Here is a 144,179-nt window from a genome sequence, read left to right on the forward strand (position 1 = left end):
ATTTTCTTTTCAGATTTCTGATGCGGACAGTATTGACAATGTGGAGTTTGCAATGATGTAGTCCTGCTACGTATGTTTAGTGTGAGTACACAAAATTAAAAATTTGGTGAGCAAATGTTGTTCTCACTGGGCAAAAAACTGCACAGCACAAGATTTTTGTGCACACCGGACATTACTAATTAGAGGGAACATTGACTGTGACTGGCTGTCATAGTGACCAGCTATAACTGTGACAGGCTGTCATAGTGACCAGCTGTAACTGTGACTGGCTGTCATAGTGACCAGCTGTAACTGTGACTGGCTGTCATAGTGACCAGCTATAACTGTGACAGGCTATTTGAATAAATGTCTGTAAGTATGACTGGCTGTAAAAGTGATCATCTATAGCTGTGACCATGTGTAACTGTGACCATCTGTAACTCTGTCCAGCTGTAACAGTGACTGTAAACTGTGATCATCTTTATCTGTTACTATTTGTAATTGTCACTGGCTGCAACTGTTACCAGCTGTAACTGTCACCTGTTTTATCAATAAATGTGTGTACCTGTGACTGGTTATAACTGTGATGATCTGTACCTATTAGTGGTTGTAACAGTGACTGGCTGTGACTGACTGGTTGTAATAGCAACCAATTGTAATTGTGATCAGCTGTAACTGTGACCAGTTGTCTCTGTGGCCATCTGTAACTGTGACCGACTGTAATAGTGACAATCTGTAACACTGACCAGCTGTAACAATGAATGGCTGTAGCTGTGACTAGTTGTTACTGTCACTGGCTCTGAAAGTGACCATCCGTAACTGAGATTGGCTCTATCTATGACCAGATGTAATAGTGATAATCTGTAACCGTGACCAGCTGTAACTGTGATTGACTGTAACTGTGACCAGCAGTAAATTTGATCTGTTGTAACAGGGAATGGCTGTGACTGGCTCCAACTGTGACCTACTTTAGTAGTGACCAACTGTGCCAGTGACCTGCTGTAACAATGACTGTAGCTCTGACCACTGTAACTGTGACCATCTGTATGAGTGTCTGGTTGTAACAGTGACTGGCCATAAATCTGACCATCTGTAACAGTGGACCAACAGTGGACATCCGCAACAAAGGACCATGAACACATGGTTTGCTTTTATTCTGCCAAGTGCTCTGGGCCAGTTTATTTGAGAAACACTTTCAGCAGAGACTAACTGATTCCCCCTTCAGTTTTGCAGGAAAAGAAACGACAGAAGGATGGAACTACTAATACAACAGGTTACTAAAAGTTTGCAGATAAACAGGTGATTGTACAAATATATAAACAAGCATAAAGAATGCTAAGACTACAGGGAAACAATAAAAGCATCAATCCCACAGCAGTGTCTGCGCTTCTGAAACTGGATTGGATTCTCAGCACTGGACAAGGTCAGCTGTGATCATTGCACCGCATTGAGAAATCGGTCAATGTTTCTGACCATATTATCCAGAACATACAGGGCCAGGATACATCTTATCATCTCGATCTGTTCACCTCTCCACTGATTCGAAACCACAAACATGGAACGCCTTTCCATCCCAGTACGTTCTGCCAACGTCTCAAACTGAGAGAAAGGAAGGGGAGAGAAGGTATTAATGGAATTATAAACTCCATAGGCTTCAGATTCATGGGCAATGGTAGCAGTAACAGAGACGGAGAGAGCTGTTCCATTGGGATGGGCTTCAGCTGAACTGTGTTGTGGCCAGTGTCCTGGGGAATCACATGAATACTGTGTAGACCAGACTTCAGACCAGACAGAAAGGGAAGGGTTCCAAGGGCAAAATGATAAATAACTGAGAGGAAGTGAGAGAGCGGTGGCACAGAGGAGTGAGGGGGGATTTGACAAAGTGTGGCAGGAGGGGGCAGAAAATATCAGTAAAGTGAGGCAGCATGAAGTAAAGCCCGAGTAATAGAGTTTAACACATGGCTAAGGAGATGGTGCAGGAGGAGGAGGGTTTCAGATTATTGGATCATTGGACTCTCTTCCAGGGAAGGTGGGACCTGTACAGACGGGATGGTTTGCACCTGAACTGGAGTGGAATGAATATCCCAGCAGGACTGTTTGCTAGTGCTGCAAGGGGGGGGTGGGGTGGTGTTTAAACTAGAACTACACAGGATGGGAACCAGAGCGCCTGAACAGATAGTGGAGTGGTTGTGGGGGAAGACGTTGCTGAGCCTACACACAAGGTCAGGAATCAAAAGGTTGACCATGGTGGGACTAATGTTCTGAGTTTGTATATTTCAATGTAGGGAGTGTTGTAGGAAGGGCAGATGAGCTTAAGGCATGGAATTATGACATTGTAGACATTAGTGAGACTTGGCTGCAAGAGCAGCAGGACTGGTAGCCCACTGTTCTGGAATTCTGTTGCTTCAGATGTGATAGAGTGGGAGGGAGTAAAAGGGATGGTGTGGCAATTCTAGTCAGGGAAAATATCACAGCAGGGCTTATACAGGATAGAGTGAACAGTTTGTCTCCTGAGGCTTTATAGATGGAACTGAGGAATAAGACAGGTATGTATAACCATGTTAATGGGATTACATTATAGATCACATAATAGACAGCAGGATTTAGACGATCAAATTAGAGAGATCACAGACTGTTATAAGAAACATAAGGTTGTGTTATGAGCAGGGATGCAGGTCTAGCCGGAGGCACCCGGCACATCTTTAAGAAAGAAGCTGAACTAAACAAGCTAATTAATTAGGTGCTGCCCAGGGTGGTTTGAGTATTTCAGGAACTGCTGATCCCCGGGATTTTTGCACACAACAGACTCTGGAGTTTACAAAGAATGGTGCCAAAAACAAAGAAAACATCCAGCGAGTGTGTTTAACGAGATGTTTTCACTCACAGAACAGCCACTCGCTGGATGTTTTTTTGTTTTTGGCACCATTCCCTGTAAACTCCAGAGTCGGTTGTGTGTAAAAATCCCAGGGGATCAGCAGTTCCTGAGATACTGAAACCACCCTGGGTGGCCCCTAATTAATTAACTTGTTTAGTTCAGCTTTTTTTCTTAAAGATGTGCTGGGTGCACTCTGGCTAGACCTGCACCCCTGGACATGAGGTGCTGTTAACTTTCCACATATTGACTGGGATTCCCATGCTGTTAATGGGCTGGATGGGATAGAATACCTCGAGTGTGTTCAGGAAAGTTTCCTGAATCAGTGCATAGAGATCCCAGGTAGAGAGTGTGCGATACTAGATCTCCTATCAGGGAATGAGACAGGGAAGTGACAGAAGTATGTGTAGGTGAAAACTATTTAGTGATTATAATGCCATTTGTTTCAAGTTAATTACGGTGAAGGGTAGGTCTGTTCCTTGGGTTGAGATTCGAAATAGGTGAAAGGCCAATTTTGGAAGAACCTGGCAAGTGGAGATTGGCACAGTTCCTTGTATTTTTTAGAGCTATTGAGGCACTGGTTAAGAAGGAGGGGGTGCATAGCAGGTATAGGCAGGTAAAAACAAATTAACACGCACAAGGAGAAGGCTGGTAGGTGCCAGGTGAAAGACCAGTAAGGGGAAAGATCAAGGGAGGGGAGAGGGGAAGCAGGGAGGGGATAGGCAGGAAAGGTGAAGAAGGAATGTAAGGGGAAAGCACTATGAGTAGTAGAAGGTTGAACCATGAGGATAGGTGATAGGCAGCTGGAGGAGAGGCAGAAGGAAACTGGGATGGGAGAAGGGAGGGAATTACCGGAAGTTGGAGAATTCAATGTTCATACCAAGGGGTTGGAGACTACCCAGACAGTATATGAGGTGTTGCTCCTCCAACCTGAGTTTGGCCTCATCATGGCAGTAGAGGAGGCCATGTATGGACATATCCGAATGGGAATGTAAAGCAGAGTTGAAGTGGATGGCAACTGGGAGATCCTGTCTGTTGTGGCGGATGGAGCGGAGAAGCTCAATGAAGTGGCCCCCCAATCTGTGTCAGGTCTCACTGATGTAGAGGAGGCCCCACCGGGAGCACCTAACTAAACAAATTAGGTATTTGAGGAGTATCAGCAATTCAAGAGAACAATTAAGAAAGAAAACAGGGCTAAAAGAAGGCATTAGGGCTTTTGAAGATATTTTACAAACACAAAGACAGCAAGGAACAAAATTGCTCCTTTGAAGATCAGAGCTGAAAGAGATGGAGCAGATCTTAATGGATTTTTTGCATCTGTATTTACCTAGACCATAAGATATCAGAGCAGAAATAGGCCACTTGGCCCATCCAGCATTTCATCACGGCTTACCCATTTTTCACCTCAGCCCCAAACTCCTGCCTTCTCCCCATGTCCTTTCATGTCTAGAGCAACCAAAAATCTATCAACTGTGCCTTAAATATACATAAAGACATGGCCTCCACAGCCACCTGTGGCACCAAATTCCACAGATTCAGCGCTCTCTGGTAAAGGGATTCCTCCTGATCTCCATTCTAAAAGGGTCGCCCCTCTATTCTGAGGCCATGTCCTCTGGTCCTGGACTCACCATAGCAAACATACCCTCCACATCCACATCCTGTCACCATTCGATAGGTGTCAATGAGGTCACCCCTCATTGTTCTGAATTCTGGTGAATACAGGCCCAGAGCCATCAAACACACTTCATATGACACGCCATTCAATCCTGGAATCACTTTTGTGAACGTGCTTTGAATCCTCCAGTATCAGGACATCCTTTCTAAGTGACCCACAACTGCTCACAGTGCTCCAAGTGAGGCCTCACCAGTGGTTTATAAAGCCTCAGCATTACACCTTTTCTTTTATGTTCTCATCTCCTTGAAATGAACACTGGCATCGCAGTTGTCTTCCTGACCACAAACTCAACCTGCAAATGATAAGAACATAAGAAATAGGAGCCGCAGTTGGTCATCTGGCCCGTTGAGCCTGCTCCGCCATTCAATAAGATCATGGCTGATCTGACCATGGACTCATCTCCACCTACCTGCCTTTTCCCCATAACCCTTAATTCCTCTACTATGCACAAGATCTATCCAAACTTGCCTTAAATATATTTACAGAGGTATCATCCACTTTTTCATTGTGCAGAAAATTGCACAGATTCACCACTCTTTGGGAAAAGCAGTAACTCCTCATCTCCGTTCAAAATCTACACCCCGAATTTTACAGCTATGTCCCCTAGTTCTAGTCACACCTACCAGTGGAAACAACTTTCCTGCCTCTATCTTATCCATCCCTTTTATAATGTTATATGTTTTTCATGAGATCTCCTTTCATTCTTCTGAATTCCAAAGGGTACAGTCCCAGGGGACTCAGTCTCTCATGTTGAATCCCCTCATCTCTGGAATCAACCTGGTGAACTTCCTCAGCACCAACTCCAAAACCCAGAACAACACGCAGTACTCCAGGTGCAGCCACAGCAGTACCATGTACAGTTGCAGCATAACCTCTCTGTTCTTAAATTCAATCCCTCTAGCAATGAAGACCAATATTCCGTTTGCCTTCTTCGTAGCCTGCTGCTCCTGCAAACCAACCTTTTGTGATTCATGCACCAGCACTCCCAAGTCCCTCTGTTTGGCAGCATACTGCAATATTTTTACTATTTAAATAATAATCTGCTCTTTAAATTTTCCTTCCAGTGGATGACCTCGCATTTACCAACATTGTACTCAATCTGCCAGACCTTTACCCACTCACTTAACCTATCTGTATCTCTCTGCAGACTCTCCGTATCTTTTGCACAATTTACTTTTCCACTCAATTTATCATCAGCAAACTTAGATACACTACACTCGGTCCCCTCTTCTAGATCGTTAATGTATACCGTGAACAGTAGTGGGCCCAGCACTGACCCCTGCACAACACCGCTCACTGCTGGTTGCCAACCAGAGTAACACCCATGTATTCCAGCTCTCTGCTTTGTATTAGTTAACCAATCCTCTGTCTGTGCTAATACATCCCTAAATTTTCCCCAAATGATCCTTTAGGGAATACTGCATAAGGACTCCCAAGTCTCTTTTTTGAATTTTCCTCTCCATTTAGAAAATAGCCTACCCTTTTATTTCTTCTACCAAAGTGCAAAACCATACACTTCCCAACACCGTATTCTTTGCCCATTCTCCTCATGAGTTCTTCTGTAGCCTCTCTACTTCCTAAAACTAGTGATCCCTCCACCTATCTTTGTATCATCAGCAAACTTTGCAACATAGCCATTAATTCTGACATCCAAGTCATTGACACTTGGGAGACGGACACAGGGTCTATGAAGAGAGGCAAAACAGCAGTGAGATCATGGGCCCAATACAGATTACACAGGGCGAGGTGTTTGCTGCCTTGTGACAAATTATAGTGGATAAATCCCTGGGGCCTGACAGATGGTCACTGTGACCTTGTGGGACGCCTGTGCAGAAATTGCAGATACCCTAGCCAAGATATTTAAAATATCCTTCAAGGGTGAAGTGCTGGAGTATTGGAGGATTGGTAACGCTGTTCGGTTGTTTAAGAAAGCCTCTGAAAATGAGCTGGGAAATTACAGTCAGGTGAGCCTGACGTCAGTAGTCGGTAAGTTATTGGAAGGTATTCTAAGGGGCCAGATATATAGTAAATATTTGGATAGACAGTGACTGGTTAGTGATAGTCAACATGACTTTGTACATGATATGTCTGTCATATCTAACCAATTTTACAAGGTAGTTAACAGGAAAGTGGATGAAGGCTTGGCAGTGGATGTTGTCTCATGGTCTTTAGCGAGGCATTTGACAAGGTCCCATGTGTGAGCTTGGTATTCAAGATAAGGTAACAAAAGCTAGAGAGTGGTAGTAGATGTTTGCCTCTGACTGGAGGCTTGTGACTAGCGGTGAACCACAGGAATCAGGGCTTGGTCTGTTGTTGCTTGCCATTTATATCAATGAGCTGGATAATAATGTGGTTAACTGGATCAGCAAATTTTCAGGTGACAACAGGATTGTGGTGTAATGGAGAGTGAAGACGACTATCAAAGCTTGCAGCAGGATCTGGATCAGCAGGAAAATGGGCAAAAGATTAGCAGATGGAATTTAATGCTGACAAGTGTGAGGTCTTGCACTTTGGGAAGACAAACCAGGATAAGATTTACATGGTGCGTGGTAAGGCATTGAGCTGTAGAGCAGAGGGATCTAAGAATAAAAACACATTGTTCCTTGAAAGTGGCATCAAACATAGATGGAGTTGTAAAAGACAGCTTTAGGCACATTGTCCCATTGTCCTTCATAAATCAATGTACTGAATACTAGATTTGGGATGCTGTGTTAAAGTTATATAAGATGTTGGTGGAACCTAATTTGGAGTATTGTTTGCAGTTTTGGTCACCGGCCTACTGAATAAGTGTCCAAAAGGTTGGGGATCAATGGTGCCGGGAACTGGGACAGAAGTAGATGAGGTCCAGGGCAGATCAACTGAATTGTAATGATAGGGGCAGCATGATAGAGGAGCTGAGTGACATCCTCCTACCTCTCTGTCAGTGGGATCATGCTATGCACAGATTGGATGCTGTGTTTCCCACCCCAGTGTCAGCAATAACAAGGAACTGATCAGTAACTTCAGGAGGAGGAACCCAGAGGTCCATGAGCCAGTCCTCAGTGGGGATTCAGAGGTGGAGGAAGTCAGCAGTTTTAAATTCCTTGGTGTTACTATTTCAGAGGACCCGTTCTGGGCCTAAAAAATAAGTGCAATTATGAACAAAGCAGAAGCACCTCCACTTCCTTAGAAGGTTACAAAGATTTGGGATGACATCTAAAACTCTGACAAACTTCTCTGGATGTGTAGTGGAGAGTAAATTGACTGTCTGTCTCACAGCCTGGTATGAAAGGCTTATAGAAGGCAGAGCGGAGTGCTGATGGTGCTAAACGACGACTCCTTTGCTTGCTTCTTCAGAAACAGCATTACTTCCATTTTTAATATCTTTAGTTTCCCTTTCAGGGTTCTTTTGAAGACCCTGACCTGGAGTAACACGAGGAAATCTGCAGATGCTGGAAATTCAAACAACACACACAAAATGCTGGTGGAACACAGCAGGCCAGGCAGCATCTATAGGGAGAAGCACTGTCGACATTTCGGGCCGAGACCCTTCGTCAGGACTAACCGAAAGGAAAGATAGTAAGAGATTTGAAAGTAGTGGGGGGGAGGGGGAAATGCAAAATGATAGGAGAAGACCGGAGGGGGTGGGATGAAGCTAAGAGCTGGAAAGGTGGTTGGTGAAAGTGATACAGAGCTGGAGAAGGGAAAGGATCATGGGACGGGAGGCCTAGGGAGAAAGAAAGGGGGAGGGGAACACCAGAGGGAGATGGAGGACAGGCAAACAACTAAATATATCAGGAATGGGGTAAGAAGGGGAGAAGGGGCATTAACAGAAGTTAGAGAAGTCAATGTTCATGCCATCAGGTTGGAGGCTACTCAGCCGGTATATAAGGTATTGTTCCTCCAACCAGAGTGTGGCTTCACTTTGACAGTAGAGGAGGCCATGGATATAAATATCAGAATGGGAATGTGGCCACTGGGAGATCCTGCTTTTTCTGGCGGACCGAGCGTCGGTGTTCAGTGAAACGGTCTCCCAGTCTGCGTCGGGTCTCACCAATATATAAAAGGCCACACCGGGAGCATCGGACACAGTATACCACACCAGCCGACTCACAGGTGAAATGTCGCCTCACCTGGAAGGACTGTCTGGGGCCCTGAATGGTGGTGAGGGAGGAAGTGTAAGGGCAGGTGTAGCACTTGTTCCGTTTACAAGGATAAGTGCCAGGAGGGAGATCAGTGGGAAGGGATGGAGGGGATGAGTGGACAAGGGAGTCGCATAGGGAGTGATCCCTGTGAAAGGCAGAAAGGGGGAGGAGGGAAAAATGTGTTTGGTAGTGGGATCCCGTTGGAGGTGGCGGAAGTTGCGGAGAATTATACATTGGACCTGGAGGTGGTAGGTAAGGACAAGAGGAACCCTATCCCGAGTGAGGTGGCGGGTGGTTGGGGTGAGGGCAGATGTGTGGGAAATGGGAGAGATGCGTTTGAGAGCAGAGTTGATGGTGGACGAAGGGAAGCCCCTTTGTTTAAAAAAGGAAGACATCTCCTTCGTCCTGGAATGAAAAGCCTCATCCTGAGAGCAGATGCGGCAGAGACAGAGGAATTGTGAGAAGGGGATAGCATTTTTGCAAGAGACAGGGTGGGAAGAGGAATAGTCCAGGTAGTTGTGAGAGTCTGTAGGCTTATAATAGATATCAGTAGATAGGCCATTTCCAGAGCTGGAGACAGAAAGATCAAGAAAGGGGAGGGAGATGTCAGAAATGAACCAGGTAAATTTGAGGGTAGGGTGAAAGTTGGAGGCAAAGTTAATGAAGTCGACGAGCTCAGCATGTGTGCAGGAGGCAGCGCCAATGCAGTCGTCGATGTAGCGAAGGAAAAGAGGGGGACAGATATATATAGACTTGGAACATGGACTGCTCCACAAAACCAACAAAAAGGCAGGCATAACTGGGACCCATACGGGTGCCAATGACTACACCCTTGGTTTGGAGGAAGTGGGAGGAGCCAAAGGAGAAATTATTGACAGTAAGAACTAATTCTGCTAGACGGAAGAGAGTGGTGGTAGAGGAGTATTGGTTAGGTCTGGAATTAAAAAAAAGCATAGAGATTCAAGACCATCTCAGTGGGGGATGGAGGTATATAGGGACTGGACATCCATGATGAAAATAAGACGGTGGGAGCCAGGGAACTTAAAATCACTGAAAAAATTCAAAGCATAAGAAGTGTCATGAACATAGGTGGGAAGTGATGAAAAAAGGGGGGATAAGGCTGTGTCAAGGTATGCCGAAATGAGTTCAGTATTAAATAGAATGAAATGACGATTGCACACATGGATCCGATTAAATAACACCTACGCTCGGTCCGCCAGAAAAGCAGGATCTCCCATTGGCCACACATTTTAATTCCACGTCCCATTCCCATTCTTATATGTCTATCCATGGCCTCCTGTACTGTCAAAATGAATCCAAACTCAGGTTGGAGGAACAACACCTTATATACTGGCTGGGTAGCCTCCAACCTGATGGCATGAACATTGACTTCTCTAACTTCCTTTAATGCCCCTCCTCCCCTTCTTACCCCATCCCTGACATACTTAGTTGTTTACCTGTTCTCCATCTCCCTCTGGTGCTCCCCCCCCTTTCTTTCTCCTGAGGCCTCCCATCCCATGATCCTTTCCCTTCTCCAGCTCTATATCACTTTCGCCAATCACCTTTCCAGCTCCTAACTTCATTCCACCCCCTCCGGTCTTCTCCTATCATTTCACATTTCCCCTTCCCCCCACTACTTTCAAATCTCTTACTATCTTTCTTAGTGCTTCTCCCTATAGATGCTGCTTGGCCTGCTGTGTTCCACTGACATTTTGTGAGTGTTGTTGCCTGGAGTTACATGATGACTACGGTTTTTTGTGAGCATGGGACCTGCTCTCGGGGTTTCAGGGTTGGCCGTTGTTCGGCTGCCAGGGGCTCGGCCTAAGGATTCGGCTCGGCTTTGGAAGCCTAGGATCTTGGGCCTCTGAAGACGGGCGGATCAAGGGTCGGTGTCATCAGAGGGAGTCGGAATATCTGTGGCTGTGTGCCCTGAGACTCCTGATCTTTGGGCACAGAGTTCAAAAAAGAACAACGTGGCAGACTTTTAACATCGTAATCCAGAGAGTTGTTTGTTATGTCTCCCTGCTCGCTGTGAAACGGCGACATCACCTTCTCCCTTATTAGGGAGAGAGCCTGTGGTATGTCGAATGCCGGGTGAACAATGTAGTCTCTGGGGTAACTGCAATCTGTGTCTTTACTGTTGCTTTGCTCACGCTTGAGTGCTCGGTGACGGCACTGATGATTTTTTTTGCCGGTGGGGGGAGGGGGGATTGTTGTCGACTGCTGCTTACGCGTGGGAGGGGGGAGCTGAGAGTACTTTGGGGTTCTAACACCTGTCGTTCATTCTTTGGGACACTCCTTTTTTGTGCATGGCTGTGAAGAAAAAGCACTTTAGGATGTATATTGGTGAGGACCGCTGATGAAGGATGCTGTTATCCTACAGCAGTGTTTCTTGTCGATGTGCTCAGTGGTTAGGAGGGCTTTACCTGTGATGTACTCGACTGAATCCATCTTTTGTGGGATATTCCATTAAGAGGAATTTGTGTTTCCATACTAGGCTGTGATGTAGCCAGTCAATACACTCTCCATTGCACATCTATAGATGTTTCTGAAAGTCTTTGACATCATGACAAATCTCCACAAGATCCTATGGAAGTAGAGGCACTGCCATACTTTTTACACAATTGTATTTACCTGGTGGGTCCTCTGAAATGGTAACTCAAGGAATTTAAAGTTGCTAACCATCTCTACGTCTGATCCTCCGATAAGGACTGGCTCATGGACCTCTGGTTTCCCTCTCCTGAGTCTACAATCAGTTCCTTGGCCTTGCTGACATTGAGTGAGAGGTTGTTGTTATGACACCACTCAGCCAAATTTTCAATCTCCCTCCTGTATGCTGATTCATCACCATTCATCATCATTCATTTGATACGGCCCACAACAGTGGTGTCATCAGCAAACTTGAATATGGTGTGGGAGCTGTGTTAGCCACACAGTCATAGGTGTAAAGGAGGGGGCTAAGCATACAGCCTTGTGATGTACCAGTGCTAATGAGATCATGGAGATGTTGTTGCCAATCTGAAATGACAAGTATACAAGTGAGGAAATCCAGAATCCAATGGCACAAGGAAGTTTAGAGGCCAAGGTCTTTGAGATTATTGATTAGTTTTGAGGGAATTATGGTATTGAACGCTGAGCTGCAGCCAATAAAGAGGATCCTGATGTATGTATCTTTCCTGTCCAGATGTTCCAGGGTTGTGTGAAGAGCCAGTGAGGTGTCATTGGCTGCAGACCTGTTGGTCCAGTCAGCAAATTGGAGTGGATCCACTCCAGCTCCCAGGCAGGAGCTGATATGTTTTATCACCAGACTCTGACACCACTGTTGTGGGCTGTATCAATGATAGTGATGAATTAGCATACAGGAGGGAGATTGAAAATTTGGCTGAGTGGTGTCATAACAACAACCTCTCACACAATGTCAGCAAGGCCAAGGAGCTGACTGTAGACTCAGGAGAGGGAAACCAGAGGTCCATGAGCCAGTTCTTATCAGAGGATCAGACGTAGAGATGGTTAGCAACTTTAAATTCCTTGGTGTTATCATTTCAGAGGACCCAGCAGGCAAAATGGGGACGGGAGAGGTTCCCGAGGATTGGAGGGTTGCGGATGTTGTTCCTTTATTCAAGAAAGGGAGTAGAGATAGCCCAGGAAATTATAGACCAGTAAGTCTTACCTCAGTGGTTGGTAAGTTGATGGAGAATATCCTGAGAGGCAGGATTTATGAACATCTGGAGAAGTATAGGGCAGGTTGTGCCTTACAAGCCTGATTGAATTTTTTGAGGAAATGATTAAACACGTTGATGAAGGAAGACCAGTAGATGTAGTGCATATGGATTTCAGCAAGGCATTTGACAAGATATCCCATGCAAGGCTTACTGAGAAAGTAAGGAGGCATGGGATCCAAGGGGACATTGCTTTGTGAATCCAGAACTGGCTTGCCCAGAGAAGGCAATGTGTGGTTGTAGAGGGGTCATATTCTTCATGGAGGTCGGCCACCAGTGGAGTGCCTCAAGGATCTGTTCTGGGACCCTTACTCTTCGTGATTTATATAAATGATCTGGATGAGGAAGTGGAGGGATGGGTTAGTAGGTTTGCTGATGACACAAAGGTTGGAGGTGTTGTGGATAGTGTGGAGGGCTGTCAGAAGTTACAGCGGGACATTGATAGGATACAAAACTGGGCTGAGAAGCGACAGTTCAACCCAGATAAGCGTGAAGTGGTTCATTTTGGTAGGTCAAATATGATTGCAGAATATAGTATTAATGGTAAGACTCTTGGCAGTGTGGAGGATCAGAGGGATCAGAGGGATCTTGGGGTCTGAGTCCATAGGACGCTCAAAGCAACTGCGCAGGTTGACTCTGTGGTTAAGAAGGTGTACGGAGTATTGTCCTTCAGCAATTGTGGAATTGAATTTAGGAACCCAGAGGTAATGTTGCAGCTATATAGGACCCTGGTCAGACCCCACTTGGAGTATTGTGCTCCGTTCTGGTCGCCTCACTACAGGAAGGATGTGGAAGCCATAGAAAGGGTGCAGAGGAGATTTACTAGGAGGTTGCCTGGAATGGGGAGCATGCCTTATGAGAATAGGTTGACTGAACTCGGCCTTTTCTCCTTGGAGCAAAGGAAGATGAGGTGACCTGTTAGAGGTGTATAAGATGATGAGAGGCATTGATTATGTGTATAGCCAGAGGCTTTTTCCCAGGGTTGAAATGGTTACCACAAGAGGACACAGGTTTAAGGTGCTGGGGAGTAGGTATGGGGGAGATGTCAGGGGTAAGATTTTTCTCAGAGAGTGGTGAGTGCATGGAATGGACTGCTGGCAATGGTGGTGGAGGTGGATACATTAGGGTCTTTTAAGAGGCTTTTAGATAAGTACATAGAGCTTAGTAAAATAGAGGGCTATAGGTAAACCTAGTAATTTCTAAGCTAGGGACACGTTCAGCACAACTTTGTGGGCCGAAGGGCCTGTATTGTGCTGTCGGTTTTCTATGTTTCTCTAAACTCTTCATCACTGTGGGTGTCAGTGCAACTGGGCAGGTCACCGTGTTCTCTTGGTTATTATTCTATTATGGACTTATTGTGTATGCCTGCAAGAAAATGAATCTTGTGGTTGTACGTGGTGACAAAAATATTCTTTGATAATAAATTGACTTCAAAGGTTGAACACGAATGCACATCACTGACTGAGTGTCTGATGACCGCCTGAGGTCATTAATTATAATGACATGGAAATGGTGGTTCACTGTTACCTGCCCGAGGTTGATCAAGGATGGACAATAGACAGTGGATGTGTGTGCAACCCCACACAGGGGTACCGGTACACTGTAAAATCATTGTACTGATATCACTGCTCCTGATTCTACTGATTATTACCTTCTGCTGCAGTGGCTTGAATTCATAAATCCATGCATTGTATTTTTCTGGTAACCCTAATTTTTCAAACTTGGTCCCAATCACAACCCTGTGAACATCTGGAAAAGAGAGATGATCCAGATATCAATATGAAGCTGCAACATTGTGACAATGGTTATTCAGACCAAAATAAAGCACTTACACTTCTGTGCCACGATCGTCTGTAACTCCTGAAACTCTGTCATTTTATCATCACTGATGCTGTCCATGGTGTTGATGTCAAATATGAATGCGACTCCATGAATTACATTTTCCGGAATAACGGGATAGGTGGAAATATCTGAGTCAGGGTTGAAACTGTGCAACTGTGTGAGACAATGAAGAACTGGTTACAGAGAGGCAGCAAGAACACTGATGTTCACACTCACTCAGCACTGAGTTGAACTCTGACTGGAGAGACCAGGCTCATCAGACAAAGCCCAGTGATCAGGGCCACTGATCTGCTGAGATCCATTGGGCCCCAACCTCACTCCTGCTTATGGATTGGTGGGGTCTCTCTGTCCCTGTCAGCTGGGAATGTTGCTCTCTCCAGTTCACTCTTACTCTGCAGTTCTTTTCACTGTGGGTCCACTCTGTCTCAAGAGCTGTTTCGGAATTCTCTCTCAGCTTCTCAGTACTCAGGCGCTGGTTCTGTCTAATGTGTCAATAATGTTGTTCTAAATGTCAGGGCACAACAGCAAGGCTTACAGGTGAATCAGAAGCTTCTGTGTGAATGAAAGTTTCAGAATGCAGTACAATACAGATCGTTAATCAGTTTGAAACATAATAGAGTCATACATAGAGGCAGCGATCATAAAATGATTGAATTCACTCTGCAATTTGTAAGGGAACAGCTAAAGTCAGTTGTACTTTGGAGTAAAGGAACTCTGGAGGTATGAGAGGAGCTGGTTGGAGGGGAGGCACTACCAGGGATGACAGCAGAACTGCAATGCCTGGAGTTTTTTTTAGGAGTATTTCAGAAGGCACAAGATTGATACATAGCAAAGAATTATTCTAAAGGCAGGATGACACAGCCATACTGACAAAAGGAAATCAAAGACAACAAAAAAGCAAAAGTTAGGGCATATTAGTTGGAAGACAGAAGATTGAGACTCTCTTGAAAAATAGCCAAATGCAACTAAAAAAGCCATAAGAAAAGTCAGGTCACTTCTTATTGTCATTTCGACTGTAACTGCAGGTACAGTATACAGTAAAAACGAGACGTTTTTCAGGACCATGGTGCTACATGAAACAATACAAAAGCTACACTGAACTACGTAAAAACAACACAGAAGAAAACTACACTAGACTACAGAACCTATCCAGGACTGCATAAAGTGCACAAAACAGTGCAGGCAATACAATAAATAATAAGCAAGTCAATAGGCACAGTCGAGGGCAATAAGTTGGTGTCAGTCCAGACTGTGGGTATTGAGGAGTCTGATGGCTTGGGGGAAGAAACTGTTACATAGTCTGGTCATGAGAGCCCGAATGCTTTAGTGCCTTTTCCCAGATGGCAGGAGGGAGAAGAGTTTGTATGAGGGGTGTGTGGGGTCCTTCATAATGCTGCTTGCTTTGCAGATGCAGCATGTAGCGTAAATGTCTGTAATGGCGGGAAGAGAGACCCCAATGATTTTCTCAGCTGACCTCACTATCCTCTGCAGGATCTTGCAATACAAGGTAGTGCAATTTCCAAACCAGGCAGTGATGCAGCTGCTCAGGATGCTCTCAATACAACCTCTGTAGAATGTGATGAGGATGGAGGGTGGGAGATGGACTTTCCTCAGCCTTCGCAAAAAGTAGAGATGCTGCTGGGCTTTCTTTGCTATGGAGCTGGTGTTGAGGGACCAGGTGAGATTCTCCACCAGGTGAACACCAAGAAATTTGGTGCTCTTAATGATCTCTACCGAGGAGCCGTCGATGTTCAGCAGAGAGTGGTCACTTCGTGCCCTCCTGAAGTCAACAACCATCTCTTTTGTCTTGTTCACATTAAGAGATAGGTTGTTGGCTCTGCACCAGTCCATTAGCCGCTGCATCTCTTCTCTGTATGCTGACTCGTCGTTCTTGCTGATGAGACAAGTCGTGTCATTGGCAAACTTGATGATGTGGTTTGAGCTGTGTGTTGCAGCACAGTCGTGGGTCAGCAGAGTGAACAGCAGTGGACTGAGCACACAGCCCTGGTGGTCTCCCGTGCTCAGTGTGATGGTGTTGGAGATGCAGCTCCCAATCCGGACTGACTGAGGTCTCCCAGTCAGGAAGTCTAGGATCCAGTTGCAGAGGGAGGTGTCCAGACCCAGTAGGCTCAGCTTTCCAATTCCAGTTTCTGAGGGATGATTGTGTTGAATGCTGAACCGAAGTCTATGAACAACATTCAAACGTACGTGTCTTTTTAGTCCAGGTGGGTTAGGGAAAAGATAAAATATGAAGGTAAGCTTCCCAATAATATCAACGAGGATGCAAAAGAACAAAGCAGCACTGTACAGGCCATTCGGCCCACAATGTTGTGCTGACCCTTAAACTCTGCCTCCAAATGATTTTTCTGCTATATAAAGAGTAAGAAAGAGTAGATATTGGACCCTTGGGAAAATGATGCTGAAGTGGTAGTAATAGGGGACTGATGTGGAAGGTGAACTGATAAAGTATTTCACATCAGTCTTCAATGTGGAAGACACTAGCAGTATTGCTGGAAGTTCAACAGTGCCGGGGACAGAAGTGAGTACAGTTGCTTTTACTAGCGAGAAGGTGCTTTGGATGCTGAAAGGTCTGAAGGTAGATAAGTCATCTGGTCCAGATGGACGACACCCCAGGGTTTGGAAAGAGGTGGCTGAAGAGATTGTGGAGACTTTCGTAATGATCTTTCGAGGATCACTAGATTCTAGCATGGAACTGGAGGACTGTAAACTACACCTGTCGCCCCACTCTTCCCAGAAGGGAGGGAGGCAGAACAAAGGGAGCTATACACCAGTTAGCCCAATCTCAGTGGTTGGGAAGAATCCATTATTAAAGATGAGATCTCAGATCTCAAGAGGCATATATTAAAATAAGCTGAAGTCAGCTCAGTTTCCTTGAGGAAAATCTTTCCTGACAAAACTGTTGTAATTCTTTGAAGAAATAACAAGCAGGATAGACAACATTAGTGGGTGCTGTGTACTTGGATTTTCTGAAGTATATTGGCAAGTTGGCTCACATGATACTGCTTAGTAAGATAAGAGCCTATGCTCTGACAGGAAAGATACTAACATGGATATTGGATTGGCTGAATGTCAGGAGTCAAAGAGTGAGAATAGTTGCCTGCGGGTGACTACTGGTTAAGATCACTTCATTTTATATTGGATGGGAATGATTTGGATGATGGAAGTCATGGCTTTGTGGTCAAGTCTGCTGGTGATACAACACTAGTTGGAGGGGCAGGTAGTGTGGAGGGATTAGAAAGACTGATGAAGCTTTAGACAGATTAAAAGAATGGGCAGAGAAGTGGCAGATGGAATGTAGTGTTGTGAAGTGTATGATCATGCACACAGGTAGAAGGAATAAAAGAGCAGACTATTTTCTAATGGTGGACAAAATTTAAAAATCTGAGGTGATAAAGTACTGGGAGTGTTGGTGCAGGGCTCCCTGAAAGATAACTTGCGGATTGAGTCAGTGGTGAGGAGGACAAATGTGATGTTAGCACTTATTTTAAAACACTAAAATCTGGAATCCCTCTATATCCCTACCATCCATGTGCCTATCCAAACCTCTCTGAAATGTTGAAATCGAGCTCACATTCACTACATGCTGGCAGCTTGTTCCTCACACTCATGACTCTGTAAGTGAAGAAGTTTCCCTCGATGTTCCCCTTCACTTTTCACCTTTCACTCTTAACTCATGACCTCTGGTTGCAGTCCCACCCAACCTCAGTGGACAAAGCCTGCTTGCATTTACCCGATCTATACCCCTCATAATTTCTATAACTCAATGAAATATCCTCTCAGGTCACCAGTGGGCACTCATGGAGTGAGTACAGCTTTGGATTCGCTCCTTTACCTTTACTTTTTTAACCCATGATCACCCTTATTTAACCTATTTTTACCTGCACTAGAAGATTTTTATTACTTTTTTGGACTTATCTTTGAGTTTGCACTGTGAATCTTGAAGAAATGAGTACAGAAATGGCTTTAAGACTGCAAGGACGAGAGACTGGGAAAGATACCAATGGCAACTGAAAGAAAAAAAAGCCTGAACCCAAGCGTACCGAATTGACTTATGATACCTTGTTGGATCTTTTTAATGAAAATTTTGAAGAACAATGACAAAGTTTTAAAGAAGTTTTAAAGTCCTTTCAGGATTCTCTGGATATGATTGGTCATGAAGTTAAACAGCATCAAACTTTAATTGCAACTCTGCAAGAGGATGCTCGGAAGAGAGATTTGAAAATTGAGAAATTGGAACAGAAATTATCTTCGATGATTAAACAGCTGGAAACACTTAAAGCTAAGAGCTTTGATTTTGAAAATCGATCTTGAAGACAGAACTTACGTATACTTGGTCTCCCTGAAGGCATCGAACAAGGGGACCCCTCAAAGTTTTTTGCTCAACTTTTAAATGATGCGTTCCTTTCTGAATTCCCAGAGAATCCTCCATTACTGGATCGTGCCCACAGAGCTATGTGCCGATCACCGATTTCTTCATCTAAACCATGAGTTCTAATTATTTGATTTCACTATATGCATGTTAAGGAGCATCTCTTTCGCACTGCTCATCAATTAGGTGTGATTTAGGTGTAATCTTAATTTTCAAGATTTCCATTTCCATCTTGTGGAAGATTACAGTCCAGAAGTGATGAAGGCACGGCTCGCTTTTAAATCTCTGATGTCAGAATATAACGAGAAAAAGCAGCTTAAACCAACGCTTTTATACCCTGCGAGACTTAGAATCTCGCCTTTGGATGCACGACAGAGTATTTTTCTCTCCACATCTGAAACTCGAAGTTTCCTGGATGAGCATTATCCTACTGCTTCAGACTCTTGCCTCTAATAAATGTATGGCTTTTGCAACACCGGCTATGTTTGTTCCTATTCCTTTAAAGTTCATAATCTTTTTATGAAGTCTGATCTTTTTAAGTTTAAGATTTTTGTTTCTGGACACTAATGTAAGTTTAATTCATATTTTATATTTCAATTAAAGTTTTTCTTTGCTGTTGTATTAACCTTTTTAATTTACTTATTTTAACCATTTCATTTTATTTTTCTGGACATTATTATTAGTCTTTTGATGGTGAATTTTTTAATGTTTTTAATATATATCTTGTTTTCCTCATTTTTCATTTAATTAAGATGGCGGTCTGTTCTCCTTTTTCTAAAACACCCTTTGTTTTTTTACCTCACCATCTGTTTTTGCCTTCTTCTTCACATAATGCCTTTTTAAAATTATAACCTTATTCTTAATTGTTCAGGTTTTCACCCAATTTATAACAGGTACTAATGTTTATATTCTCTTCGTTTTTTTTAGCAGCTTTATTCAGAAGTCTGTTTTACTATAGTGTCTAATTATTTTTTCAGATTTTGGGTGGATCTTTTTTTTAATCTTATATATTTGGAACTGCCTTCTGGAGACACGGGGGTAGATTTATTGTTATTCTTCCTTTTTCTGGCCTCCTTTAGGCTCAGGTTGGTTTTTTTGTTGGTGGAGAGCGGGAGGTTCTTTTCTATTAGTTTTTTCATTAGTATTACCAGTTTTATAATTTGAGCTGATTTAAAACTACTAAAATGTCCACCGTGTCACCACTTCCAGTTCCTCCCTGTATTTTTATTCCTCTTCCGGGATCATGAGTTCACACTTTGGTTAACTATTTATATACCAAAGGGTTGATTCTAGAAATATGGTTCAGACCACTAATTTTGTCTCTTGGGATACTAATGGCTTAAACCATCCGATTAAACGGAAAAAGATTTTTAAAGACTGAACATGCATATTATTTTTGCACAAGAAACTCATGGGAGGAAAGAGGACAATCAACATTTTTTTAGGTTTTGGAAGGAAAAACAGTACCATTCAAACTTGAATGCCAAAGTAAAAGGAGTTTCAATTTTTATTGACTCCTCTATTACATTTGTTCAACACGATATTATTTCGGATCCGAATGGTAGACTTTTGTTTATTACTGGGTTACTTTTTAATAATGTTGCTATGGTTAATGTTTATGCTCCAAATGTGGACTATCCTGATTTTTTTAAGTCTTTATTTACTTCTCTACCAAATCTAAATGAATATATGTTGATAATGGGCAGTGACTTTAATTGTTTAAATCCTTTGCTGGATAGAACTATATCCATTCAGACTTTAACAAATAAGTCGGCTGTTTTTATTAATTCTTTTTTGACTGTTTCTGGAATTTTAGATATTTGGACATTTCTACACCCTAAGGATAAAGAGTTTTCATTTTTCTCACATGTTTATCATTCTTACTCCAGAATTGACTACTTTTTCATTGACTCTCATTTTATTCCATGGTAATTGGTTGTAATTATGACATTATAGTCATCTCTGTTCATGCTCCGATGAAACTTTTTATTAAATTAATGGACAAAGAGCCTAGTATTAGACAATAGCGATTTGATTCTACTTTGCTTTAAGATCCAGATGTCATTAAATTTGTGAAGGAATAGATTGATTTCTTCTTTTCAACTAATACTACAGGTGAAATTTCCTGCGGAACACTTTGGGACACTTTTAAAGCATATATATGTGGACAGATTATCTCCTATTCTGTTGGTTTGAGAAAACTTATTAAGAATGAAACTTCTATTGGTTGAAAAGATCAAAGAAATTGAAAAGAAATATTCTATCACACCTAGTAAGGAGCTTTAAAAACAAAGAGTTGAGCTTCAAATGGAACACAGTTTATTACTTACATCCTCGATCAAATATCAATTAATGAAAACTATAAGTGAATTCTATATACACAATGATAAATTAGGAAAATTGTTAGCTAACCAATTGAAGACTGCTTCAGTTAAACATCAAATTATTAAGATCCGTAAACAGAATGATGAATTTAAAGTCAACCATGATGAGATAAACAAATCTTTTCAAGGTTTTTATACTTCTCTGTATCACTCTGAATTTCCTCATGATCTCAGTACCATGCATGATTTTTAGGGAAATTGAATTTTCCAAAATTATCACCTGAAGAACATTTAATATTAGAAACTCCTATTATGTATGCAGAAATTAAAGGGTGTTATTTCCTCAATGAATTCCGGAAAAGCACCAGGTCCAGATGGGTATAGATTTGAATTTTTCAAGTTTTTTTTTTCTTCTACTCTTTCTCCTTGGTTATGTAGGGTTTTTGAAGAAGCAATTAGAATAGATAAACTACCACAATATTTTTATAGAGCTATTTCTTTAATTCTAAAAAAAATCCTACTGATTGTGCATCCTATAAATCGATATCCCTGTTGAATGTAGATTCTAAGATCTTTTCCAAGATACTGGAGACCAGGTTGGAGAAGGTATTACCTCAAAATATCTCTGAGGATCAAACTGGATTTATTAAAAACAGTTATTCTTTTTTTAATATTAGTAGATTAATGAATATTGTTTATACTCCTTCACATAGCACCCCAGAATATGCCATTTCATTAGATGCCGAGAAAGCATTTGATAGAGTTGAATGGCCATATTTATTTACTGTGCTTGAGAAATTTTACTTCAGTTCAACATTTATATCCTGGATTAAATTGATATATCATACTCCAGTAGCCTTGGTTTTTACTAACAACCAAAGATCTCCCTTTTTTCGCTTATTTCGGGGTACCAGGCAAGGTTGTCCTCTCAGTCCATTACTATTCGATATTGCCTTAGAACCTTTGGCAATTGCTATTGTTATGATCCCAGCCCTCTCCTTTGTGAGAATCGCAAGAGCACCCGTCGAAAGGGGGAGGGGGGGTCAGTAGACCCAGTCGGAGAGAGAGAGAGAGACGTGCCAAATTGCAGGTACCACCAGAGATACAGAATAAAGACAACAGTGACTATTGTCTCATGGAGACCACGTGAAAAGCCCTTGGGCAAGGTGGGCTGGTTGAGAGAGAGATTGCATCATCCCAACCTGATTGATACCTGCGACCCCGTGAGCAAGTATAAAGGAGAGTCTCAGGGGGACAGCCCCTCAGATGCACCCAGAAGACACGAGAGAGCGATCCCGCAGCAGCGGGATGCCATTCTGAAGGAAGCCACGTGCTTTAGATTCCGGGATTGGAATTTGTGGCTGGAATCACAGAAAACCGCTTTTAACTAACATCGGGGAGAGGAAACCAACGCTCCCCCGATTTCACGGAAGATTCATCAAGACTCGGCAAGTTCTTTCTCTTCTCCCCCAATCTCTCTCTCTCGGTCGCCCCACGTGAAACCCAGCGATTTTCAAAGGGCTGAGGCCGACAGCCTTCTGAGTGACTTTTATATTTCCAATGGACAATCTATTAACCCCTAAACATCAGCAGAGCTCACTTAATAATGATGATTAATAATATACCCGCGCTTTAGATTGAGTGTTGACAATGTGCCCTATCTGAATGTATGTATTAACCCTACTTTTGTGTCCCTTTACGAATAAAACGTTTGAAAATAGTGACAACAGACTTCAACAGACCTCTCTATCTTTGCTGGTAAGTTATCCAGTTATGGGATACGTAACACTATTAGAGAATCACCTAATATTTTTGGCATTACTCGTGGGATGGATATACATAAGTTATCATCATACGCAGACGACTTGTTATTATATATATCTGATCCAGAGAAATCCATTCTTGCAGTTATATCACTGTTGGCTCAGTTTAGTAATTTTTCTGGTTACAAATTAAATCTTAATAAGAGTGAACTGTTCCCCCTAAATATGCAGGTTCCAATTTATGGAAATTTACCTTTTAGATTAGTTACTGATCACTTTACATACTTAGGGATTAAAATTACAAAAAAAACATAAGGATTTATTTAAGGCTAATTTCTTACATTTAATTGATCAGATTAAATGTCTGTTTACTAAATGGTCACCACTGTCTCTATCATTGATAGGTTGGATCAATGCTATTAAGATGATTATTTTACCTAACATCTTATATATATTTCAAGCGGTACCAATTTTTATTCCAAAATCCTTTCTTGATAATGTTGAATCAAAAATTTCTTCTTATACATGGCAGAATAAAAATCCTAGGTTAGGTAAAAGATATTTACAGAAGTCAAAAAAAGAAGGTGGATTGGCATTGCCAAATTTTAGATTTTATTACTGGGCAATTAATATCCAATATTTGAAATGTTGGTTATGGGATTTGGATTAATCTCCTAGCCATCATTGAGTAAATTGGAAATTAAATCTATACAAGGGTTTTCACTGGGTTCTATCTTAGGGACTTCTCTTCCTTTTGTTTTTTCTAAATTGCAAAAACAAATTGACAATCCGATAGTTAAATACACTCTACACATATGGTTTCAATTTTGGAAATTCTTTGGGTTGAATCTATTTGTTTTACCAATTCCTATTGTATCTAATTTCTTTTTTCATCCCTCTACTATGGACCAAGCCTATTTAGCTTGGAAGACTAAAGGTATACTCCGAATTTCTGATTTATTTTTGGATAATTGTTTTATGTCTTTTGAACAATTATCCAATAAATATAATTTGCCTAGATCCCATTTTTTTTTGATATTTACAGATTAGGAACTTTTTAAACACTGTACTTCCTACCTTTCCAAACCTGGATTCTATGGGTATTTTGAAGAAAATTCTAGAACTAAATCCTTTTCAGAAAGGTGTAATAGCAAAGGTTTACAATATAATTATGACAATATGTTCAGAGGTTTCTTATAAAATTAAGAATGTTTGGGAAAGGGAACTTAAGTTTACCATTCCTATTGAGAAATGGGAAAAAAATTCTTCAACTAGTTAATTCATCCTCTACAATATATACACAATGCTGGAAGAACTCAGCAGGTCAGGCAGCATCCTTGAGAAAAGAGCAGCCAACATTTCGGCCCGAGACCCTTCATCAGGAATGGGGGTGGGGGGGATGAGAGAGCCAAAGCCCAGTAATAGAGATTGGGGAGGGGGAAGGGCCTAGAGGCGTCAGGTGGAAAACCGATCAGAGGAAAGATAAAGGGGGGAGGGGAGGGGATAAGCATGAAAGAACTGTAGAGATAAAGAAGCAGAAAGTTGAAAGGGGAGAGAGGCAGAAAGGGACCTGGCAGAGGGGAAGGGGGAGGGGAAGGGAATTACTGGAAATTGGAGAATTCAATGTTCATACCACAAGGCTGGAGGCTACCCAGATGGTAGATGAGGTGTTGCTCCTCCAACCTGAGTTTGGCCTCATCATGGCAGTAGAGGAGGCCATGTATGGACATATCTAGATGGGAATGAGAGGCACAGTTGAACTGGGAGGTCCTGTCTATTGTGACAGACGGAGCGGAGGTGCTCGACGAAGCGGTCCCCCAATCTGCGTCGGGTCTCGCCGATGTAGAGAAGGCCGCACCCAGAGCACCGGATGCGATAGACAATTCCAGCAGACTCACAGGTGAAGTGTTGCCTCACTTGGAAGGACTGTCTGGGGCCCGGAATGGTGGTAATGGGGGAGGTGTGGGGACAGGTGTAGCATTTGCGCTTACAGGGATAAGTGCCGGGTGGAAGGTCTGTGGGGAGGGACGTGTGGACCAGGTAGTCATGGAGGGAACGATCCCTGTGAAAAGCTGAGAGGGGTAGGGAGGGAAAGATGTGCTTGGTGGTGGGGTCCTGTTGAAGGTGGCGGAAGTTGCAGAGGATAATATGCTGGATCCGGAGGCTGGTGGGGTGGTAGGTGAGGACAAGAGGAACCCTCTCCCTGTTGTGGTAATGGGAGGATGGGTTAAGGGCTGAAGTACGGGAAGTGGAGGAGATGCGGGTGAGGGCATCTTTGATGACGCCAGAAGGGAAACCACAATCCTGAAAGAAAGAGGACATTTGAGAAGTCCTGGAACGGAAAGCCTCATCCTGGGAGCAGATGCAGCGGAGACAAAGGAACTAGGAATAGGGAATGGCATTTTTGCATTGGGCAAGGTGGGAAGAGGTATAGTCATGGGAGTCAATATGGGGATCTTGACTATATTTCTTCCCACTCTGCCTCTCTCCCCTTTCAACTTTCTGCTTCTTTATCCCTACAGTTCTTTCATGCTTATCCCCTCCCCTCCCCCCTTTATCTCTCCTCTGATTGGTTTTCCACCTGGTGCCTCTAGGCCCTTCCCCCTCCCCTAGCTTACTGGGCTTCAGCCCTTTCTTCCCCTCCCATTCCTGATTAAGGGTCTTGGCCCGAAACGTTGGCTACTCTTTTCTCATGGATGCTGCCTGACCTGCTGAGCTCTTCCAGCATTGTGTACGTATTCTTTGATCCACAGCATCTGCAGTTGTATTTTTGTGTTTTATTTCATCCTCTATATGTTCCAAACATTCATTGATACAGTTTAAAGTTGTACACAGGGCTCATACATCCAAAGATAAATTAGCTTGTTCTTATTCCCACATTAATCCTGTATGTGACAGATGTCATTTTGAGACAGCCTCTCTAACTCATATGTTTTGGTCATATCCATCTCTGGAAAAATATTGGAAAGATATTTTTGATATTATTTCTACAGTATTGAGTATCGACTTACAACCTCGCCCAGTCACTACAATTTTTGGTTTACCAATAATAGAGTCAATTCATTTATCTCCTTCTGCTTGTCAGATGATTACATTTCTTACACTAACGGCTAAAAGGTCTATTTTGTTCAATTGGAAAGAGATTAATCCCCCTACCACAGTTCATTGGTTTTCTCAAACTTTGTTATATCTAAATTTGGAAAAAATTAGAAGTGTCATATATGATCCTTCTATTAAATTTGAAAAGACCTGGAGGCCATTCATTCCATATTTTCATATGATGTAATTTAACCCTGTTCCAAACCTATTTCTTTTTGTTTCTGATTATATAAATGTAGAGAGGATCGGAGTTGATGACACTTATGATTCTTTTTCTTTTCTTAGATATTATAAACAGCCCATGTTTCTTTACTTTTCTTTTTTTTATAGTTAGTGGTTAGCTTGTTAGAGTAGTTTCTTTTCTTAGATTTTTTTGGGGTATAATTTTTTTTTCTCTTTTTCTGTTTTTTTCCCATATTGTTATACCTAGTTTTTTTTGTCCTGTTCATATTATATTTGTAGCATGTATGATTTTGGGAGACTTAATTCTATTGTACCTATGTTTATGATTCCTTCTATTTTAATTTTTAATTTTGTAATCCCAATAATTATGTATCAATTTTTGTTATCTTAATATTTGATATTAATAAAAAGATTGAAAAAGACAATGAAATATCCTCTCAATATTCTAGGTCCTACGGGATAAAGTCCTAACCTATTCAATCGTTCCTTATAACTGAGATCCTCCAGACTGGACAACATCCTTGTAGATTTTCTCTGATCTCATTTACGGTACATATTTCCTGTAGGTTGCTGACCAAAACTGCACACTATACTCCAAATTAGGCCTCACCAATGTCTTATACAACATCAACATGACATCCCAAATCCTGTACTCATTGATTTATGAAGGCCAATGTGTTAAAAGCTTTCTTTACAACCCTATCTATGATGCCACATTCAACAAATTACGGATCTGTATCCCAAGGTTCCCTTTGTTCTACTACACTCCTCAATGCCCTACCACATACTGTGAAAGAACTACTCTGGCTGGCCCTACTGAAGTGCAAAAAGCCAATGTCTCATCCAATTTACTACCTCATATTGAACGCTGAGCGACTGAATCTTCTTGTCCAACCTCCCATGCCGAATCTTGTCAAATGCCTTGCTAAAGTCCATGTAGAGAACTTCCATTGCCTTTCCTTTATCAACTTTCCTGATAAATTCCTTGAAAAACTGTATATGATTGGTTAGACATGATCTAACAAACAGGAAGTCATGCTGGCTATCTTTAATATGTCCATATCTATAAAAATACTTATATATCCAGTTCTTTAGAATATCTTCCAATAACTTTCCCACAACCAATATCAGACTGACTCACCTACAATTTCCAGGTTTATTTTTGGAGCTTTTGTTAAGCAGCAGAACAGCATTGGATACCCTCATCCTCTGGTACCTCTCCAGTTGCTAAGGATGATGTAAATATCTCTGCTATGGTCCTGGCAGTTTCTGCACTGGTCTCCCGAGTGTCCACGGGAACACCTTGTTAGGTGCTGGGAACTTATTCACCCTGATATGCCTAAAGATAGTAAACATCTTTTCCTCTATAATCTGTACAGGGTCTATGAAGTTGATGCTGCTTTGCCTCAATTCTATAGACTCTGTGTCCATCTCCTGAGTAAATACAGATGCAAAAACTGTTTAAGATTCCTCCATTTGTTTTGGCTCCACATTCACCATTCTGATCTTCCAGAGGACCAATTTTGCTGCTTACAATCCTTTTGTTCTTAATATATCTGTAGAATCCCTTCCGATTTCCCCTCACCTTGTCTGCAAGAGCAAATTCATGCCTTCTTTTAGCTCTCCTCATTTATTTACTGAATGTTCTCTTGCATTTCTTATATTGCATAAGAACCCCATTTCTTCATCCCTGCCTATATTTGCCATCCACCTCCTTTTTTCTCTTAGCCAAGTTCTCGATATCTCTTGAAAACCAAGGTTCCCCACATGAATTATCTCTGCCTTTTTTCTCACAGGCATATACAAGCTTAGTTCTCTCAAAATGTCGCTTAGAGATTTCTCTCAAAATGCAGCCTGTTACAGCCGCTCCGACTAGTTTTCTTACTTTTCTAACCTACGTTATTTGTTCTTTTTTCTTTCACGGTAACACGTCAAAGCCGCACCCTCTCTAACATGCTGGTGGAGAGAGTTTTATTCTGGTTTTTAGCGCTGGAAATATTTACATTCGGACACGTCTCATTTGCGGAGCAGCTGCATGGTCGAATTGTATATTCCGGGGACCTGCTGATCGCGCTTAAGCCGGCCGGTTTAGTGAACAGAGCGGCGGATACCCCTGCTGAAATCTGGAGGAAAACACACCGAGGATGCAGAGGGGGATCATAAAGGTGAGGGAGAAGGACCAGGACGAGACAACAGAGACTTATGGAGAAGAGGAGTTATAAGCCGTGTCTCCCCTCTCTCGTTATGGGCAATGTGAGGTTGCTGGGTAGTAAAATGGACGAGTTGACAGCGCTAGCCAGGAGTCAGAGGACTTTTTGGGAGAACAGTGTTATGTGTTTTACTGAAACATGGCTGCACGAGGACATACCGGACCAAAGTGTTTCCATCGAGGGCTTCCAGACCGTTCAGACCAATCGGAATTGCACTGAGAGCAGTAAACGTAAAGGAGAGGGGCTTGTTGTTCTGGTTAACAATAGATGGTTCAATCCTGGTCATATTACGATCAAGGAACGTGTTTGTAGCCCGGATATTGAACTTTTTGCTGTTGGACTCCGACCATATTATTTGCCAAGGGAAATCTCACATGCAATTGTGGTTGTTGTGTACATCTCTCCCTCTGCCAATCCGACGTCGGCATGTAACATCATTCACACTGTCACAGCCAGACTACAAACCCAGCACCCGAGCGTCCTCATTACCATCTCGGGTGACTTCAACCATGTTACCATGGCTAGAACACTGCCCAACTTCACGCAGTATGTCAGCTATACAACCAGAGGGGAGAGGGCCCTGGACTTTATGTATGCTAATGTTAAGGATGCATATAGCTCCTCTCCCCTCCACCACTGGGAAGGTCAGATCACAATCTGGTGCATCTCAAACCCTGCTACATGCCTCTGGTGAAGAGTAAACCCGCAACCTCGAGGTCAGTGAGGAAATGGTCGGGGGAGGCTTATGAGGCACTCCAGGGTTGTTTTGAGGTGACAGACCGGCAGGCCCTCTGTGAGCCACATGGAGAGGACATTGATGGGCTCACAGAGTGCATCTCTGGTTACATCAACTTCTGTGTGGACTGCAATGTTCCGGCAAGAACCGTCCTTTGTTATTCAAATAACAAGCCATGGATAACAAAGGACATTAAGGACATCAAGGACATCCTGAACGCTAAAAAGAGGGTGTTTAGAGATAGAAATAGGGAGGAGCTGAGGACATTATAGAGGGACCCAACAGCTGAGATCAGGGAGGCTAAAGACAGGTATAGGAGGAAGCTTGAGTGGAAACCAGCAGAACAGTATGAGAGAGATCTGGAGTGGGATGAGGACCATCACTGGGTTCCAGCAAGCTAGCAACAGAGGAGCTGAAGGCAGTGTGGACAGGGCCAATGAACTTAACCTGTTCTTCAACAGATTTGACACTGTGGCCCCTGCCCACCCCCCACATGATTCATCTGTTGTCGGTCCCCTAACAACACATACTCCACTCTCTCCTCCTACCTCTCCTCACAGCCCCCCACCCTGCTCTCATGACTACACCCCTCCCACACCTGAAACCGCCACAGTGGGTTTCACAGCTGAACAGGTGAGAAGGCAGCTGAAACGTCTCCACCCAAGCAAGGCTGCAGGCCCGGATGGTGTCAGCCCCAGGGTGCTCAAAGCCTGTGCCTCCCAGCTACGTGGAGTACTTCACCATGTCTTCAACCTGAGCCTGAGTCTCCAGAGGGTTCCTGTGCTGTGGAAGATGTCCTGCCTCGTTCCTGTACCGAAGATGCCGCGCCCCAGTGGCTCCAATGACTACCGACCAGTGGCATTGATCTCCCACATTATGAAGACCCTGGAGAGACTTGTTCTAGAGCAGCTCTGGCCTATGGTTAGGCCACACTTAGATCCCCTCCAGTTCGCCTATCAGCCCCGACTAGGAGTTGAGGATGCCATCGTCTACCTGCTGAACCGTGTCTATGCCCACCTGGACAAGCCGGCGAGAACTGTGAGGGTCGTGTTTTTTGACTTCTCCAGTGCGTTCAACACCATCCGCCCTGCTCTGCTGGGTGAGAAGCTGACAGTGATGCAGGTGGATGCCTCCCTGGTGTCATGGATTATTGATTACCTGACTGACAGACCACAGTACGTGCGCTTCCAACACTGTGTGTCAGACAGAGTGGTCAGCAGCACTGGGGCTCCACAGGGGACTGTCCTGTCTCCCTTTCTCTTCACCATCTACACCTCAGACTTCAACTACAACACAGAGTCTTGCCATCTTCAGAAGTTTTCTGATGACTCTGCCATAGTTGGATGCATCAGCAAGGGAGATGAGGCTGAGTACAGGGCTACGGTGGGAAACTTTGTCACATGGTGTGAGCAGAATCATCTGCAGCTTAATGTGAAAAAGACTAAGGAGCTGGTGGTGGACCTGACGAGGGCTAAGGCACCGATGACCCCTGTTTCCATCCAAGGGGTCAGTGTGGACATGGTGGAGGATTACAAATACCTGGGGATACAAATTGACAATAAACTGGACTGGTCAAAGAACACTGAGGCTGTCTACAAGAAGGGTCAGAACTGTCTCTACTTCCTGAGGAGGCTGAGGTCCTTTAACATCTGCCGGACGATGCTGAGGATTTTCTACGCATCTGTGGTGGCCAGTGCTATCATGTTTGCTGTTGTGTGCTGGGGCAGCAGGCTGAGGGTAGCAGACACCAACAGAATCAACAAACTCATTCGTAAGGCCAGTGATGTTGTAGGGGTGGAACTGGCTCTCTGACAGTGGTGTCTGAAAAGAGGATGCTGTCCAAGTTGCATGCCATCTTGGACAATGACTCCCATCCACTCCATAATGTACTGGTTAGACACAGGAGTACGTTCAGCCAGAGACTCATTCCATCGAGACACAACACTGAGCGTCATGGGAAGTCATTCCTGCCTGTGGCCATCAAACGTTACAACTCCTCCCTCGGAGTGTCAGACACCCTGAGTCAATAGGCTGGTCCTGGACTAATTTGGCATGATTAACTTATTATTATTTATTTATGGTTTTATATTGCTATATTTCTTCACTATTCTTGGTTGGTGCGGCTGTAACGAAACCCAGTTTCCCTCGAGAGCAATAAAGTATGTCTGTCTGTCTAAAGGCCTACCACTTAATAAGTTCACCTTTGCCAGGAAACAAAGTTTTCCAATTGACATTTGCCGGATAATTTCTGTTCAAAATTAGCCTTTCCCCAAATTAAAATCTCAACCTACGGACCAGACCTAGCTTTTTGCATATTTACCTTAATTCTAATGGTATTGTGTAGAGGTGTATGGGGTGTGAGGGTGGGTAGCACCTCTGGTGGTGGACTTGTCAAGCTCCACCCACAGCCTGCTCATCAACCTTTATTCCCCACCTGCCACCCAGGTGGCTCCAAGTAACTGTTTGCATGTGACAGTGGCCACACCGTTTGATAGGTGGGCTCAACCAGTTGAGGTAACCGGGAATCTCCAATCCCGGAGAGGTAGGGATATACCTACCCTTACATTCAAAGCCAGTTCCTGTGGACTGGGTGGATAAGATCAGCTACGAGATCCATCAGCCAAGAAGCCGGTGCTGCAATACTTCCTGGAGAGCAAAGGGCACGACAAGACACAGAAGGCACACGGATATCCACTGCAGCCGAGGAAGTCTCCATTCGTGACAATTTTTCATACCATTGGACCAAGATTTTTGAGGCTGAGAGAGTGGAACTGCCTCAGTGGAACAGTTTTCACTACAAAACTTCTTCCACATAGTTCTAAGACATTGCTGGAAATGATGGATAGCCAACACAATGGCAATTTGGTCATGATGCAAAGTGTTCCCCTGCACAACTTCTGTCACCTGCCCTGTTTCATCCCCTGATAGCAGATACAGTTTCACACACTGTCTCACTGGGACTGCTATGTACTGATTAAGGAAACTTCCCTGAACACATTGGACAAACTTAATCTCATCAAGCCTTCTTACAGTATGGCATTTCCAGTCAATATGTGGAAATTAAAATCACCTATGTTAAAAAGCTAATGTTTCATACAACAGCCTGTGATTCCCTCACTAATTTGTTCCTCCAAATCCCTCGGCCTGTTGGATGATCTGTAATATAACCCCTTTCACATGGTCATGCCTTTCTTACTGCTCACTTCCACCATGTCCCATGTGTCACTACAGGACTAATCTCTGTCACTGTCCCTGTATGTTACTCCAGGACTAATCTCTGTCACTGTCCCCGTGTGTTACTCCAGGATTAATCTCTGTCACTGTCCCTGTGTGTTACTCCAGGACTAATCTCTGTCACTGTCCCTGTGTGTTACTCCAGGACTAATCTCTGTCACTGTCACCATGTGTTACTCTAGGACTAATTTCTGTCACTGTGTCCCCGTGTGTTACTCCAGGACTAATCTCTGTCAGTGTCCCCGTGTGTCACTCCGGGACTAATCTCTGTTACCTTGTCCCTGTGTGTTACTCCAGGACTAATCTCTGTCACTGTGTTCCAGTGTGTTACTCCAGGACTAATCTCTGTCACTGTCACCATGTGTTACTCCAGGACTAATCTCTGTCTCTGTGTCCCTGTGTGTTACTCCAGGACTAATCTCTGTCACTGTGTCCCTGTGGGTTACTCTTTGATTGCTTTTCTCCATGTATTTCTGTGTAACTTCATTTACAGAGTGCAACACTTTCTGAGCCCAAGTTATCGCTGCATCCCATTGGAATCAGGCCCCAGTCTTCTGAGCACTTCAGTTTTCTGAGAAACTAATTTGGGCCCATTTCTCCTTTCCCTTTCCGAGTTTGCTCAGTGTTTTATGAAACTCCAGTCGTGCGTATCAGAGATGCGAAGTAACTGAGAAAACTCACGTCTGTTCCTTTGGGAACTCTTCCTTCCAGGATCATCTGTAACACTCTCTCTTTCTGTTCCATTTTCTTTTTCCAATCCACTCTTTTTATCTGATCACGCACCTCCACAACATTCCATCCAGCAGAATCCCAAAATTTTAGCTTCTGTGCTCTGTAGGACCTGAGCTGTGAATTTTCAAAAAGATAGACATTATTATGGCTTCTTTGATGGTGAGTGAAGTTCTGTGTGTTGTAGGACACACGTCAATCAATGTTCACACAGCAAGATCCCATCAACAGAATAGTGAGCAACAGAGTATCTGCTTTTGCTTTGTTGGATGACAGCACAAAATGCAGATCGAGACACGGAGCACGACCTTCTTTTCCCTCAATGATGGGATATCCCAGGACACAGGGGAATTCCATTTCCCCCACTGTCATGGAACTGTTTACATCTCCGTCAGAGATCAAATGAATCATTGGTGTAAGGACCCTGAGACACTCTGACTGCAGTAAATATATCCAGGATTACTGTGTTTAAATCTCTGGATTCCTCTTTCAATCTGCAAACATCCAGTTCACTGAGGAATCCAGATTAATACGGACAGTCTGGGGTGAGAGAAACAGAGAATGTGGAGGATACTCGACAGATCTGGCAGCATCCATGGAGAAAGGAACCGGGAATGTTCTCAAGAGAATGAAACTGGAGAATGACTGCAAGATGGCTTTTTAGAGAAATGTGGTCGAGCCCACATGAGAAAAGGTAATTCTGGATTAGGTGTTCTGAAATTAATCAGACTTTATTAAGAAGTTTATGGTAAAAGAACCCTTAAGAGGCAGTGTTCATAAGAAGATTGAATTCACCCTGATGTTTGAGAAAGATAAATTAAAATAAGGTGTTTTATTATTACAGTGGAGCAAAGGGAATTACAGAGGCATGAGAGAGGAGCTGGCCAAAGTTGATTGGAAGGGGGACATGAACAGGGCTAATGGCACTTCAGCCCTGACTGGAGATTCTGAGAGTAATTCAAAATATGCAGGATAGATTCATCCCAAAGAAGGCGTACACTCAAGCGGGGAGGTAACGGGATAACTGTAACTTACAGGAACTGTCAAAGACAACAGAAAAGAGAAAGAGAGAGCATAAAAAGTGAAAAGTGAAAAAAATGAAAGAGAGCAAAAAAATTGTAGGAAGTTAGAGGTTTGGGAAGATTTTCAAAATCAACAAAAGGAAACTGAGAAGTTGTAACTTCAAGGAAGTTACCAGGAATGTGATGGAAGCAAAGCAGTGGATGTTGTCCACATAACATTTCACAAGGTCTTGCATGGGAGTTTGTTAAGAAGGTCCAGTTGCTCAGAGATCAAGATGAGATAGTAAATTGAATTAGACATTGGATTTGTGGGAGAAGCCAGAGAATGGGAGTAGATGATTGCCTCGCTGGAGCCCTGTGACTAGTGGTATGCTGCAGGGACCGATGCTTGGTCCATTGCCGTTTGTCATCTGTATCAATGATCTGTATGATAATGTGCTTAACTGGATCAGAAAATTTGCAGATGACACCAAAATAGGGGAATAGTGAGAAAGGCTATTATGGCTTTCACAGTGATCTGTACTAGCTGGAAAAATATGTTGAAATTTAATGCAGACAAGAGTGAGGTATTACACTTTGATAGGACCAACCAGTGTAAATCTTACACAGGGAACAGTTGGCCAGAAAGGAGTGTGGTGGAATAAAGGGATCTGGAAATGCAGGTCCATAATTCATTGAAAGTGGTGTCACAGGTAGTTAAGGTTGTAATAGACGCTCTTGGCAAATTGGCCTTCATAAATCAATGTATTGAGTATGGAAGATGGGACGTTGTGTTGACATTTTATAACATGTTAGTGAGGCCTAATTTGGAAGAGTACAGACTAAATTTACAAGGATGTTGCCGGGTTTGGAGGATCTGATTAATGTAGAGATTTGATAGGTTAGACTTTATTCTTTGGAATGCAGAAGATTAAGAGGAGATTTGAGAAAGGTATACAAAATTATGAGGGGTATAGACAGATTAAATGCAAGCAGGCTTTTTCCACTGAGGGTGGGGGAAACTTCAACTAGAGGTCATGGGTTAAATGTGAAATGTGAAGAGTCTAAGCAGGACATGAGGGAAACTTCTTCACTCAGAGTGTCATGAGAGTATTCAAAAAGCTGCCAGCACAAGTGGTGCATGCAAGCTCAGTTTCAATGTTTATGAGAACTTTGGATTGGTACATGGATTGTAGGGATATGGAGGGCTAAGATCCCGGGGCAGGTCGATGGGAGTAGGCAGTTTAAATGGTTCAGTCTAGATTGGATGGGCCTAAAACTTATTTCTCTGTTATGACTCTATAACTCTAACTGAAAAGCCATAAGGATAGAAAAGATTAAATAAGATAAGCTATCCAGTAATATAAAAAGGATATGAAATAATTTTTCAGATATATAGAGTCAAAGAGATGTAAGAGTAGATATCAAATAGCTGGAAAATAATGCTTGAGAGGTAGTAATGGGGAACACAGGAATGACAGATGAACTCAGTAAATATTTTGCATCAGTATTGACTGTGGAAGACACCAGCAATACACCAGAAATTCAGAAGTGTCAGGGGCTAGGAGTAGAGAAAGAAGGTGCTTGGGAAGTGGAGAGGTCTGAAGGTAGATGTAATGTAGACCAGATGAATTGCAGCCCAGAGCTCTGAAATGGGTACCTGAAGAGATTGTGGAGGCAATGATTGGTAGTGATTTGAAGAAACACTCAATTCTAGCATGATTCTGGAGGAATGAAAATTTGCAAATGTCACTCCATACACCCACTCGTCAAATCTTAAACTTCAAAGTTCAAAGTACATTTATATCAAAGTATGCATACTTTATACAACCTTGAGATTTGTCTTCTAACAGGCAGCCACGAAACAAAGACACCTAAAAGAACCCATATATAAAGAAGACTGTTGACACCCAATGTGCAGAGAAAAAACACATCATGCAAACGATAACCACAAGCAAATTGCACTCCGAACCAAAGGCTGCAAAGAGAGATCATAGTTCAGCACAGAGTCGAGTCCTGGAACAGTGATCTGAACTGCCCATCCCTCGCCTCGGGCCCTGACACCCAAACCTGTTCAATCTGACCTGGTGCCTAAATCAACGTCCAAACATCGAGTTCAATCATCTGGAAATGCTCTTGGGGCAGGGCCCCAGTGCCTTGATCTGGCCTGTACCTGAACTTCGCAATTCCACCCCCCACTTAAATCTCCATCCAGGCGTCAGGTTCAATTTGCCTCAGTACGGTCTGGGACCTGGACACCACTGTATCAATCTGTCTAATTTCTTCTACAGGATCCCTGTTTCCCCAGAATGGCCTGTCCCTCCAACTATGTTCATATTGTCCACAAATCTGGCCACTAAGCCAATAATTCCATCATCCAAATCATTGGCAAACTACATGAGAAGAAGCAATCCCAATATCGACCCTTCTGGAACACGATTAGACACCGGCAGCCAACTGGGAAAAGCACCATCCATTCCAATACTTTGCCTCCTGCCAGTCAGCCCATCTTCTGTCCATGCTCATACCTCTCCTGTAACACCATGGGCTATTAACTTGTTTAACAGTTTCATCTGTGACTCCTTGTCAAAGGCCTTCTGAAAATCTAATTAACAGCATCCACTGACTCTCCTTTTGGTATCCTACCAGTTATTTCCTCAAATAATTACATCAGAATTGTCAGGTAAAATATCCCCTGACCTTGGCCTATTTTGTCCTGTGCCTGCAAGACTATCAAAACCTTTTCCATAATAATGGATTCTAGCATTTTCCCAACCACTGAACTCGGGCTAGTTGGCTTATAATTTCTTGTCTTTTGCCCCTGCCCTCCCTTCTTAATTCCCAGCAAATTGTTCACTGGTTATTGGAACATGTATTTAAATGGCACCTTTCCCAGTCTCAGGACCTCCCAGGGTGTTCTCCACCCAATAGTTTGGAGTGAGGCTTGTTAAACCATTTACTGCCTCTGATGTGGTCACTGGGGTACATCACGGAGACAGAAAATGGGCAATGAATTCATGGTGAATACATCGTTTTGTACAGTCCGTGTGTTTATGTTAAAGTGTGTACCTCTGGTGTGAGAGATTTGGGATCGTCTCCCGTCGGGACACAGGTTGTGGTCGCTCCTTTTGGATCCAGAGCGGAGAGGAATGTGTTGATGGTCGATGATTTCCCAGCCCCCACCATGCCGAAGAGTAGGATGTTTATACAGCCTCCACAGCCCTCAGGAGGGTTGTAGTTACGCACATAGTCCCTCAGAGTGCCCAGATTCCTGACAAAGACAGAGACAAGCATCAGCTGTCTGGGTGAAACGGGTTAACGAAAACATCACAGTTTCCTGTGTCGGTTGGGATGACACACAGTGATTAAGGGAACTTACCGCTTGTCCATGGTTGGGAAGTGAAAGCAGTCTTCCTTTGAAAAATCTGAAATGCAATATGAAAGCATTAATTTCTCTGTTTTATTCACGCGGCGGGGGTGGTCTCAGTAACAGACTGAAGATATAAACTTACTGCTTCCCATGTTTGGCGCCGTGTGTCACAGTAATCGGCGGAGAGTTGATTGCGATTTAGACTGCGCAAATCCAAGTAAGTTTCTACCGTACAGTTTCACTTTGCGACTGGTCAAAATGCGAACTTGGGCAGGATGCTCAATGTAAAGCAGGAACTAGTAAATAATTTTACAGTGACATCACGTTCATTCCGCTTTTCCAGTTCGCCCGGATCCAGAGACTCCTCCCAGGGCGTACACCTTATCTGTGAACAGCCCTTTACGTTTATAAGACTATGACCTTACCTATACATCGGACTGCAAACTACCACCAAAAGTCAGAAGACGACGATAACCTTATGTCCTCACCACCCACGGCCAGGAAACCTGATGGGACTCTCCGCCGGGAAAATTCTGTCGCGTTGTTCCAGTGGGCAATGTTGCTGACATCCAGACACTACATACCATCGGGTGAATTCCCATTCCTTCACCTTCCCTGTGAGTCTGGGGACACTATGATCAGTCTCTTTGTATCCCCTCCCCTGCCCAACACATCAGCTTCATCTTTGATACTTGACCAGCCAAAGTTGTCATAGTTTCCCATATCACTCAATCCCAAATGGAGAAATGGCCTTCCCATGGTTTTCCAGTGGTTTTCCAGGGTCATGTGCACTCAGCCTTGGAGATGTAGGAGTCACTTCAGATAAGAAGTAAGAGAGGACTGGAAATAAATAACTCAAACTGATTTGTTCTTGTCTTATAGTGGAAGGAATGGAGTCGACTAATTAGTGAGATTGTTCTCCAATCTACATTTTGTGAAGCATCTTGTGAACAGGAATCCATGGATCAAAGCACTGAAAAGTGGACACAGTGAGGCCCCTTCTGTTAATGTGTTGAATGATGATGAAGATCAGATCATTGACCTTAAAGGAGATGATCCTGCAGCGCAAGTAGAGATTGGCAGGTATGACTGTGGGCATTTTGTTACTAATAAAAGTTCATAGTTGAGAGCTTATTGCTCAATGATACACTGGTATTGAAAGGACAGGCAGAAGGGGAGGTGTGGTACTGTTGGTAAAAAATGAAATCAAATCCTTACAGAGAGGTAACATGGGTTCAGAGGATGTGGGCTGAAGGGCTCGTATTGTGCTGTAGGTTTTCTATGATGTAGGATTCTTCTGCATAGAGTTATGAAACTGCAAGGGTGAAAATACTCTGATGGGGGTTATATAAAGGCCTCTAAACATAGCCAAGATGTGTGATACAACTTACAATGGACAGTAGAAAGGGCAAGTCACAAGGGCAATGTTATGATACAGTCATGGGGGTTTTCAATATGTAAGTGGACTGGGAAAGTCAAATTGGTGCTGGATCGCAATAGAGAGAATTTGTGGAATGCCTACGAGATGGCTTTGCAAAGCAGCTTGTGTTTGAACCCTCTAGAGGAAAGGTTATTCTGGATTGGGTGTTGTGTAATGAACCATATTTGATTGGGGATCATAAGGTAAAGGAACCCTTAGGAGGTAGTGATCATAAGATGATAGAATTCATCCTGCAATATGCAAGGGTGAAACTAAAGTCAGATGTAGTAGTATCACATTGGAGTAAAGGGGATTATAGAGGCATGAGAGAGTGGCTAGTCAAAGCTGATTGGAATGGAACATTTCCAGGTATTATGGCAGAACAGTAATGGCTGGAGTTTCCCCAGAGCATTTAGGGAGGCACAGGATAGACACATCCCAAAGATGAAGATTTCTAAAGTCAGGATGACACAACCGTAGCTGACAAAGGAAGTTAATGACAACATAAAAGCACAAAAAGGACATATAATGTAGAATTATTAGTGGGAAGATAGAGGATCGGGATGCTTTTAAAAACCAAAAGAAGGCAACTAAAAAGCCATGAAGAAAAAGATGAAATATGAAGGTAAACTAACCAATAATATCAAAGAGGATTGTAAAATATGGGGTAAGAAGGGGAGGAGGGGCATCACCGTCCCATTCCCATTCTGATATGTCTATCCATGGCCTCCTCTACTATCAAGATGAAGCCACACTCAGGTTGGAGGAACAACACCTTATATACCAGCTGGGTAGCCTCCAACCTGATGGCATGAACACTGACTTCCCTAACTTCCCTTAATGCCCCTCCTCCCCTTCTTACCCCATCCCTGACATATTTAGTTTTTCTCCCCCCTCCTTTTTTTCTCTCTCTTTCTGCCCATCCCTCTGCCTGTTCTCCAAATTCCTCTGGTGCTCCCCTCCCCCTTTCTTTCTCCTGAGGCCTCCCGTCCCATGATCCTTTCCCTTCTCCAGCTCTGTATCACTTTTGCCAATCACCTTTCCGGCTCTCAGCTTCACCCCGCCCCCTCCGGTCTTCTCCTAGCATTTCGCATTTCCCCTTCCCCCTCCTACTTTCAAATCTCTTACTGTCTTTCCTTTCAGTTAGTCCTGATGACTGATGATTTCAGCCTGAAATGTCGACGGTGCTTCTTCCTATAGATGCTGTCTGGCCTGCTGTGTTCCATCAGTATTTTGTGTGTGTTGCTTGAATTTCCAGCATCTGCAGATTTCCTCGTATCTACATTGTGGTGATGTGTTTTCAGGCCAATTGAGTAATCTGGTGCTTTGCTGTCTTCAGGGGAATTCGGAGATGTTTTGAGCAAAGAGTGAAGCCTGAAGGCCAAGAAACCTGGAGATGGCACGTGAGACCATGATTGATTCCACTTCTCACTGATCTCACTGATTAAAGTGTCGAGGAAGATTGAAATCAAAGAGGATATGAGGGGAAAGTGAGTGGGCATTCAGTGCTGTCTGCCTGCATTTGGCCATTCTCTTTAACTGCTGCCAGAGGAGGGTACCTGCATTCAATCGGTCTCTATCCTGTGCCTTCATTATTGCTTTCAGAAATTCCAGCCATGATGCTCTGCAATCATCCCTGCTAGTGTTCTTTTCCAGTCAATTCTGGCCAACTCCTCTCTCTTGCCTCTGTAATTCCTTTTACTTCATTGTAATGCTGATACATCTGGCTTTAGCTTCTCCTTCTCAAATTTCAGGATAAATTTGATCACTTACCTCTATGGTTTCTTTTACTTTAAGCTCTCTAATCAGTTCCTGTTCATTGAACAGTACCCAAACCAGAATAGCTGATCCCCTTATAGGCTCAGCCACAAGCTGCTCTAAGAAGCCATCTTGCTGGCATTCCAGATATTCTCCCTCTTGGAATCTCACACCAACCTAATTTTCCTAATCTACCTGCATATTGAAATCCCCCGTGACTACTGTAACTCCCTCTGCCTTCCTGTCTGTCCTTTCAATACAACATTAAGCTCCCAGCTATAATCCTCTTTCAGCCATGATTTAGTGATGCCTACAAAATCACTGTAACTGTGCTACAAGTTCATTGACCTTATTCTGTACATTGCAAACATTCAAATATAACACTTTTAATCCTGTATTTCCCTTTTTTGATTTTGTACACCTTTTACATTTCAAGTCATCCTGTTGACTGCAGTTTTGCCCTATCACCAGCCTCTCTCACCACACATTGCCTCTGTTTGTAAACCAACTACCTCACATTCAGCACTATCACTGCAACTCCCATCCCCCTGCCAAATTCATTTAAACCCACCCAAACAACTCTAACCAACCTGCCCACAGGATGCTGGACCCCTTCGGGTTCAGGTGTAACCCGTCCGTTTTGTACAATCATACCTTCCACAGAAAGGATCACAATAATCCTTACCTTTGAACCCCTGCCCCCTGCACCGGTTCCTCTGCCACACTTTCATCTGTTAGATCATCCTATTCTTCCCTTCACTGGCATATGGAATAGGCAGCAATCCAGAGATTATTACCCCGGAGGTCCTGTTTCTCAGTTTTCTACTTATCTCCCTAAAATCTCTTTTCAGGACCTCATCACCTTGTCTACCTATGTCATTGGTGCCAATTTGTACCAAAACTGCTCAACCAAGCCCTTGAGAATGCCATGGGTACGATCCAAGACATTCCTGATCCTGGCATCAATGAGGCAACATAACATCTCTATAGGACCCACAGAACCTCGTCTCTGTTTCTCAGCCCCAAAGTCAATGCCAGAGACCTGATCACTGTGGCTTCTCCCCACCCTCCCCCGGTCAGTCATCCCTGTCAATAGTATCTAAAATTGTATACTTATTATTGAGGGGAATGGCCACAAGTGTACTCTGCATGGGCTGTGCAATTCCACTCTTTCTCCTGACAGTCACAAACTTTCCTGTCTCCTGCAAGCTAGGGGTAACTACCTCCCAGTAGCACCTGTCTATCTTCTCATTCTCCCATATGGGTCAAAGGTCATTGAGCCACATCTCCAGTTCTGTAACATGTTCTCTCAGGAGTTGCAGCTCAGTACACCTGGTACAGAGATGTTTATCTGGGAGACCGGACATCTCCCAGACTTCCCACGTCCCACACACAGTACAAAACACTGTCCCTGGAGCCATTCTCACTGTACTATGCAGTAATAGATGAGGAATGAACAAATAAAGATAGGGAGAGAGTGTAACGTGGAAGATAATCTACCTGACCCGAGCCTGACGAGCCAAAGCCACTGTAAGGACTGGCATACTCTCCAGAATGGCCACTCAAAGAATGGCCGCTCAGCTTGCACTTGTATTCTTTTTATTTGCCCTTTCTAATGAATCCCTATTGCTGACCGGTCACTCCTCAACTCAGGAAAACTGCTGTGAAATTCTGCCTTCAAAATCTCGATCACCACCCTGATTAAAAAGTATCTCTTTTCACACATCCCTGGTGTGGAATGTCCAACTTATGGATGAAAATGTTTGTTCATACAATTTCAATCTAAGTTTTGATGAGTGTGAGTTGAATTATTGCTTCCTGGCACACAATAAATTTGCATGGGTGTGTCAGTAGCATAAAGGAGATGGTCTTATTTTTCCTTAGAGGAAAAACTCAAACCTTTATGATTTTCGAAACATAGAAACGTGGAAAACCCACAACATAATGCAGGCCCTTCGGCCCACAATGCTGAGCCAAGCAAGTGCTTGCTTTAGAAATTACCTAGGGTTACCTATAGTCGTCTATTTTACTAAGCACCATGTACCTATCCAGAAGCTTCTTAAAAGACCCTATTGTATCCATCTCCACCACCATCGCTGGCAGCCCATTCCATGCACTCACCACTCTCTGCATAAAAACTTACCCCTAACATCTCCTCTGGTACCTAATTCCAAGCACTTTAAAACTGTGCCCTCTCGTCTTAACCATTTCAGCCCTGGGAATAAGCCTCTGACTATCCACATGATCAATGCCTCTCATTATCTTATACACTTCTATCAGGTCACCTCTCATCCTCTGTTGCTCCAAAGAGAAAAGGCCAGCCTATTTGCATAATGCATGCTTCACAATCCAGGCAACATCCTTGTAAATCTTCTCTGCACCCTTTCTATGGTTTCAACATCCATCCTGTAATCAGGCAACCAGAACTGAGCACAGTACTCCAAGAGGGGTCTGATCAGTGTCCTATATAGCTGCAATATTATCTCTCAGCTCCTAAACTCAGTCCCATGGTTAATGAAGGCCAATGCACCATAAGCCTTCTTAACTATCTGCATAGCAGCTTTGAGTGTCCTATGGACTCGGACCCCAAAAATCCCTCGGATCCTCCACACTGCCAAGAGTCTTACCATTAGTACTATATTCTGCCATCATATTTGACCTACAAAAATGTACCAACTCACAATTATCTGTGTTGAACTCCATCTGTCACTTCGCAGCCCAGTTTTGCATCCTGTCAATGTCCCACTGTAAACTCTGGCAGCCTTATACACTATCCACAACCTATGTATCATCAGCAAATTTTCCTCCACTTCCTCATTCAGGTAATTTATAAAAATCACAAAGAGAAGGGGTCACAGAACAGATCCCTGAGGCACACCACTGGTCACTGGACCCCCATGCAGAATATGACCTGTCTACAATCACTCATTGCCTTCTGTGGGCAGGCCAGTTCTGGATCCACAAAGCAATGTCCCCTTCAATCACATGCCTCCTTACTTTCTCAATAAGCACTGCATGGGATACCTTATCAAATGCCTTGCTGAAATCCATATACACTACATCTACTGCTCTACATTCATCAATGTGTTTAGTCACATCCTCAAAAAATTCAATCAGGCTCGTAAGGCACGACCTGCCTTTGACAAAGCCATGCCAAATATTCCTAATCATATTATGCCTCTCCAAATGTTCATAAATCCTGTCTCTCAGGATCTTCTCCATCAACTTACCAACCACTGAGGTAAGACTCACTGGTCTATGATTTCCTGGGCTATCTCTACTCCCTTTCTTGAATAAGGGAACAACATCCACAACCCTCCAATCCTCCAGAACTTCTATCATCCTCATTGATGAGGCATACATCATTGCTAGAGGCTCAGCAATCCTCTCTCTTGCCTCCCACAGTAGTTTGGGGTGTAACTCGTCCAGTCCTGGTGACTTAAGCAACTTACTGATTTCCAAAAGCTTTAGTACATTTTCTTTCTTAATGTCTATATGCTCAAGTTTTTCAGTCCACTGTAAGGCATCCCTAGAATTGCCAACATCCTTTTCCATAGTGAATACTGAAGCAACGTATTCATTAAGTACCTCTGGTACCTCCTCCAGTTCCATACACACTTTTCCACTGTCACACTTGATTGGTCCTCCTCTTTCACATCTTATCCTCTTGCTCTTCACATACTTGTAGAATGCCTTGGGGTTTTCCTTAACCCTCTCCACCAAGGCCTTCTCATGGCCCCTTCTGGCTCTCCTAATTTCATTCTTAAGCTCCTTCCTGCTAGTCTTATAATCTTCTAGATCTCTATCATCAACTAGTTTTTTGAACCATGAGTAAGCTTTTCTTTTCTTCTTGATTAGGTTTTCAACAGCCTTTTACAGCATGCTTCTTGTACTCTACCATCCTTTCCCTGTCTCATTGGAACGTACCTATGTAGAATGCCACACAAGAATCCCCTGAATGTATGCCACATTTTTCCCATACATTTCTCTGAGAATGTCTGCTTGCAATTTTTGCTTCCAAGTTCCTGTCTGATGGCTTCATATTTCTCCTTACTCTAATTAAACACTTTCCTGACTTGTCTGCTCCTATCCCTCTCCAATGCTATAGTAAAGGAGATAGAATTATGATCACTATCTCCATAATGCCCTCCACTGTGAGATCTGACACCTTACCAGGTTAATTTCCCAATATCAGATCAAGTGCAGCCTCTCCTCTTGTAGGCTTATCTGCATACTGTGTCAGGAAACTTTTCTGAACACACCTAACAAACTCCTCCCAACTTAAGCCCTTTGCTCTATGGAGATGCCAATCAATATTGAGGAAATTAAAATCTCCCATCACAACAACCCTGTTATTATTGCACCATTCCAGAATCTGTCTCCCTATCTGCTCCTCGATGTCCCTGTCACTATTGGGTGGTCTATAAGAAACACCTAGTAGAGTTATTGACTCAGTACACAATCCCTCCAGGACCTCCTCCTTTTCTGCAGCCATGACACTCTCTCTGATCAACACTGCCACACACCCACCTCTTTTGCCTTCCTCTCTGTCCTTGTTGAAACATTTAATGCCTGGCACTCTAAGTAACCACTTCTGCCCCTGTGTCATCCAAGTCTCTGTAATGGCCATGACATCATAGCTCCAAGTACTGATCCATGCTCTAAGCTTGTCTGCTTTGTGCATAATACTCCTTGCATTAAAATATACACATCTGATACCAACAGTCGGAGCACATTCCTTCTCTATCACCTGCCTATCCTTCCTCTCGCACTGTCTCCAAGCTTTCTCTATTTGTGAGCCAACTGCCCCTTCCTTTTGTGGTTATCTGTATCATATCTACCCTAGACCTGTTTATTTATTAGAAATGGACTTTTCATCATTATTCCCCTTGTATTGTAGAGTCATGGTCCTGTTAGTTTGCATTCATAGTAATAGGAAGAGTTTTCACCCTCAAATGTGGTATGCAGATTGCACATCTCATTCCTCTGATGGTAGTTTCAAGTTTTCTGGTTGAGTAAAAGAAAGAGAAATATTCTCCTGTATCAGAAAAGTTGACATCAAAGTTGTTCTTCTTTCATCACCACTACCAGAGGAATGTAATAAGTGACTAACTGATAAGACATTGGAATGCAAAGACTTCTTTTCTACTGACAAGTTTGCTGTTAGTTGCTCCAAATGTACTCATCACACTATCAAAGTGACAGAGGACACACCTTTCTGAGAGAGGTCTCAGCAGTTAAGGCAGTGGAAAAATACCAATGAGTGCAGATTATAGAACACTGAACAGACATACAATCCCAGACCAATATACAGTTTCATGGATAGAGGATGCTCTGGGCTGCTGAAATGGAAGCAAATGGTTCAGTGTGTTGGATCTATGAAATGGGTCTCATCGAATACCAATGAGTGAATCTGATAAAGAGAAGCTGTTAGACCACCTGAAAGCTGAAGGTTTAGAACTGTCACTGGACAAATGCCAGTTCTGTGAAGTGACAGTCAACTATGCTGGCCACATAACCTCTCAGAATGAAATGACTACAGATCCCTCGAAGACAGAGGCAGTAACTAAATGACCAGGAGCCAGAAATGTGAGTGCTCTGTGCTCATTCCTCGGATTCTGATGGTGTTACTGGAAATTTGTGAAAAACTACTCCAGAGTGAGTCACTCTTTGAATCTGCTCCTGTGCTGGAATCTCCTCTCAGCAAAGAAAGGGAATGTCATAATGGGTCTGGAGTCCATGGACCGGACCGTGAGCCGGAACGCGGACTTCACGGACCGGACCATGACAGGGAGTAAACCAAAGGGAAAAGAAGCCAAGGCTTATCTCAAACATTCAGCGTCTTTCAGGGAAAGATGTGATGTAACGTGTAAAGAGATGTTTCAGATGTTTCAAGAGTTACTGACTAAAGTACCCGTGCTTGCCTTTGCAAACCCTCATTTGCTGAATGTATTGCACACCGATGCTAGCCATGGAGGGTCAGGTGGTATTTTATATCAAGACCAAGGTGATGGCCTGAGACCTGTTGCTCTCATTAGCTGGAGTTTGTTGCCATCCAAACGAAACTACCCTGGTCACAGATTGGAGTTTCTGGTATTGAAATAGGCATTAGTAGACAAACTCAGTGACTGTCTATATGGTGCTAAGTTTAAGGTGAGAACTGACACCAAATTACTAACTTATATTTTGACCTCATCAAAATCGGATGCCACTGGTCATTGCTGGCTGGTAACATCATCTGTCTATGATTTCAGCCTTGGATATAGGCTGGTAAGTCAGTACATTGAAGTGGATGCATTATCATGGCGATCTGATGAGATGCTGGTAATTGCTCAAGAGTGGGAAAACATTCCTGCCTCAAGTGTTAAAGCAATAGGCCAGTTTTCAACAGATGGCAAATTCAAGTGTATTTCTGTGATCTGATAGAGCTCTCGATTATTTGGGTGCTTCTAGCTGTCCAATTCCCCAAGCATATTGCAACCTGACTATCCCGAATACGAAACAATTGCCTGCCTTGAACCCCGGCTGAATTGTCAGTGGTCCAGGAAGGTGAAATTTGTAGAAGTGAAATCTGGTCAGTCTTCTTCAAGGAAGATATTTCAAAAGCGGCAAAGATGAAACATCCTACTAAACTCTTACTGACGAGAGAATGTGAAAAGCTGGAGTTGAGGAACAAAATCTCCTACAAACAGAACTTGACATTCCCAGTTGATTGTGCTTGAGAAATACAGGAGAATTGTACTGAGGTCACTTCATGATGACTCAGATTATTGGGAATTTGACAAGACTTATGGATTTGTGAGAGCTTGGTTCTATTGGCCATGAATAAAGCCTGAATTTGAAGATTACTATGTCAAGCATTTGTTGTATTCCAAGAAAGACTTGTTCCTTTGTGTCCCATGCTGGACCACTTGATGAAGCGTGCAGGGATTTTCTTTCCAAAGAGCCAGATTCAAGTAACACTGCAAATGTTTCATCACTATACCATGTACACTCAAGCTTTTCCCATGAAGGATCAGAAAGCATCCACAGTTGCAAAAGTGATTGTGGGAGAAATGTTTTATTCATTACAACCTCTCAAGAAGGACGTACAGTGATCAGGGAAGGCATTTTGAGTGCCATCTCATACATGAGTTACCGAGCATGCTTGGAGTTGAGAAGTCAGGGACAAATGCACATCATCCTCAATGTGATCCTCACCCTGAGGGAGTTAGACATGCTGGGATGCTCGGAAAAGGAGCAAATGGCCATTTGGTACACTGTATAACTGTACTCAGAGCAATGCCACCGACTACATGTCATACTATTTAATGTTTGGACGCAAAGCCAGATGAACTGTGGATCTTTGTTTTGGAACTTCTAGTGAGAAAGTGCCACAAAAACTTATCTCAAGTATGTATCCAATATGAAAAAGAACTGCAAAAAGCTTATGATGGAGCAACAGTTTTAGCTAGAAACAAAAGCAAGAAAACAATAAGAGATAGGATCCAAAGATGAACTTTTCTCAACTAATGCCTAGAAATAGTGTTTTAATAAGTAAGTGAGGAATACAAGGGAAGGATAGGTTGGCTGACTGCTGGATTTCTACACCTTGTAGTGGAGAGTCAGATGGCAAACTTGATCATTTTACGGTTGAAACTGGAAGATGGGAAAGGTCCTGTAAAAATTCTCCATTGGGACCAACTTTGTCTCTAGGGCAGGAAGTACGTATTGACCCAGAGTCTGACATGGAACCTACACCTTATAAAAATACTCTACTAGGGAGAAGTAAAAAAGGAAAGAAACAAGCTGACTTGTAGAATGACTTACCTTATGTAAACCTCGAAGAGGAATGAATTAAAGGATGTCAGAACCTTTCAGTTTAGACCAGGGTATAGTGAGGAATACAAACACTGGAGCCCCAGAAGTGATATTTGATATTGAAGGGGAAACAGACTCCAGTATTATAGAAAATAAAGTCAGAGGGCAGGAAAAACAGAGTTACAGGAAGAAACAAATGTTAGACAGGATGAGATATCTCAAAGTAAAAATGGCAAGTCACAAGAATATACTCAAACTGATGAAATAATGACTGAAAATGAATTATTAAAGACTGATGAAATTAAAGGAACTGAAACTGAGATAAGATCTCAGAGAGTCAGGAAACCTCAATAGAGGCTAGCATAAAAATGCTCCTGGCGTGTTGTATCAATCACAATGGTGAGATATGTTACTTCTATTTACAAATGGATTGGATGTCCTGTAACCACTTAATTCATTTGAATGCTGTAAGCATATGCCTAATTACTGTCAGAACATGTGTGAACATAACTGTTATTGTTACTGAGTATAAGTGTTGTGTGTTATTAACGAGTTTGATAAGTTCCAAAAGTTTATGCCTGTATTGGTGGGGTGGGGAGGGGTGTGAATGAAATACTCTTGTTTAAGATCATGCTTTATTTTATTAATACAGTTATGCTGTTGGGGAGTTTATTTTCTACAAGTTTTCTCAAAATGCAAGAAAATGCTCTTTTAATTATATATTACAATTATTTTTTTTTGTCATTTAAATTTTAAAAATCAGTTGATTAAAAAGTTAGACTTGTTGTAATTAGTCAATAGGATTTGACCTGCTAATATTGTTTCAAGAGAGAGCATGGGAAAAGACAGGAGACACAGAATAGAATTTGGAAAACACAGAATGCCATTTGGAAGGACAGATATCTATGTTAGAAAATCCTCATGCAGACTACAGTTTCACAGGGAAAGTACAAACAACTTTTAGTTAGTCAGTTAGCAAACACCATTGGGGAAATTTTGACATCCTTTTCCTGGGATGTGGAGTGGGTACTTTTTTTTCTTGGGTCTGGTTCTTCAACACAGAACTGTTTCAGTACCATGAATAAACAAAGTGAATCAAACAGGATTGATTATGCAGCAGAGTTCCAACGATTATGTGCACATCAAAGACTAATATATATATGATGGGCCCTTTTTGTTTGTTATAGTTTAAAATATTCTGTTAACACAATTTCAATCTATGTTTACCCTGATGTGAGTTAAATTATTGCTTCATGGTGAACAGTACATTTGCATGGGAGTGTCGGTGTACTTTGCCTTATTTTTCCTTAGAAGAAACATTTAAACTTTTATGATTTTGTGTTTATCTGAAGCATATCTACCCTAGACATGTTTATTTATTTGGAAATGGTCTTTTCATTGTTATTCCCGTGCATTGTAGATTTACGCTGCTGTTAGTTTGCATTCACAATAAACGCTAACTCATTGCGATCCCATAGTGAGGGGTTACACTACCATCCTCAGTGAATAACCATATATAACCATATAACAATCACAGCTCGGAAACAGGCCATCTTGGCCCTCCTAGTCCGTGCCAAACCCTTAATCTCACCTAGTCCCACCTACCCGCACTCAGCCCATAACCCTCCACTCCTTTCCTGTCCATATACCTATCCAATTTTACCTTAAATGACACAACTGAACTGGCCTCTACTACTTCTACAGGAAGCTCATTCCACACAGCTATCACTCTTTGAGTAAAGAAATACCCCCTCGTGTTTCCCTTAAACTTCTGCCCCCTAACTCTCAAATCATGTCCTCTAGTTTGAATCTCCCCTACTCTCAATGGAAACAGTCTGTTCACGTCAACTCTATCTATCCCTCTCAAAATTTTAAATACCTCGATCAAATCCCCCCTCAACCTTCTACGCTCCAATGAATAGAGACCTCCAATGAATGGGACTAGAAACATAGAAACATAGAAACCTAAAAAACATACAGCACAATACAGGCGCTTCAGCTCACAAAGCTGTGCTGAACATGTCCCTACCTTAGAAATACCTAGGTTTTACCCATAGCCCCCTATTCTTCTAAGCTCAATGTAGCCATCCAGGAGTCTCTTAAAAGTCCCTGTTATTTCCGTCTCCACCACCACCGCCGGCAGCCAATTCCATGCACTTACCACCCTCTGAGTAAAAAATTTACCCTTGACATCTCCTTTGTACCTACTTCCAAGTAGCTTAAAACTATGCCCCCTCATGCTAACCATTTCAGCCCTGAGGAAATGCCTCTGACTATCCACATGATCAATACCTCTCATAATCCAGTACACCTCTATCAAGTCACCCCACATATTCTCATAAGGCATGTTCTCCAATCCAGGCAACATCTTTGTAAATCTCCTCTGCACCCTTTCTATGGTTTCCACGTCCTTCCTATAGAGAGGTGACCAGAACTGAACACAGTTCTCCAAGTGAGGTGTGACCAGGGTCCTATATAGCGGCAACATTACCTCTCGGTTCTTAAACTCAATCCCATGATTGATGGAGGCCAATGCACCATATGCCTTCTTAACGCAGCATCAACCTGCTTTGAGCATCCATGGACTCGGACCCCAAGATCCCTCTGATCCTCCACACTGCCAAGAGTCTTACCATTAATACTATATCCAGCCATCGTATTTGACCTACCAAAATGAACCATCTCACACTTATCTGGGTTGAACTCCATCTGCCATTTCTCAGCCCAATGGGAAGGATGAACAGAACAATTAAGAATAAACTTAGCAAATGTGTGAAGAAACAGGATTAAAATGGAAACAGGAGCTGCCTTTGATTCTGATGAATATTCAAGTCACTGCTAATAGAACCATTGGCCTGTCCCCACATGAAATGATAACAAAACTGCCCCTGTGTCTGTCATCTGATGCACCTCTCCATTAAACAAATGGAGTACTTAAGCTGGATGAGAACATGTTGAATTATTGTGTAGACTTGACAGAAAATCTCACTAAATATCATCAACAGGGAAAAGAAGCCCAACTACCAGTAGTAGAGCTGAAATGCTACAACATTGAATCCAGAGACTACGTGGTGGTGTGGACATTTAAAAGAAAGAACTCTTTGAAACTTCAATTTGAAGTAACGTTTCAGTATGCAGGTCACCAATGCAGCCATCATGGTAAGAGAAAAGCCATCGTGGATTGACAACTCTCACTGTAAAAAGCTGCTTAACAATGTAGAAAAAAATGAAACTACTGAGAGTCCTAATGACAGCAGTGGGATTAACGTTTGTACTTTCCCTGATGGACGTGATTGCCAGGAACACTGAAGCTGCTGATTTTGCTTGGCTCTCAAAGCACACATAAAAATGGATGTTTCTCCTTTACCCATACCCATTCAATGAAACAGAGATGGACCGTTACTTTAATGGGTCCAACATTAGATATGTTTAGTTTCTGGTATAATGATGATTGAACTCAGAAACATAAACTCCTTCCTTCCCTTATCAGTTCAGCCAGAATGACACAGGGGGAAGATGGGGATATAAGTTTGGAAACAATGAGTATTTCAGAGGATGGTAAAAAACCCAGGGGGAAAGGACTTGGTCCTACTTTATGGAAGTTAACACTTGCCCAGCGAACTGGAAAGCAGCATGGAAACTGATTAACATGGCATCAGCATTGGAAAAGTTAGCAAACAAAACTGCATATACTCTTGATCAATCCCAATAAGCAAAATCTAAATTGTCAGCAGAATTGGTGGGTCCATACAGTGGCTTTGAAAATCTCAATGGCTTTGGACTTTGTTTTATCTGAGAAAGGAGGCACGTGTGCCCTGATTGGACACAAATGTTGTACTTACACACAAGATGAATCAGAACAATATTACTCACTTGACAGATCACATCTGAGAGGTCACCAGGAAGATTAAGGAAGTAGGAGACCAGTTCCACAATTATAATCCCACAGGAAGCTTGTGTCCATTGGGGATGATGATGGGCTGCTGTCCTGCATTGTGGAGTGAGTATTGCTATTATAATACTGTCAGTCATCCTCTTGTTATTTCTGTGCAAGGTGTTTGGACCCATAGGAAGAGAGTACTAGAAAATGGGTTCCTGCTGGTGCAGACTAGGAAATAGGGATTTTGCTTTACTGAAGCTCTGAGTCTGTATCATTATTTGAATGTCTGAAATCACTTTGATTACTGCATTCTATAGCAGAAGCTTATGAAACTATGATGTTATCATATAACAACAAAATGGGGAATACAGAAATGCATTTGAAACCTTACTGTGCTGTCTTTACGACAGTTATTTAGTTTATAATATTTTCTGCTTAGTAATTCATTCGATAGTATTTTCGAGTTAAAATTAGAAGTGTTTAAAGCATATTCATTGCATGTAAAATATATCGGCAAGTGATGACGTCACATCCGGTTTCGCCGCGTCTTGTGGGAAAATACCGGTTTGAAATTAGCGCGAGGGTGGGGGCTCACCACGAGGCTCACCTGAGCAGAAGTTGTTTTGCAGGCATGAGAAATCACAGTGAGAGCAACGCTTTTTCACCATATGTTATTGTGAAGAGTGAACAGTAAATGGTTAATCTTACTGCGATCTGGTTTCATTGACTGTGGTTTATCTCGACGTTAAATTCGGCATTCGTTACACGCGAAGGAGAACGTTACAGTGAAAAAGCGGCATTATCAGGTGTTTCAAGTGCTGCAATGTCAGCTCGACCCAGCATCAAGTCGACGCCGCCCAGCGACAAGGGCGGTAAACCGACATCAAGTAAGTCCACCCAGGCAAGAGCCAAGGCAGAAGCCGCCAAGGTGCGACTGCGTTACGCCAGACAAGAAGCAGTTTTGAAAATGAAACAGGCCACCAGAGAAGCCGAAATCCAGAAAGAAAGGGCTGCCAGAGAAGCAGAAAAGGCTGCCAGAGAAGCCGAAAGGGCCGCCAGAGAAGCCGAAATCCAGAAAGAAAGGGCCGCCAGAGAAGCCGAAACCCAGTTGGAAATGGCAAAAATATCGACAGAATTGCAAGTGCTGCAGCTAGAAAGAGAAGAAAAAGCTGCCATGGCGGAAGCAGGGTACATAGAAGAACCTGAAGGGTCGCGTGATCTGACCGAAGTAAGATCTACTTTAGAAAGGACCAGACTGGAACGCACAAGCGACTATGTACAATATCAAATAGACAGGCAGGCTCGTCTCCCCTCTCCATACGTATTCGATAACTTCCCCAGCTACGAGGAACCTCAGAGAGTCACGATTGCATCACATCCATACAAGGAAGGAAATTTACCCTCACGGCTCCATGATGAAGTCAAGAATGAAAGAACCGACAACGCTCCTTCACCCCCACCACAGGACGGCGGGGAGGGAGAGGCTCACTCCAGGACAACAATTGTCAGCTCGAACTGTACAGAAGTTTGCGGTCAAACTCAGTCAAGCCGTTCTTGTTCCAAGATCTGCCTCACTGAGGTGTACCCTAAAGAAGCACAAGACATTACCAAGCGTAAAGCAACCGACGAGACGCCAGGTCAGTCAGTTTTCGTTCAAACCGAGCACGGAAACAAACTTGCACAATCAGCTCAAGATACCATTTCTTTAAAACCCAAAGACACCAAGGTCTTCAGAGATGAAGCAAATAATGGGGTTGCCCCATTGCCTTTCAGAGAACCACGCCAGCGCTCACCAGATAACAAAGAGCAGGCAGTCAAACGGTTCACGTCCTTACGGAAAACCCGGAAAAGGAAACCTGAGATGCAGCAACACACCCGATTGGCCCACGAGGTACTGTGCACCCTAATGGCAGAGGTCACAGCCATTATAAACGCACAATCACTCCTACCTGTGTCTTCTGACCCAGAAAACCCCTTCATACCTTCGCCATCAATGCTCCTTACGCAGAAGGCAGGAGCACCTCCTCCACCAGGAGACTTCTCAGACAAGGATTTGTACACAAAGCAATGGAGACAAGTCCAGGCTCTGGCAAATCAGTTCTGGCCTCGCTGGAGACAAAAATATCTACCTTTGTTGCAACAGAGACAAAAGTGGACAGAACCCCGAAGGAATCTTCAAGTTGGAGACTTAGTCCTGCTCAGGGACAAGCAAGCCACCCGCAACAGCTGGCTAACGGCCAGAATCACTGCTACATTCCCTAGCGAGGATGAACATGTCAGGAAGATCGAATTGAAGACCACCGACCAAGGCGACGTGAAAATTTACCAAAGGCCAGTTACAGAAGTTATTCTACTTCTACCCAATGACTGATTAAGAGACTAAGTTTTGTACTCTGCTCATTGTGACCTTACGAAGGTCAAGCGGGGAGTGTGCTGTCTTTACGACAGTTATTTACTTTATAATATTTTCTGCTTAGTAATTCATTCGATAGTATTTTCTAGTTAAAATTAGAAGTGTTTAAAGTATATTCATTGCATGTAAAATATATCGGCATGCGATGACGTCACATCCGGTTTCGCCGCGTCTTGTGGGAAAGTACCGGCTTGAAATTAGCGCGAGGGTGGGGGCTTTCCACGAGGCACATCTGAGCAGAAGTTGTTTTGCAGGCATGAGAAATCACAGTGAGAGCAACGCTTTTTCACCATATGTTAATGTGAAGAGTGAACAGTAAATGGTTAATCTTACTGCGATCTGGTTCTTATTAACTGTGGTTTATCTCGACGTTAAATTCGGCGTTCGTTACACGCGAAGGAGAATGTTACACTTACTGTTTTTTTATGTGTTTAGTCTTGCAAAATGGAACCTGTCTAATCCCAGAGAGCTTTACTACAAGCTAAGTGTATATGTGACTGGAGGCATGTAATGTCTTAATCATTGTTCATGTGTAAGTAAGGGGAGATTGTGGCCTTGAGTACTGCAGCTGGTAAGTGGGGGCGCTGACTCCCAGAACACATAACAGACACAGAATAGCCTGAAAACTTGTATAAAAAGTTATACGTTATAAAGTGTAAATCAGAAGCAGCCTGCCGTCCCTTGAGGATATTACTCCTTGCAAGTAAAAAACATGCCTTTGAACACGTCCCTTGTGTTTCTTGGTTTTTTTGTTATAAGACCTATCAAAAGTTAAATGACAGAGATGATCCTCGAGAATTTGTCCGGCTCACCCAGCAGAACAAGTTCATTCACAGTTGAGATGAAGCAAAGGAGTGGACAGTAATTCTTCTGTATCTAACTTCAATTTTACACTCAGTCCTACTTGGGGAATTTCTTTGGGATACAGGAGGTTCTCAACCACTCTAAACACATCTACAAATGAATGTCCCAAGTTGGGAAACACAAGATAATATTATTTTAACTGGATTTACGGTACATCCACAGCAGAGGAACTGACTACACCACTGAAATACCGTTGGGACAACTGAATGTGTCCCACTCAGTTCTGCTCATCAACTTGCCAACTGCTCAAGAGCATATTATGGGGAGTGAGTTTATTAGGAAAATAGATTTGAGTTTTGAGCTGTTTAACTGTATGTTTTAGCAGCTTATTGTTGATAGAGAGCAGGATGATATGAGGACAAGATACTTGTAATTTCAAAACAAACTGTCAAAGCAAGACACAGGAGTCTGAAAATATCTAACTTCATGCTTACTTTAAGTGAGGTGCACACACATCACGTGGTAGTGTGATGACATGTGCAATGCATGGATTTATACATATAACCCGTACTGGTTTCTTTAAATAAACAGGAATGCTGAATCAACCAATATATACACTAGATTACTCACATATAACTGAAATATTAAACACGCAACACTCCTCCCTGCTTAGCTATAATCTTCAATGCAACAGGAAGCATCTCAATTATATACACAGTATACTATATAATACAGCTACTATATAGAGACATCCACCGCACAGTAAATTTTAAATCATCTCATTCAAACCTGAAGATTTCATCACTGTGGAGGATTTCTTACTCTTGTGGGATAATGTCTCTCCTGACAAGGTGGATCACTCTTCTTGGCAGGTGAGCTTGTGGCTGTGAAAACAATCTCAGGTGCTGAGGCCTCCTCATGGTGGTTGTAGGAGTTGATTCTGAGACTGTAGGAATTAGTTTTGACAGTAGTAGACACATTTATTCTTCTTCCTTCTCTAGTTTGTACATCCTGATTTTGGGAAGGCGCATTCAGATCACTGCAGTATTCTCTCATTAATCATTCTATTGCTCCATTTATGATCTGATCTTTCCTCTTGACTTCCTCCTCCACGTTATCATCTGACGAATACTCTGTTTTCATATTTCCAATGGCTCCAATGGATCAAAGTAGATCCGGAGAGAGAACAGGAGAAGGAAAGTGTCCAAGCTGTTAGAACAATGTGTTTCCCACCCACTGACCTATGTCCGTGTAGAGCAGTCTGATCCAATTACTGATTTCTTACCCAAATCCTAATTTGTAGAGTACATCTGTCATGTACGTGTACAATATCCTGTCGAAGGCTTTCTCCTGGTCCAAGCTGACCAGGCAGGTGTCCACCCCGCTGTCCTGCACAAAGGTAATGGTGTCCCTCAGCAGCGCGAGGCTGTCCGAGATCTTCCTGCCCGGTACAGCACAGGTTTTATCCGGGTGGATCACCTGTCCCAGAGCAGACTTGACCCGGTTGGCGATAGCCTTGGACAGGATCTTGTAGTACACATTCAGAAGAGATATGGGCCTCCTATTTTTAAATCCATCCCTCTCCCCCTTCTGCTTGTAGATGAGGGTGATGATGCCCTTCCTCATGGATTCTGACATGCTGCCTGCCAGGAGCGTAGCGTTGTACACTTCCAGCAGGTCGGGCCCGTCCGGTTCCACAGAGCCGAACTCGACTGGTAAACCATCGCCTCCAGGAGTCTTACCCGACTCAAGGGAATGGATGGAGCCAGTCAGCCCATCCAGTGTCAGTGGCTGCTCCAGACTCTCCCGCTTGCCGTCGTCTAAGACCTGCGTGATAGACGATAGGATTTTGTGGGACGCAGTGGTGTCTGTGGCATTTCTGGCATACAGACTGGCATATAGATTTTCCTCAGTATGTCAGTCTGTGAGGATGAGACTGAGCAGTCATTCTCCTAAGGTTGTGGACCACACAGCTCCCTCTGTGCATCTTTTGGAAGAAGAAACATGAGCACGTCTCATCCTGTTCAACGGTTTGGACCCTTGATTGAAAGATAATCTTGGAGAATTCAGCAGTGAAGTACTGGGCTTGCTGACCCTTCACCTCTCATAATTCATCCCTCATATCTACACCCTTCAACTGCAGAAGGAGGAGTTGCTGCAAATCTATCTGGAGCTTACGCAGTTCCCTCTGCCCCTGCCTTGCTCTCTGGGTACCCCTGCGGATGAAGAACCTCTTGATGTTCTCCTTGATGGCTTCCCATCAGCGAACCGGGGAATCAAAGAAGGCTTTCAGGGTTCTCCAACCTGTGAACTCCTTCTCTAGTTCCTCGATGTTCTCTGGGGTCAGCAGCTTGGCGTTCAGCCTCCACGTCCCCCTCCCTGCCTTCCGGTCCTCCCATAGGTGACAGGTGGCTCGCAGAAGGCAGTGGTCAGAGAAGAACACCGGCGTCAGGTCGGTGGTTCTGACCATGACGGACTCTGACAGGAAGAGGAAATCGATCCGGGAGCGGGCTGAGCCGTCTGATCGTGTCCAGGTGGTTTGCAGCTGAGCTCCACGTGTGGGGTCGCCAAAGGCGTTGCGCAGCTTGGCCGTCTTTACCGTTTCCACCCGGAGTCTGGAGTTACTGTCCAGTCTGCTGTCAGTGCTGATGAACCATCCAGCTGCATCAATGGTGGGACGTGAAGTCTCCAGCCAGAACGACCAACTGGGACATCACCAGTGGTGGTGAGAACTGCTCGAGGACGGCCAGCCGCTCACTCCGCATGGGGAGGCGTACACATTGATTACTATCTGACGTCTGCTACCAGGAGGCGCACCGCAAGCACCTCCTTAACTTGGGTGATTGAGAAATTACCTCCCCGCAGCAGAATCTCCAAGCCAGAGGCATGGCAATCATTGCCCCGACCACACTGACAAGCCCTGGAGCCACCATTGTGAACACCTTCAGTAGTTGCGGAGGTGTGGGAGTCCACATTCCAGAAGGGAGGTCATATTGACCTTGATATTGTTCAAGTACTGGAGCGTGCTGACGCATCACCCAGTACTCTTCACACTGTGCATGTTTAGTGATGACAGCTTAAGGTCAGTCATAGTTCAAAATTGTATTTTAACTGCACACAGTCCTTACCGTCGCAGGTTGGAGCTGTCATGCCCACCGTCTCAGTGAATTCCTTCACCACCTGTGGGCTCAGGTACTGTGGGTAATCCTCTCCCAGGTGTGGCGGTGCTGGTTCTGTGCTGGCGGGGAGGGAGGATTTTGCTTCCTTGCAGCCTTTCCCCTGCTGGCTGTGATGCGCTAGAAGTGGTTCTGCTCCTGGGCTCCTGGAACTGGGGGCCAGAGGCCTCTTAGTGGCTCCCGGATTCCCGGCGCTGGGGCTCCGTGCTGCTCTCTGCCTTCTGTACCTGGCAGCTGGCCAGGTAATTGCTCATATGCTGGACCTAGGACAGATCCTCTGAAATAATAAAACGGAGGAATTTAAAGTTGCTGATGCTCTCCACTTCTGATTCACCTGATTTGGACTATCTCATGGATCTCTAGTTTCCACCCTCTCTTCTCTCCGCTCATTTTGACAACCACTTCCTCTGCCGGTGCTGCTGGCCCTATCCAATGCCTTCCTACCCCAAAGTGGACAGGTTGCCGGAAGCTGTGTGCTCCCCTGCCCTTTGCTTGGGGTTCTCCTGTTGCTCTGCCCTCGCATTTGGGTGGAGCCTTTTGGGGCTTCTTTTGCTTGCCCATCACTAGGTTCCAGCCTTCCTCTCCCTCAGCTCTCCCCTCCTCCTTGTCTTGCAGCGGGGCCTGGGGGCTCTGCAAGGGTGTGGGGCCTTGAGGTGGTTGCCTCTTCCTCTATAGTGATGTTTACCGTGGCGCTGGGTGCCACTTCTGCATGAATGCTGAATGCATCCAACTCTGCCGGGGCCCCTCCTCTGGCTGCCTGTGCGGAGGGGCCTGCACGTCTCGGACGGGCCCTGTACAAGTGGCCTGCCTGTCCGCACGGGTTGCAGTACTTGTCCTGCGTGCAGACTCTGATCTGGTGGCCCTCTGCCTTACAATTCTTATACATCACAGCCCCGCACTGTGTACGTCATGTAGCCTTGGTTTCCTCCAATGGCGAAGGCTGAGGGAGGGTGGATGGTGGAGTCCTTGGGGACAACCCTCAGCTTCACCTTGACCTGTTGCTTGCTGGTCCAAATTCCCAGACTGTCTTTGACATCAACACAGTTTCCTATGCTTTCTACATAGCAGGCAAAGAAGGTGAGATTGTCCACCACAAGAACGTATGGATTAAACATCTGCACTGTTATAATCCGTTCCTTCTGTGTGGGGATGGCTGTCCTTTCAACACTGACAGTGGTGCCTCGCTCCCTTTCTCCAGAAAGTCCTGCTGGAGCTTCTGCCATCCTGAAGTGTGCCGGAAGGTCACGTCGAGGAACCCACTGAAGTCCTGTCTGCTGTAGATGTCCTCGACCTCGAATCCGCAGCAGTCCATCAGGACCTTAAGGATGAAGGTCTCCCTGTCAGCCTGACGGTGTTCCGTATTCCTGATCTGTACCCAATGCACTGGTACCCGCAGCCATCTTCTTCACCTTGGTTGTGGCTGGAAAGGGGTGTTTGATTGGGAACCAATCAGCATGAGGCTCCACCCCTGCGATAGCAAGAATATCCTCTCCTCAGCCTCCTGATCACAGTTGAGTCCGCAGGGATACAATGCTATCTTAGCCGAAAGGCTGACTTTGATTTGCACTAGGCCACTAGTACCATTGTATCTGAGGAGCTTCAGGTTAGACCTTGAGGCGTAAATCATTGAGGCCTTTTCATCTTCCTCTTTCTCCAGTGGCGATTGCCATGGTTCCCATCCTCCCATGGCTACTGCATCTTGGGTTCTCATGTTCAGATCACAATGGAGGCAAACGATGCGCTCCCTTCTGTACCGGGTTGGGGAGCCTGGGTTTGCTCGCGTCGTCGGGGCTCCCTGGGAAGGCATTGGTGCTCGGTTTCCAAGTCTTCCCTCTGGGTCTCATCTTCATGAGCCCTGCCCATGGGTGTGGGGGGCATACAACTTTGTCCCTCGTCTTATTTCCCTGGTCTGAAGGCACTCTATCCGAGCACTTCAATCTCGTCAACAATCTCGCATCCCACTCCTGACACCAATGTGGTGAGCATTTGGTCCATAATGAGAGATGAGGATGCTCGTTAACTCAACAACCATTTTATTGTGATAAACACAAAACAGACCAGGCACCATGACCCAGAGAGTGAATCAGCCAATTCATTGCTCATTTTCCTAATCTGTCTAAATCTTTCTGAACATTCCCTGCTACCTCAACACTCCCTGCCCCTTCAACTATCTTCATATTGCCCGCAGATCCAGCCACAAAGCCAACAATTCCATCATCTAAAACATTGACATATAACTTGAACAGAAGTAGTCCCAACATCGACCCTGTGAGACACCATAGATCACTGGCGTCCTCTCGCCAGTCACCCAAACTTCTATCCATGTTAGCGTCTTTCTTGTAATACCGTCCAATCTAATCTTTTTAGCGGCGTCGTGTATGGCACTTTGCCAAGCCTTCTGAAATTTCAAGTAAACAACCTCCACTGACTCTCCTTTATCTATCTTGTCTGTTATTTCCTCAAAGAATTCCAACAGATTTGTCAGGCAAGATTTCCCCTTAAGGAAACCATGTTAACATTGGCCTACTTTATCTTGTGCCTCCTCATATCCCAAAACAACATCGTGAATAATGGACTCAGTGCAGCTGAGGCTTGTCTGCTGTGTTTGGCAGCTCATCCAGCAGAAGGAAACCTCTGATCTCAAACAGATGATGCATTGTGGCTATACCCACTCATGGGGAAAGCTTCGGGAGTAAATCCTGAGGGGAAAACTGGAGCTGGAATCCCTATGGCAGTCACATGTTGAGCTCAACACTAACTGGCAACTCCTGTGACTCTGCTGGTGTCAAATGGTATCAGTATTTGAAGTTTCTTTGGATACATAAACTGCATGGGGGGGGAGGGGTGCAGCTGCACGGGGAAAGGCTTGATTTGCGTATCGAACTGCTAAGGCTTTCATGTCAAATGACAGTGCTGGAGAAGAACGCAGACAGCTGGGACTTAATATCCATATCTGACCTCGTGCAACAGAGGGCCTCAATAATGGAATCCAGCATCTTTCCAACCACTGTAGTCAGGATAACTGGTCTATAATTTCTTGTCTTTTGTCCCACTCCCTTCTTAAATATTGGAGTTGTATTTGCAATTTTATAGTCTTCATGAACCATTCCAGAATATACTGATTCTTGGTTAATAATTTGTGATACTAATGTCTCCACATTTCCTTCAGGTACCTCTTTCAGAACCCTGGTGTGGCGTCCATCTGGCCCAAGTTACATCTGCCTCCAGATCATTCAGTTTCTCAAGCTTCTCCTCCTTAGAAATAGCAACTACAGTCACTTCTGATCCCTGACACTGATGAACTTCTGCCACACTGCTGGTGCTGCTGTCTTCCACGGTGAAGACTGATGCAAGCTCATCCCCCATTTCTTTTTACTACTTCCCCAGAATCATTTTCCAGCAGTCTGATACCCATTCTTACCTCTCTTTTACTCTTTATACAATTGGGAAGGAGTAATTGGCATCTTCTGTTATATTATTGGTTCACTTACCTTCAAATTTCATTATTCTCCCCTTATTCCTTTTTTAGTTGCCTTCTGTTGGTTTTTAAAAACATCATAATTTTCCAGCTTCCCACTGATCATTGCTATATTATATGCCCTTACTTTTGCTTTCGCACCCAGATACCCAGCCTCTTCACCCCCCAACAACACCATCTCCGCTGGCTGGGCCACGTACACCACATGTTAGACGGGAGGATCCCGAAAGATCTGCTGTACAAGGAACTGGCCTCCGGCAAGAGAGCGCAAGGACAGCCCCATCTTCATTTCAAAGATGTCTGAAGTCACTGAACATGAACATCGAGAGGTGAGAGGACATCGCAAGCGATCGCTCTTGCTGGAGGCTGGAACTACGCTGAGGTCTAAAAAGAGGCGAAGAGAAGCTGAGGCTTGCTGCTGAAGAAAAGCGCACTCGTCGGAAAAACAGCACCAAGACATCACTGGAAGACAGCGCCTTCAAGTGCAATCGCTACAGCCGAGACTGTCACTCCCGTCTGGTCTTCTACACCCACAACAGATGCTGCTCTACCAACACAGACTGAAGCAAGACTTTCCAGGCGCAGATCCATGGTCTCGTGAGAATAACGATGCCACCAATTATTTGCTTTAAGCTTTCTTTGATTTCCCTTGTCAGCCATGGTTGGCTCATCCTCCATTTAGAACACTTCTTCATTTTTGGGATGTGTCTATCCTGCACTTTCCAAATTGAGATGTATCTAGAACTGGCCTTTGAAGAGAGAATAAAACTATTCCCGTGTGAATCCCTGCAGTATCTGGTGACCCTGTGATATGTGTTAGAGGTTAATCTCAGACTTCTTCAAGAGGGTGAACCCTTGCAAGTTTCCTGGTGCCAATGGTGTACCAGGCAGGGCACTGAAAACCTCTGCCAACCAACTGGCGGGAGTGTACAAGGACATCTCCAATCTCTCACTTTTGCAGTCAGAGGTTCCCACCTGCTTCAAAAGGCCATCAGTTATACAGACCAGGGCCTGAGAAGAGCAGAGTGAGCTGCCGCAGTGACTATCGTCCAGTGACACTCACATCTACTGCACATCACAAGGCTGTGTGTTTATTCCATTGCTCTACTCACTTTACACTTATGACTGTGAGCCTAAGCACAGCTCCAATGTCTTATTTAAGTTTGCTAATGACACCACTGTCATTAGACAAATAAAAAGACGTGGCAAATCAGCATAAAGGAGTGAGGCTGAAAATCTGGCTGAGTGATGCCATATAGTTCAATGTTTGGGAGGGTTTTACCTGTGATGTGGTGGGATGGATCCACCAGCTTTTGTAGGGATTTCCACTCAAAGGCATTGGTGTTCCCATACTAGGCCATTATACAGCCTGTGGAAACACTTTCCACCACACATCTGTAGAAGTTTGCCAAAGTTTTTGATGACATGTTGAGCCTCAGTGGACTCCTGAGGAAGTAGAGGCACTGTCGTGATTTGTTCACAATTATATTTATATGATGGGTCCAGGACAAGTCCTCTGAGATAGTGACACCCAAGTGTTGAAAGTTACTGACCTTCTCCACCTCTGATCCTCCGATGTGTACTGGCTCATTGACCTCTGGTTTCCCTCTCCTGAAGTTTACAATCAGTTCCATGGTCTTGCTGACATTCAGTGAGAGATTGTTGACACCACTCAACCAACTTTACAATCTCCCTCCTGTTTCTGATTCATCACCCCGTTTGATACAGCCCACAACAGTGGTGTCATCAGCAAACTGGCATATGGATTTGGAGAGGTTCTTAGTCACACAGTGAGTAGAGCAGGGGCTAAGAACACAGCCCAGTGATGCTCCTGTGCTGATGGACTTTGTGGAGGAGATGTTTTTACCAATCTGAACCACTATACTGAGGATCCAATTGTAGAAGGGGGTATTGAGGCCCAGGTTTTGGAGTTTACCGATGAGGGTATGATGGCTGAGCTGTAATTGATAAAGAGCAACAACCACACCCTGAATATCAGTGAGACCAGGGACCTGATTGAAAGTTCAAAGATTTGTTTATTGTCAAAGTATGCTTGTACAATTATTGTTGTTACTTTTCACACCTTGCGGCAGATTGTGCAGCAATTTTGCCGTTTGACTGTTTTTCATGAGGCTGGGATGCCAGCTCGATGTTCAAGCCAACAGGAATGGAAAGCTTGCAAGGGGCTGGCCAGATCTGAACTCAGAACCATTCCAGATAACAAAAGACCATGGAGGTTTTTGAAAGAAAAGACATCAAATTCCACCCCCAGCATGAAAAACAAAAAGAAACAAGACTCGCAAACCCAAAACAATCCTTCCCCTCCCTCACAGAAAAAATAACAATAGTGTCAAATCCCCGACTACTCGCAGAAAAAATCAGTGACAATAGCATCAAAATCCCCAGCACCCCCTCACACAAAACAATTAATGGATCACCCCCGCCAAACAAGAAAGAAAACCGTAAAAAAACTGAAGGAGACGATTACAAAGTACAGTCTAACAATCACCGAATCTCAGAATATCAAAGACATCTTTCCATCAGCACACAAGGAGAGCAGCCACATGAACTCTGTCCTTCTGTGAACAGCCACTGCCATGCTGGGTCTGAACACCACCAACCAGGATCCAAACACACTGACCATCGTCACCAGGTGGCCTCCATTGGGAGTGATCACTGATCCCATCCACATTTGCCTTGATGCTTCAGTCATCCTCGACTCTTTTCCATGCATCAGCATGTGTTCTCAGTCCATTTCAGGGCCCCATCTCAGATCTTCACTGTAAGACAGCTCTCTGGACATAGCAGAGTGCTAGATCATTCGACTGAGTTCCAAACTGTATGCCACAGGCTCCAATAGTTTCCATAACACATACAAGACAAAAAAACAAGCAGAAGGCGAAGAAAAGGCAAAGTAGTGATATCTGGAAAATGTCCCCGAATGAATCATTGTTCACTGGTGCTACCTTGATGGCAGGGGGTGGAAACCAGAGATCCATGAGATAGTCAACATCAAGTGAATCAGAAGTGGAGAGGGTCAGCAATTTTAAATTTCTTTGTCTTATCATTTCAGAGGACCTGTCCTAGGTCCAGCAAATGAGCAATTACAAAGAAAGCATAGCAGTGCCTCTACTTCCCGAGAAGTTTACGAAGTTTCGGCATTGCATCTAAAACTTCTGACAAACTCTATAGATGTGTAGTGGAGAGTATATTGACTGGTTACATAAAAAACAGTATTGGAAAGACCAAAGCCTTTGAATGGAAAATCCAACAGAAGTAATGGATTATGGCTCAGTCTTTCATGGGTAAAGCTCTCCCTACCTTTGTGCAGCTACAAAGAGCATTGTCACAAGAAAGCAGCATCCAAAATTAGGGCTCCCACCATCCAAGTCATGTTCTCTTCTCACTGCTGCCATCCAGAAGGTACAAGAGCCTCAGGACTCACACCACTAGGTTCAACAAGTCATTACCTCCCAACCAGCAGGCTCCTGAACGAGTGGGTAACTGCATTCAACTTCACCTGCCCCGTCACTGAATAGTTACCACAACCTATGGACTGTTCATCTCATGTTCTTGATATTTACTAGATAGCAAGAGCTTATCCACACTATGACTCCCAGCTATAATGACCTTATCAACCACTGTGTAGCACCAGATGAGACAAGAATAATCATCAATGCCTCACACATCACTGTAAGATAGAGCAGAGCACAGGAAAGCTGGAGCAACCTTGTGTGTGTTGCTGTAACAGGAAATCTGAAAGTCATTCCGCATTACCAATAACTTTAACCCTTCAGGTTATGAATGTAGCTGAAATTGGTGAACATCTTAAATGTCCTTTCTTATGTGGAAATGATTGGGTATTGTTCATATCCATGGTTAACTCTGTTGGGACTGTCTTCTGAAAAAAAAGTTGTAATTTTATTTATTTAGAGATACAGCAGAGACTCGGTTCTTCCGGCTCTTCAAACCACAATGCCGAGCAACCCCCGATCTACCGCGATTTATCTCTAACCCGAACACGGGATAACATACAAAGTTCAATTAACCCATCCATAAGAACATACATCATAGGAGCAGAATTAGGATATTCAGCCCATTGAGTCCGCCATTTTCCATCATGGCTGATTTATTATCCCTCTCAATCGCATTTTCCTGCCTTCTTCCTGTTAACCGTTGACACTCTGATTAATCAAGAGCCTGTCAGCCTCTAACTTAAACATACTCAATGACTTGACTTGCACAGCCGTCTGTTGCAATGATACCTGGTACATCATTAGACTGTGAGAGGAAACCGGAGGATGCAGGACCAGTTCAATAACTTCAGATCATAACACCACCCCAGTTATTCCAGACAACAAGCAGTGAAACCACCCACTCTTTGTTTCCCTCAGCTCCATGACCACTCCCTAATGCCTTGTACTGTCATCCCTTTTGTTCATTACTCTCTCCTGCCTTCCATCTGATCATGGCTTCCCTGATCCTACCTTTCACCAAGGGTACGGAATCTCTTCCACAATCTCATTTAATGGAACAGTCTCCTCTACCCTGCTCAACCACATGGAATGGTGAAAGGACAGGGAAACAGACTGCAGCAGGGGCAAATGTCACTGTCAGGGTCTGTGTCAGTGACGCAGTTCCCCAAAATTATCAATACACCAGACAGCAACTATAAAATGCAGTTCAACAAGTCAGAAAGGTTATTCAATAACTCCTCCCAAACCCACAAACACCACACTATGCAGGTTCAAGGGTGTTGTTGACCGATCACAAATGAATCATAAATCAGATAATTCATGCCACAACTTGTAACTGATTGAAAGATTGACTCAACACAAATGTCACTGTAACTGCTAATAGAACCATTGGCCTGTACCCCCATGAAATGATAATGGGATGGTTCCTGTGTCTGCCACGAGGAATTAAAGAAATAGACGTACACAACATGGATGAGAGCATGTTGAATTATTGTGTAGCATTGACAAAAAACCTCACCAAATATCATCAACTGGGAAAAGGAGCCCAGAAACCAGTCATGGAGATTAAATGCTACAACACTGAACCCAGAGACCGTATGGTGGTGTGGATATTTAAAAGAAATAACTCTTTGGAATATTGATTTTAAGGACCATAGAACATTACAGCACAGAAACAGGCCTTTTGGCCCTTCTCGGCTGTTTCGAACCACTTTTCTGCCTAGTCCCACTGACCTGCACCTGGACCATATCCCTTCATACCTCTCATCCATATACCTGTCCAAGGTTTTCTTAAATGTTAAAAGTGAGCCCGCATTCACCACTTCATCTGGCAGCTCATTCCACACTCCTGACACTCTCTGCGTGAAGAAGCCCCCACTAATATTTCCTTTAAACTTTTCCCCCTTCACCCTTAACCCATGTCCTCTGTTTTTTTTTCTCCCCAAGCCTCAGTGGAAAAAGCCTGCTTGCATTCACTCTATCTATACCCATCGTAATTTTATACACCTCTATCAAATCACCCCTCATTCTCCTATTCAACCATGCTCTGTAACTCAATTTCTCAAAACCCAGCAACATCCTTGTAAACCTTCTCTGCACTCCTTCACCTTATTAATATCTTTCCTGTAATTCGGTGACCAAAACTGCACACAATACTCCAAATTCGGCCTCATCAATGTCTTATACAACCTCACCATTACATTCCAACTCTTATACTCAATACTTTGATTTATAAAGGCCAATGTACCAAAAGCTCTCTTTACTACCCTACCTACCTGTGATGCCACTTTTAGGGAATTTTGTATTGTATTCCCAGATCCCTCTGATCTACTGCACTCCTCAGTGCCCTACCATTTACCTTGAATGTTCTACCTTGGTTTTTCCTTCCACAGTGCAATACCTCACACTTGTCTGTATTAAACTCCATCTGCCAATTTTCATCCCATTTTTCCAGCTGGTCCAAATCCCTCGGCAAGCTTTGTAAACCTTCCTCACTCTCCACTACACCTCCAAACTTTGTATCATCAGCAAATTTTTCTGATCCAATTTACCACATTATCATCCAGATCATTGATATAGATGACAAATAACAATGGACCCAGCACTGATCTCTGTGGCACACCACTGGTCACAGGCCTCCACTCAGAGAAGCAATCCTCCACTACCACTCTCTGGCTTATTCCATTGAACCAATGTCTAATCCAATTTACTACCTCTCCATGTATACCTAACGACTGAATCTTCCTAACTAACCTCCCATGCGGGACCTTGTCAAAGGCCTTACTGAAGTCCATGTAGACAACATCCACTGCCTTCCCTTTTAGATTAGATAGATTTTGAGGACACTCAGTCCCCGTTTATTCTCATTTAGAAATGCATGCATTAAGAAATGATACAATGTTCCTCCAGAGTGACATCACAAAATAAAAAACAGGACAAACCAAAGACTCACACTGACAAATGACATAATTATAGCATATAGTTACAGCAGTGCAAAGCAATACCATATTTTGATGAAAGCAGACCATGGGCACAGTTTAAAAAAAGTCTCAAGTCCCGATCGACTCCAATAGTCCCGATATCAGGCAGCAAAAGGGAGAAACTCTCCCTGCCGGAAACTTCCAGGCACTGACAACTGATGCATTGGAAACACCCAACGACAGCAGACCCTGAGTCTGTCTGAAAACTTCGAGCCTCCGATGCAGCCTCCCGAGCGCCTTCGACCTCGTCCCGGCCGCTGAAACTAGCAAAGCCGAGGTCTCAGAGGCCGTCTCCTCCGGAGATTCCGGACCGCACAGTAGCAGCAGCAGCGAAGCGAGCATTTCAGAAGTTCCTCCAGATGTTCCTCCATGCTCTCACATCTGTCTCCATCAAATCAGGATTGTGCACGGATCCTTACTTAACACATAATGGATATCCATCTCCAGAGAGGCTGCGTGCGCTGAGTCGTGCCGCCATCTTCTCCTCCTCCTTATCCACTTTCCTTGTAACCTCCTTGAAAAACTCTAATAGATTTGTTAAACATAATCTACCTGTCATGGTCCCTTCTGGCACCTGGCTGTCCTACTCAGGAGTTGGGCCTTTAATACCTCGTTAGTTCCCAAACTATTCCCAGGTTCCAATAATTGCGAACACCTGCATTCCATCAACCAGAGTAGTGTAACAGCCCTGTGGCCACCACTAAAAGGTGCCAGTTCGTTGGTCAACTCGTGTACGAGTAACCTCACTCCATGGTGTTAAGGACCAACAGTTCTAAGTCTAGTCTTGTTCCTGAACTATCAACCAAGATTCCAGATAAAATCCCCCTTGGAACCCTTCCCACACTTGCTACAATGACAGTGTCTCCCTCCTCAGCCTCTGTGCCCTTGTTCAGCACTTGGGTTCATTCCACCCACATGTCCTTGCAACACTACCACGCACAAAGCCTTTTTGACTCTCCCTAATAAGTCTCTATCTAAATACTTGTAGATCCTATCTCTTAGTACTCCTTCCAATAATTTACCTACTACCGATGTCAAACTTACTGGCCTATAATTTCTCGGATTACTTTTAGAGCCTTTTTTAAACAACAGAACAACATGAGCTATCCTCCAATCCTCTGCCACCTCAACCGTAGATACCAACATTTTAAATATATCTGCCAGGGCCCCTGCAATTTCAAAACTATTCTCCTTCAAGGTCCGAGGGAATACTCTGTCAGGTCCTGGGGATGTACCTACTCTGATTTTCTCAAGATAGCAAGCACCTTCTCATCTTCAATCTGTATAGGTTCCATGACCTCACTACTTGTTTGCCTTATTTCCATTGACTCCATGCCAGTTTCCTTAGTAAATACAGATGCAAAAAACCCATTTAAGATCTCCTCCATTTCTTTTGGTTCCATACATAGCCGACAACTCTGATCTTCAAGAGGACCAATTTTATCCCTTTCTATCCTTTTGCTCTTAATATACCTGTAGAAGCTCTTTGGATTATCCTTCACCCTGACTGCCAAAGCTACCTCATATCTTTTAGCCCTCCTGATTTCTTTCTTAAGTATCTTTTGCACTTTTTATACTCCTCAAGCACCTTATTTGCTCCCTGTTGCCTATACATGTTATACATCTCTCTCTTCTACTTTATCAGAGTTCCAATATCCCTAGAGAACCAAGGTTCCTTATTCTTATTCATTTTGCCTTTAATCCTAACAGGAACATACAAACTCTACACTCTCAAAATTCCTCCTTTGAAGGCCTCCCACTTACCAATCACATCCTTGCCAGAGAACAACCTGTCCCAATCTATGCTTTTGAGATTCTTTCTCATTTCTTCAAATTTGGCCTTTTTCCAGTTTAGAACCTCAACCCGAGGACCAGATTTATCTTTATCCCTGATCAAGTTGAAACTAATGGTGTTATGTTCAGTGGAACCAAGGTGTTCCCCTACACACACTTATGATACCTGTCCTAACTTGTTTTCTGATAAGAGATCTAATATTGAATCCTCTCTAGTCGGTACCTCTATATATTGATTTAGAAAATTTTCCTGAACACATTTTACAAACTCCAACCTGTTTAGACCTTTAATAGTATGGGAGTCCCAATCAATGTGTGGAAAATTAAAATTCCCTACCTTCACAACTTTCTGTCTCCTGCAGTTGTCTGCTATCTCTCTGCAGATTTGCTCCTCCAATTCTTGCTGAATATTGGGTGGTCTATAATACAACCCCATTAATGTGGTCATATCTTTCCTGTTTCTCAGCTCCACCCGAATGGCCTCAGTGTATAAGCCCTCTAATCTAACCCTCTAACCTGAGCACTGCTGTAACATTTTCCCTGACTAGCAATGCCAACCCCCCCCCCCCCACCCTTCTTCCCTCTGCCTCCATCACATCTGAAACATCAGAACCCTGGAACATTGAGCTGCCAGTCCTGCCCCTCCTGTAGCCAAGTTTCACTAATGGTTGCAATGGCATAATTCCACATGTCAATCCAGGCCCTCAGCTTGTCAGCCTTCCCCACAATACTCCTCGCATTGAAATAGACAAACCTCAGAAGATTGTTACCACCACACACAAACCTTCTATTTGTGACTTTACATGAAACTTTAACATCATTTATTTTCACCCCCGCTCCACTATCTACTCTGGCACTCAGGTTCCCATCCCCCTGCAAATCTAGTTTAAACCCCCACCCCCCCCACCCCAACAGCACTAACAAACCTCCCTGCAAAGATATTGGTCCCCCTGTAGTTCACGTGTAACCCATCTCTCTTGTACAGGTCCCACCTGCCCCAGAAGAGGTCCCAATGATCCTGAAATCTGAAACCCTGCCCCTACACCAGTTCCTCTGCCACGTGTTCATCCTCCAGAGCATCCTACTCTTACCCTCACTGGCACGTGGCACAGGCAGTAATCCTGAGATTACCACCCTCGAGGTCCTGCTTTTTAACTTCCTACCAAGTTCTTTATACTCAGTCTTCAGGACCTCACACGATCAGAGATATCCCTGACCCTGGCACCTGGGAGGCAACAAACCATCCCGGAGCCTCTGTCATGACAACAGAATCTCCTGTCTGTACCTCTAACTATCGATTCCCCTATCAGTACCGCTCTCCTCTTCTTCTCCTCTCCCTTCTGCACTGCAGAACCAGACTCAAGTGCCAGAGATCCGGCTTCCACAGCTTGTCCCAGGTAAGTCATTCCCCCCAACAGTATCCAAATTGGTACTCCCACAGGGAAGATCTGCTCTGCCTGCCCTTTCCCCTTCCCTCACCTGATGGTAACCCAGTTACCCGTGCGCTGCTACTTTGGTGTAACTGCCTCCCTGTAACTAATATGTATAAACTTCTCATTCTCCGATATGATTCGGAGGTCATCCAGCTCCTGCTCCAGTTCCCTAATGCAGTTTGTTAGGAGCTGCAGCTGGATGTACTTCTTGCAGGTGTCAGTGGTAGGGACACCAGAGGTCTCCCTGACTTTGCACATCCTGCAAGAGGAGTATTCCAACATCCTGCCTGGCATTCTCACTACTTCAAACAAACAAAACAAAACTTACCGGAACCTACCCTCGGCTCTGCCTGTTCACGCTGAAGCCTGTTGAGCCATCCCATCCCACTCATCCTGTCCGCTATAACAATGGCTGTTGTATATGGAGTTCTTTTTTTAAACCTTTGGTATGCTACGACATGCGCCTGTGCAGTCTAGCCTCTTTTCCCCGATCAGTTTATAAAGAAAAACAGCTTCTCTTCAAAAAAATGACCAGTTCAGCTTTTGCTGGTCACCAATGCAGCCATCACGATGAGAGAAAAGCCATATTGGACTCACACTGTAATAAGGTGCCTAACAACATAGAAAAAATAAAACCATTGAGAGACAGATTCGTGTTGTTTGGATTAACTCTTGTACTTGGCCTGACAGATATGAATGCCAGGAACACTCAACATTGAATCTGTTTAGTTTCTGGTATAATGATGATGGAACTCAGATACATAGACCCCTTTCCTCCCCTTATCTGTACAGTCAGAATGACACTGGGGGGAAGATGGGGAAATAAATTTGTAAACAACAAATGCATCAGAGGATGGTATACTCCCATACAACAATAACCCCAGGGTTGAAAGGACTTGGTGCTGTCCTTAGAGAAGTTATCACTTGCCCAGGGAACTGGTAAAGCAGCATGGGAACTGATTAACATGGCATCATGGGAGGTTAGTTAGCAAACAAAACTGCATATACTCTCAATCAAACCCAATAAGGAATAACTAAATTGTTAGCAGAATTGCTGGCAGTCTGTACTGTAGCTTTGCATTTGTAAATGGCTTTTGACTTTGTTTTATCTGAGAAAGGAGGTACGTGTGACTTGAGTGGACAAGAATGTTGCACTTACACATGAGATGTATCAGAAGAATATAACTCACTTGACAGATCACATCTGAGAGGTCACCAGGAAGATTAAGGAAGAAGGAGACCAGTTCCACAATTTTAATCCCAGAGGAAGCTTGTGTCCATTGGGGATGACGATGGGCTGCTGTCCTACATTGTGGAGTGAGTATTAGTGTTATAATATTGGCAGTCATCCTTTTGTGATTTCTGTGTAGGATATTTGGCCTCATAGGAAGAGAATATGAGAAAATGGGTCCTTGTTGGTGTGGATCAGGGAAAGGAGATTTTGTTCAGAGACTGTATCATTATACAAATGTAACACTTACCCAACAGGCTGGTATATGTCTAGGGGAAAAGGAGATCCAGCCACTCACCAATCCCACCTCCCGTACACACAGGTGCTGTGAGAATCAAGTTTATGCCGCGCGCACACACACCATATCAAACTATCACCAGATACCGTTATGGAATACACTTTAAAGATTTTACTAAAATTAAAAGAGTACTAGGCAATACAATATATATATGAAAGAAAATTAAAAACAAAAGGTGCCAAACTTATCAAAGTCCAAACCACTTTGTGCACAACCGTTGGAGTTCAATTACTGAAGTCTTCTGGCCACCATTCGATCCCCTCCGAACTCCTCGACTCGCAGCTCAGGACCACCCGAAGTGGTCAACCAAACACATCTATCTTCGTCTCCTCTCCTCGGGGTACCTCCTGGCCTCAGACCCCCCCCTTGGGGTCCGTTCCTCACCCAGTTTACAGCATCATGTCCTCTCTCTCTCACCCCCTTGCGCCGATCTCCCCAAAAGCTCGCCAACAATAGCTTACAGACTCAGAAGAAAGATCAACATTAATCCCAATTGGTTAACAAAGGAATTCAATTCTCCTTATCAATTAATTTTAACCCAAACAAGCTTCCAGCACTCTCTTGCAACAAAGAAGCATTCCTACTTTTAACAAAACAAAGAAGCCATTCTGAGTAACATACACAGTAACAATGAAAAAAAAGATACTCCCTTTACATTCTCCCCCCACCAAACAAAAGTCATGTCCTCATGGCATTAACAGAGTTCCCCAAAGCTTCTTGCAACACACAAAACCCAACCCAGGTGCAGAAAGCAGCGACATAACTACACAGAGCAGTAGAAATCACATTCGGTTCTCCTGGTACCACATAGGTCAACCGCTCCGGGGGCACCTACTTCTCTGAGATCTCCGTACCCCTTCTGCCGACCCTTCTGTCTCACTGGGCTCCCTCTTCACCTGCGAGCCCACTGCCTCGGACACCCCAGGTCTACCTGACAGACCTTCACCCCCTCCCTCATGGGATTCCCCCCTCGCCTGAGAACCCTCTGGCTCACGCTCGGGTTCCACCCTCTCTCCCCCGCCAACGCTGGCTGCCTCTCCATCTGACCCTCAATACCTTCCCTTCTCTCACCCAACTCAGTATGGGAAGGGCCAGGAGCCTCCTCTTCTGGTACTGGAGCGCCAGCGAATGGGAACAGGGGCCACTCATCTGAGTCGCCATCTTCCAAATCGGTATCCATTCCCGGGTTAAGAAGCCGTCCCGGCTCCTCACCAGCGGGCTCTTCCCTCGCTCCGCACCCTCGCAGAGTCCTTGTACTAGGCGCAACCTCCCACTCTGGCTCCTTGTCCACCTGCACTACTTGACCCAGAGTCAGCAGGTGATTCCCATGGAGTACCTTGACAGGCCCATTCCCATCCTTAGGTTTCACCCAGTAAACTGGCTCTCTATTACTCTCTAAGAGGAGGAGGTGCTTGCTGTCTTGAGGCAAATCAGAGTAGATAATTTCTGAAATCACTTTGATTCCTGTATTCTAAAACAGAAGCTTAGCTCAAGGTGTTATGTATTAGTTTTTTTAAAAATATGACAGAATGAAACCTGTATAATCCCAGAGCGCTTTGCTTTAAGGTAAGTGTGTTTGTGACAGGAGGCATGTAATGTCCTGATCATTAGTCATTGTGTAACTAAGGGGATGTTGATATATGGTGTAGCCTTAAGTACTGTGGCTGCTAAGTGGAGGAGCTGGCTCCCAGAACAGATTACAGCCACAGAAATGCTTGAAATCTTGTTTAAAACTGAACTTTATATGCAGTAAATGAGAAGCAGCCTGCCATCTATTGAAGTAACAAACATGGTTGGAATAGATCCACTCTGTGTTTTTGGTTCTTTGTTATAAGACCTAGCAAAAGGTACACGACAGAGATGATCTTTGAGAACACAGAAGCAGAAGATAATTCACAGCTTAGATGAAGCAAAAGAACAGAAGTTAACCCTTCGGTGTCTAACATCAGTGTTGCACACAGTCCTGCTGGAGGAATAGGTACGTCTGATTTACAGGAGGCTGTATTAAAAGCTGCAGAAGCTGATAGAGGTAACCAGGTGGAAACTCTATATAAGTGTAGACAGTAGAAAGGAGAACACCCTCTGCATTTGTGATAAGGTTAAGGTCGTGATGCACCATCAATAACTCTCAGAGACGTGAGGCGAGAGATAGGCTTTTATTAGCTGGAAGAGAGCACTATCAGCAGCAAGAGACCACAACAACATCATGGAGACTGAGGGAGGAGCAGTGCCTCCAATCGCCTTTATACAGGGGTATGTGGGAGGAGCTACAGGAGCAGTCAGCAGGGGGGCGTGTCCAGACAGGTATATGTAATTCACTACATTCACCCCCCCTTTGTTTTAAAACAGAGTCCCCATGGGGTGAAGTTTCTTACAAGTATATTTACAGGTTAAGTCTATCAGGCGGTCGAATCTGTCGCTGCGATCTACGTAGCACCGGTGGTGATTGCAGCGGTGACGGTGGTTGTGCTGGTTCCGGCCTGGCTTGAGGTGTCAGCCCATTAGGCGTCAGTAATCCCTCACGTGTGTGCGAGGCGCCCGGTATGGGAGTGTCATGAGGAGTCTGTGTAGGGCTTGGAGTGCGCGGTGTCAGGTGGGTATATACATCGGTGGGTACGGGGTTCATAGTCACCGTGGAGTGTTTGGGGTAGGGGTCTGCTGCTCCTGCGGGCGCCAGGTCGCGGACGGAGACCGTGTCCTCCCACCCATCAGGTAAGACCACGTAGGCATACTGGGGGTTCGCATGTAGAACGAGAACCCTCTCGACCAGCGGGGAGTATTTTTTGCTCCTCGCATGTTTCCGGAGCAGCACTGGCCCTGGGGACATCAGCCAAGCCGGTAGGGTGGTCCCAGTGGCAGACTTCCTGGGAAAAGAAAAGAGTCGGTCATGAGGGGTGGCATAGGTGGACGTGCATAACAGAGAGCAGATGGAGTGGAGTGCCTCGGGGAGGACCTCCTGCCAGCGAGAGACCGGCAACCCCTTTGGCTTAAGGGCTAAAAGTGTGGCCTTCCACACAGTGGCATTCTCCCTCTCCACCTGTCCATTTCCCTGGGGATTATAGCTCGTGGTCCTACTAGTAGCAATACCCCTAGCCAGCAAGTACTGGTGCAGCTCGTCACTCATAAAGGAGGACCCTCTATCACTGTGGATATAGCAGGGATATCTGAACAGAGTGAAGAGCTGGTGCAGGGCTTTTATGACAGACATGGCAGTGGTATCGGGGCAGGGGATGGCAAAAGGGAACCACGAGTACTGGTCAGTTATGTTGAGAAAGTAGGCATTGCGGTCGGTGGAGGGAAGGGGGCCCTTAAAGTCAACACTCAGTCGCTCAAAGGGGCGGGTGGCCTCGATAAGTTGTGCCTTTTCAGGACGGTAGAAGTGCGGTTTGCACTCAGTGCAGACTTGGCAGTTCCTGGTCATCGTCCTGATGTCCTCAAGGGAGTAAGGCAGGTTCCGGGCTTTCATGAAATGGAATTTTATCAGGTGACCCCCAGGTGGCAAAGATCTGCATGGAGGGCATATAGCTGGTCAAGCTGCATGCTGGCACACGCTCCCCAGGATAGGGCATCAGGGGGCTCATTGAGTCTGCCAGGCCAGTACAGGATATCATAGTTGTAGGTGGAGAGTTCTATTCTCCACAGCAAAATTTTATCTTTTTTGATTTTGCCCCGCTGTTGGTTGCTGAACATGAACGCAACTGAGCGCTGATCGGTCAGCAAGGTGAACCTTTTGCTGGCGAGATAGTGCCTCCAGAGCCTAATAGCTTCCACTATGGCCTGGGCTTCTTTCTCCACTGCGGAGTGCTGAATTTCAGGGCCTTGAAGGGTATGAGAGAAGAATGCTACTGGCCTGCCTGCCTGATTGAGGGTAGCAGCCAGCGCAAAGTCAGAGGCGTCACTCTCTACTTGGAAGGGAATGGTCTCGTCCACCACATGCATCGTTGCTTTGGCAATGTCCCCTTTAATGCGGCTGAAGGTCACGTGGGCCTCGGCAGAGAGTGGAAATGTGGTGGACTTGACCAGGAGGCGGGCCTTGTCTGTGTAATGAGTGACCCATTGGGCGTAATAGGAAAAGAAGCCCAGGCAATGTCTGAGGGTGGCGGGAAGAGGGAGTTCATACGGTCAGGATCAGGGCTAATGACCCCGTTCTCCACGACATACCCAAGGATAGCAAGTCGGGTGGTTCTGAACACACACTTGTCCCTGTTATTAGTAAGGTTCAGAGCTTTGGCCACTTGGAAAAATCGTTGGAGGTTGGTGTTGTGATTTGGCCAGTCATGACCGCAGATGGTGATGTTATCCAAATAGGGAAACGTGGCCTTCAGTTGGCACTGGTCCACCATCTGGTCCATTTCCCTCTAGAAGACAGAGACACCATTCGTGACACCGAAGGGGACGCGCAGGAAATGATAGAGCCTGCCGCCCGCCTCGAAGGCGGTGTAGGGGCGGTCCTCCGGGCGGATGGGGAGCTGGTGGTAAGTGGATTTCAGATCTATGGTCAAGTATGCCTTGTACTGAGCTATCTGGTTGACCGTATCCGTGATGCGGGGTAGGGGGTACGCGTCAAGCTGCGTGAACCGATTGATGGTCTGGCTATAGTCCACGACCATCCAATTTTTCTGCCTGGTCCGAACCACAACCACCTGGGCCCTCCAAAGACTTGTGCTTGGCTCAATGATCCCCTCCCTGAGCAGCTGCTGTACCTCCGACTGAATGAAGGCACTGTCCCCCGTTCTGCTTTTAGTTGCCACAGGTTTACAGTCGGAGGTCAGGTTGGCGAACAGCTGTGGGGGAGAGATCTTGAGGGTGGAGAGGCTACAAGTGGTGTCGGTAGCGCAGCTGTCGGCGTGGTGCTGGGTGGGATGTGCGGGTCGGTGTGTGTGTGTGGTCAGTAGCGGGGTATATGACGAAGTCCCACAAAACTGAGGATTCCTGACAGTGAGTGGTGGGAGGGGTCCATCATACGCCTTTGTCACACATTTTAGGTGGCTCTGGAAATCCAGCCCCAATAGCACAGGCACACACAGTTGAGGCATGACCAGTAGCGCAAAGTCCCGATATTCTGTGCCCTGCACCACCAATGTCGCTACACAAACCCCCCGGATGTCTGTGGAATGTGACCCAGAAGCCAAGGTGACCCTCTGGCTTACCGGCTGTGTCACAAGTCCGCAGTGTTGCACCGTGTCTGGGTGATTAAGACTCTCAGTGATGCCCATGTCAAATAGGCAGCTAGTCCTGTGCCCCTCTACCAGGATGTCCATCATTGACCTTGCAAGCTGGTGTGGGGCGCTTTGGTCGAGGGTTACGGAGGCTGGTAGTTGAATCACCGTCTTGGTGCCCGGTAAGCACCTGTGGGTTGGAGCTGGGGCGAGGTGGCGCCGATAAAGATGGCTGCCCCCATGCCTCACACGAGGCGGGTAGGCAAGATGGCGACCCCCCATGCCTCGCACGTGGCGCTGCTTGACCCCGTTCGTGGTTTAGACTTACAGACCTTGGTGAATTGGCCCTTCTTTCCGCAGCTGGAGCAGGTAGCTTCTCGGGCCGGGGAGCGTTTTCGGGGGTGCATTTCGAGTCTGCAGAAGTAACACTGCACGGACTTGCAACTGGCAGCAGCCGCAGTCGATTCTCCAGAGGGTTGCAGGGAGTTCACGGACTCGCGAGTGGCAGCAGGTGAGGTTGATTGGCCAGGTGGCGGGGTCTGCGGCATCCACGGAACCGGTGGGGGATCGCGCGTCTGGACAGTGTCAGCGTTGTGCAGAGCAGCCTCCAGCGTGTCGGCCAGCTCGATCGCCGAGCGTAAGGTAAGATCGGTATTTTCCAGCAGCCGCTGGCGCAAGTACACTGACCTGATCCCCGTGACGAAGGCGTCTCGTACCAGGAGCTCCGCATGCTGTTCCACCGTCAGTCCCCTGCAGTCGCAGGCCTGCACGAGTGTCTGTAGGGCTCGGACAAACTCAGCGCTCGACTCTCCGGTGTTCACTGGCCGCAGGTACTGTCTTTTGAGGGCATCCAGTGCCCCTTGGTAGGTCGGCAGGTCTCTGATGAGGGAGTATACCCTCGAACTGACCTTGGAGAGGAGGATTTTGTGCATGATAGCAGGCTCGGTCACATGAATCTCTTCCAGGTATGATTGGAAGCATGCAAGCCAGAGTTCAAAGGCAATAGCTGCTTCTGGAGCTTGAGGATCAATGTCCAATTTTTCTGAACGTAAAATATTCTCCATGTTTTAAAATTCCAGCTAATAAAATTGATGCACCATCAATAACTCTCGGAGACGTGAGGTGAGAGATAGGCTTTTATTAGCTGGAAGAGAGAGCACTATCAGCAGGAAGAGACCATCACACAACATCCTGGAGACTGAGCGAGGAGCAGTGCCTCCAATCGCCTTTATACCGGGGTCTGTGGGAGGAGTCACAGGAGCAGTCAGCAGAGGGGCGTGTCCAGACAGGTATATGTAGTTCACCACAAGTTGGTTTTCCCGAGTTTACATTCCCATTTTGGACAGGTGGGATTTGACTCAGCAGCAAGGTTTAAAAGGGAGAGAAAAACTTTCATCAGTCTTTTCAATTGAAGCATGAGGCTGAGAGTGGAAGACTGAAGGGATCGCGGGGAGAAGGTCATTTTCCTTTAACAGCTCAGGGAAAAGAGGCTAGACTACGCAGGCACGTGACGTAATGCGCCAAGGTTTAAAAGAAAGACCGCCATATACAGCGGCCATTGTCGTAGCAGCCATCATCGGAGTGGACTGAGTCGGAGTGGGACGGCTTTGGCTCAATCAGGCCGGTGAGAAACAGGCAGAGGCGAGGGTAGGTTCTGCTAAGTTTCTGTTGTTTTTTTTGTTCAGACTAGAAAATATGCCATCAGGATGTTGGAATGCTCCTCTTGCAGGACATGGGAAGTCAGGGAGACCTCCGGTGTCCCTGACAATGACACCTGCAAGAAGTGCATCCAGCTGCAGCTCCTAACAGACCGTGTTAGGGAACTGGAGCAGGAGCTGGATTGACCTCCGGATCATTCGGGAGACTGAGCAGTTTATAGATAGTAGCTTCTGGGAGGTTGTTACACCTAAGTAACAGGGCAAAGGTAATTGGGTTACCGTCAGGGGAAAGGGCAGGTAGTGCAGGGTGCCCCTGTGGCCATTCCCTCCAAAACAGGTAAAGTCACAAATAGTAAGGTTGTATGTGGTGGTAATAATCTTCTGAGGTGTGTAAATTTCAATGCGAGGAGTATTGTGGGAAAGGCAGACGAGCTGAGGGCCTGGATTGACACATGGAATTATAACATCATAGCCATTTCTGAAACTTGGCTACAGGAGGGGCAGGACTGGCAGCTCAATGTTCCAGTGTTCCGATGTTTCAGACGTGATAGAGGCAGAGGGATGAAGGGTGGGGGGGTGACTTTGTTAGTCAGGGAAAATATTACAGCAGAGCTTCGGCAGGACAGATTAGAGGTCTTGTCTACTGAGGCCATATGGGTGGAGCTGAGAAACAGGAAAGATATGACCACATTAATAGGGTTGTATTATAGACCACCCTATAGTCAGCGAGAATTGGAGGAGCAAACCTGCAGAGAGATAACATACAAGTGCAGGGGACAGAAATTTGTGATTGTAGGGGATTTTAATTGTCCACACATTGATTGGGACACCCATACTGTTAAAGGTATAGATGGGTTAGAGTTTGTGAAATGTGTTCAGGAAAGTTTTCTAAATCAATATATAGATGTACCAACTAGGGAGGATGCAATATTAGATCTCCTATCAGGAAATGAGTTAGGGCAGGAGATGGAAGTGTGTGTAGGGGAACACTTTGGTTCCAATGATCATAACCATTAGTTTCAACTTGATCATGGATAAAGATAGATCTGGTCCTCGAGTTGAGGTTCTAAACTGGAAAAAGGCCAAATTTGAAGAAATGAGAAAGAATCTCAAAAGCATAGATTGAGATAGGTTGTTCTTCTGCAAGGATGTGATTGGTAAGTGGGAGGCCTTCAACGGAGAAATTTTGAGAGTGCAGAGTTTGTATGTTCCTGTCAAGATTAAAGGCAAAGTGAATAAGAATAAGGAACCTTGGTTCTCTAAGGATATTGGAACTCTGATAAAGAAGAAGAGAGAGATGTGTAACTTGTATAGGCAACAGGGAGGAAATCAGATGCTTGAGGAGTGTAAAAAGAATAAGAAAGTACTTGAGAAAGAAATCAGGAAGGCTAAAAGAAGACATGAGGTTGCTTTGGCAGTCTGGGTTGAAGGATAATCCTAAGAGCTTCTACAGGTATGTTAAGAGCAAACGGATATTGGTATGATGGGGTGGTAAATTGGATTAGTAAATATGCAGATGATACTAAGGTAGGTGGTGGTGTGGATAATGAAGTAGGTTTTCAAAGTTTGCAGAGAGATTTAGGCCAGTTAGAAGAGTGGGCAGAACGATGGCAGATAAAGAGTTTAATGCTGATAAGTGTGAGGTGCTACATTTTGGTAGGAATAATCCAAATAGGACATACATGGTAAATGGTAGGGCATTGAGGAATGCAGTAGAACAGAGTGATCTAGGAATAATGGTGCATAGTTCTCTGAAGGTGGAATCTCATGTGGATAGGGTGGTGAAAAAAGCTTTTGGTATGCTGGGCTTTATAAATCAGAGCATTGAGTATAGGAGTTGGGATGTAATGTTAAAATTGTACAAGTCATTGGTAAGGCCAAATTTGGAGTATTGTGTACAGTTCTGGTCACTGAATTATAGCAAAAATGTCAACAAAATAGAGAGAGTACAGAGGAGATTTACTAGAATGTTACCTGGGTTTCAGCACCTAAGTTGCAGGGAAAGGTTGAACAAGTTAGGTCTTTATTCTTTGGAACATAGAAGGTTGAGGGGAGACTTGATAGAGGTATTTAAAATAATGAGGGGGATAGATCGAGTTGATGTGGATAGGCTTTTTCGATTGAGAGCAGGGGAGATTCAAACAAGGGGACATGAGTTAAGAGTTGGGGGCAAAAGTTTAAGGGTAACACGAGGGGGTATTTCTTTACTCAGAGAGTGGTAGCTGTGTGGAATGAGCTTCCAGTAGAAGTGGTAGAGGCAGGTTTGGTATTGTCATTTAAAGTAAAATTGGACAGTATATGGATAGGAAAGGAATGCAGGGTTAAGGGCTGAGTCCGGGTCGGACTAGGTGAGAGTAAGCATCGGCATAGATTAGAAGGGCCGAGATGGCCTGTTTCCCTGCTGTAATTGTTATATGATAGTAAGGGATAAAATTGTTCCTCTTGAAGATCAGAGTGGTCAGCTATGTATGGAACCAAAAGAAGTGGGAGAGATATTAAACGGGTTTTTGCATCTGTATTTACTAAGGAAACTGGAGTGGAGTCTATGGAAACAAGGCAAACAAGTAGGGAGGTCACAAAATTTATACAGATTAAAGAGGAGGAGCTGCTTGCTGTCTTGAGGCAAATCAGAGTAGATAAATCCCCAGGACCTGACAGGGTATTCCCTTGGACCTTGAAGGAGACTAGTGTTGAAATTGCAGGGGCCCTGGCAGGAATATTTAAAGTGTCGATATTCAACGGTCAGGTGCCAAAGGATTGGAGGATAGCTCATGTAGTTCCATTGTTTAAAAAAGGCTCAAAAAGTAAGCTGGGAAATTATAGGCTGGTAAGTTTGACTTCAGTAGTAGGAAAATTATTGGAAGGAATACTAAGAGAAAGGATCTACAAGTATTTGGATAGACAGGGACTTACTAGAAAAAGTCAGCATGGCTTTATGCATGGTAGGTCTTGTTTAACCAATCTATTAGAGTTTTTCAAGGAAGTTACCAGGAAAGTGGATGAAGGGAAGGCAGTGGATGTTGTATACATGGACTTCAGTAAGGCCTTTGATAAGGTCCCGCATGGGAGGTTAGGTAGGAAGATTCAGTTGCTAGGTTTACATGGAGAGGTAGTAAATTGGATTAGACATTGGTTCAATGGAATAAGCCAGAGAGTGGTAGTGGAGGATTGCTTCTCTGAGTGGAGGCCTGTGACTAGTGGTGTGCCACAGAGATCAGTGCTGGGTCCATTGTTATTTGTCATCTATATCAATGATCTGGATGATAATGTGGCAAATTGGATCAGCAAATTTGCTGATGATACAAAGATTGGAGGTGTAGTGGACAGTGAGAAAGGTTTTCAAAGCTTGCAGAAGGATTTGGACCAGTTGGAGGAATGGGCTGCAAATGGTAGATGGAGTTTAATGCAGACATGTGTGAGGTATTGCACTTCGGAAGGACAAACCAAGGTAGAATATACAAGGTAAATGGTAGGACACTGAGGGGTGCAGTAGAACAGAGGGATCTGGGAATACAGATACATAATTCCCTAAAAGTGGCTTCACAAGTAGATAGAGTTGTAAAGGGAGCTTTTGGTACATTGACCTTTATAAATCAAAGTATTGAGTATAAGAGTTAGAATGTTATGGTGAGATTGTATAAGACATTGGTGAGACCGAATTTGGAGTATAGTGTGCAGTTTTGGTCACTATAAGATATTAATAAGGTTGAAAGATTGCAGAGAAGGTTTACAAGGATGTCACTGGGACTTGAGAAACTGAGTTACAGAGAAAGGTTGAATAGGTTAGGACTTTGTTCCCTGGAGCGTAGGAGAATGAGGGGTGATTTGATAGAGGTGTATAAAATTATGATGGGTATAGATAGAGTGATTGCAAGCAGGCTTTTTCCACTGAGGCTAGGGGAGAAAAGAACCAGAGGTCATAGGTTAAGGGTGAAGAGGGAAAATTTTAAAGGGAACATTGGGGGGGACTTCTTCATGCCGAGAGTGGTGGGAGTGTGGAATGAGCTGCCAGATGAAGTGGTGAATGTGGGCTCACTTTTAACATTTAAGAAAAACTTGGACAGGTACATGGATGAGAGGGGTATGGAGGGATATGGTCCAGGTGCAGGTCAGTGGGACTAGGCAGTAAAATGGTTTGGCACAGCCAAGAAGGACCAAAAGGCCTGTTTCTGTGCTGTAATGTTCTATGGTTCTGACAGTATTAACTGGCTGAAGATTCTGGTATCACACAGTACTGAGGAGAGCAGAAGAATATGTGAAATGTTTGATCCCACACACACTGAAACATGGTTTCTCAGATGGATGAAATGAAAATGGGAGAAGGGAGGGAGAAAGGTACGATGGAGGATAAGGGAAAACAGGGTGGCAGAATGAAGGGAGTTAGGTGTCTATTAGGGTATAATGTTTTCATGTTCAACAGCACCACTTATTAGAGGGGTGGTTAGAATGTCTACATTCCTCCATTATGAATACCGGACACCCATGGAAATATTTCAATTGTGGTTATGAAGGTCATTTTACTAGGGTCTGCCTAAAGCCCAACAGGTTGGGAATAATCAGGATGTATTCAATGCTTCATTATCCCTGGAAAGTCAACCACATTATCCATAATGTAATAACTAGGGTGCAGATGAGAATCCAGGACTATATCTGGATTTACTTACAGAAACTTTGGGTGCACAATAACTGTGTCAGGCCTCAGTTGCGCTGGAGTTCACAGCAGGGTGGGATGGTGCAGGGAGACCCCAGGTAGAAACTAGGGTAGGAGATTGCCCCTGTAAAACTTCTCTGGGACACAGGAGGCTCTTGAACCACCCTAAACACATCCACAAACAGTGCACCATTGGGAAACACAAGATACTATTATTTTATTTGGATTTAATGAGTATTCGCAGCAGGGGAGCTGACTACACCACTGAAATACAGTTGGGACAACTGAATGTGCCCCACTCAGTTCTGCTCATCAACTTGCCAACTGCTCAAGAACATAATCTAGGGAGTGATTTTATTAGATTAGATTAGATTCAACTTTATTGTCATTGTGCCGAGTACAGATACAAAGCCAATGAAATGCAGTTAGCATCAAACCAGAAATGCAAAGAATAGTGTTATTTACAAAATAACTGTGAATAAAGAGTAAGTGCTACAGCACACAAATATTAAAATACTGAGACAGTGCAATATGGATGCAATACTGCTTAGCACTGGGATGTGAGGTTAAGCAGGGTCACAGCCTCAGGGAAGAAGCTGTTCCTGTGCCAGCTGGTGCGGGAGTGAAGGCTCCTGTAGCGCCTACTGGGTGGGAGGAGAGTAAAAAGTCCATGGTTAGGGTGTGATACATCCTTGGTAATGCTTTTCACCCTGCCCAGGCATCATTTATGGTAGATGTACTCAATGGTGGGCAATTGGGGTGCCGATAATCCGCTGGGCAGATTTCACCACACACTGGAGTGCTTTGCGGTCCGATACAGGACAATTGCCATACCACACTGAGATGCAGTTGGTGAGTATGCTCTCAATGGTACAGAGGTAAAAGTCCATCAGTATCCTGGGACAGAGGTGGGCTTTCTTGATGCTCCTCAGGAAATAAAGGCGCTGTTGCACCTTTTTGATCAGGATGGAGTAGTTCAGGGACCAGGTGAGAGTATATGGAGACGTGAGTGCAGCTCCTAGCATGCCTGAAGGACACAATGGTCTCCTTGGTCTTCTGGGTGTTAAGGGCCAGGTTGTTGTCGACACACCACGTGGCCAGGTGCTGGACCTCATCCCTGTAGGCCGTCTCATCATCCCCTCTGATCAGGCCAACCACCGTGGTGTCGTCTGTGAACTTGATTATGGAGTTAGAACCATGTACAGGAACACAGTCATAGGTGAAAAGGGGGTTACAGAAGAGGGGTCACACACAGCCTTGAGACACACCGGTGTTCAGGGTGAGAGTGGAGGAGGAGAGGTTGTCTAACTTAACAGATTGGGGTCTGTTAGTCAGAATGTACAAGGTCCAATTGCAGAGGGATGAGCTGATACCAAGCCGGAGAAGTTTGACAATCAGCTTGGAGGGGATCACAGTACTGAATGCCGAACTAAAGCAGGTTTAAGTTTTGAGCTGATTGACTATATTCTGATGCTGCAGTTGCGGGAAGCGATTGGTGGGGGGGGCATGGTCGACAGCCCATCTCTGCTTTTCAAATGACCAGCGTCTTGTATTAAAATGCTTTTGTGGGATTATGGTAGGAAGTTCATTTATTATTACATTCTAGCTTAGGTTATACGGTTATTTGCATGTGTGTTTGTGGGACCCTGACTGTAACCGCAGTGTGTAAGGATCACCTCCTCTGTCTGTTTGTGACTGAGCGAGTTCTCTCCCCATGTGATAGTGGCTGGCCCAGTCTGTTTTTTGAGTTTATCACAATAAAAACAGTTGTTGAGTTGTACAAGCTGCTCTCGTCTGTCATGGAGTAAATGCTCACCACAATACATTTTACCAGTTTCATGTTGATAGAAAACAGATCCCTGTAGATATTCAAGTAGGATAATGTGAGGACAAGATTGTTATGTTCTGTAATTTTAAAACATTAAACTAATTCAAAGGAAGACACAAAGTCTGAGAATGTTTAACTTTGTGTTCACCTTAAGCAAGGTACACGCGTATCATGTGATAGTGTGATGACGTATGCAATTCACATATTCATACAGATAACAGATACTAGATTTTTTACCTGAACAACAATGGTTATTCAAATAACACTAGGTTACTCCAATTTAACTGAAATATTTGTGAAACCCAACATCGTGAATGGTAGTGATGCTTCCCAGATGAGCTCAACACCTTTAATGCTTGCTTTGAAAGGGAGAATAAAACCCCAGCTATGAGCAGCACCGAGTGACACAGTGATCTCTGATAAGAGGCCAACAGGCCACACTGGGGTAACTAGGAAGGCCCTGACACCCTGTGTGAACTATGCGGTGGGGGGTGGTGGTTCAAAGACATTTTCAAGCTCTCATTGCTACAGTCGTAATAGTCCATTGCTTCAAAACAACCAATAGTCGATTGCTTCAAAATGGAAACAATTATACCAGTGTCCAAGAAAAACAGGGTGAGCTGCCTTAATGATTGTCATCCAGCAGCACTCACATCTACAATGATAAAGGGCTTTGAGAGATTGGTTAATGAGAGAATCAACTCTTGCCTCAGCCGGACCATGACCCACTACAATTTGCCTATTGCCACTATAGGTCTAAGGTGGATGAGATCTCACTGGCTCTGGATCTCCTGGACATTGCAATTACCTGTGCTGTGATGCTGTTTATTGACTACAGCTTAGTGTTTAACACCGTCATTCCTACAACTCTAATCAACAGGCTTCAGAACCTGGACGTCTCTACCTTCCTCTGCAAATGGATCCTCGACTTCCTAACTGGAAGACCACAATCTGAGCGGATTCAAAAAGCAACATCTCCACCTCCCTGATCAACACTGGTGCATTTCAGGGGTGTCTACTTAGCCCATGGCTCTACTCTCTCTACACCCATGACTGGGTGGCAAGGCACCGGTGGAAATGTCATCTGTAAATTTGTTGATGATACAACTATTGTTTGTTGAATCTCAGATGGTGATAAGGGAGCATACAGGAGTGAGATACACCAGCTGGCTTCGTGGTGTTGCAGCAACAACATTGCACTCAACATCAATAAGACCAAAGAACTGATTGTGGATTTCAGAAAGGGTAAAGCAAAAGAACACACACTTGCCCTCCCAGAGAGTGCAGAGGTGGAGAGAGAGAGCAATTTCATGTTCCTCAGTAATTATACCTCTGCGGACCTAACCTGGACCCAACATATCGACGCAACTATAAAAAAGACAAGACAGCATCTAAATTTCATTAGGAGTTTTTGAGGAGATTTGGTACATCACCAAACAAACTTGCAAATTACTACAGATCATCATGGGGAGCTTTGTAACTTGTTGCATCACTGTATGGTATGGTATGAGGCAACTGCAGAAGATCAAAGTAAGCTGCAGAGAATTGTGAACTTAGCTAGCTCCATGATGGGCATTAGCCTCCATAGTATCATAGCATCCAGGACGTCTTCAAGGAGCAGTACCTCAGAAAAGTGGTGTCCTTCAGTCAGGGTCTTCACCACCCAGGACGTGCCCTTTTCTGATTGTTACTATCAGGAAGGAGCTACAGAAGGCTGAAGGCCCACGCTCAGTGGCTCAGGAACAGCCTCTTACCCTCTGCCATCTGATTTCTGAATGGACATTGAACCCATAAACACAACGTCACTACTTTTTATTTACTTTTTTCCACCAATTATTTAATTTAATTATTGATTATATATACTTACTGCAATTTACAGTTTTCTTTTCCTCTGTCTATTGTTGTGCATTGCGCTGTCCTGCTGCTGCAAAGTTAACAAATTTCACATATGCTGCTGATATTAAACGTGATTCAGATTCTGAACCTGAAATATCAAATGCACAAATCCTCCCTGGTTAGCCATAAACTCCAAGTCCAAACAAAGATAGACTGGGTATCATTTTCACAGACGGCTGTGGAGGGTAAGTCCTTGAGTATAGTTAAAACAGGAGTTGATAGGTTCTTAATTAGTCAAGATGTTAAAGGTTATGGGGAGGAGACAGGAGAACTGTAGGAAGTGGTTCTGACAGCTCTGTATTATATAATTCAATTACTATGTACAGCCACAGCATAGTAAATTTTAAATCATCCCATTCAGGCCTAAAGATTTCATCACTGTGGAGGCTTTCTTACTGTTGTGGATAATGTCTTTCCTTTGCAGGTGAGACGTGGCTATGTGGCTGTGAAAGAATTTCAGTTTCTGGGGCCTTCTCCATGGCAGCTGTGGGAGTTGATTCTGAGACTGCAGGAAGTGGTTCTGACAGTGGTAGAAATTTCTTCGATTTCCTTTTTCTTCTTTGTTTTCCTTTTTCTTCTTCCAGTTTGTGCATCTCGATCTTGAGAAGGTGCATTTAGTTCACCGGAGTATTCTCTATTGCTCCCTTAAAAATTTAATCTCTCCTCCACACCATCATTGGTAAAATCCTCTGTTCTCATATCTCCCATGACTTTAATAGATGAAACTAGATTGAGAGAGACAAAAGGAAAAGAACGTGTCCAGAGCTGTCAGAACCACTTTGTACAGTTCCCCATAACTTTTAACATCTTGACTAATTAAGAACCTATCAACTCCTGTTTCAACTATACTCAAGGACTTACCCTCCACCGTCGCCTGTGGCAATGATACCCAGTCTATCTTTATACTGTGGGAGGAGAGTGGGTGACTCAGAGAAAACCTACCCATTCCTTAGGGAGGATGTACCAAGACTCCTTACAGACGATGCTGGAATTGAAATCTAAACTCTGAAACCCTGAGCTGTAATAGTGTCATGCAAACCCAGATGCCACTGTGTAACTCCAAATGATATACAGTAATGATTTAAGGAACACACTCTTTTGATTCAGCAATTTCTGAATTCAACAAGTTCAATAACTTCAGATCATAACACCACCCCAGTTATTCCAGACAACAAGCAGAAAGACCACCCACTCTTTGTTTCCCTCAACTCCATGACCACTCCCTAATGCCTTGTACTGTCATCCCTTTTGTTCATTACTCTCTCCTTTCTTCCACCTGATCACGTCTAACCCAATCCTGCCTTTCAACAAGGGTATGGAATCTCTCTGACAATCACATTTAACGATACAAATATGATTGTTTTATCCACCCTGCCCAACCACACGGAATGGTGAAAGGGGGAAGAAGACTGTGTTTGATACACTGTGATTGGCTGAACAGCTGAGGAGCTGAAAGGAGGCTTGGACACGTTGGGTTTCACCACATCCGCATGGTCAAGATCGTGACTTTATAATGTGTGTAGTCAGGGTTAAACTCAGGATCACAGATCACAGTCAGGGTCAGTGTCAGTAACACAGATCACTGTCAGGGTCAGTGTCATGAACACAGATCACTGTCGAGGTAACAGATCACAGTGAGGGTCAGTGTCAGTGATACAGATAACAGTAGGGTTGAATTCCGGGGCACAGATCACATTCGAGGTCAGGGGCAGTAACAATGATCAAAGTCAGAGTTGGTTTAAGGGTCACAGATCACAGTCAAGGTCAGTGTCAGGGACACAGATCACAGACAGGGTCAGTGTCAGGGTCACATTCACAGTCAGGGTCAGTGTCAGATTCACAGATCACCGTCAGGGTCAGTGTCAGGGTCACTGACACAAATCTAATTCAGGGTCAGTTTCAGTGACACAGATCACAGTTAGGAAAGAGTTAGGGTCACAGATCACAGCCAGGGTCAGTGTCAGAGTCACAGATCACAGTCAGGTTCACAGATCACAGTCAGTGTCAGTGTCAGTCACACAGATCAAATTCAGGGTCAGTGTCAGGTGCACAGTACACAGTCACTGTCAGTGTCAGTGACAAAGATGACAGTCAGGGTCATTGTCTGTGACAGAGATCACAGTCTGGTTCAGGGTCTGTGAGACAGGTCACTTTCACGGTCACAGTTAGTGACACAGATAACAGTCAGGATCAAATTCCGGGGCACAGATCACATTTAAGGTCAGTGCCAGTCACAATGATCACAGTCAGGGTCAGTGTCAGTGTCACAGATCAGAGTCAGGGTCAGTGTCAGTGTCACAGATCACGGTCAGGTTCACAGATCACAGTGTCAGTGTCAGTGTCACAGATCTCAGTCAGGGTCAGTGTCAGTGAAACAGATCAAATTCAGGGTCAGTGTCAGGTGCACAGTACACAGTCACTGTCAGTGTCAGTGTCAGTGACAAGGATGACAGTCAGGGTCATTGTCTGTGACAGAGATCACAGTCTGGTTCAGGGTCTGTGAGACAGGTCACTTTCACGGTCACAGTTAGTGACACAGATAACAGTCAGGATCAAATTCCGGGGCACATATCACATTTAAGGTCAGTGCCAGTCACAATGATCAAAGTCAGGTTCGATGTCAGGGTCAAAGATCAAAGTCAGGGTCAGTGTCAGGGACACAGATCAAAGTCAGGGTCAGTGTCAGGGACACAGATCACAGTCAGGGTCAGTGTCAGGGACACAGATCAGAGTCAGGGTCAGTGTCAGGGACACAGATCACAGTCAGGGTCAGTGTCAGGGACACAGATCAGAGTCAGGGTCAGTGTCAGGGACACAGATCACAGTCAGGGTCACTGACACAGATCTAATTCAGGGTCAGTTTCAGTGACACAGATCACAGTTAGGAAAGAGTTAGGGTCACAGATCACAGCCAGGGTCAGTGTCAGGTTCACAGATCACAGTCAGTGTCAGTGTCAGTCACACAGATCAAATTCAGGGTCAGTGTCAGGTGCACAGTACACAGTCACTGTCAGTGTCAGTGACAAAGATGACAGTCAGGGTCATTGTCTGTGACAGAGATCACAGTCTGGTTCAGGGTTTGTGAGACAGGTCACTTTCACGGTCACAGTTAGTGACACAGATAACAGTCAGGATCAAATTCCGGGGCACAGATCACATTCAAGGTCAGTGCCAGTCACAATGATCAAAGTCAGGGTCGGTGTCTGGGGCACAGATCACAGTCAGGTTCAGTGTCAGGGACACAGATCACAGTCAGGGTCAGTGTCAGGGACAAAGATCACAGACAGGGTCAGTGTCAGGATCACAGATCATGGTCAGGGTCAGTGTCAGTGTCACAGATCCCATTCAGGGTCATTGTCAGGTACACAGATCACTGTCAGAGTCACTGTCAGGGTCACTGTCACAGATCAAATTCAGGATCAGTGTCAGGAGCAAAGTACACAGTCATGGTCAGTGTCAGAACACAGATCACTGTCATGGTCAGTGTCAGAACACAGATCACTGTCACGGTCATTGTCATGAACTCAGATCACTGTCAGGGTCACAGATCACAGTCAGGTTCAGTGACAGTGACGCAGATCACAGTCAGGGTCAGTGTCAGGGACACAGATCACATTTAAGGTCAGTGCCACTCACAATGATCACAGTCAGAGTCAGAGTCAGTGTCACAGATCACAGTCAGGGTCAGTGTCAGTGACACAGATCACAGTCAGTGTCAGTGTCAGGGTCACAGATCAGAGTCAGGGTTAGTGTCAGGGTCACTGACACAGATCAAATTCAGGATCAGTGTCAGGAGCAATGTACACAGTCATGGTCAGTGTCAGAACACAGATCACTGTCATGGTCAGAGTCAGTGACACAGATCACAGTCACGGTCATTGTCATGAACTCAGATCACTGTCAGGGTCACAGATCACAGTCAGGGTCAGTGACAGAGTCACAGATCACAGTCAGGTCAGTGTCAGTGACACAGATCACAGACAGGGTCAGTGTCAGGGACAAAGATCACAGACAGGGTCACTGACACAGATCTAATTCAGGGTCAGTTTCAGTGACTCAGATCACAGTTAGGGAAGAGTTAGGGTCACATATCACAGTCAGGGACAGTATCAGTGTCACAGATCACAGTCAGGGTCAGTGTCAGTGTCACAGATCACGGTCAGGTTCACAGATCACAGTGTCAGTGTCAGTGTCACAGATCTCAGTCAGGGTCAGTGTCAGTGAAACAGTTCACAGTCTGGGTCAGTGTCAGGGTCACAGATCACAGTCAGGGTCAGTGTCAGTGACGCAGATCACAGTCAGGTTCACAGGTCACAGTCAGTGTCAGTGACACAGATCACAGTCAGGGTCAGTGTCAGTCACACAGATCAAATTCAGGGTCAGTGACAGAGTCACAGATCACAGTCAGGTCAGTGTCAGCGTCACAGATCACAGTCAGGGAGAGTGTCATGGTCACATTCAAAGTCAGGGTCAAATTCCGGGGCACAGATCACTTTTAAGTTCAGTGCCATTCACAATGATCACAGTCAGAGTCAGAGTCAGTGTCACAGATCACAGTCAGGGTCAGTGTCAGGGTCACATTCACAGACTGGTTCAGGGTCCGGGACACAGATCACAGTCAGGGTCAGTGTCAGGTTCACAGATCAAATTCAGGGTCAGGGTAAGGAGCAGAGTACACAGTCATGGTCAGTGTCATGAACACAGATCACTGTCAGGGTCAGTGTCAGTAACAAAGATGACAATCAGGGTCAGTGTCAGGTATGCAGATCACAGTCAGGCTCACAGACACAGATCTAATTCAGGGTCAGTTTAGAGACACAGATCACAGTTAGGGTCAGTGTCAGGGTCACATTCACAGTCAGGCTCAGTGTCAGGGTCACAGATCCCAGTCAGGCTCAGTGTCAGATTCACATGTAACCCTTACCCAACAGGCTGGTATATGTCTAGGGCAGGGGTCAGCAACCTTTACCACTGAAAGAGCCACTTGGACCCGTTTCCCACAGAAAAGAAAACACTGGGAGCCGCAAAACCCGTTTGACATTTAAAATGAAATAACACTGCATACAACGTTTTGTTTTGCCATTATGCTATGTATAAACAAACTATAATGTGTTGCATTTATGAAATTGATGAACTCCTGCAGAGAAAACGAAATTACATTTCTGCATGCAACAAAAACATTTTGAACTCCGAAAAAAAGACGTTGGGTTGAAGGTTACTTTTAAGTAAAATACTCAACGTCTATATGAGTCCTTCTTGTATTTATGAAAAATGCCAAACTTAAATTTGCCGCCAGCAGCAAACCAAAAATAACGTCAGCCAGCTGTCAACCTGAAAAATAAAAGGACTATTTCACTGAACAATGAAAACATATGAATATACGTAAAATAATAGGCAATTAAAATATTTATCATCCTTGTTCAGGTTGACTCACACCTGACAATGCAGTCGTATTCAGTAGGGATGGATCGATGCTTAGGGGAGTAACCGGGAAGGATAATGTGTTTTTTTCCTCTCTGAACTCACAGAAGCGTTTCCCAAACGATGTTTGCATTGCGATGATTGCAGAACGTAAATACTCTGAATTTATCATGTCATGACCTTGTTTGAACTCTCTCAAATTGGGGAAGTGAGACAATGTGCCTTTCTGTAAATCTCTGGCAAGCAACGTCAACTTGTGCTCGAATGCCAAAACATCCTCCAACATGTGCAGGGCTGTACGTCCTTACCCCGTTGAAGAGCTGTGTTCAGCGTGTTCAGGTGCGCTGTCATGTCTACCATGAAGTGTAGCTTTTCCAGCCACTCTGGCTGTTCCAGCTCAGGAAAGCTGAGCCCTTTGCTGCCCAGGAAAGTTTTCACTTCTTCCAGACACGCGACAAAGCGTTTCAGCACCTCCCCTCTGGACAGCCAGCGATAAAAACACGTTGTAGCGGTTGCTACACGCAGTCAGTAAACTGCAGTCAAAGATAGCTTTATTCGAACTAAACAGCCTTGCTTTTAAGCCTCCCTCAACCCGCCCCCCATGGGCGCGGATGCTGCAAAAGACACGTACTCACAAACCCCCGTAGGCTATCTCCCTTAGCCTGAACGCCGGCTCATTGTGAGCCGGTTCGGATGTGTTAGGAAATGGGTCGCCACAACGTCTTATTTAGATTGTACAAGATCACCATAATCTTCAAATTTAGATTTACATTTCAAAAACTAACAAACTAACATAAAATACATTTTAATTAAATACTGACCATGTAGCGGTGTGCTACACGCAGCGCTAAAATTACGACACGGAGTCGGTAACTGCAGTCGAAGGAAAAAACTTTATTCGAAATCTTCAGCCTCACTTTTAAGCCTCCCTCAACCTGCCCCCCCCCCATGGCGCAGAGGCTCCAAAGCTCTGTGCTCGCAAACCCCCGTAGGCTATCTTATTGTGAGTCGGTTCGGATGTGCCAGGAAAAGGGTCGCCACAACCAATTATTTCCCAAAGCAACAGGGAGCCGCAGCACAGACGTAAAAGAGCCACCTGTGGCTCCGGAGCCGTGGGTTGCCGACCCCCGGTCTAGGGGAAAAGGAGATCCAGCCACTCACCAACCCACCTCCCGTACACGCAGGTGCTGTGAGAATCGAGTTTTATGCCTCGCGCCCGCCAACAGTATCAAACCCACAACAAATACCGTTATGACATACATTTTAAAGAGTTTACTAAAATTAAAAGAGTAGTAGGCAATGCAATATATATATATACAAGGAAATAAAACAAAAGGCGCCAACTTATCAAAGTTCAGTCTGTTTAGTGCACTCGTTGGAGCTCAATGAACGAACCATTCGACCCCTTGTCGCTTGCCTCCGACCTCCACGTCTTCGCACCTAGGACCACGCCCGGGGGTCTTCCGAGTAGTGCAGCGCACGTCCACCTTCCTCGACGTCTTCCTCCCGCCAAAAAACCCACGAAAACCCCTCCCCCAAGTTCCCAGCATCACAAGACACAATAACATTCCCCATTGATTAACAAATGAATACAATTGCCATATCAGCCATTCTAAAGTGAAACAACGGCGAGAGAAACACTTATCCGACAAAGAAACATTCCTACTTGTAACAAACCAAAGAGGCCATTTTGAGTAACATACACAGGACATTGTACATTCTCTCCCCACCAGCAAATGTCATGCCCTCATGGCATTACTAGAGTTCCCCAAAGCTTCTTGCAACACACAAAACCCAACCCAGGTGCAGAAAGCAGTGACATAACTACCCAGAGCAGTAGAAATCACACTCGGTTCTCCCGGTACCACATATGTCAACCGCTCCGGGGGGCGCCTAAACCTCTGAGATTTCCATACCCCTTCTACCCCACTGGGCTCCCTCGTCACCTGCGAACCCACTGTCTCGGACACCCCAGGTCTACCTGACAGACTCGCACCCACTTCCTCACAGGGGTCCTCCCTCACCTGAGATCTCTCCGGCTCACGCTCGGGTTCCACCCTCTCTCCCACCAATGTTGGCTGCCTCTCCATCTGACCCTCAAGTCCTTCCCTCCTCTCACCCAATTCAGTATGGGAAGGGCCAGGAGCCTCCTCTCCTGGTACTGGAGCACCAGCGAATGGGAACAGAGCCCACTCATCTGAGTCGACCTCTTCCAAATTGGTATCCATTCCCAGGTTAGGGACCCGTCCCCGCTCTTCAGCAGCGGGCTCTTCCCTTTCTCCGCGCCCTCGCAGAGTCCTTGTACTAGGCGTAACCGCCCACTCGGGCTCCTTATCCACCTGCACCGCTTGACCCAGTGGCAGCAGGTGATTCCTATGGAGTACCTTGATAGGCCCTTTTCCATCCTCAGGTTTCACCCGGTAAACGGGCAGGTTCGGCATCTGGCTCTCTATTACATAGGGGCTGGCCGCCCATTGATCTGCCAACTTGTGCTTACCAGGGAGTCCCAAATTCCGTAAAAGGACCCGGTCGCCCGGTAATAATTGTACAAACTTCACCTTTCGATCATACCGCATCTTATTCTTCTGATTTTGTTTGGTAGCCGCCGCCTCGGCCAACTCGTACGCCCGCTGTAACTCCCTCTTCATGTCGGACACGTACTTTAGATGGGACTTCCCGGGAAATTCACCCACTCCACCTCCAAAACACACGTCAATGGGCAACCTCGCTTCCCGCCCGAACATCAGATAATAGGGCGAATACCCTGTAGCATCATTGCGAGTACAATTGTAACAGTGAACCAATTGTCCAATATGATGACTCCACCTGCTTTTCTGCCCAATCTCCAGCGTCCCGAGCATATCCAACAGGGTCCTGTTGAATCTCTCTGGCTGAGGATCTCCCTGTGGGTGGTAAGGGGTAGTCCTGGATTTCTCAACCCCAAGCATAGTCAGTAATTCCTGGATAAGGCGGCTCTCAAAGTCCCGCCCCTGATCACTATGGATTCGCCTGGGAAGGCCGTAATGCACAAAATACTTCTCCCATAACACCTTCGCCACTGTCGTCGCCTTCTGATCCTTGGTGGGAAATGCCTGAGCATAGCGAGTGAAATGATCGGTGATGACTAATACATTCGCGGTGTTGCTGGTGTCAGGCTCAATCGACAGGAAATCCATACATACCAGGTCCAGAGGTCCTGCACTCTGCAAGTACGACAGTGGAGCCGCCAACGCTGGCAGGGTCTTCCGCCGGATGCAACGACAGCATCCCCTACAGTATTCTTCGACGTCCCCCCTCATCCGGGGCCAGTAGAACTGGTCTTTGAGTAATCCATATGTCTTTTCCACCCCCAAATGTCCAGAATTATCATGTAAGGCCTGGAGTACAGCCTGGCGATACTCCTCCGGCAGGACCAGTTGCCAACAGCGGGGTTGGTCCGGAGGCGTCGTTACCCGGTACAAGATTTTGTTCTTTAACTTCAACCGAGACCACTCCTTCAACAACAGAGGCACACATGGGTGTTTCGCCTTCTCAGCCAACGCCCCATCCCCCTTCTCGACCGCTCTCCACACAGAGCCAATGCCCGGGTCATTTTGCTGAGCAGTTGCCACTTCCCCCGGACTCAGTTCCGGCAACTGTTTAGTCCCCAGTGCGGTCAGGTCACAGTAAACTAGGGCTATGGCGTCGTCAAAAACCCCCAAATGGTCCACGGCTCGTTCGAGCCTCCCTCTTCCCTCAGCCTTCATGGTGAAGCAAAATGACACATCGCCTTCACTCCAGGGGCAGGGACACTCTCCCACTCCTCGTCCCTCTCCTCCTCCCCTGGCTCCCGATGAGACAATGCATCCGCATCGACATTCTTGCTTCCGGGGCGGTACCTCAGGCTGAAATCATATACCGACAAGGCCGCCAGCCACCGATGTCCTGTGGCATCCAGCTTCGCCGAAGTCAAAATATAAGTGAGAGGATTGTTATCTGTTCTCACCTCAAACTTGGCTCCGTACAGGTAATCGCCCAGCTTGTCCACCACCGCCCACTTCAGCGCCAGGAACTCCAACTTGTGAGTGGGATAGTTTCTCTCCGATGGCGACAAGCTTCGGCTGACAAAGGCTACCGGTCTCAATGCTTTGCCATGCTCCTGGTACAGAACAGCCCGAGACCCTCTCGGCTGGCATCCGCGTGCAGCACATATGGCTTTTGGGGATCGGCAAAAGCCAACACCGGGGCCTGGGTCAGTGCCCTTTTCAAAGATCGGAACGCCTCTTCACATTGATCATCCCATCTCGAGCCAAAAGGTTCCGCCGGGTTCCAGTATCCTCCAGCGTCCTACCTCTGGTTCCCCGTCCTCTTCTTCCCCACCGGGGGATAGCCACACAACAGCTGAGTCAATGGGTGACACACTTTGGCGTATCCTTTCACAAATCGCCGGTAATACCCACAGAACCCCAAAAATGAGCGCAGAGCACTCACTTTCTGGGGTCTCGGCCAGGTGGTCACGGCCTCTATCTTGTTGGATCAGTAGCCACTCCCTCTCGCGAAATGATATGGCCAATGTAGTTAACCGTCGACTTGCAGAACTGGCATTTGTCCAGGGAAAGCTTCAACCCTTCTTGGCCCAACACCTTCAACAGCCTCTCCTCATGTTCCTCCAAAGTCGATCCGAACACTATCAAATCGTCCAGGTACACCAGCACCTCCAACAGATTCATATCCCCCACAGTTCTCTCCATGAGCCTCTGGAAGGTGGCTGGGGCTCCGGATATGCCTTGGGGCATTCGTTCGAACTGAAAGAACTCCAGCGGGCAGATAAAAGCGGTCTTCTCTTTATCGCCCGCACTCATCGGGATCTGGTAATACCCACTTCTTAAATCCAGCACACTGAACCACTTCGCACCGCTCAGGCAGGCCAACGCATCCTCGACTCTTGGGACAGTATATTGATCAGGGACAGTTCGCCGATTCAACGTCCTGTAGTCAACACACATGCGCACTCGCCCATTCTTCTTCCGTGCCACCACTATTGGGGACGCATAGGGACTTCGGGACTCAGCTATGAATCCGGCCTCCTTCAACTTGCACAAGTGCTGCCGCACGTCCTCAACATCTGCCGGAGCCAGCCGCCGGGATCTCTCTCGGAACGGGGTGTCCTCCGTCACCCGGATGGTGTGGCGAGTGCTTTTGGCGCAGCCAACATCAAACTCGCCCCGAGAAAAAACAGTTTCCATCTTCAGCATCTTCTCCACTAGCCGGTGTTTCCACTCCGGCGACACAGGGGAATCCCTGAAGTTAAAGGCTTCAGCGGTCAGCTCCCTTCGATGCTCCAACCCCTCCCCGTTAGGGGTCCTCACTGGTGCGCTGGACATTACCGTCACCGGGAACAGACGTGCCAGCGGCATTCCCCTCTTAAAGGTGATTTCTCTTGCCGTGGTGTTCCTGACACTTATAGCTATACGCCTCGCATGTACCACCCCTGGTCTCTGCACTTCGGGCCTCACCAGCGCCCCCGCCAGAAATCGTGTCTCCCCTTCAAGATCGTCTGGGGCGTCTACTAACAGGGCTTCTCCCGTCGGCACTCCTGGGAATCTGGGGGTCCCCATCACTAGTGCTACCTCCCCGGGTCGGATCACCTTGGGCCTCGCCTGCGTACACCACACCGTCCCTCGTTTACACTCCGGGTCCAGCCCTTGGGAGGCAACCCCTTCTGCGAACACTGCTCGAAACACTGGATGCACCGAGAGGGTCTCCAGAAAGTCTTCCCCCCCTTTCTCCTTACAAGCTCCCAGGAGCCGTCGCACAACGGGGGAGTTAGTCCCCACCAGGAGGGCAGCACCACCGGTTTCCACCGGGTCAGGACACACCAACACCAACGTCTCAATAGCTTCCGACACTCCCACATCGCCCTCCGAGAACTCCAATCTCACCGATAGGTACCCATCATACGGGTAGTCACCCTCGCTCACACCCCAAATCTGCAGGGCGTCAAATGGTGTTACGGGCAAATGCTTTAGATATTGATTGTAGAAAGACCGGTACAATAAGGTCACCTGCGATCCAGTATCAAGAACGGCTTTTGCGTAAATTCCCTCTATAGGTAGACCCACTCTGGCACGGGGTCCTACCAGCCCATCCGGAATAGATGCGTGGGCACCCGGTGGTCTTCCGGCTGATCTCTGGGAACGTGTTCCTCCAGAGGCTCCAGTCCGTTCCCTCACTGAGCCTCTCCTAAGTTTCCCCACACCTCTCCCTCTCCCATAGGGGGGCTTGTCCTCCGCGGGAATCCTTGTCTCTCACAATCCCACCTAAAGTGTCCCTCCTCTCCACAGCTATAGCACACCCTCGGCCTTCCACAGTCCCGCCTGAAATGCCCCTCTTTCCCACAGTTAAAGTACACGCTGCCTGCCGCCCCTCCTCTCCCAGGAGGGCTCCCGCTCCCAACCCACTGCACTGATCGCCCCTGAGAGTAGGTACCTCCCCTGTCCCTCCCCTCCAAAGGGGGTTCCCTACTCCCCAGGGGATTGTCATTCCTCCACCCAGCCACCACTTCCTGTATCGCTGAGGATCGCTCCCGTAGGCCCGCGCACCTTTTCTGCCCCAACGCTCTCTCTTCCTCTCGCACCTCTCTAATCAGTTGCCCGAAGGATGGAGGGGGACCTTTCCTATAAGCCTGCCGGATAGTCCACGCCACCTTGTCCTCCTCCAGAGAGCCACTGAATATCTGACTCATCCTCACGCTAGCCACGTCAGTCGCCTTCACTACCCCTCGGCGCCGCAGCCCCGAGAGCATCCCCTCCATCCGAAATATGTACTCGGAGAGCTTTTCCCCCTCCATTGTTCCAGGCGTTGGAACTCTGCTAAAAGCAGCCAGGGTTCCCCTGACAACCCAAACGCTCCCTCCAAAACTTCTAGGCAGTCCTCCACTGAGGCCCCAGGCTTCTCAGCTTTCAACTCCCGGACGGTTTTGGCTGCTAAACCCCTCAAACTTCCCAGCAATCGCTGCCACTTCTCCTTCTCTGAGCCTGGCCACTCCTCTAACATCAAAGACATATGCTCGATCCAGGTCTCATAGTCCAGAGTAGGCTTGGCTCCGGAGAACACCCCCAGCTTCAGCCGTGGCCTCTCGGCCACCCCCACCAGGGAGTTAAGTGCGACTGCCAGCTCCGAGGCTTCCACCCTACCTGGGGAGCGGGGCTTAGTCACAACTCCCTCCTCCCACCTCCCTTTACTAGTGCCGGGTACCTCTCTGGGGTCCGCCTCTGGCTCTAGCTCCTCCTCTGATGTCTCCTCAGCCTCATCCTTGTAGAAGTGGAGCCCCCACGGCCCCTTGATGCACCATCAATAACTCACACTGAGACGTAAGGCGAGATATCGGCTTTTATTGACTGGAAGAAGGAACCAGGAGTGAGTGTCTATCATACAATGTCCTGGAGACTGAGGCCGAGCGTCAGGCCTCAGACCTCCTTTATACAGGGGCCTGTGGGAGCCACAGGAGCAGTCAGCAGGGGCGTGTCCCGACAGGCACATAGTTCACCACATTCACCCCCCCTTCGTTTGAAAGAGTCCTCATGTGGCGAAGTTCTTACAAGTCAAGTCTATCAGGTGGTCGAATCTGTCGCTGCGATCTACGTAGCACCGGCTGTGACCGCATAGATGCCGGCAACATTGGTGATTGCACAGGGGACGGAGGTTGCGCTTGTTCTTGCCCACTAGGCGCCGGTGATCCCTCATGCATCTGCGAGGCACCTGGTATAAATGCGTATGAAACGCCCGGTATACAAGTGTCGTGAGGAGTCTGTGTAGGGCCTGGTGAGCACGGTGTCACCTCTGGTGCAGGGTTCATAGTTACCGGAGAGCCTTCAGGGTAGTGGTCTGCTGCACCTGCGGGTGCCAGGTCGCGGATGGAGTCCGTGTCCTCCCGCCCATCAGGTAAGACCACGTAAGCATACTGGGGGTTCGCATGTAGAAGGTGAACCCTCTCTACCAGCGGGGAGTATTTATTGCTCCTCACATGTTTCCGGAGCAGCACTGGCCCCGGGGACGTCAGCCAAACTGGTAGGGTGGTCCCAGTGACAGACTTCCTGGGAAAAGAGAATAGGCGTTCGTGAGGGGTGGCATTGGTGGACGTACATAACAGGGAGCGGATAGAGTGCAGTGCCTCAGGGAGGACCTCCTGCCATCGAGAGACCGGCAACCCTTTTGACTTAAGGGCTAAAAGTGTGGCCTTCCACACTGTGGCATTCTCCCGCTCCACCTGGCCATTACCCCGGGGATTATAACTCGTGGTCCGACTAGTAGCAATGCCCCTAGCTAGCAAGTACTGGTGCAGCTCCTCACTCATAAAGGAGGACCCTCTATCACTGTGGATATAGCAGGGATACCCGAACAGAGTGAAGAGCTGGCGCAGGGCGTTTATGACGGACGTGGCAGTGGTGTCGAGGCAGGGGATGGCAAAGGGGAACCGTGAGTACTCGTCGATAACACTGAGAAAATAGACATTGCGGTCAGTGGAGGGAAGGGGGCCCTTAAAGTCAACACTCAGTCGTTCAAAAGGGTGGGTGGCCTTGACAAATTGTGCCGTGTCAGGACGGTAGAAGTGCGGTTTGCACTCAGCGCAAATTCGGCAGTCCCTGGTCATCGTCCTGATGTCCTCCAGGGAGTATGGCAGGTTCCGAGCTTTCACAAAATGGTAAAATCGGGTGACCCCCGGATGGCAAAGTTGTGCATGAAGGGCGTACAGCTGGTCGAGCTGTGTGCTAGCACATGTTCCCCTGGATAGGGCATCAGGGGGCTCATTGAGTCTGCCAGGCCGGTACAGGATATCATAGGTGTAGGTGGAGAGTTCTATCCTCCACCGCAGAATCTTATCATTTTTGATTTTGCCCCGCTGTTGGTTGCTGAACAGGAACGCAACCGAGCGCTGGTCGGTCAGCACGGTGAACCTTTTGCCAGCAAGATAGTGCCTCCAGTGCCTAACAGCCTCCACTATGGCCTGGGCTTCTTTCTCCACCGCGGAGTGCGGAATTTCGGAGCCTTGGAGGGTGCGAGAAAAGAATGCTACTGGTCTGCCTTCCTGATTGAGGGTAGCAGCCAGAGCGAAATCGGAGGCATCACACTCCACTTGGAAGGGAGCGGTCTCGTCCACTGCATGCATCGTAGCTTTGGCAATGTCCGCTTTAATGCAGTCGAAGGCCGCGCAGGCCTCAGCAGAGAGGGGAAACGAGGTAGACTTGACCAGGGGGCGAGCCTTGTCTGCGTAATGGGGGACCCATTGGGCGTAATAGGAAAAAAAAACCCAGGCACCGTCTGAGGGCCTTGAGAGTGGTGGGAAGAAGGAGTTCTAACAGGGGGCGCATACGTTCAGGATCAGGGCCAATAACCCCGTTTTCCACGACATACCCAAGTATAGCAAGGCGGGTGGTTCCAAACACACACTTGTCCCTGTTATAAGTAAGGTTCAGAGTTGCGGCCACTTGGAGAAATCGTTGGAGGTTGGCGTCGTGATCTGGCCTGTCGCGACCACAGATGGTGATGTTATCCAGATAGGGAAATGTGGCCTTCAGTTGGCACTGGTCCACCATCCGGTCCATTTCCCTCTGGAAGACAGAGACACCATTCGTGACACCGAAAGGGACGCGCAGGAAGTGATAGAGCCTGCCGCCCGCCTCGAAGGCGGTGTAGGGGCGGTCCTCTGGGCAGATGGGGAGCTGGTGTTAAGCGGATTTCAGATCTATTGTCGAGTACACCTTATACTGAGCAATCTGGTTGACCATATCCGCGATGCGGGGTAGGGGGGTATGCGTCAAGCTGCGTAAACCGATTGATGGTTTGACTATAGTCCACCACCATCCTATTTTTCTGCCCAGTCCGAACAACAACCACCTGGGCCCTCCAAGGGCTGGAGCTTGGCTCAATGATCCCCTCCCTGAGCAGCCGCTGCACCTCCGACTGAATGAAGGCCCTGTCCCCCGCGCTGTACCTCCTGCTTTTGGTTGCCACAGGTTTACAGTCGGGGGTCAGGTTGGCGAACAGCGGTGGGGGAGGGACCTTGAGAGTGGAGAGGCTGCAAGTGTCAGTAGCACAGCTGTCGGCCTGGTGCTGGATGGGATGTGTGTGCCCGTGTGTGTGTGTGTGGTCATTAGCGGGGTATGTGAAGAAGTCCCACAAAACTGAGGATTCCGGACAGTGAGTGGTGGGAGGGGCCCGTCGTATACCATAGTCACACTTTCGAGACGGCTCTGGAAGTCCAGCCCCAATAGCACAGGTGCGCACAGATTAGCCATGACCAGTAGCGCAAAGTTCAGATATTCTGTGCCTTGAACCACCAATGTCGCTACACAACCCGCCCGGATGTCTGCGGACTGCGACCCAGAAGCCAGATGGAACCTCCGACTGACCGGCCGCGTTGCAAGTCCGCAGCGTTGCACTGTGTCCCGGTGAATAAAACTCCCAGTGCTGCCCGTGTCAAACAGGCATCTAGTCCTGTGCCCCTCCACCCGGATGTCCAACATGGACCTTGCAAGCTGGTGTGGGGCACTTTGGTCGAGAGTTACAGTGGCCAGAGACCCGGTAAGCATCGGAGGGCCGGGAGCGGGGCATGCTGACGTCGACAAAGATGGCCGCCCACATCCGGGGTACCCGGTAAGCATCGGAGGGTCTTGGGCGGGGCGTGCTGACGTCGACAAAGATGGCCGCCCACATCCGGGGTACCCGGTAAGCATCGGCGGGTTGGGGGCGGGGCGTACTGACGTCGACAAAGATGGCCGCCCACATCCGGGCATGCAAGATGGCGGCCCCCACGTTTCACCCGCAGCGCTGCACTCCGCTCGAGGTTGAGACTTACAGACCTTGGCGAAATGGCCCCGCTTTCCGCAGCTGGAGCAGGTCGCTTCTCGCGCTGGACAGCGATGTCGAGGATGTTTTTTATGGCCACAGAAATAACAAAGCACGAGTTTCTGACGGACCACCGCCGTGGTCGGGTTCGGGGAGCTCGTGGAATGGCGACTGGCGGCGGCGTTGGCGAATTCGCTCCCGGGAGCCGGCGGTGGGGTCTGAGGCGTCCACGAAACCGGCGGGGAATCGCGCGACTGGACAGCGTCGGCGTTATGCAAAGCAGCTTCCAGAGCGGTGGCCGTCTCGATCGCCGAGCGTAAGGTAAGATTCGAGTGTTCCAGCAGCCGCTGGCGCAGTTACACTGACCTCAGTCCCGTCACAAAGGCGTCTCGCACCAGCAGTTCCACATGCTGTTCTGCAGTGAGCGTCTTGCAGTCACAAGCTCGGACGAGTGTCTGTAGTGCTCGGAGAAACTCAGCGCACGATTCGCCAGGCCGCTGTTGCCGGGTAGCTAAACGATGTCTTGCGTAGACGGTGTTCACCGGCCGCAGGAACTGTCTTTTGAGGGCGTCCAGTGCCCCATCGTAGGTCGGCAGGTCCCGGATAATGGAGTAAACATTGGGGGTGACCCTCGAGAGTAGGATTCTGTGCATAACGGCGGGTTCAGTCGCACGAAGCTCCGCCAAGTACGATTGGAAGCATACAAGCCAGAGTTCAAAAGCGAGAGCTGCATCAGGGTCTTGAGGGTTCAAATCCAACCGGTCCGGACGCAAAACGGGTTCCATGTTGTAAAACTTCCAGTCAATAAAATTGATGCACCATCAATAACTGAGACGTAAGGCGAGATATCGGCTTTTATTGACTGGAAGAAGGAACCAGGAGTGAGTGTCTATCATACAATGTCCTGGAGACTGAGGATGAGCGTCAGGCCTCAGATCTCCTTTAAACAGGGGCCTGTGGGAGGAGCCAAAGGAGCAGTCAGCAGGTGCGAGTCCAGACAGGCACATAGTTCACCACACACACAGAAACCTTCCTCGGGGAGTAGTGAGTGAAGGGAAGCGAGACACTCACACAAAGAGACGTTCCTCGGGGAGTAGTGAGTGAGGAGAAGAGAGAGACACTCACACACAGAGACCTTCCTCGGGGAGTAGTGAGTGAGGGGAGGAGAGAGACACTCAGACACAGAGAACTTCCTCGGGGAGTAGTGAGTGAGGGGAAGCGAGACACTCACACACAGAGACCTTCCTCGGGGAGTAGTGAGTGAGGGGAAGAGAGAGACACTCACATACAGAGACCTTCCTCCGGGAGTAGTGAGTGAGGGGAAGAGAGACACTCACACACATAGACCTTCCTCGGGGAGCAGTGAGTGAGGGGAAGAGAGACAGTCACACACAGAGACCCGCCTCCGGGAGTAGTGAGTGAGCAGAAGAGAGAGACGCTCACACAAAGAGACCTTCCTCGGGGAGTAGTGAGTGAGGGGAAGAGAGAGTCCCTCACACACATAGACCTTCCTCCGGGAGTAGTGAGTGAGGTGAAGGGAGACACTCACACACAGAGACCTTCCTCGGGGAGTAGTGAGTGAGGGGAAGAGAGAGTCACTCACACACAGATACCTTACTCAGGAGGTAGTGAGTGAGGGGAAGAGAGAGACTCTCACACACAAAGACCTTCCTCGGGGAGTAGTGAGTGAGGGGAAGAGAGAGACACTCACACACAGAGACTTTCCTCTGGGAGTAGTCAGTGAGGGGAAGAGAGAGTCACTCACACTGAGAGACCTTCCTCGGGGATTAGTGAGTGAGGGGAAGAGAGAGGCACTCACACACAGAGACCTTCCTCGGGGAGTAGAGAGTGAGGGGAAGAGAGAGACTCACACACAGAAACCCTCCTCGGGGCGTAGTGAGTGAGGGGAAGAGAGACACTAACACAGAGAGACCTTCCTCCGGGAGTAGTGAGTGAGTGGAAGAGAGAGACACACACACAGAGACCTTCCTCGGGGAGTAGTGAGTGAGGGGAAGAGAGAGACACACAGACACAGAGACCTTTCTCGGGGAGTAGTGAGTGAGGGGAAGAGAGCGACACTCACACACAGAGACCTTCCTCCGGGAGTAGTGAGTGAGGGGAAGAGAGAAATGCTCACACACAGAGACCTTCCACCTGGAGTAGTGAGTGAGGGGAAGAGAGAGACTCTCACACAGAGAGACCTTCCTCGGGGTGTAGTGAGTGAGGGGAAGAGAGAGTCACTCACACACACAGACCTTCCTCGGGGAGTAGTGAGTGAGGGGAAGATAGAGTCACCCACACACAGAGACCTTCCTCGGGGAGTAGTGAGTGAGGGGAAGAGAGAGGCACTCACACACAGAGACCATCCTCCGGGAGTAGTGAGTGAGAGGAAGAGAGAGGCACTCACACACAGAGACATTCCTCGGGGAGTAGTGAGTGAGGGGAAGAGAGAGACGCTCACACACAGAAACCATCCTCGGGGAGTAGTGAGTGAGGGGAAGAGAGAGACACTCACACAAAGAGACCTCCCTCGGGGAGTAGTGAGTGAGGGGAAGAGAGAGACACTCACACAGAGAGACCTCCCTCGGGGAGTAGTGAGTGAGGGGAAGAGAGAGACACTCACACACAGAGACCTTCCTCGGGGAGTAGTGAGTGAGGGGAAGAGAGAGACACTCACACACAGAGACGTTCCTCGGGGAGTAGTGAGTGAGTGGAAGAGAGAGACACTCACACAAAGAGACCTCCCTCTGGGAGTAGTGTGTGATGGGAAGAGAGAGACTCTCACACAGAGAGACCTTCCTCGGGGAGTAGTGAGTGAGGGGAAGAGAGAGTCACTCACACTGAGAGACCTTCCTCGGGGATTAGTGTGTGAGGGGAAGAGAGAGGCACTCACACACAGAGGCCTTCCTCCGAGAGTAGTGAGTGAGGGGAAGAGAGTGACACTCACACACAGAGACCTTCCTCGGGGAGTAGAGAGTGAGGGGAAGAGAGAGACACTCACACACAGAAACCCTCCTCGGGGCGTAGTGAGTGAGGGGAAGAGAGACACTAACACAGAGAGACCTTCCTCCGGGAGTAGTGAGTGAGGGGAAGAGAGAGACACTCACACACAGAGACCTTCCTCGGGGAGTAGTGAGTGACGGGAAGAGAGAGACACTCAGACACAGAGACCTTTCTCGGGGAGTAGTGAGTGAGGGGAAGAGAGACACTCACACACAGAGACCTTTCTCGGGGAGTAGTGAGTGAGGGGAAGGGTGAGACCCTCACACACAGAGTCCAGTAGAGAGTGAGGGGAAGAGAGAGACACTCACACACAGAAAACCTCCTCGGGGCATAGTGAGTGAGGGGAAGAGAGACACTACCACAGAGAGTCCTTCCTCCGGGAGTAGTGAGTGAGGGGAAGAGAGAGTCACTCACACACAGAGACCTTCCTCGCGGAGTAGTGAGTGAGGTGAAGAGAGAGTCACTCACACACAGAGACCTTCCTCAGGGAGTAGTGAGTGATGGGAAGAGAGAGACGCTCACACACAGAGACCTTCCTCGGGGAGTAGTGAGTGAGGGGAAGAGAGAGTCACACACACACAGAGACCTTCCTCGGGGAGTAGTGAGTGAGGGGAAGAGAGAGGCACTCACACACAGAGACCTTCCTCGGGGAGTAGTGAGTGAGGGGAAGAGAGAGACACCAACACAAAGAGACCTTCCTCGGGGAGTAGTGAGTGAGGGGAAAAGAGAGACACTCACACTCAGAGACCTTCCTCGGGGAGTAGTGAGTGAGGGGAAGAGAGAGACACTCACACACAGAGACCTTCCTCGGGGAGTAGTAAGTGAGGGGAAGAGAGAGTCACTCTCACACAGAGACCTTCCTCGGGGAGTAGTGAGTGAGGGGAAGAGAGAGTCACTCTCACACAGAGACCTTCCTCGGGGAGTAGTGAGTGAGGGGAAGAGAGAGGCACTCACACACAGAGACTTTCCTCCGGGAGTAGTGAGTGAGGGGAAGAGAGAGACACTCACACTCAGAGACCTTCCTCGGGGAGTAGTGAGTGAGGGGAAGAGAGAGACGCTCACACACAGAGACTTTTCCCGGGGAGTAGTAAGTAAGGGGAAGAGAGAGACACTCACACTCAGAGACCTTCCTCGGGGAGTAGTGAGTGAGGGGAAGAGAGAGACACTCACACACAGAGACCTTCCTCGGGGAGTGGTGAGTGAGGGGAAGAGAGAGACACTCAAACACTGAGTCCTTCCTCGGGGAGTAGTGAGTGAGGGGAAGAGAGAGTCACTCACACACAGAGACCTTCCCCGGGGAGTAGTGAGTGAGGGGAAGAGAGAGACACTCACACACAGAGACCTTCCTCCGAGAGTAGTGAGTGAGGGGAAGAGAGAGACACTCACACACAGAGACCTTCCTCCGAGAGTAGTGAGTGAGGGGAAGAGAGAGACACTCACACACAGAGATCTTCCTCCGGGAGTAGTGAGTGAGGGGAAGAGAGAGACACTCACACACAGAAACCCTCCTCGGGGCATAGTGAGTGAGGGGAAGAGAGACACTAACACAGAGAGACCTTCCTCCGGTAGTAGTGAGTGAGGGGAAGAGAGAGACACTCACACACAGAGACCTTACTCAGGGAGTAGTGAGTGAGGGGAAGAGAGAGACACTCACACACAGAGAACTTCCTCGGTGAGTAGTGTGTGAGGGGAAGAGAGAGACACTCACACACAGAGACCTTCCTCGGGGAGCAGTGTGTGAGGGGAAGAGAGAGACTCTCACACAGAGAGACCTTCCTCGGGGAGTAGTGAGTGAGGGGAAGACAGAGTCACTCACACACAGAGACCTTCCTCGGGGAGTAGTGTGTGAGGGGAAGAGAGAGACACTCACACACAGAGACCTTCCTCTGGGAGTAGTGAGTGAGGGGAAGAGAGAGACACTCACACACAGAAAACCTCCTCGGGGCATAGTGAGTGAGGGGAAGAGAGACACTAAGACAAAGAGACCTTCCTCGGGGAGTAGTGAGTAAGGGGAAGAGAGAGACACTCACACACAGAGATCTTCCTCCAGGAGTAGTGAGTGAGGGGAAGAGAGAGGCGATCACACACAGAGACCTTCCTCGGGGAGTAGTGTGTGAGGGGAAGAGAGAGACGCTCACACACAGAGACCTTCCTCGGGGAGTAGAGAGAGAGGGGAAGAGAGGGACACTCACACACAGAGACCTTCCTCGGGGAGTAGTGTGTGAGGGGAAGAGAGAGACACTCACACACAGAGAATCTCCTCCGGGAGTAGTGAGTGAGGGGAAGAGAGAGATGCACACACACAGAGATCTTCCTCGTGGAGTAGTGAGTGCGGGGAAGAGAGAGACACTAACACAAAGACCTTCCTCGGGGAGTAGTGAGTGAGGGGAAGAGCGAGGCGATCACACACAGAGACCTTCCTCGGGGAGTAGTGAGTGAGGGGAAGAGAGAGGCGATCACACACAGAGACCTTCCTCGGGGAGTAGTGATTGAGGGGAAGAGAGAGACACTAACACAAAGAGACCTTCCTCGGGGAGTAGTGAGTGAGGGGAAGAGAGAGAAACGCACACACAGAGACCTTCCTTGGGGAGTAGTGACTGAGGGGAAGTGAGAGACTCTCACACACAGAGCCCTTCCTCGTGGAGTAGTGAGTGAGGGGAAGAGAGAGACACTCACACACAGAGACCTTCCTCTGGGAGTAGTGAGTGAGGGGAAGATAGAGTCATTCACACACAGAGACCTTCCTCGGGGAGTAGTGAATGAGAGGAAGAGAGAGAAACTTACACACAGAGCCCTTCCTCGTGGAGTAGTGAGTGAGGGGAAGAGAGAGACACTCACACACAGAGACCTTCCTCGGGGAGTAGTGAGTGAGGGGAAGAGAGAGACACTCACACACAGAGACCTTCCTCGGGGAGTTATGAGTGAGGGGAAGAGAGAGGCACTCACACACAGAGACCTTCCTCCGGGAGTAGTGAGTGAGGGGAAGAGAGAGGCACTCACACTCAGAGACCTTCCCCGGGGAGTAGTGATTGAGGGGAAGACAGAGACGCTCACACACAGAGACCTTCCTCGGGGAGTGGTGAGTGAGGGGAAGAGAGACACTCACACACAGAGACCTTCCTCGGGGAGTAGTGAGTGAGGGGAAGAGAGAGACACTCACACTGTGAGACCTTCCTCGGGGAGTAGTGAGTGAGGGGAAGAGAGAGACACTCACACACAGAGACCTTCCTCGGGGAGTAGTGAGTGAGGGGAAGAGAGAGTCATTCACACAGAGAGTCCTTCCTCGTTGAGTAGTGAGTGAGGGGAACAGAGATGCACTCACACACAGAGACCTTCCTCAGGGAGTAGTGAGTGAGGGGAAGAGAGACACTCACACACAGAGACCTTCCTCGGGGAGTAGTGAGTCAGGGGAAGAGAGAGACACTCAGAGACCTTCCTCGGGGAGTAGTGAGTGAGAGGCAGAGAGATACACTCACACACAGAGACCTTCCTCCGGGAGTAGTTAGTGAGGGGAAGAGAGAGACACTCACACTCAGAGACCTTCCTCGGGGAGTAGTGAGTGCGGGGAAGAGAGAGGCGATCACACACAGAGACCTTCCTCGGGGAGTAGTGATTGAGGGGAAGAGAGAGACACTAACACACAGAGACCTTCCTCGGGGAGTAGTGAGTGAGGGGAAGAGAGAGAAACGCACACACAGAGACCTTCCTTGGGGAGTAGTGACTGAGGGGAAGTGAGAGACTCTCACACACAGAGCCCTTCCTCGTGGAGTAGTGAGTGAGGGGAAGAGAGAGACACTCACACACAGAGACCTTCCTCTGGGAGTAGTGAGTGAGGGGAAGAGAGAGGCACTCACACACAGAGACCATCCTCCGGGAGTAGTGAGTGAGGGGAAGATAGAGTCATTCACACACAGAGACCTTCCTCGGGGAGTAGTGAATGAGAGGAAGAGAGAGAAACTTACACACAGAGACCTTCCTTGGGGAGTTATGAGTGAGGGGAAGAGAGAGGCACTCACACACAGAGACCTTCCTCCGGGAGTAGTGAGTGAGGGGAAGAGAGAGGCACTCACACTCAGAGACCTTCCCCGGGGAGTAGTGATTGAGGGGAAGACAGAGACGCTCACACACAGAGACCTTCCTCGGGGAGTGGTGAGTGAGGGGAAGAGAGACACTCACACACAGAGACCTTCCTCGGGGAGTAGTGAGTGAGGGGAAGAGAGAGACACTCACACAAAGAGACCTTCCTCGGGGAGTAGTGAGTGAGGGGAAGAGAGAGACACTCACACTGTGAGACCTTCCTCGGGGAGTAGTGAGTGAGGGGAAGAGAGAGACACTCACACACAGAGACCTTCCTCGGGGAGTAGTGAGTGAGGGGAAGAGAGAGTCATTCACACAGAGAGTCCTTCCTCGTTGAGTAGTGAGTGAGGGGAACAGAGATGCACTCACACACAGAGACCTTCCTCAGGGAGTAGTGAGTGAGGGGAAGAGAGACACTCACACACAGAGACCTTCCTCGGGGAGTAGTGAGTCAGGGGAAGAGAGAGACACTCAGAGACCTTCCTCGGGGAGTAGTGAGTGAGAGGCAGAGAGATACACTCACACACAGAGACCTTCCTCCGGGAGTAGTTAGTGAGGGGAAGAGAGAGACACTCACACTCAGAGACCTTCCTCGGGGAGTAGTGAGTGCGGGGAAGAGAGAGGCGATCACACACAGAGACCTTCCTCGGGGAGTAGTGATTGAGGGGAAGAGAGAGACACTAACACACAGAGACCTTCCTCGGGGAGTAGTGAGTGAGGGGAAGAGAGAGACACGCACACACAGAGACCTTCCTTGGGGAGTAGTGAGTGAGGGGAAGTGAGAGACTCTCACACACAGAGCCCTTCCTCGTGGAGTAGTGAGTGAGGGGAAGAGTGAGACACTCACACACAGAGACCTTCCTCTGGGAGTAGTGAGTGAGGGGAAGATAGAGTCATTCACACACAGAGACCTTCCTCCGGGAGTAGTGAGTGAGGGGAAGAGAGAGGCACTCACACACAGAGACCATCCTCCGGGAGTAGTGAGTGAGGGGAAGATAGAGTCATTCACACACAGAGACCTTCCTCGGGGAGTAGTGAGTGAGGGGAAGAGAGAGGCACTCACACTCAGAGACCTTCCCCGGGGAGTAGTGATTGAGGGGAAGACAGAGACGCTCACACACAGAGACCTTTCTCGGGGAGTAGTGAGTGAGGGGAAGAGAGAGTCACTCACACACAGAGACCTTCCTTGGGGAGGTATGAGTGAGGGGAAGAGAGAGGCACTCACACACAGAGACCTTCCTCCGGGAGTAGTGAGAGAGCGGAAGAGAGAGGCACTCACACTCAGAGACCTTCCGCGGGGAGTAGCGATTGAGGGGAAGACAGAGACGCTCACACACAGAGACCTTCCTCGGGGAGTAGTGAGTGAGGGGAAGAGAGAGACGCTCACACACAGAGACCTTCCTCGGGGAGTAGTGAGTGAGGGGAAGAGAGACACTCGCACACAGAGACCTTTCTCGGAGAGTAGAGAGTGAGGGGAAGAGAGAGTCACTCACACACAGAGACCTTCCTCAGGGAGTGGTGAGTGAGGGGAAGAGAGACACTCACACACAGAGACCTTTCTCGGGGAGTAGAGAGTGAGGGGAAGAGAGAGTCACTCACACACAGAGACCTTTCTCGGGGAGCAGTGAGTGAGGGGAAGAGAGAGACACTCACACAAAGAGACCTTCCTCGGGGAGTTGTGAGAGAGGGGAAGAGAGAGGCGATCACACACAGAGACCTTTCTCCGGGAGTAGTGAGTGAGGGGAAGACAGAGGCACTCACACACAGAGACCTTCCTCGGGGAGTAGTGAGTGAGGGGAAGAGAGAGGCACTCACACACAGAGTCCTTCCTCGGGGAGTAGTGAGTGAGGGGAAGAGAGACACTCACACACAGAGACCTTTCTCGGGGAGTAGTGAGTGAGGGGAAGGGAGAGACCCTCACACACAGAGTCCTTCCTCGGGGAGTAGTGAGTGAGGGGAAGAGAGAGTCCCTCACACACAGAGACCTTCCTCGGGGAGTAGTGAGTGATGGGAAGTGAGAGACGCTCACACACAGAGGCCTTCCTCCGAGAGTAGAGAGTGAGGGGAAGAGAGTGACACTCACACACAGAGACCTTCCTCGGGGAGTAGAGAGTGAGGGGAAGAGAGAGACACTCACACACAGAAACCCTCCTCGGGGCGTAGTGAGTGAGGGGAAGAGAGAGGCACTCACACACAGAGACCTTCCTCCGGGAGTAGTCAGTGAGGGGAAGAGAGAGGCACTCACACTCAGAGACCTTCCCCGGGGAGTAGTGATTGAGGGGAAGACAGAGACGCTCACACACAGAGACCTTTCTCGGGGAGTAGTGAGTGAGGGGAAGAGAGAGTCACTCACACACAGAGACCTTCCTTGGGGAGGTATGAGTGAGGGGAAGAGAGAGGCACTCACACACAGAGACCTTCCTCCGGGAGTAGTGAGAGAGCGGAAGAGAGAGGCACTCACACTCAGAGACCTTCCGCGGGGAGTAGCGATTGAGGGGAAGACAGAGACGCTCACACACAGAGACCTTCCTCGGGGAGTAGTGAGTGAGGGGAAGAGAGAGACGCTCACACACAGAGACCTTCCTCGGGGAGTCGTGAGTGAGGGGAAGAGAGACACTCGCACACAGAGACCTTTCTCGGAGAGTAGAGAGTGAGGGGAAGAGAGAGTCACTCACACACAGAGACCTTCCTCAGGGAGTGGTGAGTGAGGGGAAGAGAGACACTCACACACAGAGACCTTTCTCGGGGAGTAGAGAGTGAGGGGAAGAGAGAGTCACTCACACACAGAGACCTTTCTCGGGGAGCAGTGAGTGAGGGGAAGAGAGAGACACTCACACAAAGAGACCTTCCTCGGGGAGTTGTGAGTGAGGGGAAGAGAGAGGCGATCACACACAGAGACCTTTCTCCGGGAGTAGTGAGTGAGGGGAAGACAGAGGCACTCACACACAGAGACCTTCCTCGGGGAGTAGTGAGTGAGGGGAAGAGAGAGGCACTCACACACAGAGTCCTTCCTCGGGGAGTAGTGAGTGAGGGGAAGAGAGACACTCACACACAGAGACCTTTCTCGGGGAGTAGTGAGTGAGGGGAAGGGAGAGACCCTCACACACAGAGTCCTTCCTCGGGGAGTAGTGAGTGAGGGGAAGAGAGAGTCCCTCACACACAGAGACCTTCCTCGGGGAGTAGTGAGTGATGGGAAGTGAGAGACGCTCACACACAGAGGCCTTCCTCCGAGAGTAGAGAGTGAGGGGAAGAGAGTGACACTCACACACAGAGACCTTCCTCGGGGAGTAGAGAGTGAGGGGAAGAGAGAGACACTCACACACAGAAACCCTCCTCGGGGCGTAGTGAGTGAGGGGAAGAGAGACACTAACACAGAGAGACCTTCCTCCGGGAGTAGTGAGTGAGGGGAAGAGAGAGACACACACACAGAGACCTTCCTCGGGAGTAGTGAGTGAGGGGAAGAGAGACACTCACACACAGAGACCTTTCTCGGGGAGTAGTGAGTGAGGGGAAGGGTGAGACACTCACACACAGAGTCCAGTAGAGAGTGAGGGGAAGAGAGAGACACTCACACACAGAAAACCTCCTCGGGGCATAGTGAGTGAGGGGAAGAGAGACAGTACCACAGAGAGTCCTTCCTCCGGGAGTAGTGAGTGAGGGGAAGAGAGAGTCACTCACACACAGAGACCTTCCTCGGGGAGTAGTGAGTGAGGTGAAGAGAGAGTCACTCACACACAGAGACCTTCCTCAGGGAGTAGTGAGTGATGGGAAGAGAGAGACGCTCACACACAGAGACCTTCCTCGGGGAATAGTGAGTGAGGGGAAGAGAGAGTCACACACACACAGAGACCTTCCTCGGGGAGTAGTGAGTGAGGGGAAGAGAGAGTCACACACACACAGAGACCTTCCTCGGGGAGTAGTGAGTGAGGGGAAGAGAGAGGCACTCACACACAGAGACCTTCCTCGGGGAGTAGTGAGTGAGGGGAAGAGAGAGACACCAACACAAAGAGACCTTCCTCGGGGAGTAGTGAGTGAGGGGAAAAGAGAGACACTCACACTCAGAGACCTTCCTCGGGGAGTAGTGAGTGAGGGGAAGAGAGAGACACTCACACACAGAGACCTTCCTCGGGGAGTAGTAAGTGAGGGGAAGAGAGAGTCACTCTCACACAGAGACCTTTCTCGGGGAGTAGTGAGTGAGGGGAAGAGAGAGGCACTCACACACGGAGACCTTCCTCAGGGAGTAGTGAGTGAGGGGAAGAGAGAGGCACTCACACACAGAGACTTTCCTCCGGGAGTAGTGAGTGAGGGGAAGAGAGAGACACTCACACACAGAGACCTTTCTCGGGGAGTAGTGAGTGAGGGGAAGGGTGAGACCCTCACACACAGAGTCCAGTAGAGAGTGAGGGGAAGAGAGAGACACTCACACACAGAAAACCTCCTCGGGGCATAGTGAGTGAGGGGAAGAGAGACACTACCACAGAGAGTCCTTCCTCCGGGAGTAGTGAGTGAGGGGAAGAGAGAGTCACTCACACACAGAGACCTTCCTCGGGGAGTAGTGAGTGAGGTGAAGAGAGAGTCACTCACACACAGAGACCTTCCTCAGGGTGTAGTGAGTGATGGGAAGAGAGAGACGCTCACACACAGAGACCTTCCTCGGGGAGTAGTGAGTGAGGGGAAGAGAGAGGCACTCACACACAGAGACTTTCCTCCGGGAGTAGTGAGTGAGGGGAAGAGAGAGACACTCACACTCAGAGACCTTCCTCGGGGAGTAGTGAGTGAGGGGAGGAGAGAGACGCTCACACACAGAGACTTTTCCCGGGGAGTAGTGAGTAAGGGGAAGAGAGAGACACTCACACTCAGAGACCTTCCTCGGGGAGTAGTGAGTGAGGGGAAGAGAGAGACACTCACACACAGAGACCTTCCTCGGGGAGTAGTGAGTGAGGCGAAGACAGAGACGCTCACACACAGAGACCTTCCTCGGGGAGTGGTGAGTGAGGGGAAGAGAGAGACACTCAAACACTGAGACCTTCCTCGGGGAGTAGTGAGTGAGGGGAAGAGAGAGTCACTCACACACAGAGACCTTCCCCGGGGAGTAGTGAGTGAGGGGAAGAGAGAGACACTCACACACAGAGACCTTCCTCCGAGAGTAGTGAGTGAGGGGAAGAGAGAGACACTCACACACAGAGACCTTCCTCCGAGAGTAGTGAGTGAGGGGAAGAGAGAGACACTCACACACAGAGATCTTCCTCCGGGAGAAGTGAGTGAGGGGAAGAGAGAGTCACTCACACACAGAAACCCTCCTCGGGGCATAGTGAGTGAGGGGAAGAGAGACACTAACACAGAGAGACCTTCCTCCGGTAGTAGTGAGTGAGGGGAAGAGAGAGACACTCACACACAGAGACCTTACTCAGGGAGTAGTGAGTGAGGGGAAGAGAGAGACACTCACACACAGAGAACTTCCTCGGTGAGTAGTGTGTGAGGGGAAGAGAGAGACACTCACACACAGAGACCTTCCTCGGGGAGCAGTGTGTGAGGGGAAGAGAGAGACTCTCACACAGAGAGACCTTCCTCGGGGAGTAGTGAGTGAGGGGAAGACAGAGTCACTCACACACAGAGACCTTCCTCGGGGAGTAGTGTGTGAGGGGAAGAGAGAGACACTCACACACAGAGACCTTACTCGGGGAGTAGTGAGTGAGGGGAAGAGAGAGACACTCACACACAGAAAACCTCCTCGGGGCATAGTGAGTGAGGGGAAGAGAGACACTAAGGCAAAGAGACCTTCCTCGGGGAGTAGTGAGTAAGGGGAAGAGAGAGACACTCACACACAGAGATCTTCCTCCAGGAGTAGTGAGTGAGGGGAAGAGAGAGGCGATCACACACAGAGACCTTCCTCGGGGAGTAGTGTGTGAGGGGAAGAGAGAGACACTCACACACAGAGACCTTCCTCGGGGAGTAGTGAGTGAGGGGAAGAGAGAGACACTCACACACAGAAAACCTCCTCGGGGCATAGTGAGTGAGGGGAAGAGAGACACTAACACAAAGAGACCTTCCTCGGGGAGTAGTGAGTAAGGGGAAGAGAGAGACACTCACACACAGAGATCTTCCTCCAGGAGTAGTGAGTGAGGGAAAGAGAGAGGCACTCACACTCAGAGACCTTCCCCGGGGAGTAGTGAGTGAGAGGAAGAGAGAGACGCTCACACACAGAGACCTTCCTCGGGGAGTAGAGAGAGAGGGGAAGAGAGGGACACTCACACACAGAGACCTTCCTCGGGGAGTAGTGTGTGAGGGGAAGAGAGAGACACTCACACCCAGAGAATCTCCTCCGGGAGTAGTGAGTGAGGGGAAGAGAGAGATGCACACACACAGAGATCTTCCTCGTGGAGTAGTGAGTGCGGGGAAGAGAGAGACACTAACACAAAGACCTTCCTCGGGGAGTAGTGAGTGAGGGGAAGAGAGAGGCGATCACACACAGAGACCTTCCTCGGGGAGTAGTGAGTGAGGGGAAGAGAGAGGCGATCACACACAGAGACCTTCCTCGGGGAGTAGTGATTGAGGGGAAGAGAGAGGCGATCACACAAAGAGACCTTCCTCGGGGAGTAGTGAGTGAGGGGAAGAGAGAGACATGCACACACAGAGACCTTCCTTGGGGAGTAGTGAGTGAGGGGAAGTGAGAGACTCTCACACACAGAGCCCTTCCTCGTGGAGTAGTGAGTGAGGGGAAGAGAGAGACACTCACACTGTGAAACCTTCCTCGGGGAGTAGTGAGTGAGGGGAAGAGAGAGACACTCACACACAGAGACCTTCCTCGGGGAGTAGTGAGTGAGGGGAAGAGAGAGTCATTCACACAGAGAGTCCTTCCTCGTTGAGTAGTGAGTGAGGGGAACAGAGATGCACTCACACACAGAGACCTTCCTCAGGGAGTAGTGAGTGAGGGGAAGAGAGACACTCACAGACAGAGACCTTCCTCGGGGAGTAGTGAGTCAGGGGAAGAGAGAGACACTCAGAGACCTTCCTCGGGGAGTAGTGAGTGAGAGGCAGAGAGATACACTCACACACAGAGACCTTCCTCCGGGAGTAGTGAGTGAGGGGAAGAGAGAGGCACTCAAACTCAGAGACCTTCCTCGGGGAGTAGTGAGTGCGGGGAAGAGAGAGGCGATCACACACAGAGACCTTCCTCGGGGAGTAGTGATTGAGGGGAAGAGAGAGACACTAACACGCAGAGACCTTCCTCGGGGAGTAGTGAGTGAGGGGAAGAGAGAGACACGCACACACAGAGACCTTCCTTGGGGAGTAGTGAGTGAGGGGAAGTGAGAGACTCTCACACACAGAGCCCTTCCTCGTGGAGTAGTGAGTGAGGGGAAGAGTGAGACACTCACACACAGAGACCTTCCTCTGGGAGTAGTGAGTGAGGGGAAGATAGAGTCATTCACACACAGAGACCTTCCTCCGGGAGTAGTGATTGAGGGGAAGAGAGAGGCACTCACACACAGAGACCATCCTCCGGGAGTAGTGAGTGAGGGGAAGTTAGAGTCATTCACACACAGAGACCTTCCTCGGGGAGTAGTGAGTGAGGGGAAGAGAGAGACACTCACACACAGAGACCTTCCTTGGGTAGTTATGAGTGAGGGGAAGAGAGAGGCACTCACACACAGAGACCTTCCTCCGGGAGTAGTCAGTGAGGGGAAGGCAGAGGCACTCACACTCAGAGACCTTCCCCGGGGAGTAGTGATTGAGGGGAAGACAGAGACGCTCACACACAGAGACCTTTCTCGGGGAGTAGTGAGTGAGGGGAAGAGAGAGTCACTCACACACAGAGACCTTCCTTGGGGAGTGGTGAGTGATGGGAAGAGAGAGTCACTCACACACAGAGACCTTCCTTGGGGAGGTATGAGTGAGGGGAAGAGAGAGGCACTCACACACAGAGACCTTCCTCCGGGAGTAGTGAGTGAGCGGAAGAGAGAGGCACTCACACTCAGAGACCTTCCGCGGGGAGTAGCGATTGAGGGGAAGACAGAGACGCTCACACACAGAGACCTTCCTCGGGGAGTAGTGAGTGAGGGGAAGAGAGAGACGCTCACACACAGAGACCTTCCTCGGGGAGTAGTGAGTGAGGGGAAGAGAGACACTCGCACACAGAGACCTTTCTCGGGGAGTAGAGAGTGAGGGGAAGAGAGAGTCACTCACACACAGAGACCTTCCTCGTGGAGTGGTGAGTGAGGGGAAGAGAGACACTCACACACAGAGACCTTTCTCGGGGAGTAGAGACTGAGGGGAAGAGAGAGTCACTCACACACAGAGACCTTTCTCGGGGAGCAGTGAGTGAGGGGAAGAGAGAGACACTCACACAAAGAGACCTTCCTCGGGGAGTTGTGAGTGAGGGGAAGAGAGAGGCGATCACACACAGAGACCTTTCTCCGGGAGTAGTGAGTGAGGGGAAGACAGAGGCACTCACACACAGAGACCTTCCTCGGGGAGTAGTGAGTGAGGGGAAGAGAGAGGCACTCACACACAGAGTCCTTCCTCGGGGAGTAGTGAGTGAGGGGAAGAGAGACACTCACACACAGAGACCTTTCTCGGGGAGTAGTGAGTGAGGGGAAGGGAGAGACCCTCACACACAGAGTCCTTCCTCGGGGAGTAGTGAGTGAGGGGAAGAGAGAGTCCCTCACACACAGAGACCTTCCTCGGGGAGTAGTGAGTGATGGGAAGTGAGAGACGCTCACACACAGAGACCTTCCTCGGGGAGTAGTGAGTGAGGGGAAGAGTGAGACACTCACACAAAGAGACCTTCCTCAGGGAGTAGTGTGTGAGGGGAAGAGAGAGACACTCACACAAAGAGACCTTCCTCGGGGAGTAGTGAGTGCGGGGAGAGAGACACTCACACACAGAGACCTTCCTCCGGGAGTAGTGAGTGAGCGGAAGAGAGAGGCACTCACGCTCAGAGACCTTCCCCGGGGAGTAGCGATTGAGGGGAAGACAGATACGCTCACACACAGAGACCTTCCTCGGGGAGTGGTGAGTGAGGGGAAGAGAGACACTCACACACAGAGACCTTTCTCGGGGAGTAGAGAGTGAGGGGAAGAGAGAGTCACTCACACACAGAGACCTTTCTCGGGGAGCAGTGAGTGAGGGGAAGAGAGAGACATTCACACAAATAGACCTTCCTCGGGGAGTTGTGAGTGAGGGGAAGAGAGAGGCGATCACACACTGAGACCTTCCTCCGGGAGTAGTGAGTGAGGGGAAGAGAGAGGCACTCACACACAGAGACCTTCCTCGGGGAGTAGTGAGTGAGGGGAAGAGAGAGGCACTCACACACAGAGTCCTTCCTCGGGGAGTAGTGAGTGAGGGGAAGAGAGACACTCACACACAGAGACCTTTCTCGGGGAGTAGTGAGTGAGGGGAAGGGAGAGACCCTCACACACAGAGTCCTTCCTCGGGGAGTAGTGAGTGAGGGGAAGAGAGAGTCCCTCACACACTGAGACCTTCCTCCGGGAGTAGTGAGTGAGGGGAAGAGAGAGGCACTCACACACAGAGAGTCCTTCCTCGTTGAGTAGTGAGTGAGGGGAACAGAGATGCACTCACACACAGAGACCTTCCTCAGGGAGTAGTGAGTGAGGGGAAGAGAGACACTCACACACAGAGACCTTCCTCGGGGAGTAGTGAGTCAGGGGAAGAGAGAGACACTCAGAGACCTTCCTCGGGGAGTAGTGAGTGAGAGGCAGAGAGATACACTCACACACAGAGACATTCCTCCGGGAGTAGTGAGTGAGGGGAAGAGAGAGGCACTCACACTCAGAGACCTTCCTCGGGGAGTAGTGAGTGCGGGGAAGAGAGAGGCGATCACACACAGAGACCTTCCTCGGGGAGTAGTGAGTGAGGGGAAGAGAGAGACACGCACACACAGAGACCTTCCTTGGGGAGTAGTGAGTGAGGGGAAGTGAGAGACTCTCACACACAGAGCCCTTCCTCGTGGAGTAGTGAGTGAGGGGAAGAGTGAGACACTCACACACAGAGACCTTCCTCTGGGAGTAGTGAGTGAGGGTTAGATAGAGTCATTCACACACAGAGACCTTCCTCCGGGAGTAGTGAGTGAGGGGAAGAGAGAGGCACTCACACACAGAGACCATCCTCCGGGAGTAGTGAGTGAGGGGAAGATAGAGTCATTCACACACAGAGACCTTCCTCGGGGAGTAGTGAGTGAGGGGAAGAGAGAGACACTCACACACAGAGACCTTCCTTGGGGAGTTATGAGTGAGGGGAAGAGAGAGGCACTCACACACAGAGACCTTCCTCCGGGAGTAGTGAGTGAGGGGAAGAGAGAGGCACTCACACTCAGAGACCTTCCCCGGGGAGTAGTGATTGAGGGGAAGACAGAGACGCTCACACACAGAGACCTTCTTCGGGGAGTGGTGAGTGAGGGGAAGAGAGACTCTCACACACAGAGACCTTTCTCGGGGAGTAGTGAGTGAGGGGAAGAGAGAGTCACTCACACACAGAGACCTTCCTTGGGGAGGTATGAGTGAGGGGAAGAGAGAGGCACTCACACACAGAGACCTTCCTCCGGGTGTAGTGAGTGAGCGGAAGAGAGAGGCACTCACACTCAGAGACCTTCCGCGGGGAGTAGCGATTGAGGGGAAGACAGAGACGCTCACACACAGAGACCTTCCTCGGGGAGTAGTGAGTGAGGGGAAGAGAGAGACGCTCACACACAGAGACCTTCCTTGGGGAGTAGTGAGTGAGGGGAAGAGAGACACTCGCACACAGAGACCTTTCTCGGGGAGTAGAGAGTGAGGGGAAGAGAGAGTCACTCACACACAGAGACCTTCCTCGTGGAGTGGTGAGTGAGGGGAAGAGAGACACTCACACACAGAGACCTTTCTCGGGGAGTAGAGAGTGAGGGGAAGAGAGAGTCACTCACACACAGAGACCTTTCTCGGGGAGCAGTGAGTGAGGGGAAGAGAGAGACACTCACACAAAGAGACCTTCCTCGGGGAGTTGTGAGTGAGGGGAAGAGAGAGGCGATCACACACAGAGACCTTTCTCCGGGAGTAGTGAGTGAGGGGAAGACAGAGGCACTCACACACAGAGACCTTCCTCGGGGAGTAGTGAGTGAGGGGAAGAGAGAGGCACTCACACACAGAGTCCTTCCTCGGGGAGTAGTGAGTGAGGGGAAGAGAGACACTCACACACAGAGACCTTTCTCGGGGAGTAGTGAGTGAGGGGAAGGGAGAGACCCTCACACACAGAGTCCTTCCTCGGGGAGTAGTGAGTGAGGGGAAGAGAGAGTCCCTCACACACAGAGACCTTCCTCGGGGAGTAGTGAGTGATGGGAAGTGAGAGACGCTCACACACAGAGACCTTCCTCGGGGAGTAGTGAGTGAGGGGAAGAGAGAGTCACTCACACACAGAGACCTTCCTTGGGGAGTAGTGAGTGATGGGAAGAGAGAGTCACTCACACACAGAGACCTTCCTTGGGGAGGTATGAGTGAGGGGAAGAGAGAGGCACTCACACACAGAGACCTTCCTCCGGGAGTAGTGAGTGAGCGGAAGAGAGAGACACTCACACTCAGAGACCTTCCGCGGGGAGCAGCGATTGAGGGGAAGACAGAGACGCTCACACACAGAGACCTTCCGCGGGGAGTAGCGATTGAGGGGAAGACAGAGACGCTAACACACAGAGACCTTCCTCGGGGAGTGGTGAGTGAGGGGAAGAGAGACACTCACACACAGAGACCTTTCTCGGGGAGTAGAGAGTGAGGGGAAGAGAGAGTCACTCACACACAGAGACCTTTCTCGGGGAGCAGTGAGTGAGGGGAAGAGAGAGACATTCACACAAATAGACCTTCCTCGGGGAGTTGTGAGTGAGGGGAAGAGAGAGGCGATCACACACTGAGACCTTCCTCCGGGAGTAGTGAGTGAGGGGAAGACAGAGGCACTCACACACAGAGACCTTCCTCGGGGAGTAGTGAGTGAGGGGAAGAGAGAGGCACTCACACACAGAGTCCTTCCTCGGGGAGTAGTGAGTGAGGGGAAGAGAGACACTCACACACAGAGACCTTTCTCGGGGAGTAGTGAGTGAGGGGAAGGGAGAGACCCTCACACACAGAGTCCTTCCTCGGGGAGTAGTGAGTGAGGGGAAGAGAGAGTCCCTCACACACTTAGACCTTCCTCGGGGAGTAGTGAGTGATGGGAAGTGAGAGACGCTCACACACAGAGACCTTCCTCCGGGAGTTGTGAGTGAGGGGAAGAGAGAGACACTCACACAAAGAGACCTTCCTCGGGGAGTAGTGTGTGATGGGAAGAGAGAGACACTCACACAAAGAGACCTTCCTCGGGGAGTAGTGAGTGAGGGGAGAGAGACACTCACACACAGAGACGTTTCTCGGGGACTAGTGATTGAGGGGAAGAGAGAGACAGTCACACTGTGAGACCTTCCTCGGGGAGTAGTGAGTGAGGGGAAGAGAGAGTCACTCACACACAGAGACCTTCCTCAGGGAGTAGTGAGTGAGTGGAAGAGAGAGACACTCACACTGTGAGACCTTCCTCGGGGAGTAGTGAGTAAGGGGAAGAGAGAGTCACTCACACAGAGAGTCCTTCCTCGTTGAGTAGTGAGTGAGGGGAACAGAGAGGCACTCAGACACATAGACCTTCCTCAGGGAGTAGTGAGTGAGGGGAAGAGAGACACTCACACACAGAGTCCTTCCTCGGGGAGTAGTGAGTCAGGGGAAGAGAGAGACACTCACACAAAGTGACCTTCCTCGGGGAGTTGTGAGTGAGGGGAAGAGAGAGTCGATCACACACAGAGACCTTCCTCGGGGAGTTGTGAGTGAGGGGAAGAGAGAGGCGATCACACACAGAGCCCTTCCTCGGGGAGTAGTGAGTGAGGGGAAGAGAGACACTCACACACAGAGACCTTCCTCGGGGAGTGGTGAGTGAGGGGAAGAGAGAGTCACTCACACACAGAGACCATCCTCGGGGAGTAGTGAGTGAGGTGAAGGGAGACACTCACACACAGAGACCTTCCTCGGGGAGTAGTGAGTGAGGGGAAGAGAGAGACACTCACACACAGAGACCTTCCTCGGGGAGTAGTGAGTGAGGGGAAGAGAGAGTCACTCACACACAGAGACCTTCCTCGGGGAGTTGTGAGTGGGGGGAAGAGAGAGACACTAACACAAAGAGACCTTCCACGGGGAGTAGTGAGTAAGGGGAAGAGAGAGACACTCACACACAGAGACTTTCCTCGGGGAGTTGTGAGTGAGGGTTAAGAGAGAGACGCTCACACACAGAGACCTTCCTCGGGGAGTAGTGAGTGAGGGGAAGGGAGAGACCCTCACACACAGAGTCCTTCCTCGGGGAGTAGAGAGTGAGGGGAAGAGAGAGACACTCACACACAGAAACCCTCCTCGGGGCATAGTGAGTGAGGGGAAGAGAATCACTACCACAGAGAGACCTTCCTCCGGGAGTAGTGATTGAGGGGAAGAGAGAGTCACTCACACACAGAGACCTTCCTCGGGGAGTAGTGAGTGAGGGGAAGAGAGAGTCAGTCCCACACAGAGACCTTCCTCGGGGAGTAGTGAGTGAGGGGAAGAGAGAGACACTCACACTCAGAGACCTTCCTCGGGGAGTAGTGAGTGAGGGGAAGTGAGAGACTCTCACACACAGAGCCCTTCCTCGTGGAGTAGTGAGTGAGGGGAAGAGTGAGACACTCACACACAGAGACCTTCCTCTGGGAGTAGTGAGTGAGGGTTAGATAGAGTCATTCACACACAGAGACCTTCCTCCGGGAGTAGTGAGTGAGGGGAAGAGAGAGGCACTCACACACAGAGACCATCCTCCGGGAGTAGTGAGTGAGGGGAAGATAGAGTCATTCACACACAGAGACCTTCCTCGGGGAGTAGTGAGTGAGGGGAAGAGAGAGACACTCACACACAGAGACCTTCCTTGGGGAGTTATGAGTGAGGGGAAGAGAGAGGCACTCACACACAGAGACCTTCCTCCGGGAGTAGTGAGTGAGGGGAAGAGAGAGGCACTCACACTCAGAGACCTTCCCCGGGGAGTAGTGATTGAGGGGAAGACAGAGACGCTCACACACAGAGACCTTCTTCGGGGAGTGGTGAGTGAGGGGAAGAGAGACTCTCACACACAGAGACCTTTCTCGGGGAGTAGTGAGTGAGGGGAAGAGAGAGTCACTCACACACAGAGACCTTCCTTGGGGAGGTATGAGTGAGGGGAAGAGAGAGGCACTCACACACAGAGACCTTCCTCCGGGAGTAGTGAGTGAGGGGAAGAGAGACACTCGCACACAGAGACCTTTCTCGGGGAGTAGAGAGTGAGGGGAAGAGAGAGTCACTCACACACAGAGACCTTCCTCGTGGAGTGGTGAGTGAGGGGAAGAGAGACACTCACACACAGAGACCTTTCTCGGGGAGTAGAGAGTGAGGGGAAGAGAGAGTCACTCACACACAGAGACCTTCCTTGGGGAGTAGTGAGTGAGGGGAAGAGAGACACTCGCACACAGAGACCTTTCTCGGGGAGTAGAGAGTGAGGGGAAGAGAGAGTCACTCACACACGGAGACCTTCCTCGTGGAGTGGTGAGTGAGGGGAAGAGAGACACTCACACACAGAGACCTTTCTCGGGGAGTAGAGAGTGAGGGGAAGAGAGAGTCACTCACACACAGAGACCTTTCTCGGGGAGCAGTGAGTGAGGGGAAGAGAGATACACTCACACAAAGAGACCTTCCTCGGGGAGTTGTGAGTGAGGGGAAGAGAGAGGCGATCACACACAGAGACCTTTCTCCGGGAGTAGTGAGTGAGGGGAAGACAGAGGCACTCACACACAGAGACCTTCCTCGGGGAGTAGTGAGTGAGGGGAAGAGAGAGGCACTCACACACAGAGTCCTTCCTCGGGGAGTAGTGAGTGAGGGGAAGAGAGAGACTCACACACAGAGACCTTTCTCGGGGAGTAGTGAGTGAGGGGAAGGGAGAGACCCTCACACACAGAGTCCTTCCTCGGGGAGTAGTGAGTGAGGGGAAGAGAGAGTCCCTCACACACAGAGACCTTCCTCAGGGAGTAGTGAGTGATGGGAAGTGAGAGACGCTCACACACAGAGACCTTCCTCGGGGAGTAGTGAGTGAGGGGAAGAGAGAGTCACTCACACACAGAGACCTTCCTTGGGGAGTAGTGAGTGATGGGAAGAGAGAGTCACTCACACACAGAGACCTTCCTTGGGGAGGTATGAGTGAGGGGAAGAGAGAGGCACTCACACACAGAGACCTTCCTCCGGGAGTAGTGAGTGAGCGGAAGAGAGAGACACTCACACTCAGAGACCTTCCGCGGGGAGTAGCGATTGAGGGGAAGACAGAGACGCTCACACACAGAGACCTTCCGCGAGGAGTAGCGATTGAGGGGAAGACAGAGACGCTCACACACAGAGACCTTCCTCGGGGAGTGGTGAGTGAGGGGAAGAGAGAGACACTCACACACAGAGACCTTTCTCGGGGAGTAGAGAGTGAGGGGAAGAGAGAGTCACTCACACACAGAGACCTTTCTCGGGGAGCAGTGAGTGAGGGGAAGAGAGAGACATTCACACAAATAGACCTTCCTCGGGGAGTTGTGAGTGAGGGGAAGAGAGAGGCGATCACACACTGAGACCTTCCTCCGGGAGTAGTGAGTGAGGGGAAGACAGAGGCACTCACACACAGAGACCTTCCTCGGGGAGTAGTGAGTGAGGGGAAGAGAGAGGCACTCACACACAGAGTCCTTCCTCGGGGAGTAGTGAGTGAGGGGAAGAGAGACACTCACACACAGAGACCTTTCTCGGGGAGTAGTGAGTGAGGGGAAGGGAGAGACCCTCACACACAGAGTCCTTCCTCGGGGAGTAGTGAGTGAGGGGAAGAGAGAGTCCCTCACACACAGAGACCTTCCTCGGGGAGTAGTGAGTGATGGGAAGTGAGAGACGCTCACACACAGAGACCTTCCTCCGGGAGTAGTGAGTGAGGGGAAGAGAGAGACACTCACACAAAGAGACCTTCCTCGGGGAGTAGTGTGTGATGGGAAGAGAGAGACACTCACACAAAGAGACCTTCCTCGGGGAGTAGTGAGTGAGGGGAGAGAGACACTCACATACAGAGACGTTTCTCGGGGACTAGTGATTGAGGGGAAGAGAGAGACAGTCACACTGTGAGACCTTCCTCGGGGAGTAGTGAGTGAGGGGAAGAGAGAGTCACTCACACACAGAGACCTTCCTCAGGGAGTAGTGAGTGAGGGGAAGAGAGAGACACTCACACTGTGAGACCTTCCTCGGGGTGTAGTGAGTAAGGGGAAGAGAGAGTCACTCACACAGAGAGTCCTTCCTCGTTGAGTAGTGAGTGAGGGGAACAGAGAGGCACTCACACACATAGACCTTCCTCAGGGAGTAGTGAGTGAGGGGAAGAGAGACACTCACACACAGAGTCCTTCCTCGGGGAGTAGTGAGTCAGGGGAAGAGAGAGACACTCACACAAAGTGACCTTCCTCGGGGAATTGTGAGTGAGGGGAAGAGAGAGTCGATCACACACAGAGACCTTCCTCGGGGAGTTGTGAGTGAGGGGAAGAGAGAGGCGATCACACACAGAGCCCTTCCTCGGGGAGTAGTGAGTGAGGGGAAGAGAGACACTCACACACAGAGACCTTCCTCGGGGAGTGGTGAGTGAGGGGAAGAGAGAGTCACTCACACACAGAGACCATCCTCCGGGAGTAGTGAGTGAGGGGAAGAGAGAGGCGATCACACACAGAGACCTTTCTCCGGGAGTAGTGAGTGAGGGGAAGACAGAGGCACTCACACACAGAGACCTTCCTCGGGGAGTAGTGAGTGAGGGGAAGAGAGAGGCACTCACACACAGAGTCCTTCCTCGGGGAGTAGTGAGTGAGGGGAAGAGAGACACTCACACACAGAGACCTTTCTCGGGGAGTAGTGAGTGAGGGGAAGGGAGAGACCCTCACACACAGAGTCCTTCCTCGGGGAGTAGTGAGTGAGGGGAAGAGAGAGTCCCTCACACACAGAGACCTTCCTCAGGGAGTAGTGAGTGATGGGAAGTGAGAGACGCTCACACACAGAGACCTTCCTCGGGGAGTAGTGAGTGAGGGGAAGAGAGAGTCACTCACACACAGAGACCTTCCTTGGGGAGTAGTGAGTGATGGGAAGAGAGAGTCACTCACACACAGAGACCTTCCTTGGGGAGGTATGAGTGAGGGGAAGAGAGAGGCACTCACACACAGAGACCTTCCTCCGGGAGTAGTGAGTGAGCGGAAGAGAGAGACACTCACACTCAGAGACCTTCCGCGGGGAGTAGCGATTGAGGGGAAGACAGAGACGCTCACACAGAGAGACCTTCCGCGAGGAGTAGCGATTGAGGGGAAGACAGAGACGCTCACACACAGAGACCTTCCTCGGGGAGTGGTGAGTGAGGGGAAGAGAGAGACACTCACACACAGAGACCTTTCTCGGGGAGTAGAGAGTGAGGGGAAGAGAGAGTCACTCACACACAGAGACCTTTCTCGGGGAGCAGTGAGTGAGGGGAAGAGAGAGACATTCACACAAATAGACCTTCCTCGGGGAGTTGTGAGTGAGGGGAAGAGAGAGGCGATCACACACTGAGACCTTCCTCCGGGAGTAGTGAGTGAGGGGAAGACAGAGGCACTCACACACAGAGACCTTCCTCGGGGAGTAGTGAGTGAGGGGAAGAGAGAGGCACTCACACACAGAGTCCTTCCTCGGGGAGTAGTGAGTGAGGGGAAGAGAGACACTCACACACAGAGACCTTTCTCGGGGAGTAGTGAGTGAGGGGAAGGGAGAGACCCTCACACACAGAGTCCTTCCTCGGGGAGTAGTGAGTGAGGGGAAGAGAGAGTCCCTCACACACAGAGACCTTCCTCGGGGAGTAGTGAGTGATGGGAAGTGAGAGACGCTCACACACAGAGACCTTCCTCCGGGAGTAGTGAGTGAGGGGAAGAGAGAGACACTCACACAAAGAGACCTTCCTCGGGGAGTAGTGTGTGATGGGAAGAGAGAGACACTCACACAAAGAGACCTTCCTCGGGGAGTAGTGAGTGAGGGGAGAGAGACACTCACATACAGAGACGTTTCTCGGGGACTAGTGATTGAGGGGAAGAGAGAGACAGTCACACTGTGAGACCTTCCTCGGGGAGTAGTGAGTGAGGGGAAGAGAGAGTCACTCACACACAGAGACCTTCCTCAGGGAGTAGTGAGTGAGGGGAAGAGAGAGACACTCACACTGTGAGACCTTCCTCGGGGTGTAGTGAGTAAGGGGAAGAGAGAGTCACTCACACAGAGAGTCCTTCCTCGTTGAGTAGTGAGTGAGGGGAACAGAGAGGCACTCACACACATAGACCTTCCTCAGGGAGTAGTGAGTGAGGGGAAGAGAGACACTCACACACAGAGTCCTTCCTCGGGGAGTAGTGAGTCAGGGGAAGAGAGAGACACTCACACAAAGTGACCTTCCTCGGGGAATTGTGAGTGAGGGGAAGAGAGAGTCGATCACACACAGAGACCTTCCTCGGGGAGTTGTGAGTGAGGGGAAGAGAGAGGCGATCACACACAGAGCCCTTCCTCGGGGAGTAGTGAGTGAGGGGAAGAGAGACACTCACACACAGAGACCTTCCTCGGGGAGTGGTGAGTGAGGGGAAGAGAGAGTCACTCACACACAGAGACCATCCTCGGGGAGTAGTGAGTGAGGTGAAGGGAGACACTCACACACAGAGACCTTCCTCTGGGAGTAGTGAGTGAGGGGAAGAGAGAGACACTCACACACAGAGACCTTCCTCGGGGAGTAGTGAGTGAGGGGAAGAGAGAGTCACTCACACACAGAGACCTTCCTCGGGGAGTTGTGAGTGGGGGGAAGAGAGAGACACTAACACAAAGAGACCTTCCACGGGGAGTAGTGAGTAAGGGGAAGAGAGAGACACTCACACACAGAGACTTTCCTCGGGGAGTTGTGAGTGAGGGTTAAGAGAGAGACGCTCACACACAGAGACCTTCCTCGGGGAGTAGTGAGTGAGGGGAAGGGAGAGACCCTCACACACAGAGTCCTTCCTCGGGGAGTAGAGAGTGAGGGGAAGAGAGAGACACTCACACACAGAGTCCTTCCTCGGGGAGTAGTGAGTGAGGGGAAGAGAGACACTCACACACAGAGACCTTTCTCGGGGAGTAGTGAGTGAGGGGAAGGGAGAGACCCTCACACACAGAGTCCTTCCTCGGGGAGTAGTGAGTGAGGGGAAGAGAGAGTCCCTCACACACAGAGACCTTCCTCAGGGAGTAGTGAGTGATGGGAAGTGAGAGACGCTCACACACAGAGACCTTCCTCGGGGAGTAGTGAGTGAGGGGAAGAGAGAGTCACTCACACACAGAGACCTTCCTTGGGGAGTAGTGAGTGATGGGAAGAGAGAGTCACTCACACACAGAGACCTTCCTTGGGGAGGTATGAGTGAGGGGAAGAGAGAGGCACTCACACACAGAGACCTTCCTCCGGGAGTAGTGAGTGAGCGGAAGAGAGAGACACTCACACTCAGAGACCTTCCGCGGGGAGTAGCGATTGAGGGGAAGACAGAGACGCTCACACACAGAGACCTTCCGCGAGGAGTAGCGATTGAGGGGAAGACAGAGACGCTCACACACAGAGACCTTCCTCGGGGAGTGGTGAGTGAGGGGAAGAGAGAGACACTCACACACAGAGACCTTTCTCGGGGAGTAGAGAGTGAGGGGAAGAGAGAGTCACTCACACACAGAGACCTTTCTCGGGGAGCAGTGAGTGAGGGGAAGAGAGAGACATTCACACAAATAGACCTTCCTCGGGGAGTTGTGAGTGAGGGGAAGAGAGAGGCGATCACACACTGAGACCTTCCTCCGGGAGTAGTGAGTAAGGGGAAGACAGAGGCACTCACACACAGAGACCTTCCTCGGGGAGTAGTGAGTGAGGGGAAGAGAGAGGCACTCACACACAGAGTCCTTCCTCGGGGAGTAGTGAGTGAGGGGAAGAGAGACACTCACACACAGAGACCTTTCTCGGGGAGTAGTGAGTGAGGGGAAGGGTGAGACCCTCACACACAGAGTCCTTCCTCGGGGAGTAGTGAGTGAGGGGAAGAGAGAGTCCCTCACACACAGAGACCTTCCTCGGGGAGTAGTGAGTGATGGGAAGTGAGAGACGCTCACACACAGAGACCTTCCTCCGGGAGTAGTGAGTGAGGGGAAGAGAGAGACACTCACACAAAGAGACCTTCCTCGGGGAGTAGTGTGTGATGGGAAGAGAGAGACACTCACACAAAGAGACCTTCCTCGGGGAGTAGTGAGTGAGGGGAGAGAGACACTCACATACAGAGACGTTTCTCGGGGACTAGTGATTGAGGGGAAGAGAGAGACAGTCACACTGTGAGACCTTCCTCGGGGAGTAGTGAGTGAGGGGAAGAGAGAGTCACTCACACACAGAGACCTTCCTCAGGGAGTAGTGAGTGAGGGGAAGAGAGAGACACTCACACTGTGAGACCTTCCTCGGGGTGTAGTGAGTAAGGGGAAGAGAGAGTCACTCACACAGAGAGTCCTTCCTCGTTGAGTAGTGAGTGAGGGGAACAGAGAGGCACTCACACACATAGACCTTCCTCAGGGAGTAGTGAGTGAGGGGAAGAGAGACACTCACACACAGAGTCCTTCCTCGGGGAGTAGTGAGTCAGGGGAAGAGAGAGACACTCACACAAAGTGACCTTCCTCGGGGAGTTGTGAGTGAGGGGAAGAGAGAGTCGATCACACACAGAGACCTTCCTCGGGGAGTTGTGAGTGAGGGGAAGAGAGAGGCGATCACACACAGAGCCCTTCCTCGGGGAGTAGTGAGTGAGGGGAAGAGAGACACTCACACACAGAGACCTTCCTCGGGGAGTGGTGAGTGAGGGGAAGAGAGAGTCACTCACACACAGAGACCATCCTCGGGGAGTAGTGAGTGAGGTGAAGGGAGACACTCACACACAGAGACCTTCCTCTGGGAGTAGTGAGTGAGGGGAAGAGAGAGACACTCACACACAGAGACCTTCCTCGGGGAGTAGTGAGTGAGGGGAAGAGAGAGTCACTCACACACAGAGACCTTCCTCGGGGAGTTGTGAGTGGGGGGAAGAGAGAGACACTATCACAAAGAGACCTTCCACGGGGAGTAGTGAGTAAGGGGAAGAGAGAGACACTCACACACAGAGACTTTCCTCGGGGAGTTGTGAGTGAGGGTTAAGAGAGAGACGCTCACACACAGAGACCTTCCTCGGGGAGTAGTGAGTGAGGGGAAGGGAGAGACCCTCACACACAGAGTCCTTCCTCGGGGAGTAGAGAGTGAGGGGAAGAGAGAGACACTCACACACAGAAACCCTCCTCGGGGCATAGTGAGTGAGGGGAAGAGAATCACTACCACAGAGAGACCTTCCTCCGGGAGTAGTGAGTGAGGGGAAGAGAGAGTCACTCACACACAGAGACCTTCCTCGGGGAGTAGTGAGTGAGGGGAAGAGAGAGTCAGTCCCACACAGAGACCTTCCTCGGGGAGTAGTGAGTGAGGGGAAGAGAGAGACACTCACACTCAGAGACCTTCCTCGGGGAGTAGTGAGTGATGGGAAGAGAGAGACGCTCACACACAGAGACCTTCCTCGGGGAGTAGTGAGTGAGGGGAAGAGAGAGACGCTCACACAAAGAGACCTTCCTCGGGGAGTAGTGAGTGAGGGGAAGAGAGAGACGCTCACACACAGAGACCTTCCTCGGGGAGTAGTGAGTGAGGGGAAGAGAGAGACACTCACACAAAGAGACCTTCCTCGGGGAGTAGTGAGTGAGGTGAAGAGAGAGACGCTCACACACTGAGACCTTCCTCGGGGAGTATTGAGTGAGGGGAAGAGAGAGACACTCACACACAGAGACCTTCCTCGGAGAGTAGTGAGTGAGGGGAAGAGAGAGACACTCACACTCAGAGCCCTTCCTCGGGGCGCAATGAGTGAGAGGCAGAGAGATACACTCACACACAGAGACCTTCCTCCGGGAGTAGTGAGTGAGGGGAAGAGAGAGTCCCTCACACACAGAGTCCTTCCTCGGGGAGTAGTGAGTGATGGGAAGTGAGAGACGCTCACACACAGAGACCTTCCTCGGGGAGTAGTGAGTGAGGGGAAGAGTGAGACACTCACACAAAGAGACCTTCCTCGGGGAGTAGTGTGTGAGGGGAAGAGAGAGACACTCACACAAAGAGACCTTCCTCGGGGAGTAGTGAGTGAGGGGAGAGAGACACTCACACACAGGGACGTTTCTCGGGGACTAGTGATTGAGGGGAAGAGAGAGACACTCACACTGTGAGACCTTCCTCGGGGAGTAGTGAGTGAGGGGAAGAGAGAGTCACTCACACACAGAAACCTTCCTCAGGGAGTAGTGAGTGAGGGGAAGAGAGAGACACTCACACTGTGAGACCTTCCTCGGGGAGTAGTGAGTGAGGGGAAGAGAGAGTCACTCACACACAGAGACCTTCCTCGGGGAGTAGTGAGTGAGGGGAAGAGAGAGTCACTCACACAGAGAGTCCTTCCTCGTTGAGTTGTGAGTGAGGGGAACAGAGAGGCACTCACACACAGAGACCTTCCTCAGGGAGTAGTGAGTGAGGGGAAGAGAGATACTCACACACAGAGTCCTTCCTCGGGGAGTAGTGAGTCAGGGGAAGAGAGAGACACTCACACAAAGAGACCTTCCTCGGGGAGTTGTGAGTGAGGGGAAGAGAGAGTCGATCACACACAGAGACCTTCCTCGGGGAGTTGTGAGTGAGGGGAAGAGAGAGGCGATCACACACAGAGCCCTTCCTCGGGGAGTAGTGAGTGAGGGGAAGAGAGACACTCACACACAGAGACCTTCCTCGGGGAGTAGTGAGTGAGGGGAAGAGAGAGTCACTCACACACAGAGACCTTCCTCGGGGAGTAGTGAGTGAGGTGAAGGGAGACACTCACACACAGAGACCTTCCTCGGGGAGTTGTGAGTGGGGGGAAGAGAGAGAAACTAACACAAAGAGACCTTCCACGGGGTGTAGTGAGTAAGGGGAAGAGAGAGACACTCACACACAGAGACCTTCCTCGGGGAGTTGTGAGTGAATGTTAAGAGAGAGACGCTCACACTCAGAGACCTTCCTCGGGGAGTAGTGAGTGAGGGGAAGGGAGAGACCCTCACACACAGAGTCCTTCCTCGGGGAGTAGAGAGTGAGGGGAAGAGAGAGACACTCACACACAGAAACCCTCCTCGGGGCATAGTGAGTGAGGGGAAGAGAATCACTACCACAGAGAGACCTTCCTCCGGGAGTAGTGAGTGAGGGGAAGAGAGAGTCCCTCACACACAGAGACCTTCCTCGGGGAGTAGTGAGTGAGGGGAAGAGAGAGACGCTCACACACAGAGACCTTCCTCGGGGAGCAGTGAGTGAGAGGCAGAGAGATACACTCACACACAGAGACCTTCCTCCGGGTGTAGTGAGTGAGGGGAAGAGAGACACTCACACACAGAGTCCTTCCTCGGGGCGTAGTGAGTGAGGGGAAGAGAGACACTCACACTCAGAGACCTTTCCCGGGGAGTAGTGAGTGAGGGGAAGAGAGAGACGCTCACACACAGAGACCTTCCTCGGTGAGTAGTGAGTGAGGGGAAGAGAGACACTCACACACAGAGACCTTCCTCGGGGAGTAGTGAGTGAGGGGAAGAGAGAGGCACTCACACACAGAGTCCTTCCTCGGGGAGTAGTGAATGAGGGGAAGAGAGAGACACTCACACACAGAAACCCTCCTCGGGGCATAGTGAGTGAGGGGAAGAGAGACACTCACACACAGAGAACTTCCTCGGGGAGTAGTGTGTGAGGGGAAGAGAGAGACACTCAAACACAGAGACCTTCCTCGGGGAGTAGTGAGTGATGGGAAGAGAGAGACGCTCACACACAGAGACCTTCCTCGGGGAGTAGTGAGTGAGGGGAAGAGAGAGACACTCACACAAAGAGACCTTTCTAGGGGAGTAGTGAGTGAGGGGAAGAGAGAGACACTCACACTGTGAGACCTTCCTCGGGGAGTAGTGAGTGAGGGGAAGAGAGAGTCACTCACACACAGAGACCTTCCTCGGGGAGTAGTGAGTGAGGGGAAGAGAGATTCACTCACACAGATAGTCCTTCCTCGTTGAGTAGTGAGTGAGGGGAAGAGAGAGGCCCTCACACACAGAGACCTTCCTTGGGGAGTAGTGAGTGAGTGGAAGAGAGAGACACTCACACAAAGAGACCTTTCTAGGGGAGTAGTGAGTGAGGGGAAGAGAGAGACACTCACACTGTGAGACCTTCCTCGGGGAGTAGTGAGTGAGGGGAAGAGAGAGTCACTCACACACAGAGACCATCTTCGGGGAGTAGTGAGTGAGGGGAAGAGAAAGTCACTCACACAGAGAGTCCTTCCTCGTTGAGTAGTGAGTGAGGGGAAGAGAGAGGCACTCACACACAGAGACCTTCCTTGGGGAGTAGTGAGTGAGGGGAAGAGAGAGGCACTCACACACAGAGACCTTCCTCAGCGAGTAGTGAGTGAGGGGAAGAGAGAGACGCTCACACACAGAGACCTTCCTCGGGGAGTAGTGAGTGAGGGGAAGAGAGAGACGCTCACACAAAGAGACCTTCCTCGGGGAGTAGTGAGTGAGGGGAAGAGTGAGACACTCACACTGTGAGACCTTCCTCGGGGAGTAGTGAGTGAGGGGAAGAGAGAGTCACTCACACACAGAGACCTTCCTCGGGGAGTAGTGACTGAGGGGAAGAGAGAGTTACTCACACAGAGAGTCATTCCTCGTTGAGTAGTGAGTGAGGGGAACAGAGAGGCACTCACACACAGAGACCTTCCTCGGGGAGTAGTGAGTCAGAGGAAGAGAGAGACACTCACACAGAGACCTTCCTCGGGGAGTAGTGAGTGAGAGGCTGTGAGATACACTCACACACAGAGACTTTCCTCCAGCAGTAGTGAGTGAGGGGAAGAGAGAGGCACTCACACTCAGAGACCTTCCCCGGGGAGTAGTGAGTGAGGGGAAGAGAGAGACGCTCACACACAGAGACTTTCCTCGGGGAGTAGTGAGTGAGGGGAAGAGAGAGACACTCACACAAAGAGACCTTCCTCTGGGAGTAGTGAGTGCGGGGAAGAGAGAGGCGATCACACACAGAGGCCTTCCTCGGGGAGTAGTGAGTGAGGGGAAGAGAGAGACACTAACACAACGAGACCTTCCTCGGGGAGTAGTGAGTGAGGGGAAGAGAGAGAAGCTCACACACAGAGACCTTCCTCGGGGCGTAGTGAGTGAGAGGCTGAGAGATACACTCACACACATAGACCTTCCTCCGGGAGTAGTGAGTGAGGGGAAGAGAGAGGCACTCACACACAGAGACCTTCCTCGGGGAGTAGTGAGTGAGGGGAAGAGAGTGTCACTCACACACAGAGACCTTCCTCGGGGAGTTGTTAGTGAGGGGAAGAGAGACACTCACACACAGAGACCTTCCTCGGGGAGTGGTGAGTGAGGGGAAGAGAGAGTCACTCACACACAGAGAACTTCCTCGGGGAGTTGTGAGTGAGGGGAAGAGAGAGACACTAACACAAAGAGACCTTCCTCGGGGAGTAGTGAGTGAGGGGAAGAGAGAGACACTCACACACAGAGACCTTCCTCGGGGAGTGGTGAGTGAGGGGAAGAGAGAGTCACTCACACACAGAGACCTTCCTCGGGGAGTAGTGTGTGAGGGGAAGAGAGAGGCACTCACACACAGAGACCTTCCTCGGGGAGTAGAGAGTGAGGGGAAGTGAGAGGCACACACACACAGAGACCTTCCTCGGGGAGTAGTGAGTGAGAGGCAGAGAGATACACTCACACACAGAGACCTTCCTCGGGGAGTAGTGAGTGAGGGGAAGAGAGAGGCACTCACACTCAGAGACTTTTCCCGGGAGTAGTGAGTGAGGGGAAGAGAGAGACGCTCACACACAGAGACCTTCCTCGGGGAGTAGTGAGTGAGGGGAAGAGAGACACTCACACACAGAGACCTTTCTCGGGGAGTAGTGATTGAGGTGAAGAGAGAGACACTCACACACAGAGACCTTCCTCGGGGAGTAGTGAGTGAGGGGAAGGGAGAGACCCTCACACACAGAGTCCTTCCTCGGGGAGTAGAGAGTGAGGGGAAGAGAGAGACACTCACACACAGAAACCCTCCTCAGGGCATACTGAGTGAGGGGAAGAGAGACACTACCACAGAGAGACCTTCCTCCGGGAGTAGTGAGTGAGGGGAAGAGAGAGTCACTCACACACAGAGACCTTCCTCGGGGAGTAGTGAGTGAGGGGAAGAGAGAGTCACTCACACACAGAGACCTTCCTCGGGGAGTAGTGAGTGATGGGAAGAGAGAGACGCTCACACACAGAGACCTTGCTCGGGGAGTAGTGAGTGAGGGGAAGAGAGAGACACTCACACACAGAGACCTTCCTCCGGGAGTAGTGAGTGAGGGGAAGAGAGAGACGCTCACACACAGAGACCTTCCTCGGGGAGTTGTGAGTGAGGGGAAGAGAGAGACACTCACACTCAGAGCCCTTCCTCGGGGCGCAATGAGTGAGAGGCAGAGAGATACACTCACACACAGAGACCTTCCTCCGGGAGTAGTGAGTGAGGGGAAGAGAGAGTCCCTCACACACAGAGTCCTTCCTCGGGGAGTAGTGAGTGATGGGAAGTGAGAGACGCTCACACACAGAGACCTTCCTCGGGGAGTAGTGAGTGAGGGGAAGAGTGAGACACTCACACAAAGAGACCTTCCTCGGGGAGTAGTGTGTGAGGGGAAGAGAGAGACACTCACACAAAGAGACCTTCCTCGGGGAGTAGTGAGTGAGGGGAGAGAGACACTCACACACAGGGACGTTTCTCGGGGACTAGTGATTGAGGGGAAGAGAGAGACACTCACACACAGAGACCTTCCTCGGGGAGTTGTGAGTGAATGTTAAGAGAGAGACGCTCACACTCAGAGACCTTCCTCGGGGAGTAGTGAGTGAGGGGAAGGGAGAGACCCTCACACACAGAGTCCTTCCTCGGGGAGTAGAGAGTGAGGGGAAGAGAGAGACACTCACACACAGAAACCCTCCTCGGGGCATAGTGAGTGAGGGGAAGAGAATCACTACCACAGAGAGACCTTCCTCCGGGAGTAGTGAGTGAGGGGAAGAGAGAGTCCCTCACACACAGAGACCTTCCTCGGGGAGTAGTGAGTGAGGGGAAGAGAGAGACGCTCACACACAGAGACCTTCCTCGGGGAGCAGTGAGTGAGAGGCAGAGAGATACACTCACACACAGAGACCTTCCTCCGGGTGTAGTGAGTGAGGGGAAGAGAGACACTCACACACAGAGTCCTTCCTCGGGGCGTAGTGAGTGAGGGGAAGAGAGACACTCACACTCAGAGACCTTTCCCGGGGAGTAGTGAGTGAGGGGAAGAGAGAGACGCTCACACACAGAGACCTTCCTCGGTGAGTAGTGAGTGAGGGGAAGAGAGACACTCACACACAGAGACCTTCCTCGGGGAGTAGTGAGTGAGGGGAAGAGAGAGGCACTCACACACAGAGTCCTTCCTCGGGGAGTAGTGAATGAGGGGAAGAGAGAGACACTCACACACAGAAACCCTCCTCGGGGCATAGTGAGTGAGGGGAAGAGAGACACTCACACACAGAGAACTTCCTCGGGGAGTAGTGTGTGAGGGGAAGAGAGAGACACTCAAACACAGAGACCTTCCTCGGGGAGTAGTGAGTGATGGGAAGAGAGAGACGCTCACACACAGAGACCTTCCTCGGGGAGTAGTGAGTGAGGGGAAGAGAGAGACACTCACACAAAGAGACCTTTCTAGGGGAGTAGTGAGTGAGGGGAAGAGAGAGACACTCACACTGTGAGACCTTCCTCGGGGAGTAGTGAGTGAGGGGAAGAGAGAGTCACTCACACACAGAGACCTTCCTCGGGGAGTAGTGAGTGAGGGGAAGAGAGATTCACTCACACAGATAGTCCTTCCTCGTTGAGTAGTGAGTGAGGGGAAGAGAGAGGCACTCACACACAGAGACCTTCCTTGGGGAGTAGTGAGTGAGTGGAAGAGAGAGACACTCACACAAAGAGACCTTTCTAGGGGAGTAGTGAGTGAGGGGAAGAGAAAGTCACTCACACAGAGAGTCCTTCCTCGTTGAGTAGTGAGTGAGGGGAAGAGAGAGGCACTCACACACAGAGACCTTCCTTGGGGAGTAGTGAGTGAGGGGAAGAGAGAGGCACTCACACACAGAGACCTTCCTCAGCGAGTAGTGAGTGAGGGGAAGAGAGAGACGCTCACACACAGAGACCTTCCTCGGGGAGTAGTGAGTGAGGGGAAGAGAGAGACGCTCACACAAAGAGACCTTCCTCGGGGAGTAGTGAGTGAGGGGAAGAGTGAGACACTCACACTGTGAGACCTTCCTCGGGGAGTAGTGAGTGAGGGGAAGAGAGAGTCACTCACACACAGAGACCTTCCTCGGGGAGTAGTGACTGAGGGGAAGAGAGAGTTACTCACACAGAGAGTCATTCCTCGTTGAGTAGTGAGTGAGGGGAACAGAGAGGCACTCACACACAGAGACCTTCCTCGGGGAGTAGTGAGTCAGAGGAAGAGAGAGACACTCACACAGAGACCTTCCTCGGGGAGTAGTGAGTGAGAGGCTGTGAGATACACTCACACACAGAGACTTTCCTCCAGCAGTAGTGAGTGAGGGGAAGAGAGAGGCACTCACACTCAGAGACCTTCCCCGGGGAGTAGTGAGTGAGGGGAAGAGAGAGACGCTCACACACAGAGACTTTCCTCGGGGAGTAGTGAGTGAGGGGAAGAGAGAGACACTCACACAAAGAGACCTTCCTCTGGGAGTAGTGAGTGCGGGGAAGAGAGAGGCGATCACACACAGAGGCCTTCCTCGGGGAGTAGTGAGTGAGGGGAAGAGAGAGACACTAACACAACGAGACCTTCCTCGGGGAGTAGTGAGTGAGGGGAAGAGAGAGAAGCTCACACACAGAGACCTTCCTCGGGGCGTAGTGAGTGAGAGGCTGAGAGATACACTCACACACATAGACCTTCCTCCGGGAGTAGTGAGTGAGGGGAAGAGAGAGGCACTCACACACAGAGACCTTCCTCGGGGAGTAGTGAGTGAGGGGAAGAGAGTGTCACTCACACACAGAGACCTTCCTCGGGGAGTTGTTAGTGAGGGGAAGAGAGACACTCACACACAGAGACCTTCCTCGGGGAGTGGTGAGTGAGGGGAAGAGAGAGTCACTCACACACAGAGAACTTCCTCGGGGAGTTGTGAGTGAGGGGAAGAGAGAGACACTAACACAAAGAGACCTTCCTCGGGGAGTAGTGAGTGAGGGGAAGAGAGAGACACTCACACACAGAGACCTTCCTCGGGGAGTGGTGAGTGAGGGGAAGAGAGAGTCACTCACACACAGAGACCTTCCTCGGGGAGTAGTGTGTGAGGGGAAGAGAGAGGCACTCACACACAGAGACCTTCCTCGGGGAGTAGAGAGTGAGGGGAAGTGAGAGGCACACACACACAGAGACCTTCCTCGGGGAGTAGTGAGTGAGAGGCAGAGAGATACACTCACACACAGAGACCTTCCTCGGGGAGTAGTGAGTGAGGGGAAGAGAGAGGCACTCACACTCAGAGACTTTTCCCGGGAGTAGTGAGTGAGGGGAAGAGAGAGACGCTCACACAGAGACCTTCCTCGGGGAGTAGTGAGTGAGGGGAAGAGAGACACTCACACACAGAGACCTTTCTCGGGGAGTAGTGATTGAGGTGAAGAGAGAGACACTCACACACAGAGACCTTCCTCGGGGAGTAGTGAGTGAGGGGAAGGGAGAGACCCTCACACACAGAGTCCTTCCTCGGGGAGTAGAGAGTGAGGGGAAGAGAGAGACACTCACACACAGAACCCTCCTCAGGGCATACTGAGTGAGGGGAAGAGAGACACTACCACAGAGAGACCTTCCTCCGGGAGTAGTGAGTGAGGGGAAGAGAGAGTCACTCACACACAGAGACCTTCCTCGGGAGTAGTGAGTGAGGGGAAAGAGAGAGTCACTCACACACAGAGACCTTCCTCGGGGAGTAGTGAGTGATGGGAAGAGAGAGACGCTCACACACAGAGACCTTGCTCGGGGAGTAGTGAGTGAGGGGAAGAGAGAGACACTCACACACAGAGACCTTCCTCCGGGAGTAGTGAGTGAGGGGAAGAGAGAGACGCTCACACACAGAGACCTTCCTCGGGGAGTTGTGAGTGAGGGGAAGAGAGAGACACTCACACTCAGAGCCCTTCCTCGGGGCGCAATGAGTGAGAGGCAGAGAGATACACTCACACACAGAGACCTTCCTCCGGGAGTAGTGAGTGAGGGGAAGAGAGAGTCCCTCACACACAGAGTCCTTCCTCGGGGAGTAGTGAGTTGATGGGAAGTGAGAGACGCTCACACACAGAGACCTTCCTCGGGGAGTAGTGAGTGAGGGGAAGAGTGAGACACTCACACAAAGAGACCTTCCTCGGGGAGTAGTGTGTGAGGGGAAGGAGAGAGACACTCACACAAAGAGACCTTCCTCGGGGGAGTAGTGAGTGAGGGGAGAGAGACACTCACACACAGGGACGTTTCTCGGGGACTAGTGATTGAGGGAAGAGAGAGACACTCACACACAGAGACCTTCCTCGGGGAGTTGTGAGTGAATGTTAAGAGAGAGACGCTCACACTCAGAGACCTTCCTCGGGGAGTAGTGAGTGAGGGGAAGGGAGAGACCCTCACACACAGAGTCCTTCCTCGGGGAGTAGAGAGTGAGGGGAAGAGAGAGACACTCACACACAGAAACCCTCCTCGGGGCATAGTGAGTGAGGGAAGAGAATCACTACCACAGAGAGACCTTCCTCCGGGAGTAGTGAGTGAGGGGAAGAGAGAGTCCCTCACACACAGAGACCTTCCTCGGGGAGTAGTGAGTGAGGGGAAGAGAGAGACGCTCACACACAGAGACCTTCCTCGGGGAGCAGTGAGTGAGAGGCAGAGAGATACACTCACACACAGAGGACCTTCCTCCGGGTGTAGTGAGTGAGGGGAAGAGAGACACTCACACACAGAGTCCTTCCTCGGGCGTAGTGAGTGAGGGGAAGAGAGACACTCACACTCAGAGACCTTTCCCGGGAGTAGTGAGTGAGGGGAAGAGAGAGACGCTCACACACAGAGACCTTCCTCGGTGAGTAGTGAGTGAGGGGAAGAGGAGACACTCACACACAGAGACCTTCCTCGGGGAGTAGTGAGTGAGGGGAAGAGAGAGGCACTCACACACAGAGTCCTTCCTCGGGGAGTAGTGAATGAGGGGAAGAGGAGAGACACTCACACACAGAAACCCTCCTCGGGGCATAGTGAGTGAGGGAAGAGAGGACACTCCACACACAGAGAACTTCCTCGGGAGTAGTGGTGTGAGGGGAAGAGAGAGACACTCAAACACAGAGACCTTCCTCGGGGAGTAGTGAGTGATGGGAAGAGAGAGACGCTCACACACAGAGACCTTCCTCGGGGAGTAGTGAGTGAGGGGAAGAGAGAGACACTCCCACAAAGAGACCCTTTCTAGGGGAGTAGTGAGTGAGGGGAAGAGAGAGACACTCACACTGTGGAGACCTTCCTCGGGGAGTAGTGAGTGAGGGGAAGAGAGAGTCACTCACACACAGAGACCTTCTCGGGAGTAGTGAGTGAGGGGAAGAGAGATTCACTCACACAGATAGTCCTTCCTCGTTGAGTAGTGAGTGAGGGGAAGAGAGAGGCACTCACACACAGAGACCTTCCTTGGGGATTAGTGAGTGAGTGGAAGAGAGAGACACTCACACAAAGAGACCTTTCTAGGGGAGTAGTGAGTGAGGGGGAAGAGAGAGACACTCACACTGTGAGACCTTCCTCGGGGAGTAGTGAGTGAGGGGAAGAGAGAGTCACTCACACACAGAGACCATCTTCGGGGAGTAGTGAGTGAGGGAAGAGAGAGTCACTCACACAGAGAGTCCTTCCTCGTTGAGTAGTGAGTGAGGGGAAGAGAGAGGCACTCACACACAGAGACCTTCCTTGGGAGTAGTGAGTGAGGGGAAGAGAGAGGCACTCACACACAGAGGACCTTCCTCAGCGAGTAGTGAGTGAGGGGAAGAGAGAGACGCTCACACACAGAGACCTTCCTCGGGGAGTAGTGAGTGAGGGAAGAGAGAGACGCTCACACAAAGAGACCTTCCTCGGGGAGTAGTGAGTGAGGGGAAGAGTGAGACACTCACACTGTGAGACCTTCCTCGGGGAGTAGTGAGTGAGGGGAGAGAGAGGAGTCACTCACACACAGAGACCTTCCTCGGGGAGTAGTGGACTGAGGGGAAGAGAGAGTTACTCACACAGAGAGTCATTCCTCGT

General features: G+C 48.2%; 2 protein-coding genes and 1 pseudogene across 3 annotated transcripts; 1 reads left to right on the forward strand and 2 right to left on the reverse strand.

Moving 5' to 3' along the window:
• Window positions 1-1,123: 1,123 nt before the first annotated feature.
• On the reverse strand, window positions 1,124-37,549 carry LOC132395702 (interferon-induced protein 44-like). Its single transcript, XM_059972655.1, has 7 exons — window positions 37,393-37,549; window positions 37,260-37,305; window positions 36,950-37,151; window positions 32,832-32,996; window positions 14,202-14,364; window positions 14,021-14,118; window positions 1,124-1,578 (listed from the first exon to the last, which is right to left on the reverse strand). The coding sequence occupies exons 1-7, from the start codon at window positions 37,400-37,402 to the stop codon at window positions 1,414-1,416; spliced, it is 849 nt and encodes a 282-aa protein (XP_059828638.1). The 5' UTR covers window positions 37,403-37,549; the 3' UTR covers window positions 1,124-1,413.
• Window positions 37,550-38,151: 602 nt separating this feature from the next.
• LOC132393775 (uncharacterized) lies at window positions 38,152-55,242 on the forward strand. Of its 2 annotated transcripts, XM_059969170.1 has the most exons (3): window positions 38,152-38,333; window positions 40,010-40,073; window positions 51,234-55,242. In XM_059969170.1, exon 3 carries the CDS (start codon window positions 52,932-52,934, stop codon window positions 54,477-54,479), a length of 1,548 nt encoding a protein of 515 aa, XP_059825153.1. In that variant the 5' UTR covers window positions 38,152-38,333; window positions 40,010-40,073; window positions 51,234-52,931; the 3' UTR covers window positions 54,480-55,242. The 2 variants fall into 2 exon arrangements, with proteins under 2 accessions (XP_059825153.1, XP_059825160.1); XM_059969177.1 differs by lacking the exons at window positions 38,152-38,333; window positions 40,010-40,073 and having other exon boundaries at window positions 49,938-52,228; window positions 52,738-55,242.
• Window positions 55,243-62,269: 7,027 nt separating this feature from the next.
• Window positions 62,270-105,417, reverse strand: LOC132400529 (uncharacterized; annotated as a pseudogene).
• Window positions 105,418-144,179: the final 38,762 nt, after the last annotated feature.

This window comes from Hypanus sabinus, chromosome 1 (assembly GCF_030144855.1).
Source record: "Hypanus sabinus isolate sHypSab1 chromosome 1, sHypSab1.hap1, whole genome shotgun sequence".
NCBI lineage: Eukaryota > Metazoa > Chordata > Chondrichthyes > Myliobatiformes > Dasyatidae > Hypanus > Hypanus sabinus.

What these genes read in the sequence shown, in the direction of transcription:
- LOC132395702 (XM_059972655.1), bottom strand. An exon ending in CCAAATCTCTCACACCAGAG is followed by an intron (nt 32,997 to 36,949) that starts GTACACACTTTA and finishes GAAAATTCACAG; the next exon opens with CTCAGGTCCTACAGAGCACA. An exon ending in TCAAGCCACTGCAGCAGAAG is followed by an intron (nt 1,579 to 14,020) that starts GTAATAATCAGT and finishes CCTTTCTCTCAG; the next exon opens with TTTGAGACGTTGGCAGAACG.
- LOC132393775 (XM_059969170.1), top strand. Translation starts at nt 52,932, where the DNA reads ATGTCAGCTCGACCCAGCATCAAGTCGACGCCGCCCAGCGACAAGGGC.